Raw genomic sequence first — 142,263 nt, 5'->3', positions numbered from 1 at the left:
AGAGGCCTGGTCTATTTCCTGAAGCCAAATTCATTGTGCTCCATAAAAATGAAGATAAAATCATTCAAACCACAGTCAGGAACAGAATCATCTACCATTCTGTGGTGCCCTTTCTGCCAGTTTCTCAACACTGTGGTGACCTTATGTTCCTTTCATCCTGGCATCTCTATTTTCTAATCCACAGAATATTTCCCTCCCAAGTCCATACATTTTAAATCATACGCAACCTAAAATTTTCTGCTATAAATTCTGTTTCCCAAAGTTAAACAACCTTGATAAATGAAAGGAACTATGGACTGAAATTAGCTGATTTACAATAATAACATTTTAGTGTGTTTAACCCTTTGGATATTATTTTGCCAGCAGAGAGTGAAGAGACAGAAGAAGAAACAAAATGCAATTCACAAATACTTCATAAAGACTATTTCATTTGATCTTTTTAACAACCTTGGAAGGCAGGCAGAACAGGCATTTATTATCCCTTTTAGAACAATAAACTAAACATCAAAAAGTTTACCTTTCTGACTTGCCCAACCAGTGTCGTAGACCAGCTAGTATCTGCCCAAAACCATATTAAGGTCTTGCCTCTTCCAACTCAGAGGCCAGCTACCATATACTCTCCGTGTGTTTCTATCCTATAGCCAAGGCGCTACTTCCCAGATATTCAGCATTTCAAAGGGAGGTGAGCCCTCCGGCTTCTGGGACACCATCTCCCTTCAGCTAAAAAGCATGAAAGCCACCTTCAACTTTCCCAATAGAAAACAATGCTCTTTTCTTCCATATGCCACCAGTAACAACTACTTCTTTCCAACATAATTTCCAACAGTTCCTGCTTTAAAGGAACTTACTCATAAGGAGCTAATAATCCAGAAAGTCTGCATCAGCATATGATTTTCTCAATAAAGTTCAGGGCTGATGCAACATTTCTCAGTCTCCAATTTTACAGCTAAAAGGACAAGAACACAGAACAGTCAAAAATTACGCAAGACAATGCTACTTTTTTTTTTTTTACTCCACCACATCTGCCTCTATGGGTCTCCTGTGAGTCATTGTCTTTTGTGTTCAGTCATCATTATAGGAACTCCCATTCTCTAAATTATTTTATTCCTTAAAGAAAAGCTCTGCAATAAAAATGGAATCCTATTATATCTTTCACCTTGTGAAGCACTGACCCCTTAACTTAGCACCTCAGACACCATGCTGTTCCAATTTTCACCACTACCATTTTACACAAACAAAAAAGAGGCAAAGGAAGGTTGCAATTCATTTATTTATTCATTCAACAAACACATATGAAATCCTATTAGATACCAGGGACTGGGATCCAAAAATAAGCAAGTATCCCTCCTCTCAAAACCTGGAGGAGAGGAAAACTAAAGAAGTAATTACAGAATAAACTGATCTAGGTTAAGGTGGAGGGGGGCACAGGGCTTGGGACAGTGGCCTTCATGGAATACTTCCTGGAAGAAGAGATCTGTGAGCATTTATAAGCATCTCTTCACCTTCAGCACAAAATGAACATAAAAGACTAACCCTACTCCCTGAAAGTTTATAAGATTTACTTGCCAAGAGTCAAGTCAAAAATCTAATTTAACAGCAAAATTTATTCTTGACTACCTGCCCTAAATTTCAACCCTTAATCTATATTCCCATAGGCATAAATTACAGAGGGCACAAATTCTTACCTATACAGTGCCTTCTCACAAGTCTGTAAAGCAAAATTAAAGATATGCACAATAAAATAAAATGCACTTTCTAAAAATATAACCATTTCACTAACTGGAAATGAATACTTTGAACAATCCAAACCCTACAAAGCATGGCTGTCAGAAGAGGAAACTGAGGTTCAAAAAGTCCCACTTTAATACAACAGAATAAAGATCTCTTTGAAGTCACCAGAACAGCTTGAACAAAAAGAGAAACAGAAGGCTATTGTGGGGATTTAGCCTCCAGATGATGAACCCCAAACACACTGCAATGGTAAACAAACAAGCCTCTGAGCCGGAATCTGATTTGGTGACCTGACAAAACATTACAATTTAAGGAATCTCTCTCTCCCCATTCATTATTTCCCAAACAACGTCCCACTGGCTGGCAGCTCCGGTTTTCTTGCTGGTTTCTAGGTTTATTGCTTGTAAATTATAATGCACAGGGTGCTTTTCAAAAAAAAAAAAAAAAAAAAGGTACAGGCAAATGAAAACAGTCCTGGTTTTAAAGACCTATAAAAGACAATATATGTAACAGCAATGAACTCTGCCTGTGTTTACTATGAGGACCTATTACTCTTTTATGCTACTCCAGTGGATTTTAAACTCAAACGAATGCTCCCACTGCCCACTAAAGAGCAGGTAACAGGAGGGAAGCAGCACACTCATACACCTGCCTCAGCAGGACCCCAGACTGCCCCCCTCACCATTTCCCGGTGCCTAGGCCAAGCAGCTGCCCAGCAACTGGGGCTGCAGACCCCAGCAACTTATATTCTGCCATCCCAACAAGTGGGCTCTAAAGTCATACTTCCATTTGGCCAGGCACATCCTCATCCTCACCACTCAGATCCCCAGCTGAAGGCAAAGAAACTCAGCGGCCCCAAGGAGAAGGCTGGCGGCGGGCAGAAGTGGAAGGCAGGGTCCCGAGTGATCCCTTTACTCGGCCAGTCCAAGGTGAGCCCGATAATCCAACACCTACAACTCGGAGAGGCACCACGGAGCCCCTCCTCCAGCTTGGCCCAGGGGACTGCGATCCCCCACCCGCGACCCCAGCAGACCTGAGTTCACCTGGGCCCCGGGGCCCCTGACCCAGAACCGCCGCCACGCCACTGCCCTCCTGGCCTGGGCCGCCGACCCCTGGCCCCGGTCCCCGCCCGGGGGACCCGGCCCGGCCCGCGCCCGGCAGCCCGAAGCCCTCTCGCGGCCCGGGGCCGCCCCACGCCGCCCGCCCGACCGGCGGGCCGCGCACCGTGTGGGACTGCAGGCTCTGGCTCGCCTCGATGGCTGCTGTCAGCGGCACCGTGTCGTCCAGCAGCACCTTGCCGGCCGGCGGCTTCTCCATGAAGGCCATCCCGGGACGCCCGTCCGCCACCGCCTCTACACCAGAGGCAGGAACCAGAGGCGCCGACTCCCGCCGCCCGCCCGGCTCCGCCGCCGCCGCCGCCGCCGCTGCCGCTGTCAACACGCGCCGCCCCACGCGCCGCCGCCACCCGCCGCGCCCGTGGGGTCCTAGCGCCGGCTTCCCTGCCGCCGCTGTCAACACTGGCCGCCCTTTGCGCCACCGCCTCCCGCGGGGTCCTAGCGCCAACCTACCACGGACATCTCGGCCCTCGACCCGTGTTTTCCAAGCTCCTCGCTTCCGCTCGCGGGCCCAGTACCCTCAGCACCGGCCTCAGAGCTGGGACATTCCACCTCTAAGCCATCACCTCCGGAGATCCCAAGACACCGCGCCTTGAGCCCTGAGATCCAGGAAACCTCAGGGCAAAGACTGCCAACCCAAGCCTGGCAATGTTGGGCTTCTCACTTCAGGGCCGCAGAAGCTGCGAATGCCAGACTTGAGATTTAAAGCCGGACCTCTCCCACCCAGCGTCCCGGGTCCAAGGATCCTAGGACCCAGAAAAGGGGCCTTCAGGATGAGCTGCTCAGTCTGAGCCCTGCAGACCCAGAAACTTTCTAAAATAAGTCCCTTAGATTCAGGTTTTACTGAACCTTTGATCCTGGCTTTTCAGACCCAAGACCCTAAGAGCTGGGTCCTCAGAATTGGACCCCAAAGTTGGAGTCTCTGGAATCTAGGACCCTCAGACCCGAGCTCTTTGAACTAGGGATCCTAAAAACTGGGCCTCTGTCCAGGACTCCAACCCCACCTTTTGCCCCAGCCACAAGGCCTTGTCAAAAAGAAAACCAGAGGCCCCTAAAGGAGTCGCTTATGCTAGACCACGTCCCCAAACCCAGGGCTAGCCCTCCAACCTAACTGCAGTTTCAACCTCCCCCAGAAATGTAGTTTTAACCCATCAGTCAGGAATTTTCTGGCCAGCACCAATGACGTAATCTGTCACACAGACCTAATCCACCCCCAAAGGAAGATGAAGTAATTTGCATAAGACCCCCCCTGCTCTTCCCTCTAAGGAAAAGTGACCTTACTGAAATAATCTTTTCTTTTGGTAATAACTTTCCTGCCCCACCATCCTTCCTACAAAACTATCCATTTTCTATAATTCCTGAGAGCCTCTTTCTACTTGCTAGATGAGATGCTGCTTAATTCATGAATCACTTAATAATGCCTATTAGCTCTTCAAATTTACTGGGCTAAATTTTGTTTTTTTAGCAGCCTTCAACCCTGAGAACCCTCAACCAAGATCCTATAGACTTGGGGTCTTCAGTCCCACTGTACTGGCTCCAAGAACCTCACACCCAGAGCCAGAGAACTTTGAGATCAACTTCTCAGCTCCAAATTAGCCCCCACAATCTTTCTGAATCCTAGACCACAATTCTGGCACCCCCCCCAAACCTCCCCCACCCGGAAATCCCACCTATGTTGCTCTGCATCCCCAGACAGTGAAGAGAGACATAGAATCAGATGGCCAGGATCTCCAGGGCTCTGGTATTTACCAACTGTGTGACCTTGAATAAGTAACCCAACCTCTCTGAGCCACAGCTCCCTATCTACATGCAAAATGGAGATAATAATACCTGTATGGAAAGGTTGGGATGTGGAATGCAGTAAGACAGGATGGGGTTTGGCACATTTTGCTCAACAATATTAGTTAACTTACTTCCCCTACAGTTCACAGAATGTGGAGTTTCTAACTCTTAAATTTGCCTCCCCTACATTTCTACATTTCAGATAAGGGAATAAAGTTTCTTGGTAACCCCACCACCCACCACACCACTACCACACCACCACCACCACAATGTGACATGACAGCAAAGGCCTAGACAGTATCTAAAGAGTACCCTCTCTAAATCTTGAGCTTATAGAGATTGTTGGGCAAGTAGCCACGACAGACTGACATGAGAAAAGGGAAACAAGGAACTTCATGATTCGATCCTAACATAATCAGAAGTCTTCCTGCATTTCCATTTTTGTCTCAGCGTGTTTAAAAGCAGCAGTCTATTAAAAGGCAACCAGATATCATTTAAGGATGATTCAACTTTTTAGTTCCTTTTTCTTTTAAGGTAAATGGATTATTTCATTGCCAGAATCACAGAAACCAAAATTTTGCTTCAATCATTATTCCTGTCACGATGTGGACTGACCAAGACAAGACTCTTCTCAAATACAGCTGGTGGGAGTCTAACTTGGTCCAATGCCTTTCTGAAAGGCATTTATTCATTCAACAATAATTTATGGAGTACTTACCACGTAATAGGTACCTTACCTGGTGGTAGGGGCTAGAATTTGACAATATATATCAAGGGCTTTGAAAATGTTCTCACCCAATAATTACACCTTTAGGAGGGTATCCTAAGGAAATAATCAAGAAATCAGTGAAAATAAGTAGCAAGCAAGGATAAATACCTAACAATAGGGAATTGGACAAATCATGGTACAATCATAAATAGAATATTTTGCAATGATTAAAAATCAGGTTATCAAAGGCTTTTAATGATGTTGGGAAATGGTTTTGATGTGATACTAAGTGAAAAAAGCAATATATGCATTTGTATGATCCCAGGTTTTAAAAATGCTTATATAGAAAAATAACAAGGGAAACAAAATATGAACTGAGGGTCTCTAGGAAGTGGGGTCATGATGCCTTCCATTTTTATGCTTTTCTGTTTTTTTCAACATATCTCTAATGAAGGTATTTTATTTGTATGATCATGAAAAAAATAATATACAACTGAGTTGCAAAGGTTGTAAAATAGCAACCTTGTCTAAGTTTTCCTTACTGGGGAAAGGAAACTGAAAGCAAGAAATCAGATATTTGATGGAATGAAGCCAGAACTAACTCTCAGTCAGACTTTCCCTTTTTCTGGAAATTCTTGCCTGAAGTAAGTCCCTCAGAATAAAGGCTATGGTGAGCTTTATCATTTCGTTCTCTTTTGCCCATGTCAGTACCTTGTCAGTGATCCCCTGAGGATCCTAGACGTGAGTGGGTCCCTAGATTGTCTGGAGACCAGGCCCCAAACCCTGTGACAGCTTTTGCAGTGGCTCATGCTGAATGTAGGGAAACCTTCCCCAGGCCAGGGCTGATCTAAATCAAATCAGCTTTGCTTCCAGTCTCAGGCCAGGTAAAGCTAGTAAGTTCTGTAGTACTTTGGTTTTTGCCCCATGCACAACTACTGAGGCTAGCAAGGAAAGAAAAAGATCTATATTTCTGTCTGTTGCCAGATGTTTAGATGGCCCACAGGTTAACAATTTGTCATTTGGCCAGATTGAAGATAATGAGGATGCTTTAGTGAGGATGCTTCTAGAGCTGGCAACTGCTCTACAAATCAAATCATAGAAGCTTGTGAAAAACTGTTTCTTAAGCAGCATTGCCTCCCAACTCAAAATTATTGCATTTCGTTAAATATTCATGATCTGGATCAAAAACAACAAAATTTAATCAAACTCACATAGGATCATTTTTCTTTCCCTTATGTGTTGATATTTTTTCTGTCATATCACCAAGGAATTTTGCCCAGAGTTTAGAAGGTCATATGAACTGTGTTACAGCTAAAAGCCACGCTGGAAATGGTGGCCTAGAAATTGCCTATTTGTGGGACCTCCTGTTAATCCTGTCCTATTTATATAGTGTCAACGTTAGTTTTGGGTTTTCTTATGATTTTGAACTTAAATGGTTTCTTCTAGTTGATTTTGCTCCAACCAAAAATTTCTCTGAAGATGCTGAGAATTCCTGTGTCTGCTGTGCTTGTAATCCAAATGAAGGCAAGCCAAGAACAAAGAAAGTGAAACATTTGGGACCCTGGAGATATTGAAGTGCAGCCCAAGAGTCATTTCACAGCACTCCCGTTCTGCTCAGATAGAGCCAGTTAATAAATTATGCCAACACATGAGACAGAGTGCCACAGCTGCTCAGAGTTGACAGTTAACCCTTGGTAGAGTATGTTTTAATATAAAAACTTAGTAGATATAATTTAATAGCAATTTTCTTTGGGAGTAAATTGGTCTGTGAATCATACTCTAAGAACATAAAAGAAAAATGGCCAATACTTCAGCACAAAATGAAAACCTGTGGTTACCTAGGAGGTACCAGTGTGCATTTAGCAATTTCTTCTTCTTCTAGATGAATACGCAGGTCAGGTCTACAAGATGAATGGCTGCTGTGGTGAGGCTTTCTTCCTGTTGCTACTCAAGATTTGCTGCTCAGAAAAAGAAATGAGTGGCATCTCACCAATATGGAAATGTTTCTAATAGAATATAAAAATCTATTAAGCAATTTTCCAGTACATTAGGCTGAAATTGCTTAAGATGGGTATATCTTTCTGTAGCAATCAAACATTACATAAATTGCAGTCTTACAATGCCCCTATGTGGAAAGTGCTAGTACAATTTGGCCTGCTATTTTAGTCAGTACTTTTGTACTTCCTTCCACTTGTGACCTAGTACAAGCAAGGCCACTTCTCAATTACCCAGGAGAGAATTTCCTAATATGAGGGTCACTCATGCTTTTATTAGAAGACTAATTCTTTCTGGCATCTCCTCCAGGGCTCAACATGAGAGAGACAACCGGCCAGCTTCCTTTATAGCCAGCTTTTACAAACCATGAGTGGTTTGAGGGTCTCTGAATAAAAATAGGAAGTCATCACTTACAGAGAACTATTCCCTCCTTACCTACTTCTCAATTTCAACTTTTTTTTTATTTACGAAGATCAAAGAAGACTATAGCACCCAGCAAGCAGGAAAGAAGCAAGGAAAGCAAGGAAGCAAGCAAGCAAGAGCTCATATTGAGAAGCTACTTTTGGATTATGTAGTATGAACCAGTTATCAGCCAGATCTGGTACCTCTCCCTTCCCCCACCATACTTGGCCTACACATAACTTTTCACCTTTGGAATAATGCTTTCAGTAATTCTGCTCTAAAGACAAGTAATCACTGAATGTCAACTGAGAAAAACAGTAAGTGACAGTTATGGGTGGAAGCCATCAAGTAATTGTATTTGGAAAATGCTAAACTTAGCAGGGAATGAGATCTAGCACATTTTGAATATAAAAGGAATTCTATACAATGGTGGTTCCAAATAATTTAATGCCACATAACAAGATACCATTATGAAAACTGACAGTGCTCCAGTAATGGGATTCTAAAACCCACAGGGAGATGGAAGAAATGCTTTGGAGCCAGGCAGGCCCCCATTTGCATCCCACTCTACTGCATGCTAGCTGTACAGCCTTGGGCAAGTCACACACACAGTCTGTTTCCTTGTCTTTAAAATGGGACATTAACTTTAATTCACAAAGTTTTCAAGGATTAGAGTTAATCTAGAAAATTGGCTCATCGGGGTGCCTGGCTGGCTCAGTCGATGGAGCATGCATCTCTTGATCTTGGGATTATAAATTTGAGCCCTGCGCTGGGTGTAGAGATTACTTAAAAATAAAATCTAAGGGGTGCCTGGGTGGCTCAGTTGGTTAAGCATCCAACTCTTGGTTTGAGCTCAGGTCATGATTTCACGGTTTCCTGAGTTCAAGCCCCATGTTAGGCTTTGTGTTGATAGCATGGAGCCTGCTTGAGATTCTCTCTCTCTCTCTCTCTCTCTCTCTCAAAATAAATAGGTAAACTGAAAAATAAATAAACGTTTAAAAAAAAAAAAAAAAGAAACGAAAACTGGCTCATAGTGGAAAGAATGGTAGTTACTATAGTCCAAGACTGCTGCTAGTCCCAGAGAGTGAGCTCTACAAGAAGACGCAGTTTTAGCTTTGAGTCTGTATTTTGTTCAAGTTCCCATTTTTTTCCATATTGATAATGTTCTGTTTTCCTTTCTTTTTTAATCTAATTTCTTGTCAAGCTGGCTAACATACAGTGTTTAAAGTCTGCTCTTGGGTTTGGGAGTAGACTCCTGTGATTCACTGCTTACATACAACACCCAGTGCTCATCCCAACTAGTGCCCTCCTCAATGCCCATCACCAATTTCCCCTTTCCCCCACCCAACCACCCTCAGTTTGTTCTCTGTATTTAAGAGTCTCTAATGGTTTACTTCCCTCCCTCTCTGTTTTTAACTATTTTCCCCACCTTCCCTTCCTCCATGGTCTTCTGTTGTTTCTCAAGTTTCACATGAGTGAAAATATATGATATCTGTCCTTCCTACTTATTTCACTTAGCACAATATCCAGTTCCATCCATGTTGTACAAATGGCAGGGTTTCATTCTTTCTCATTGCCAAGTAGTATCCTGTTGTATATATAAACCACATCTTTATCCATTCAACAGTTGATAGACATTCCATAATTTGGCTGTTGGTGAAAGCCCTGATATAAACACTGGGGTACATGTGCCCCTATGCATCAGCACTCCTGTATCCTTTGGATAAATTCCTAATAGTGTTATTGCTGGGTCATAGGGTAGTTCTATTTTTAATTATTTGAGGAAAAGTGTCTATTCATGTCTTCTGCCCATTTCTTCATAGATTATTTGTTTTTTGGGTGTTGAGTTTGGTAAGTTCTTTACGGATTTTGGATACTAACCCTTTATCCAATATGTCATTTGCAAATATCTTTTCCCATTCTGTTGGTTGCCATTTAGTTTTGTAGATTATTTCCTTTGCAGTGCATAGGATTTCTATTTTGATGAGGTCCCAATAGTTTATTTTTGCTTTTAATTCCCTTGCCTTTGGAGATGTGTCGAGTAAGAAATTGCTGAGGTCAAAGAGGTTGTTGCCTGTTTTCTCCTCTAGGGTTCTGATAGTTTCCTGTCTCACATTTAGGTCTTTCATTCATTTTGGGTTTATTTGTGTGTATGGTGTAAGAAAGTGGTCTAGTTTTATTCTTCTGCATGTTACTGTCCAGTTCTCCCAGCACCATTTGCTAAAGAGACTTTTTCCCATTGGATACTTTCTTGCTTTGTCAAAGATTAGTTGGCCATACATTTGTGGGTCCGATTCTGGGTTCTCTATTCTATTCCATTGGGCTATGTGTCTATTTATGTGCCAATACCACAGTGTCTTGATGATTACAGCTTTGCAGTAGAGGCTAAGGTCTGGGATTGTGATGCCTCCCACTTTGGTTTTCTTTCTCAACATTACTTTGGCTATTTGGGGTCTTTTGTGGTTCCATACACATTTTAGGATTGTTCTAGCTTTGAGATTTCCCATTTTGTTTTTCAATGCTGTATCGAAATTTCAGTTTGTGTAGTCTTTCACCTTATAAATGAGTCTTCTTCAGGAGTACCTAAGCCCACACAGCTGCCCATTCTGAAGCCCATGGAATGGCACCCTTGTTTCTCATACTGATTTTAGTATTTTCATCTCACCCATCACCGACCAGAGTATGATACAATACCTAAGAGTTTAAAAATATTATTTGTACACATCACTGCTCTCTAGTGCCTAGAATGACTTTTTCTAGTAATCTGCTTACCTGTGACGTAAGAGAAAGAAATAAAAAAATCTACTGATCCACCAGTAGGAGAAAAACCTTTTCCCAGGAAAAGAGGGTTGATCCCGCCAATTACACGTGATTATCTTCCTAATCAAAGCATCTAGCTGTACTCAGAAACGCTATCTCAAATTACAGAGCAGAGGTGGATGCGTTGTTACAAATGATGTTACATTGGCTGCATTGGGGATGACCACTCAGTACTAACACATTGGGTGCATTTCCTTGTCAGGACCCATCAATTTTTTGATACTGATTAAATTTTCACTACCTCTCAACTCCTTAAGAATTTGGCCTCCACACAGCTGATGGTCATAACTACCAAAGTGGACATGTTTGCCCTGAACGGGCAGAGAAATGACCAGAAATTTCAGTAGTTCTTGGGTAACTGAAAGGGACCTGAGATTTGTCAGGCACATCTGTTCTCATTGGCCTTCCTGGTCGCAGACTGGCCTTCCAGGTGATGACAGCATGGTGAGGGGACCGCAGGAAGATGAACGGGAATCTAGGAGTATGTTCTCCTTCTCCTTACTCCTAGGCATAGATTTCACTTTGGAGAAAAGAAATTAAGGCAGTGCTGATCCAGTGCTAAAGCAGCTCTTCCTTGAACAGAAAGCAAAGCACCAACATGGCCTAGCACGTGGTCTGTGATAGCTTCATATGCCGCCCTGCTTTTTATACCCTGAAGACTGTGGGCTTGGAGTCAAACAGTCAAATCTTGACTCGGCCACCTGCTAACGGTGGACGTGGGGCAACTTACTTAACGCCTGAGTCTCTGTTTCCTCATCTGTAAAATGGGGGCAGGAGCAGTAGCTGAGCAGTAGCTACCTTGAAGAACCCACCTGAATGGGGATGTAACGTACAACACGATGACTGTACACTGCTGTCTGCACACTGGAGAGGAGATCCTGAAAGTTTTCCTCATGAAGAAAAAACCATTTCCCCCTCTTTTTTGGACCTATATGAGGTGATAAATAAGTAAATTTATGGTGTTAATCGTTTTACAATATGTGTAAATCCAGTCATTATGCTTGCTGTACACCTTAAACTTACCCAGTGTTGTATGTCAATTACGTCTCAATAAAACTAAAAGGAAAGAAAAAGACATGTACCTTAAAAAAAAACAACAACCAGAATTTGGCCTCCACAGTGTTCCTTATACATTTTATTTCTTACAATACTTTTACAGTAAGCATATATTATTTATAAAAGGGAGATTCCACAGTACTTTCAAGGGAGGGAGAAAATAATCTGGATTACTAAAACAGAAACTTTGCAAACTATTCCAGGTTTGGATTGACTGACATCCTGAAAAATTAGCTTATCATCTGTTTAGTTGTAGACCAGTTTGCTTTAAACTGCGGAAAATATCTAAACCTCACTGGCAGGGGAGAGGGTGATAGTAGAGGCCACTTTACAGGCGGACCTTGTACTTAGCTATTTGTATCTATCATCTCCAACAATCCTGTGTGGTAGGTGTCCTTAGCCTCATTTTGTACATGAGATTGACAGTTTACATAAAGGAGTCCAAATGCAGTTCTCCAGTAACAGGAAAAGCATCTGGAAGGCAAATGCCACTGAAGATGGAACAAGTACCCTTGTGGCATAAACGGGAACAAATTACAATGAGCTCTCATCTGGAAATTACTGAACAGGATCCAAGAATGCTGACTGGTAGAAGGTTGGTGCTCAAAGACGACCTGACTTCTGTTGTTGCCTTCAATAATTAAATGCTAGTTATGAATCCAGTGGGGAACTTGTTCTCCAACAACAGAGGCAGATTTGTGTTATCCAAATGCAAATCTAACTAGATGTGAAATCCTAAAAGTAGACCTTCAGCTAAATAACCTAAATTTTTCAATATTAAAAACCTAGACAGGGGTTGCCTGGGTGGCTCAGTTGGTTAAGCGTCCTACTTCAGCTCAGGTAATGATCTCATGGTTCATGGGTTTGATGGGCTCTGTGCTGACAGCTAGCTCAGAGCCTGGAGCCTGCTTCAGATTCTGTGTCTCCCTCTCTCTCTGACCCTCCCCTGCTCGCGCTGTCTCTCTCTCAAAAAAAAAAAAAAAACCCAAACCTAGGCAGATGATGAATATACTCAAGTCTGCGTGAAGCATAAAGGCTGGATTGGACAGTGGACCTCTGAACACCCCTTTCCCTGGTCCCCACCCCCAATTCAGGCTTCTGGGTCTAAAAGCCATCCCTCAATGAAGAGCAGCAAAATCTATTTTGTTCAGAGGCTCCTCACTAACAGTACCACTGCACCTGAATGTGCATCTTTACACACATCTCAGCATTTGGGAGTTTCTGGGACCATAACTTTAACCAAGCCTTCCATGACGGTCTTTTTACTTTGTATTACAAAACACGACACTGCAATAACAGCAATGAACCGCTTCAACTTTCTCACTTCTGCGGAAGCTGAAACCACTTCTCCAACATATAAGGGGGCTGGAAAGCTAATTTCCTGTGAAAGTAAAACACAGCCTGGCCCTGGCATTTTAGTTCCCAGGAGAGCTGAAATAAGTCCATTGATCAAAACTCCATGTACAATTGTCTTTCCAAACTTGGTGTGTTTTGCAAACTCTTCATTTAAGTGCAAAGGATTGACATCCCCTGTTAATTCTGAGAAGGCAGCCACGTCCCTCTGCGTGAAGGCCCTGCTGAGTTCTGCACGGTCTCCGACTCGGACGTGCATCTGCTCAACGTGCTGCCTGCTCGGCACCTGCCAGCTCAGGCACATTCTCCTCCAAAGCCCAGTCCGCCAAAGACGATGGCTGCACGTTACTGGGAACATCTTCAGCACTGCCAAAGTCCCGCAACCAGAGCTCGCAGACCGCTGCAGTCTTCAGACATGATTCTGGCACCAAAAAGCACCTTTTGAGAGTGGAGGAATGTTTCTGAGAGTGAAGACTATTCAATCCAACACTAGTTCCCTACTGTTACCAGATAAGGCAAGAAGAAACGGAGAAACCTATAAGAGAAAGAAAAAGATGTCAAGGAAATATTGGGAGAAAACTGCATTGAAACACAGGGCGTGTGGAAACATGCCTAATTTTATGGGGGAGGTGAAGCTGGTGCAGTATCATTTTAAAGAGCATCCCCAGAGGTAGCCTTAGATAAATAAGTGATAATAAGTTCAGAAACAGTGTTCCAACATTTAAGGCACTAGGCATTAAGCAATAAATGAAAAGACTTTTCCATGAGAGCTCCAGTTTCATTCCCTAACATCTCCCATAAAATCTAAAATCTAGGTGCTCTGTCTCACATTTCCAGAAGCAACGACGTCCTTATCCCTCCCCACCGCTCCCAGCTGGATAGTGTGAGCCCTGGATTTATGCAGGCACAAAAATGGGACATGTCTTAAAAAGCAGTTTCATCCCTACTCAACCTGGTTTGGACTATGTGAAGGAATGGTCCTTACCTGAATCACTCTGAAAGCACATTTCTTGCCTTTATAGGATCCCAACAGAGTCAAAGAGCTCCACAATTTGACAAGACCACTGCGGAGAGATCAAGAATGCATAAAGATTTGTTTCGGTGACATCTCCCTAGTACTTTTGCAGAAGTCCAGATAGTTAAATTAGGTCCAGAGAGCCCAATTTAAGTGAGAAAACTTCAAAAGTAAAAGCACAGTATGTTATAGGCAGAGAATAAAATGAACCTCAATTGGGAATTTCTAAAAAATTTTTATTTTTTTAAGTAATCTTTATACTCAACGTAGGGTTCGAACTTATGACCTTGAACGAGATCAAGAGTCACATGCTCCTCTGGCTAAGCCAGCCAGACGCCCCAGGAATCTTTCTAAAATGCGTATTTCTGAGTTTGCAACCACAATCATCAATTGGGAAACACTACAACTGTAAGAAAATCATGAGTTTTCCTCTGTATAGTGTAAGCTCGGTGGATGAATGTTCACATCATTCCCAGTTTAAACTTCCAAAAGCTGCTCAGAGTTCACAATGACAAAACTCTTAGACTCAGAGTAGGGCATTTTTGCTCTATTTCTCCACCTATCTCTCTGCTCTATTTTACCACAAACGTGCCACTCTCTGTTGTACCTGCTGCATATCCTCAAGATGGCCGACAAGGTCTTCTCTTCGTAGGTCAGGATGTCCAAGGGTAAGGCTGCATCAACCTAAGTATGGAGTAATACCATTAACAGAATATTATCATCACTATTTCTTATTTTTTTAAGTAATCTTTATGCCCAACGTGGGGCTCAAACTCACAACCCCAAGATCAGGAGTCACAGCCTGACAGGAGTCAATCCTCCAACTGAGCCAGCCAGGAACCTCTATCATCATCATTCTTTTTTTCTTTTTTTTTTTGAATGTTTATTAATTTTTGCGAGAGATAGAGCAAGAGTGCAAGCAGGGGAGGGGCAGAGAGAGAGGGAGACACAGAATGTGAAGCAGGCTCCAGGCTCTGAGCTGTCAGCACAGAGCCCAGAGTAGGGCTCAAACCCACACAGAGATCATCATCTGAGCTGACATTGGACAATTAACTGACTGAGCCAGCCAGGTGCCCCTCCACCATCATCCTTGAAGTCTAATAACTAATGCTGTCAACTGTCTTTCTCTTCCAAAAACCAGTATTTAGAGGTGGTATAGTACTGGTCCTGCTTATTTACAATTCCCTATCTGGAATGTTCTTCTTGTACCTCTTTATACTGCCAATGACTCTTCACCCTTCAAGTCTTTGTTTAAATTGTCCCATCCCTGGGGGCTGGCTCAGTTGGTAGAGCATAAGACTTTTGATTTCAGGGTCATGAGTTCAAGCCCCACATTGGACATGAAGCCAACCTAAAATTAAATAAATAAAAAGTTCCATCCCTGATCCCAAAGATTAAGCTCACTTGCTTCGTATGCTCTTTCACATACAGAAACCACATACTTCCTCTCTCATAAAATTCATTATTCTTGCCAGTACTTGTTTGACAGGGTTTTCTACTAAAATAATCAAGATCATTCATCCTTGAGGCAGAGGCCCTGTCTGTTTATGGCTACATCCTCAGGAACCCAGGTTTTAAAATTTTTTTACTTTTATTTATTATTGAGAGACAGAGACAGAGACAGAGCACGAATGGGGGACGAGTAGAAAGAGAAGGAGACACAGAATCTGAAATAGGCTCCAGGCTTTGAGCTGTCAGTCAGCACAGAGCCCGACACAGGGCTAGAACTCATGACCCGTGAAATCATGACCTGAACCGAAGTCGGATGCTTAACTGACTGAGCCACCCAGGCCCCTCAGGAACCAGGTTTTATACCTGACATAAAGAAGAGAAAGTTTTGGGGCACCTGGGTGGCTCAGTTGGTTAAGCATCCGACTTCGGCTCAGGTCATGATCTCACGGGTCGTGGGTTCGAGCCCTGCATGGGGCTCTGTGCTGACAGCTAGCTCAGAGCCTGGAGCCGGTTTCAGATTCTGTATCTCTCCCTGTCTCTCTGACCCTCCCTGTTCAAGCTGTCTCTCTCTCTCTCAGAAATAAATAAAACATTTAAAAAAAAAAAAAAAAAGAAGGAAAAGTTTTTCCTTAAACTTTTTATTTTGAAAAATGAGAGTCAGAGGAGGTTGCAAAGAAATTTACAGGAAGGTTCTACGCACCCTTCAAAGCCTCCCCCGGTAGTCCAGTATCAAAACCAAAAACCTAAAATTGGCAAACCGGTTTATTCATATTTTATCAGTTACATATGCACTCATATTTGTTTGTGTGGTTGTGCGTGTGCGTGTTTATGTGTGTACTTCTACGCAATTTTACCACGTAGGTGGTTTCGTGCAACCACCAGCACAATCAAGACAGAAAGTTATACCATCACCACACAGCTCGCTCCTTCCACCTCTTTTTAGTCACGCCCACTCCTCCCCCCAACCCTTCCCCCTTAATTTTTCTCCAGATTATATAATTATGTTATTTTAGGAGCATTATATACATGGGATCACCCTGAATGTTACCTTTTGGAATTAGCTTTTCACTTAGCATACTTCTCTGGAGGTCCAGTGACATTATTGTGTGTGTGTCTGTGTGTATGTGCATGCCTGTATATATATAGTTTGTTCCTTTTTGTTACTGAGTATATGCCACGGTATGAATATATTGTGAACATTTAACCCCTCACCCACTGAAGGACATCTGGCTAACTTCTGCTTTTGGGCTCTTACAAATAAAGCTGCTATAAGCACTCACGTACAAGTTCTGTGCGAACACTAGTAAGGTTTTACTTCTCCGGGACAAATGCCCAGGTGTGTAACTGCCGGGTAGTACAGCAGATGCATGTTTAGGTTTTCTTTTAGAAACTATCAAAAGGTGTTCCAGAGTGGCTGTGCCATTTAACGTTCTCGCTAGCAATGCAGGGGTGATCCAGGTTCTCTGCATCCTTGCCAGCGTTTAGTGTTATCACTATCTATAAAATTTCAGTTGTTCTGCTAAGTGTGTAGGGGTATCTCATCGCGTATTTTTTAAAATACTTTTTTAATTTGAGAGAGAGAGCGCGCAAGCGGGGGAGAGGGGCATGAGGGAAAAAGAAAGAGAATCCTAAGCAGGCTCTATGCTCAGTGCAGAGCCCAACACAGGCTCAATCCCACAACCCCAGGATCATGACCTCAGACAAAAATCAAGAGTCCAATGCTCAACTGACTGAGCCACCCAGGTGCCCCTCATTGTGTTTTTAATTTGCATTTCCATAATGGCTAATAATGTTGAGCATCTTTTCATTCACGTGCTTCTTTGCCAACAGTACATCTCCTTTAGCGAAATGTCTATTCATGTCTTTTGCTCATTTTCTTTTTGTTATTTATTTACTTTGAGAGCAAGCAAGCATGTGCCTGACCAGGGGAGGGGCAGATGGGGGGGAGGGGGAGAGAGGGGGAGAAAGAGAGAGAGAGAGAGAGAGGGAGGGAGGGAGGGAGAGAGAGAGAGAGAGAGAGAGAGAGAGAGAGAGAGAGAGCAGAGAATCCCAAGCAGGCTCTACATTGTCAGCATGGAGTCCAACACGGGGCTCATACCCACAAACCACGTCATGACTTGAGCCAAAATCAAGAGTCGGATGCTTAACCAACTGAGCCACTCAAGTGTCTCTGCTCATTTTCTAATTGGAAAGTTTCATTTTTCACTATTGAGGTTTGAGAGTTCTTTTCATATTCTAAATATGCAGATTGCAAACAGTTTCTCCCAGTCTGTAATATGTCTTTTCATCCTCTTAACGGAGTCCTTTGTGGAGTATATGTTTTTAATTTTAGTGAGATGCTTGCCAGATTTTGATTTGATAAAACATATGAATCAGAAAATAATTTTCTGAGTCATCTGCCTTTGTTCTCCCTCAAAATTCTACTTATTTTCTCAAGTGAGTCCTAAAAGAGGACTACTCAATGGGCTGGTCTGTGATAAAATAAGAAGCTGTATCACAATGTAAATCAAGAATATTCCTAAGCACATTGTTTAGCTCAGCTGTTTTTTTTAAGTTTATTATTTTTTTTTTTTTTAGTAATCTGTACACCAATGTGGAGCTCGAATTCACAACCCCAAGATTAAGAATCACATGCTCCTTTGATAGTTCAGCTCAATTTTTCACTTTCTCAGTAAAGGAAGTGGTGTGCTGATTCTGCTGTGAACCACAAATTTTCATAAAAGGCAAAAAATCTATTTGCAGGTTGCTGATCTGGACCCTACTGTGAGTAGCACTGGACTAAAATAATCGTCTAACAAATTCCTTGTCAAACAGAAGGCCTATTAGGAAAAAACCTACCCAAAATCTACTTCTGAAAGTCTGCTGCTGCGATTTCAGACATGGTTTCAAAGTTCTAAGATATTATTTGGAAAAGCACCATTTTAGTATTTCTTACAAAGGCCTAAGGAGTGATCGATCTACCAAGTGCTTCATACCTCCCCAAACAGGTCCTTTAAGGCTGAAATAAGCAGCTGTTTGAACTGCGCAGCATTCAGTCCAACCCCAGGATCTTGAAATTCTCTGTCATAACATTAAACAGAAAAAAATTATTAAATCTCATTCAGACTTATAAAAATGTAATCAAAAGTAGACCTTAGGAGACAGAACTTACAGGCACACTTTCATGTAGTGGTGCTCAGAGGGGTTTTTGTAAACGATTCTCTCATATGTAGTGGCTGAAGCTGGCATCTTTCCCAAAGATGACATCTAGAAATTCAGTCAAGACGGCCAGAAGTTAGCAAGGTACAAGCTATTTTTCACAAGTTGACCCATTTTCATCTTTTTTTTTTTTTTTTAAAGTAAGCTCTACACCCAACATGGGGCTTGAACTCACAACCCTGAGATCCAGAGTCACATGCTTTACCAACTGAGCCAGCCAGGCACCCAACTTATTTGACTTTTAAAAGAATTCCTAGTACAGTGGGCCGTCTCCGTGGCTTAGTCAGTTAAGTATTCGACTTATCTCAAGTGATGATCTCACAGTTCATGAGTTTGAGTCCTGGGTTGGGCTCTGATGGATTCTGTTTTGGATTCTATGTCTCCCCCTCTCTGCCCCTCCCCTGTTTGTGCTCACGCTCACTCTCTCTCTCTCTCTCTCTCAAAAATAAACAAATAAACTTAAAAAAAAAAAAAGATAAAAGAAGTCCTAATATAGTAACTAATCTAATTCTGGTCAAACCAAAGTTATCCATACAGACACAAATAAAGTTTCCAGATTTTATATATGCCAGACCATTGTACTCATAAATTCTAATGACATAATCCCAATGAACATTTTTCCTTACTAGGTACCTGGCTCTGTGCTAAACATTTCACATGCCTTAGGTCATATGTCTTCAAAACGACACCATGAGATATAAGCTATTATTATTCCCATTTTGGGGAAGAGAACATTGAGGCTTAGCAAAGAGACGTAACACTTGCCCAAGGGCACAGAGATTTCACTGGCTCCCGAGTCCTCTCAAGACCACTCTAGTATGATGTCTCTCTCTCTCTCTCTTTTTTAATGTTTATTTATTTTTGAGAGAAGAGGGAGAGAAAGAGACAGAAACAGAGCGTGAGCAGGGGAGGGGCAGAGAGAGATGGAGACACAGAATCCAAAGGAGGCTCCAGGCTCTGAGCTGTCAGCACAGAGCCCGATGTGGGGCTCGAACTCACGAGCTATGAAGTCATGACCTGGGCTGAAGTCCGGAGCTTAACCGACTGAGCCACCCAGGCGGCCCTGGGATGGTACCTCTTACGTTCCTGCACACAGGAACAGAATCTCGGACCGGGAGGCCCTCTCCTGCGTCCTCCCAGCGCACAGGCACGTGAAGAGGAGAGGGAGCACGGTAGTTCTGCTGCCCCATCACGTGCCGCACTGGCCTGTTCTCAGTCTGGAGGCCATGTCTGCACGGGGCTACTTCGCCAACCATGAAAGACCAAGCTTAAACAGCAAGGGGTTTGAGAAGGGAATTCCCGGAATGGACACTCCATGTCATTTCTTACAGATAGGGATCTTTCAGGAACTCGGAACAGGCCGACCCCCCTGGGGAGAATCCTTGCCCTTAGCACCACTCCCACCTCACCCTCCCTCTGCATAGCCCCTACTCATCCTTTGAATTTTAGCTTAAAGGTTACCTGTTCTAGGAGTTCCACCTCCTCAGGGAGGCCTTGACTCCTTGTTCTAAGTTGGATTCCCTTGTTCTGCAATCTCTTAATACTATTTGCTTAATATCTGGTTCTCCACTACAGGGACTAGGAAACTGAGGTCCGGCCAGGGACTCAGCAAAGGTCATAAAGCTCTAAGCCAGCATTTACAAAAACCTATGCATCAGGCCTAGTTCCGACTGCTCCTGGAGGATGTCCCCAAAGGACAAGGACAAGTTAAGGTCAAGGAGCTACATCCAATCACCCACTTAAAAAAATGAACAGTTACTATGGTTGGCACAGACTAGATATCCAACAAACACTTAAGCGAACGGTGATGTCTTGGGCCTTTATGTTCAAAGGTATCTTTGGTTTCAAGGCTGCAGAAACAGCTACCTGATGATTCTTTCCCCACCATTGGAATCTTCCCTGACTATAAGAGCAGGGAGAACAGGACCCTCAATGACTTCATTCACCGTCTTGCACGTGATAGGTGTTTTACTTAAGGGTTCCTGTCAGCCTTGATGGAGTCGGCTGCCTGAGTAGGGGAATGAGATTGGGCCTGGGGCTCAGGATGTCAACAACAATGAAGACTTAAGGAGTATTCCGGAAATGGACCGTGATAATGGCTGCACAACATTGTTAATGTACACTTGACAGTGATAAGTTTTATGTTATGTATATTTTACCAAAAAAGACTTAAGGAGCAAGTGTTAACTGGGCAGTCACCTCCACATAGCCTGAGTGACAGTACTGCCCTCTGCAGGCGGTCCTGAGATTAAAGGAGAACGTCGGGTGGCCCTTCTTACAGCCTGACATAATCCAAGAGGCTCAGCACAATGTAAGCACTTGTTACCATAATCTTTGAAGCCAGACTTTGTAATGGGTGCAAGGATGCTCATCAAATGACCTACTAGTAATAGGTGTCTCAACTTCCACCTGCTTCCCCCCCCCCCCCCAATCTAGTTTCTACAGCAGCCAGAATGAACCAATTAAAAGCTACTCAAGCCCCGGCCATTCCTCTGCTCAAAATCTTGCAATGGTTCCCGTCTTACTAAAGTTGAAGGATTTACAGGTCCTGCAAGGCCTTACCTGGTGTGTGCCGCTGCCTCCTCCAACCGTTCTGATCTCATCCCTACCACACCCCCTTACTCAACCCCTTCCACCAGAAGCCTCCTAGCTCTTCCTCACACACCATTTCCCTCCCGCCTCCGCACCTGGCTCCTAGCTTTAACGCAGGGTGGGAACACTCTTCCCCCAGGTAGCCAGATGGCTTGCTTTCTGGCTTCCTTCATGGCTTTGATCAACTCTACCCCCTTGCTTTGCTCTATCTAATATGGCACGCCCTCCATGCCCCTGCTCTAGTTTTTACTCAAAGCACTTGCTACCCTCTAACACTACTACGACGTAACTCATTTATTCTCTATCGGTACTTTCCTCCCCGGCCCCACAGAATGTACGCTCTGCAAGAAAACAGGGATCTGTCTTATTCACAACGGTTACCCAAGCACCAAAAATAGTGCATCGCACACAGTACACGTTAAATACAGAAGTCTGGGGTCAAGTCAGTAATTAAGGACAAAAAAAAAAGTTCAATCCCGCACTGTTGGGGACTTCGGTTGTTTTCAACATTTTCCGACTACTGTCCGCCACTTTTTCAGCGCCCACCTGGCACCGGGCGCATGCGCTCTGCACACATGGTCCCGCTCGCTCCTCGCAGCCACCGTCTGCCTCCGAGACCCCGTGGTACAAGCCCCTAGAGAAGGCGCAGCAGGACCTCCCCAGCCGCGGTGTCCCAAGCCCCGGCAGATAGGTACCTCTGAAGGCCGCGCGCCTCCCGCCGTAACCCCCGCCTTGCGCACGCGCACCTGGCGCGCACGACCATGCGTTACCAGCGTGGCCGACTGAGCCCACTCCCGGCGAACAACCGCTCTGCTATGGGCTTCCTCTCTCCTGCTCTCGGGCGGGCTAACCCGGCCCCTTCCTAATTCCTGTTCCTTGCAAGAATCGGCCAAAGCTTGGAGCAACCCCGCAGAGGCCAGGCCCTGGGCCCGGGAAACTCCGGGGATATTTACGTTTGGCTCCTATCTGGTTCGCCCTCCGGAAGCGTGGCGACTAGGCGCGGATATGACGTCACCGCGCGGCGTCCTCTAAAGAACCTAGAGATAAATCGTGATCTGGAGCCGAGACTGGCCGAGCTTAGTGCCCCCTGGTGCTCACTCCAGAGAAAGCTCTGTGAGCAAATGTCTGAAGGGGGTACGGGACCCCGGATGTGTTTATTCTGCCTAGGAGCTCGCTTCATAGCCATTCATATATGTATGCATTCATTCATTCACCTTTACATGTAGCATCTCTTCTGCTGGACATCTTCTGTCAGGCACTCCAAGGATAGGAGCCGCTCTCAACGTCCCTTGTGGCTGCTAGCACACAGCAGTGTGTCTATCTGGGTTGACGTAAGCTCCGGATGGTCTTATCTTCAAATGGAAGCGGGTTTCATCTGTGCATTTATCCATAAGTACTTGCTGAGCCCCTTTTATGTGGTAGGTACTGGAAACTCCGTGAACAAGAAGATAGGGCCCCATACCTGTGAGACAAATAGTGTTTGTATTCAATAATAATTAATAATAATAATAGCTAATATTTATCAAGTACTTTCTTTAGGCCAGGTGCTATGAAAAAACTTTTCATATGTGATTTCAGGGAACTCTCATACAATCCCAAAGTAGTTATTATTACGATCATCCCCATTTTACAGGGGTAGAGACTGAGGCACAAGAGGCTGTTACTTGCTCAAGATCACACGGTGATAACTGGTGGAGCAGACGGTCTGACTCCAGATGGTGCTCTCCATACTACCACCAGTTGTGTGCCATGAGTCAGGGGTGCGTGGGGGAGAGGGGCTAGGGCTGCTATAACTTGAGTATGAGCCCCATGAGGATGGGGCCTTGCCACTGCTTGGCACGCAGCGCGTATTTAGTGAATGCAGTAGTTCGTAGATGGGTGTGCTAACTACACCTCATCTGGGGGCAAAGGGTTGCCCTGCACAGCCAAAACTGAGCCTGAGGCAGCTGGGACCTTCTCTCTTATGTCCTTTCTCAAAATTCCACTGTCTGCTGTATCCTGAAACTTCCGTCTTTGGCTATCGTCATGTTCTGCAGTTCTGCAGCTTCTGCTTCCCTCCCTTCTCCCCTCAGAAGAGATAGAACTTGTTCCAGATTGGGGGAGAGAGAGAGGAAATCAACACAGACCCCACAGACAGTGGTGTTTGCTTTCTTTCTTTTTCTTTCTTTTCTTTCTCTTTATTGCTTTCTTGCTTTCTCTAATAAAGGTTATTTATTTTGAGAGAGAGAGAGAGCCCATGCATGCGAGTGGGGAGGAGGAGGAGGAGAGAGAGAGAGAGAGAGAGAGAATCCCAAGCAGGCTCCATATTGTCAGTGCAGATCCTGATGTGGGGCTCGAACTCATGAACCATGAGATCATGACCTGAACTGAAATCAAGAGTCGGGCTTAACCAACTGAACCACCCAGGCGCCCCTGGTAGGAGTTTCTTAAGTGTCCGTCCAGAGATACAGCAGGGGGCTTTCCCTTCTTAACAATATACCTGAACATCACTACAAATCATAACACACAAGCCTGCTTCGGTCTTTATAAAAGTTGCCCAGCACTGCAATGGTGGAGTCAGTTGGCTCAAGATGGCCATTTTGGACACTGTTTCTGACATGTCAGAGCAAAGTTTTTGGGGATCTGAGAGTATTTTATGTTCCTGGAAGTGATGGCAGACGAGAAATAGTTGAGTCCATACTTCCCCTCCTCTGCTTTGTTCTTCAGCTCCCCTTCCCGCCTGCCAAGTGGCTTTTGCTAAAACCGAGGTGCTTTCACAACTTTGGGAAGAAAAGTCAAGAGAGAGACCCAAGTAGGATTCCAGCCACAAATCTCCATCAGACTCATGGGGATCATATGCACTCATGTCAGCAGATGACGAAGGTAGGACAAAGTGGGGCGGCCTGGGTGGCTCAGCCCTTTAAGGGTCAGACTCGGTTTCGGCTCAGGTCATGTCTCAGTTTCATGAGTTCAAAGCCTGCATTGGGCTCTGTGCTGACAGTGTGGAGCCTGCTTGGGATTCTCTCTCTCCCTCTCTCTCTGCTCCTCCCCTGCTCACATTCTCTCTCAAAAGTAAATAAATTGGAAAAAAAAAAAAAAGGTAGGACAAAGGAAGTGAAAATGACCAGAAGCTAAAAGCTATGGAATGACAGCTGTTATTTCCATTTAGGGAGACCTGCCAAGTGCCAGGTAGTTTGCTCACATCATGCAATGTCACTATTATTATTGCCTTCACAGATGGGAAAAAAAAAAAAGTCGTTTAGAGAGAATAAGTCATTTGTCTAAGGTGGCCAGAAGACCCAGAACCCATGGGATGACAAGCCTGGAAGCTGCTCTTTGAGGCGACCCTGGGCATCATCTCCGAACAGGAGATGTGAAAAGCAGGCATGTTTTTGAGTCCCCAGAAGCCGAGCGTGAGACAGGAATCTTCGTGGAAGCAATTTATTGGGGGCAGCTCTCTGGGGAAACCTGCAGGAGGGGGCAGGGGAGAAGCTGGACAAAGACGGGTTCAGCTGACGCCCAGCCTCAGGCTGATCCCACATGGAGCCACGGAGCCCAGGTGACACCAGCAAGCTTCCACCCTTAGAAGCAAGGGGGCCAAGCCTTCATGAGACCCCTCCCGCGTCACTGACTGCCAGCTGTAGGGATGCCAGATTCAGCAAATAAAAATAGCTGCCCAGTTAAATTTGAGTTTCAGATAAACAATGAGTAGGATATCCTTCTGCTAAGAAAGTATTCGTTGTTGGCCTGAAATTAAATTTAGCCGGGCGCCCTGTATTTTGTCTGGCAACCCCAGGAGGTGAGAGGAAGAGGGTGCGGCACAATCTCGCAGGCACCTGCTGCCACCCGAGGGCGGGTCTCTGGGGGAAGGGCAAGTGTGTTTCCTCAGCAGCCGGCACTGGCAGCAGGTGGGGGTGGGGCAGCAGGCAGTGGGGGTGGGGGGGACCTGGGAAGGACACCAGCAGCATGCGCCACAGGCAGGGGCTCTGGGGGCAGCTCACCAGTCAAAGGTAAAAAAAGTCCAGGGGCGCCTGGGTGGCTCAGTCGGTTAAGTGTCCGACTTCGGCTCAGGTCGTGATCTCACTGTTCGTGGGTTCGAGCCCCGCGTTGGGCTCTGTGCTGACAGGCAGCTCAGAGCCTGGAGCCTGTTTCGGATTCTGTGTCTCCCTCTCTCTCCGACCCTCCCCTGTTCACACTCCCCTGTTCTCTCTCTCTCTCTCAGAAATAAATAAAAAACATTAAAAAAAAAAAAAAAGTCCAGAAGCTCCTGCCCAGACTGTCAAGTGCGAACCATCCCCATCACCCAGGGGAGTAGCAGGATGGTCCCCACCTCGGCCCCATCCTTCGCTTATGTCTAAGGATGTTTTTGCTCCTTCCCAGCCAGTCTCCTACTTGTGTTGGGGCGGGAGCAGGGGCCAGGATGTGGCCTGTGTCTCTTCCAGGATTTCTGAAATGTATTTAAGTGATAGAGGAACCTTTCCTCACAAGTGACCTTAGAAACCTGTCCCCTACTAAAAGGCTCTGGGAAGGAAGGGAGAATGTGGGGAGAGGACAACCACCCTGTAACTAAGCAGCCTGTTTCTGGAGGGGCCCAAGAGGCTTCCTTAAAATTCAGAGATCCTCGCTGAGAGGTTCATCGTGTTCCTGCAGAGCACACCCTCTCTGTACCCCCCTTTCTCTAGAGGGCTCTGCATCCCCCTTCCAGGACCCAGGGGGATCTGTGGGTACTGACCTACCAGAGGCCCAAGCAGAGAGGTGAGTGAAAAGAGCAAGCAGGGGATGTGGGGTGGCAACGGTAGTGGCCAGCAGGACCCATTTATGTAAAAAACAAACCATCAGGGGCGCCTGGGTGGCTTAGTCGGTTAAGCGTCCGACTTTCGCTTGGGTCATGATCTCGCGGTTCGTGGGTTCGAGCCCCGCGTCGGGCTCTGTGCTGACTGGCAGCTCGGAGCCTGGAGCCTGTTTCAGTCTGTGACTCCCTCTCTCTCTGACCCTCCCCTGCTCACGCTGTCTCTCTCTCCTAGAAATAAATAAAACATTAAAAAATTAAAAAAAAAAAACATCAATAAACCAGCCACAGGGTTTTCTACATATGTATGTGTAAGCATATTTTTTAAACATTCATTTTGTTTGATTTGCTTTAATGTGACAGGGCCTTGTTCTTAGGATTTAACAATCATTAAACAATTTTATAATTGTTTATAAAATTAAATAATTTAATAATTGTTAAATAAAAATCAGGACTTGCCCCTTATAGTCACAAGAGGGAGCCGTGGACCACATCCGTCTGTATGCCTCTGTTCCCATCTTGGAAGAACCCCTTCCTGTCCCCCAATTCCCACCCTCCAACCTCTACCCCAGGGCAGGAGAGAGGAAACAGGGAATGGAGGCCTACCATCCCTTATCTGCAATTCTGAAATCCAAGAAAAACATAGAAACCAAATCTTTCTTCAGGTGGCACCCAACGCGTAATCTGAATAGAGGTGAAGTTTTTTTTTTATAGCTTTTGCCCCATTTAGTGTGGAGATTCAAACATCGCACAGCAGAAATGTCAATGCATTTGATCCTGTCAGGCAGCCCCGGGCCCCACGGGGGATATTACATAATCTGTGGTATACACACCATAATACCTTTCGAAACTGGGAAAATTTCTCAGTTTGGAGTCACATCTGGCTCTTTAGGGTTTGGTAAGGGATTGTAGACCTTTACTCATGTCTATAGCTGCCACTTTCTGCCCCTAAGAATCCTTCCTTCTCCCATTCCTTGCTGGAGGGTGGAAATCCCCTAGGTGTGCCCGAAAAGTTCCTAGTCATTGCCTGGAGGGCACAGAGACCAAAGATCCAACAGCAATGAAGGAAAGGGTCCTTCAGCAGCCAAGGCGGGGACCTTCCTGCTGCTGAAAGGAGTCCTCTGATATCCTCTCCCTGACTAGGCTAATGATGGCACGAAAGACCCTCATTCCGTCATAGGCAACCCCAGGCCCACATCCTGGTGACGTCCAGTCCAGACAGCAGCAACGCTGGGCCTCAGAGCCCCAGGGGAGCTGGGGGTACAGGACAGCCAGCCCTGCACCGTCATCCTCTGGCTCTGACCTCAGCAGGTAATTTGAGAACATTTCTGCCGCCCCGTCTGTGACCACTTCCACCTCCGCTCTATGTTTTCGCCTTCTTTCAAGGATGGAGGGGTTTCGGGGTGGATGGGAGTGGGGAGAGAAGCCACTGAGAGAAAGCCCAGTCTGTATGGTTAAAGGAGTGATGTTGGAAGATACACAAGATGAGAGATCAGAAGAGCCAGGCTCCCAACTTTCAGGGGAGAGTGTATCTGTGTGTGCCTGCCTGCATGGATGAATGAGACAGATATGAGACAGATAAAGTGACGAAACCCATGGGGTGGAGAAAGGCAGAAGGAGAGACAGAGACAAAGAGTTAAAAAAAAAAAAAAAATGCTACCAAACCTGGCCGAAGAGTATTTCAGCAAATGTTTTTGGAATAGATCCAATGAATTGCCACTTTTAATAAAAGACTTCTAGAACAGGAAGTCCCCAAAGCAGAAGGCTGGTATATGTGGCTGTTAAAATTTGCATCCATCATCTTAGAACAATGTTAATTAACCAACCAATGATTGTCCTGAGGTCCATATCCAGGGCTTAGAAAGTTAAATGAGGAACCTTATGTCAGCATTTATATTTAATTAAAACCCAAAAATTATCTGAAGAGAGTGGGAAAGCCCTTGACCCGTATGATGTCCAGAGGGTTGACCTTACCTTTCAAAGGGAGCCTGAACTTGGTCCCAGGTAGAGCCTGGGAGCCGCCTGTGGAGTGGCAGCTTGGGGCAGAGTTACGTCAATTGCCTGCTTGCCAAGCCTGACCCCAAAGGACAAGAAACAAGCAGAGGAGATGTCTCCCATCCAGAAACCTGCGTTGGACAAACAACACTGAAGATCATTTCAAGTATGGCGGAGGGAGGGGGTATCAGCAGAAGGGAATGAGTCCTTCTGGGGAGGGCACACCACCAGTCCTGGTTGTAAAAGAGACTGGAAGATGAGCAGGCTGTCACCCTGTGATGCTGGAATGTAGGTAAGCTTCTTTGGCCTGGCAGGAGGCTGGGCAATGTCATACACTTAACTACTTGCTGAGTGAACAACTGGGTCATCTTCCTCAACAGGGGCCTCAGGTGTGGCCTCAGTGATCTGTGGCTGAAGCTGTCACACACTGGCTTGGTTCAGGTGAGTCAACAGGACCCCAGGCTCTACTGGAAGTTGGGGTAGAGAGCTCCTGGCTGAACCAGTGAAAGCATTATGTTTGCAAGTCACCTTCAATCATAAACCAAGAGGCTTCTCTCTACTTGTTATCTGTGTGACCTTGGGCAAGATTCTTCACCTCTCAGTGCCTCAGTTTCCTGGCTATAAAATGGGCACAGGTTATAAGTACCTTCTAGGAGTGCGTGAAAGCTTGATAAAGTGATGCATGGAAAATACTTGGGAAGAGCACCTGGTGCATAGTTGTATGGTTCAGTCCTCCAGCTGGCCTGACCTACCTTATAATCTCCCTGTACTTTCTGGGAACTTCCTTAGGACAATGCAACAGGTAAGGGTCCCTGGGATGGGGAATACTCACTGGGGTTCAAATGGAAGGCAGATAATGGGCACCATCCAACTGACGTGTTTCTTGCATCAGTCACGCCTGGTGCTGCCTCTGCACTGGACAAGAAGCCAGACTGATGGCAAATTGAGTCCTAACCATGGCCTCTCCTCAGCTTCCCCAGTGCCTGCCCAGCAGGACCCAGCCCTGAGGGGCCCACTCCAGGCAGTGGGATGTAGAGTCTGCTTGTGATTCCTGGGGCTTTCCATCGTCATTTGGAAGCTTCTGGCAGTCTTTCAGGCAAGGCTGTGATCAATGACGCTTGTCTTCTTTCCAAGAGTCTCATTAAAGGCACCCACCCAGGGCCCAGTGGACTGTGGCTTAGGGGACAACCAGCCAGCAGTAACCAGCAACTTCTTCATGATCGCAAAGGCAAAAAGTAGGGTGCAAAGGGAAGCTGTGCTTTTCTGTTTTTGAGGCTTCCTAACATGGTGGGGCCAGAACTGCAGGCCCAGAGAAGAACCGTGAAAACCTACTTTTTAGGTTTGTCCAAATGACTCTTCCATATGCTCTGCTCAGGACTCCGAGTGGATGCTTTCCAGTGACAGTGGAGGAGGTGGGATCTGCATCCTGCTGCAGACCCTGCCCACAGGCCTCCTGGTGGGATGGACAGCACACGCCCCAGGCCGGCTGACCCCACTGAAGGGGCAGTGCCGCGGCAACTCAGGCTGTGATCCTCAGCGGCTGACCACCCGGGGCAGAACGATTCCCGCACCAATAGGCTTCCCCATCTGCAGTACTTATTCCAGGCTTGGGGCTTCTACTACCCCGGGCACCTCCCCTCATCACGCAAACCCACCCAGACTTCCTTCCCCTTCCCTCAGGACTGCACCAAGCTCAGAATTCTTGATGAATATGAAAGACTGGAATAAGCAGGATGTCTAATATCTACTTTCTTTTCTAGGTCATTGATTTTTGCTCTCACCTGTATTATTTCTATTTTTTTGGCTTACTTTTGATTTGTGATTTCAAGATTTTATTTTTATTTTTGTTATTTTTTAAACTGTCTTCGAATATGAGTGGGGGGAGAGGGGCAGAGGGAGAGAGAGAGAATCTCAAGCAGCTTCCATGCTTAGCACAGAGCCTGATGCAAGGCTCAATCCCACGACTCCAGGATCATGACCTGAGCTGAAATCAAGAGTCAGATGCTCAAATGACTTAGCCACCCAGGTGCCCCAAGATTTTATTTCTAAGTAATTTCTGCACCCAATGTGGGGCTTGAACTCACAACTGCAAGATCCAGACTCACACGCTCTGCTGACTGAGCCAGCCAGGTGCCCCTCTTCTTTGCTAATACATGTATTGAGGTCTATAAAATTTCCTCTGAGCATTCCTTTAGCTGCAGCCCACAAGTCTGATACGCCACATTTTCATATCTTCTTGTTTTTAAGATCTGTGTTCCACTCTTCTGATAAATTAAAATATTCAGACCAAGTCCTGCATTCCAACCTAAACTATGAACTTCATCTCACTTTATGGCCAGAACTACTTGGCTGCAGATTCTCTGTAAACAGATTCGGAAGAATGAAGCTCCAGGGATTTTAAGGGCTCCTAAGCGCAAGAGGCAAAGGTCAAAAGGAACAGTCTGATGACTCTTTCCTTTTGTTTTTGATACACAATTTCGCCTGAATAAAAAGTGCAAACAAGACTTAAAATAAAACTAATAACCCATCCAAACAAGGTCTCCCAATGCCTTAAATAAGCCTTAAAAAAAAAAAAAAAACCCTTTTAACAAATGACACAAAATCTGCCGACATTGTACTTAAAAAGGAGCCTAGGAATGGAAACCATCTGCATGTTGCTGATCGAGATTTATTAAATTTATGTCATGTCATTGTGATCACTTTTACAGCTGTTTAGACGTATTTTCAATCACATTACCATTCACAGAATTCACAGAATTCATTAACAAACTAGTATTTTACACCCAAGGTTCTTCAGTAGCACAGCAAGATAGAAACGAGGCCCACGAGGTGATTTTGTGTGATTATTTAGATGCAGATGTCTAGAACATTATTGCTTTATTAGTCCTATTTTAAAAAACAATAAACTATTCCCAGGAAACCCTCCCTGCCAGGTGCTGTTCATACTGTGACTGTGCTAGGCTCCCCCGTGAGGGTGCAGACACGTGGGGGCCCACGGAACCACCCACCGCATCCCCCACTGCTCTGGCGGCTAGGAGAGCAGGCAGCAGCAGGCCTACACCCCTCCTCGCCTGCTCATACTTTTTATAGCTGGCCGTTTCCCTCCCTGATCTCGCAGCGGACAGACTGCATTCACATAGGGGTCTCTATTGTAAAACTTAACCTAGACATAGACAAGAGGGGCTCAGCGAATGGAGACTAATGCTCCTGACTAAACAGCCACTGACCATGCAGGGGAGGACGTCGAAGCAACAGAAAAACCTCGAGTCTCAGTCTGTGAGGGATGTTTTTAAAGAAAATGGCCTCGGTGATTATGGCCCAAGGCAGCCTTGAAGACTTCTGGGTAGATTTCATGGCTGGGTTTTAATTTTGTTCCGTGTGAATTTCTACACTGTGAAAAATATCTTGGAGATCTCCTCGTGGCCCCTAAAGCTCTGTGGATCTGTCGAGACGGGGGATGGGGGACTGGCTTCCTCAGGGACGCTGGCTCTCTGACCGCGTTTGGGGCAGGATCCCTGAGAAGTGGTGGCCGCGTCAGAATTTGGAGATGGGGGTAGATGCTCAGTGCCAAGTGCAGGCTGCAGTTGTAGGGCCTCAGTCCAGCTTCTTGTTGTTGTCTGTGTTGTGCACAGAAGCTAAGAAGTCGACAATGAGCTTGGCTGTCTTCCGGGGCCTCTCCATCACCACTGAGTGCCCGCAGTTTTCCAGAAGTTCCACCTGGCAGTTGGCGATCGACCTGGCCAACATGTCCGCCCCAGACACGTCAAGCACCTGCAGGCAGGACAAGAGAGGAAACCAGACAGAAAAGACTCAGACACCTGAGAGCGTGGCTGGGGGGACCGAATGCCAGCTGAAGCCTGGCAGGGGTGATTTCTGCGACCAAGTCACTTTGGTGTCGGGGCTTGTGGCTCCTCTGACAGACGTGGCTGCGTGCCCCGTGTTTTCTGCTGCAATATGGTGCTAGGAATTGTGTCACTGCCAGCATTACTAAAGTGGAAACACACAGCCCTTGCCCTGGTCTGATAGGGAAGCCAGACTGGTCAGCAGGTGAGGGCTCTGATGGGGGAGCACCCCAGGAGCTGCGAGTGACTGGATGGAGGAGGATTCATGGACGATGAGGGGGTGGAGGGCACATCATGGCAAGAGCAGGAGACAGCAGTTGGCTTGGTGCTGAGAGGCAGCACGCAGGGAGTGGGGAGCACGTGGTGGAGAGATGGGGTGGGGAAGAGGGGCCTGTTTCCCCAGCCATGCTGGCGGCTCAGGCCTCCATCTGACAGCAGTGGGGAGCTGGGGGACTGTGTTAGGGATGGACGTGATCAGTCCAGCTGTGGGAGGGACACACAAACAAGATGCAAGAGGTGAATGCTAATTATCCCAAACTGGAGGTGGGGGAATAGTATCTCTTTGAACGTCCCAGAGCTGTGTGACTGAAGGTCTTGAAATGTGTGAATAACAGGGAACACTTTTCTGATATGAAAGCCACCACTCTCCAGGGCTGACCCTTTCTGGCCAAGGCATTTAATTTCATTGTGCCCTAGGTTACCTGGCTATTTACACCAATTCAGTGTTTCTTCCCCAACACGCTCTGTAGTGTCAGATTTACATTTGTTCCCTGTCATGGCTTTCACCTTCAACTCATCCCATGCAAGAGGACCCCTCTCCTCATCCTCAACACAAAAGCAAGGTCCCCAACAAATTCAAGTGCCATCAGGTTTTCTTTCCCCTTAAAAAAATTTTTTAATGTTTATTTATTCTTGAGAGACAGAGACAGAACATGAGCTAGGGAGGAGCAGAGAGGGAGACACAGAATCTAAAGCCGGCTTCAGTCTCCGAGCTGTCAGCACAGAGCCTGATGTGGGGCTTGAACCCACAGACCGCGAGATCATGACCTGAGTCAAAATCAGATGCTCAGTTGACTGAGCCACCCAGGCGCCCCAAGTGCTGTCTGTTTTTGAGCTTCATTCTCATCAACCCAGACCATTAAAATCAAGATTTTCCACCCAGGAAGCAGAGCAAGCAACATGCCTCAGCCAAGACACAGAGCACGGCAAAGTACCCCTGGGGCCACAAATAGCAGCTTATGGGGACCTTAGTGAGGGGGGTACCCGCAGAGGAATCAGACACCTCTGCCTTCCCCTCACCCACAGGTAAAGCTGCCGTGGCAACTGTCTGAGCAGAAATACAGTCCAGATTCTGTGGAAAAATACCCAGAAGAAATGCAGGTGGACCCAACCGGTCAAAGCATGAAAAAACAGAAACTCCCAACTGAATATCCTGCAGAGAGGTAAAAAACCACAGCTCAGAAATATGCACATGAGCCCCTAGCTTTGACCCTGTTATGCTGGTCAAATTCAGAATTCTCCACAGTCACTCAGAGGTACATGCAATAAAAGCTGTAGGGACGCTCATGCACATCTACAGGAACCACACCAGCCGTTTCTTGGGCAAGACATTCTTCCAGATGGTCACACAATCTTCCTCCATACCATTTCAGGCCAAGGTCAAGGCCAAGATTAGGGTGAGGGAAGTGAGGCACTAGCCTTTGGCACAAAACTTAAGCAGCCTCCAAAAATCTCAGTCATCAAGATGAAGGTTATTATTTTTTTTTTAAGTAGGCTCAACACCCTAATGGGGGGTTTGAACTCAAGATCCTGAGATCTAGACCTGAGCTGAGATCAAGAGTTGGATGCTTACCTCAGGTGCCCCAAGATAAAGATTATATTAATGCAGTATTTAAAGCAAATAGACATTAATGCAAAAAGATCCATCGTGAATAAAATACAAAAATTACAAAGACAGGATCTAACCTTGCACTTACATGACATACCTCAGCTTAGTCTGAGCCCTGCCATGCATTACAATGTAAGTAGACTATAAGCTGCTGGAGGGCAGGGATCCCATCTGTCTTGGTGTCTGCTATATTCCCAGGGTCTAATACGGTGTCAGGCACACACAAGATGCTCAATATAAATCTGTTAGCTGACTTAAAGGTAAAGGCAGTCAGTTGGCGGGTTTGTCCCTTTGCTAGTTTATTTTTTTTTTTTTAAATAAGGTATCTTTTTTTTTTTTATTTCTAGGAGAGAGAGAGAGAGAGAGAGCGAGACAGAGCGAGCAGGGGAGGGTCAGACAGAGAGGGAGTCACAGACTCTGAAACAGGCTCCAGGCTCTGAGCTGGCAGTCAGCACAGAGCCCGACGCGGGGCTCGAACCCACGAACCGCGAGATCATGACCTAAGCGAAAATCGGACGCTTAACTGACTAAGCCACCCAGGCGCCCCAAGGTATCTTTTTTTTTTTTTAAAGCTTATTTATTTATTTTGAGAGAGAGAGAGGGGACAGTGCTAGTGGGGGGAGTGGGTGCAGAGAATCCCAAGCAGGCTCTGTGCTGTCAGCTCGAACCCACGAAATTGTGAGATCATGCATGACCTGAGTCGAAATCCAGAGTCAGATGCTTAACCAACTGAGCCACCCAGGTGCCCCTATTTACTTTCTTGCTTGCTTACTCACTCACTGTGTACTCTGGGTCTCCTGCATACCAGGCACTGTGCTGGCAGGGTGAAGGGGCATAAACAGTAATAGACCTTGTATATCTCCACAAAGCCCGCCCACTCTGTTGGACTGAACACAGAGGAGAAATATTTGAACTGCTATGCAGAACTCCTCTCAGGAAGGGTTGCCAGGTTCAGTTGTGCAGGCTGTATACTGGCCAAATCCAGAGGGCATGATTCACATAGACAACAATGTGTATAGCTCCCTGCAGTGCACAGTACAGCAGCTGCATCACCTACAGGGGTCCAAAGAACAGGGAGACTGCGTTCAGCCTGGCAGGAGCTGGTCCGTGACATCAAATGTTGATGATAGAGCAGGAAAAGGGCCAGATGCTTGGGAAGCAACAGGCCATGAAGTAAAGGGCCCCTGAAACCTTTGCTACTTGGGTTCTGCCCTGGGGATGGTCCATAGAACACACAGAAGATCTGACTGTATTTAGAGCAGGCCCATGGAACGTTACGCTCTTTTTTTCAGAACAAAATGGACCTCAGAGCTCTGGAAGAAACTCTGGACCATAGGCAGAGGCCAAATGTCAGAGGGAAAGGGCACGAGTAATAAATAACTTATTTTTGTGTAACTGGAGAAAGATCACCCTCATATGTATTCACTTAAGCCTCACAGTCACCCCAGTAGTAGAAGAGAAACACAGGATTTGGAGCGGCTGAGTGGCTTGCTCAAGGTCACGGGCCCGATAAAAGGCAAAGGCCGGGCTGGAACCTAGACTTTTAGAGTCCAAGCCCAGCAACCTGGCTTCTGCATTGTCTCCGCAGGGCAGGGCAGGGCCATGGGTCCTTACCTCTCCTTGGTGGTCCCTGAGAGCCCCAAATCACCTTTGGGATTTCTAGAATGAAGAAAGGCCTTCATTGTTCTAACTTGATTTCTGACTGAATAACCCCCTGATGGCCTACTCTGTCCTGCTTCTCCACTCAGGTGCACACAGAGCTTCTTTCAGTCCTCTGGCTGCTGCAGAAGAGATCACATGAGCCCTCCCTGCTCTCCGCGCCCACATCCCTGCACTGAACATCCTTGGCACTGCCTGGCCGACACGGATGCTATCACCAGTCCCTCCCCGCACGCGCTGGGACACAGTTCTGGCTTCTCCTTCCAGGAGACCACCCTGACCTTAGAAAGACTCCATCTCTCATTGCCTCTTCTTCTTACTTTACATTTTGGAAGAATTCTGAGTTAAGGTACAATTTCTAAAGAACAGTTGCAAACAAAAAGGAACCTCTGAGGTAGAAATCAGTATGGAGGGTCTCTTATGGCTTGTGTCCCCCCTAAAATTCATATCTTGACACTTCCAATACTTCAAAAGGTGACTTTATTTGAAAATAGGGTTGTTCCAAATGTAATTACTTAAGATGAGGTCATACGGGTGCAGGGTAGACCCCTCACAAAAATTTAAACACAGAGACACACAGGTATAGGGAGAATGCTATGTGAGGATGAAGGCAGACAGCAGGGTGACCTATCTATTAGCCAAGGGACACAAAGATTGCCAGCAAACCACCAGAGCTGGGCAAGAGGCATGGTACAGACTCTCCCTGACAGCTCCCAGGAGAAACCAATTGCTGACAACTTGAACTTGGACTCCTAGCTTCTAGAACCTTAAGAGATAATCAATTTCTATTGTTTAGGCCACCCAGTACTTTGTTATGACTATCCCAGCAAACTAATACAGAGCCATCTAATAAAAACTATTAAAACTTTATTATTAAAAAAATATTTTTTTCAAAGTAAGCTCTATACCCAACATGGGGCTTAAACTCACAACCCTGACTTCAAGAGTTGCATGTTCTACCGACTGAGCCAGCCAGGCACCCCTAACACCTATTAAAGTTTTAAAATGCACTTGCCTTTTGACCCAGTGAGTCCACATCAAAGAATTCACCCTTTGCGTATGCTCTTACACTCCACAAACACACACCTATGTTGGTGTCACTGAGGCATTGTTAATAGCAAAAAACTGGAAATTACCTAAATGACCATCAGTAGAGCACTAATTATATACACTGTGGCAGAGCCATATAAGGAAGTACTATGCAGCTGTTATAAGAATCATGTTGGGGCACCTGGGTGGCTCAGTGGATGAAGTGTCTGACTCTTGGTTTCGACTCAGGTCATGATCTCACAGTTTACAAGATGAAGCCCTGTGTTGGTTTCCGAGCTGACAGCGCGGAGCCTGCTTGGGATTCTTTCTCTCCTTCTCTCACTCTGCCCCTCCCCCACTCACACTCTCTCAAAATACATAAATAAACTTAAAAAAAAAGAAAAGGGGTGTGTGGGTGGCTCGGTTGGTTGCGCATCTGACTTCAGCTCAGGTCATGGTCTCACAGCTCGTGGGTTCAAGCCCCACAGTGGGTTCTGCCCTGACAGCATGGAGCCTGCTTCAGATCCTCTGTCTCCCTCTCTCTCTCTCTCTCTCTCTCTCTCTCTCTCAAAAACAAACAAACGTTTAAAAAGAAAAGAATAATGTAAACTTTGTTTGGAGCATGAATCATTCACAGATGGTCAATCTAGGGGGCAATGTTTAATGAGGAACAGGATATTTCCAAGTGTCTCCTGCAGACTGCTTACCAGTTGCAAGGGGAGAAATAGTAACTCTACAGTGAAGAAATGAGACAACACCCTAACCAGGCAATCAACATTAACATCACGAGGATGGGCAGGAGGACACGGTGTGTCTGAGATGTGAAATCTTGCCATGCATGAGCTATTCGGGCAGGGGCACATAACCTGAGCTTAACCATGAGGAAACAGCAGACAAAGTCAAATTAAGGAACATTTCATAAAATAACTGACCTGTACACTCGACAACAAATACCTCGATGTCATGAATGACAAAGGCAGAGTAGGGTATCAGTCCATAGTAAGGGAGACTACAGAGGCATGACATGTAACATGTGATCCTGGATTAGATCCTGGTTCAGGGAGGCAGGAGGAGGAGGAGAAAGAGGAATCCATGTAGTATCTTATTGAAACAACCGACGAATTTGGAATATGGATGGTATATTAGACAAAGGCATCACATCTAAATTCCTGAATGTGGGAAGCCCGGGTGGCTCAGTTGGTTAAGTGTCCAATTTTGGCTCTGACCTCACAAATTATGGGTTCAAGCCCTGCGATTAGCTTTGCACTGATAGCACGGAGCCTGCTTCAGATTCTATCTCCCTCTCTCTCTGCCCCTCCCCTGTCTGCTCTTTCTCTTTCTCTTTTTTTTTTCTCTCTCTTTCAAAAATAAATAAACTTTTTAAAAAATTAAGAAAAAAAGCAGGGTTTAACCACTGGTCATATCATTTTTGTGTATGTATAGAAAAACTTACCTAAATACATGAATAAACGTCAGGAAAATTTAAAAATATATATATAAAAAATAGGATGAGTAAATCTGTGTGGGCTGGTATAAAACGATTTCCAAGATATATAAATTCCTACATATATGGAATAATGTGCAAAACAGTGCATCGAGCATGTGTGAGCAACCTACAGGTAAAACTTATCTATGTATGTGCATGTATGCGTAGCACAGCAACAAGCAAACAATGACCTGTTTTTGGAAACAAAGGTTCACTGGACTCTGCCATGCCATTTGTCTGCATATTGTCTATGGCTGCTTTTGCAGAGCTCAGTAGTTGCAAGCCCAAGATAGTAGGGGTTGCAAAGTCAAAAATATTTGCTACTGTCAATCCCTGCCTAAGAAAATTTAAGAAATATATGTAAGACAGTAAGAACTGCTCAAGGAAATAGGAATTGGAATCTGGGATGGAAAAGAGATCAAATTCTCATTAGAAACCTTTTTGTACTCTTTTTTTTTTAATGTTTATTTTTGAGAGAGAGAAAGAAAGAGAGCAAGTGGGGCCGGGGTGGAGAGAGTGAGGGGGACAGAAGATCTGAAGTGGGCTCTGCACTGACAGCAGAGAGCCCGATGAGGGGCTCGAACTCCCGAGCCATAAGATATGACCTGAACCAAAGTTGGACACTTCCCAGACTGAGCGACCCAGGTGCCTCTACGTTTTTGTACTCTTTAAACTTTTTTTGTACTATGAGACTACATGGCTTTGATAAAAGTAATTTGTAAAAATGATTTTAAATTGCCTTTCACTTCAAAAGATCAATGTTGTCTCTCTCAACTTAAGAGAATGCTGTTCCCTCTACATCAGCACCTGACCTAGGTATGTTCCCACCTCCTCCTGGTAACAGAAATCAGCCAGTGAGGCTCACGTTATAAATGACCTCTTGCTTTTCCTCAAAGGCCAGTGTAACTGGCACAGGTGGCCCCGGGGACACGCTACATACCTGGTCTTGTTTCCCCCAAATGATCTGCGTTGGGACCTTGATCTTGTCCATGTTCTGATGGAGGGAGTATCTTGACTTCTCACTGACAATTTCCAAAAACACTTTGAAGAAAAGGAAAACAAAGTGAGCACATGCTGGGTACCCAGCGTAGAGTTCAGGGACAGGCATTGAGTCCAGGCCACCGCTTTCTGTCTTCAGAGGCCCCAGAACACTATCAAAGTCTCAGATACATAAACTATAAAGGCCAGCCACCCATAAAGCTTCATTTGTCATGAGTGCAAAGCTTAAACAGGGCTACTTACGTTTTCGGTAGAAGTTGTTATGAGGAATTCGGACATCAACCAGGCCTTGCAGGATCTATAGAGAAGTGACCCACAGTTAGAAGGCAGGAGACGATTTGTTTCCTCGGGCCCCCCGTGGTTCTGGGACAGTGAAGGAAATAAAGTCTAGCAATTTATGGCATTGTCCAGGTTTTAGGGCCTAGTCCTCCAAATTCCAACGATGTAGTATGCATTGTAATTGGGACTCAGGGTCATATGATGCTTTTTCCTTTATAATTAGGGAGGAACGTGGACTGCGAAGCCAAAGCCTGTAAAAACACCTGAGATGGGGTCACAGCCACTTCACCTTTAGATATTCTCTGCTAAGCCTAAGACACAGTCTGGCTGGAGAGAATATCAAGTAATTGTTTAATAACATCCAAATGCAGAACAAAGTCTATTTAAAAAACTATTGGGGTTGATAAGCCTCTTGAAAAATAAAGAGATAAACTACTGAGAAAATTCTGGGAAGGGCTCCATAGTCTTTTGCTTATTATTGTTATCTTTGCCTTCCTTGCAGAGGGCTGGTGAAGACTGCAGCAAATATGGGCATGTCAGATCTCCAGGACCTGGGACCCTAGGCCAGAGACATGCCATGGGCGGAAGGAACACAGCCCCCCTCTTCCTCGTGCGTCGGGATTTGGAAGTAGAGTACAGCATTCACATTAGCACTAGCACTCATCTACCTGGGAATGGTTCAAACCCCTTAAATGCACTCTACAGAGTCCGGTGAACTGACTGAAGTGGAAACATGCAGCCAGAACTGCTCTAAACCAACCGACTGGAGCATGACTAGAACCTGACCATTCTGGAAGTGGAAGCCTAGAGGTGAGACCCAGGCAAGTTGTCCAACACACTGGTTCAGCATCAGCCATTTTCTTTGCTCTATTGTTTATCCTGCCCTCACATATCTATCCATCTTACACCCTCCACCTCTGCTCTGCCCACCACCCATCCTGCCACCCACTCACCCATCTCGCATCTCTGACTCATACCTGCATATATCTATCTATGCACTACCTATCCTACATCTACCCATCCGTCCATCCTCCATCCCTGCTTTGTGCAGACATCCATCCATCCACCCTACATCTTCTGTGAGGTAATGCTAAATATTACTTGCTTTCTTCAGTTGCATTCTCTCAAAAGCATCGTGATTCTCTGAGCCTACATGTCCAGGAATAGTGTCGTCACACGGATTACTAATGCAATGAGTGCCTGTATGTATATTCTTCTGTTTTGCATTTTTCTGAGTTTTACTTTCTGATATGCTAAATATCAATAGTCAGAACCTCCATAAACAAAAGCTCTTTGGGGGTTCTTAATAATTCTTAAGAGTATAAAGCAGTCCTGAAATTTAAAAAAAAAAGAAAAGGAAAGGAAAGGAAAGAAAAAGAAGAGACCAAAAAGAAAAATCTCTGCTTCAGCCCTTGCCTGCCTTCCTCTCCCTCTGGGCCCCACTCACCTCTGCCTCCTTCTGGTGTCTTAAATTTACCCATGTTTTCCCCACCTCTGCCTATGCTGTTTCCTTAAAGAGGCTTATCAAAGTCTCCCCTGCCTCCCTGCTTTCAGTCACTATACCGGCTTCATTTCTTCCATAGAACTTAACACCATTTGTATTTGTTTACTTGTTAGTTGTCTGTCCCCAACCTGCCACCCCACCCCCGGTGGCCAGTATGTGCGCAGGTACCTTCTCGGCCTTATTTCTTCACCACCGTGCCCAAACAGTGCCTGACATATCACAGGCACAGTACAGACACCTGCTGAATGACTAAACTGACGAGTACCAGATGGAAGAGCCGTGTGAGGGAAGCCGGCACCGGCTGCCCAGGCCTCTGGCAGAGGGCAGGCGTACTGCTGCGGAGATCACGCTACCTGCTGGGGCACCTTGAAGCGGACGTAGGAGCAGAGCTGGAGCATTTCACTCATCTCTTCTGGGGTGGACGGGATCAAGGGGATCTTCCCTACGGCGGCCGAGTCCTGCAGTTCTTTGAGCCGCTGTATAAACGGATTATCAGTTGAGTAACGCAGGCCTGTGGGATTCAAACCAAATCAGCTTGGCAATGTATCTTCCTTCTTACCAACTCCCATTTTAGATAGGAAACTTCCAATATCATCCCAGAGCTAATATATTTCAGGTGTTTTTTTTCACCAGATTTCTTTTCCATCAATACTGCCATCCTTGCTCAAGGTCAAAACCACACTCTGAGACACAGAAAAAAAAATCCTTCTGGATATTTTAGGGACTGGTTACTCAAACTGTGGTCCATGGACCAGCAACACTGGAAGCCCATAAGAAATGCAGAATCTCAGCCCCTCACCTAAGACTCTTGAATCAGAATGTGCACTTGAACAAGATGCCAGGGAGGCGTACGTATGATAGTTTAAGGGGCGTTAGTCAATAAGGTAACTTGCCTGAGCCCCTGTAGATTCATATCGTTGAGGGGAGAGCTGATAATATACATGAAGGAAAGAAAACACAGGACTGGAATGACTGACGTCTCCTTCCTTTGGCCTGGACCCACTCAGTAATCTCATTTTTGGGGCCAATATGTATACGCAGTGAGAGAGAGACCCCTTCAGAGCTGTCCCCCATGTTGCCCTCCACATTGCCCCTTTTTCTCCAGATCACTAGGTGTTCACAGAGCCTGAATGGTGTTGAGACTGACCATCATTTCCTATCTCCCTGGGGCAAGACATGAGAAAATTCACATGAGCTGACATGCACATGAGGGCAAAACTAATTTTCACTTCCAACACTGAGCAAATGTCTAGATGTTTAACTTAGCTGACGAGCCACATTTCAGAAAGAAAGGGAGGGACATCAATACTGCGCTGCAGAAATCCACACTTTATAAATCTCCTATACTCAGCAATTCCTTTAAAGCTAGCACGGGCATCGTGTGGCTTTTACAATGCCATGGGGCAGATTACATGATCTATTTCCTTTTACTTTAAAAATAATCCTAGATTAAATGTCATGTGGTATCCTGGACTGGATCTTGGAACAGAAAAAGGACATTAGTGGAAAAAGTAATGAAATCCTAACAAAGCCTAGAGTTAGTTAAGAGTACTGTACCAGTGTTGGTTTTTTAGCTCTGACAAATTTACTGTGGTAACTTGAGCTGTTAACACTGGAAGGGGCTGGGTGAAGGGTATATGGGACTCTCTGTACTATCTTTGCAACATTTCTGTAAATTTAAAATTATTTCAAAGTATGGGGCGCCTGGGTGGCTCAGCTGGTTAAGCGTCTGACTCTTGATTTTGGCTCAGGTCATGATCTCACAGTTTGTGAGTTTGGCCCCTGCATCAGGCTCTGTGCTGTGTGGAGCCTGCTCGGGATTCTGTTTCCCTCTCTCTCTGCCCCTCCCCCTCTCTATTTCTCTCTCAAAATAAATAAAATTAACTTAAAAAACTTTTTTTTAAAAAATGAAATTATTTCAAAGTAAAAAAAAGTTTATCTTTTTGATTTCACACACAAATACTCAAGTTTAAATTTCCAATTGAAGTGCAGGTGTAAAGCTCTTCTCTGAGTCATACATTCAAAAAAGTCAGTTAGATCTGACCTTCCATAAGCAATAAAAAATCTAATAACTTCGATAGGAGCTGTTTCTCCTGTTCTCAAACTTTCTTATTAAAAGACCAAATGATTTCAGACATGGTGCTTGGGGAAAAACAGAAAAGAAAACACTTTGGGAGTTTACCTTCAACTTCAGTGTCCTCAACAGACCTGAAAATGATTTTGATAACTAAAATATTTTAAAGGTCAGTTTAGTTAGGTTTCAGTAGAAGGTCCCACTCATGGTGGGTTCTAGCAGATAAAGGAGGTAGTGGGTAAGAGTCACATAAAAGAGGTAGTAGACACTAAAGTATTTCTAAAGGAGCCACAGTTTGGGCTCTGAAGTCAGACAGCCTAGGCTCTGTTCTTATCCTGGCTCCAGCATTAACATAACTTCTTTGTGCCTCAGTGTTCCCGCCTATAATACTATCTTGATCTGGATAGTAACTGCAATGTAAAAAGTCATCGAGATGTACACTTAAAATTTGGGTGATTTAATATGTATGAATCATGCTCTAAGAAAGTACCAGAGAGATGGGGGAGGGAGCAGAAGAAGGAAAAAGAAAGAAGAATTAAGATTTTTTTCTCTAACACATTTACAGACCCAAGTTTGAAGACTTCTACAAGAAAAATGGATTTTAAAAACCCAACCTCAGGGGTGCCTGGCTAACTCAGTGGGTGGAGTATGTGACTCCTGCTCTTCCAGCTGTCAGCTCAAGCCCCACGTTGGGTGTAGAAATTACTTAAAAACAGAAAATCTATTTTAAATAAAATTTTTTGAAAAATCCAACTTCAGAATGTAATTTCTGGGGACATATTACAGCTCAAGAAGTTGACATATATACATTGATTGAAACACAAAAAATAAAGTTATTTATTTTTTTATTTTAGAGAGAGAGTACACATGTGTACCCATGAGTGGGGGAAGGACAGAGTGACAGAGAGAGAGAGAGAGAGAGAGAGAGAGAGACAGCGTGAGCAGGGGAGGGGCAGAGAGAGAGGAAGACAGAATTAGAAGGAGGCTCCAGGCTCTGAGCTAGCTGTCAGCACACAGCCCGACGTGGGGCTCGAACCCACGAACCGTGAGAACATGACCTGAGCTGAAGTCGAACGCTTAACCGACTGAGCCACCCAGGCGCCCCTGGTTAGTTATCGTTAAAGCACTGCATATCTCTAAAGTAGACATTGAAAAAAAATTCTGAAAAACAGCCATAGCAGACACTGCCATCCGCTACCTAGGGATCCAGACTCTGCTGTGCTCAAGTCATACATGGGGTTACTTTAGCCTTGTTACTCACCAGCAGGGCACACAAGACTTAGACTGCAGACATCTGATGGGTAGTAAGCAGCATATACCCCAGCCACGTGGCCACCCATGGAGGTGCCTACCAGGTGGAAAGGTTTTTTGTTCAGCTTGAGGCATTCTACAAACTAGGAAGAGAAATGAGAAGGAGGTTTGATTATATAGCTGTAGCCAATAACAGCAATAGTGATTACATAGCAGAAAACCTCTGTACTTCTGTAAGGACAGCTAACAAGGGCTATTAATGAAAGGGCGTCTATAATCTACTGGATCCACTCTCTAGACAAGCCTTGTGGCACAAAATAATCTCTACCTGGCACAGGTGATTGAAGGGTCATTTATATGTATAAAACCAACAAGGATTCCCCCTAATTCATGAGCCAGCAAACTTTTTTTATAAAGATCTCAAGAGAAAATATCTTTTGCTTTGTGGGTCATTATGTTCTCTGTTGCAGCTACTCAACTCTGCTGTCGTAGCACAAGAGCAGGCAGAGATAATACGTAAATGAATGAGCGTGGTTATATTCCAAGAAAACTTAGCTTACAAAAACAGGTGGCAGGCCAACCACAGTTTGCGGACTCTTGCCCTAATTTAAAGCCCTTCCCATCCACCCAACCATCCATTCATCTAACAATCAACCCGTCTATTCAACCATCCAACCATTCAACCAACCAACCACACATCTAAAAATTATTTATTGGATATTTCACCAAAGACCCCAAAAGATAAGGTTCCTGTCCTCATCAGAACACACGGTCTAAAGGAGATTTGCACAGACATTAAATAAACATCTTCAGGGCAGCTGGGTGGCTCAGCTGGTTACTGCCAACTTTGGTTCAGGTCATGATCTCACGGTTTGTGATTTCGAGCCCTTGCAGCAGGCTCTGTGCTGGCAGCTCGGAGCCTGGAGCCTGCTTCAGATTCTGTGTCTCCCTCTCGCTCTGCCTGTTCCCTGCTCTCTCTCTCTCTCACACACACTCTCTCTCTCTCTCTCCCTCTCTCAAAAAGAAATAAGCATTAAAAAAGTAACCATACTCGTTTGGGGAAAATATGTACTGTTAATTTGAAACTTACAAACTATGAAATTCTGAAGTAGTTCATGAGACTGATGATTTTGAAAGCTCAGCCAGAGGGAGGCTGAAGCTAGATACTAAAATAGAACAAAATGCAAAGAGCACCCTTCCCATCCTCCACAACTAGGCAGAGGGGCTATCATGATATTGTGTCATGTAGGTGGTAAGCAAAAAAATAGACTCTAGGGAAATGATCTTGAGAATTCTAAACTCCTTTTTCAAAGAGCAAAAACAAAATGTTCACACCATATTTCTTGAGAAAGAGCTAAAACGGGCTTAAAGGAGAACAGTATGCAATAGGTCCTGACCCTCCACAGCCAAGCAATGATACCAATGGGGTGCCATTTTGTTTGTAAATATTTGCAGACAGAATGCATTGGAGACTGGTTACAAGTCAGCATAGAACTCTCTTACCTGCTCTCCAGGCTTCATGTGAAGTGGGTAAGGCCCAGTCTGAGCAATTTTGGTAGAGCTTCCAGCTTACCTGGTGTATCCTCTTTACCTGTCCATCTATGGACAGGTCATCCAGGGAGGACCGGGTGGTGCCCTCATGTCCTGGCATGTCCACGCAGACCAAGTGCAGGTTCTTTGGAAGGAACTGAAGACACATGGGTGCAGAGAGTCAGTATGTGGTATGCAGGACATGTCTGCCTACTCTTAGGGAGGCTGCCTCCACTTACCAAGTGATCTGACAGTCATCTTTGAGTGTGGTGGGCCTAAGCCACTCAGTGTCTTACCCCAGTAACATCTGATATGAGTAAGTACTGCCAGTAACCTCATAGGGAGCAGAGCCCCCCCAAAGATAAATATACAGATGGGAGGGGACTCAGGAGATGTATGGAAAAGGGGGACAAAGGTTATGGTAGCAAGCTGGGGTTTCTTGCTTTCTTTCTTTTTTTTTTTTTAAATGTTTTATTTATTTCTAGGGGAGAGAGAGAGAGAGAGAGATAGCATGAGCAGGGGAGGGTGAGAGAGAGAGGGAGACACAGACTGAAACAGGCTCCAGGCTCTGAGCTGGCAGTCAGCACAGAGCCCGACGCGGGGCTCGAACCCATGAACTGCGAGATCACGACCTAAGCGAAAGTCGGACGCTTAACCGACTTACGCCACCCAGGCGCCCCTTTCTCGCTCTTTCTTAATGCCAGTTGGCAGGTACTATCTCCTTCTCCTTTCCCTCATCCCTTTCACACTTACTCCGGTCATGTAGCCACTGACTTGGAACCAGAAAAGAAGCCTCTGTTCTCTCAGAACACAGCCAGCTGGAGCAGCCCCAGAGCCCACAGGAGCAAAGCTTTCCCTAAGAACGATGTCTGTCTGATCACCCCATCTCTGGGTTTAACTTTTATTTTTATTTTTTTGCATTAATGTCTAATTCCTGGGACGATTATTATCCTAAAATGCCTTCCATTTATATTTGTGCCACTTTTTAACCAGGAAGCTGAGAAACATCTGTTACCAATAAACAAATACCCAGTTACATAAAAAAAACATCTGAGAGGCATCTGGGTGGCTCAGTCGGGGAAGCGTCTGACTCTTGATTTCAGGTCAGGTCGTGATCTCATAGTTCATGGGTTTGAGCCCCACAAAGCCTGCTTGGGATACTCTGTCCCTCTCTCTGCCCTTCTCTCTCTGGTGTGCTTGCTCCTCATTCTCTCAAAAATAAACAAATTAATTAAACAAACAAACATTTGAGTTGGGACAGAAAGCAAGAGGTTCACTAAGGTATGAGGATGGCCGTCCTTAGGTGGAATCTGGGAATGAGAACACAAGGAACTACACCATGTGGGAGCCTTTTCCCCCTGGTGTAGATCATACTTGCAATTACTCAGGTTAGTTCTGCTTGCCTCCCCAGATCTCTCCCAGCCTCCACCTGCACCAGCCGGCCACTGACCAAGTTGCCATACCCAAGGAAACCAGGACAGAAGGTGAGCAATTTGGAAAACTAATCTCAGGAAGCTGCTAGATAAAGACTACTTCTCTAAATGACTCAGGAAAATTAAAACAACAACAACAACAACATAACAGTAGGAGGAAGGGAGGAAGGGCAAGGGAGAAAGAGAAGAAGAACAAAAGGGAGAATGGGGGGCTAGAAGAGGAGATACTTGGGAGTATAAAAGAATAAATGATTCTGGGGCACTTGGGTGGTTCAGTCGGTTAGGCATCTGACCTTGGCTCAGGTCATGATCTTGCAGTTCGTGAACTTGAGCCCTGCATCCGACTCTGTGCTGACAGCTCAGAGCCTGGAGCCTGCTTTGGATTCTGTGTCTCCCTCTCTCTCTGCCCCTCCCCCACTTGCACACTGTCTCTCTCTCTCTCAAAAATAAACATTGAAGAAGAATAAATGACTTTGTTAACCTGATCTTGATAGTCATGACAAATTGAAAGGAAGGTAAGTGTCAGAAATCTTCCTTAAGAAATATTCACAAGGTGAAATGATTTCTGTTTTAGGGTACAGATTTTACAAATAGCATTCAACTCAGTAAATTTTTTCTGAGAAGAGGATTTGGACAATACAGTTGACCTTCAAACAACATGGGTTTGAACTGTGCAGCTCCACCTATAGGTGGATTTTTTTCCATACAGCATAGTAAATGTATTTTCTCTTCCTTATGATTTTCTTAACAACATTTTCTTTTCTCTAACTTACTTTATTCTAAGAATACAGTATATAATACATAATACATATAACATACAAAATATGTGTTAATCAACCATTTATATTATTGGTAAAAGCTTCTGGTCAACAGTAGGCTATCTGTAGTTAAGTTTTGGGGGAGCAAAAAAGTTATACACGAATTTTTGACTGCATGGTAGGTGGGCTCCCTTAACGCCCATGTTGCTCAAAGGTTACCTGGATACTGAACTAGTTTTAAGATGATATGAGCCATGGTTCTGGATTCCCTTTGCTTTTCATCATTGCATGCATTCCATCACGTGGAATCACATCCCTTTTCTTTACTGAGGGACCCCCTCTTGAGAGAGAAGAATCTAGAACTGCACCTTGACCACACTGAGCCACATATCCTTATGTGCAGAGAATCCATGGAGCATGAGGAGGGAAGGTTTGTGCCCAGGCCTGCCCCGGAACGAGTAACAGAACTGATAGTCTTCATGGTAAACGTAGCGGACTTGCATGCCCAACGTTCTCCGCCAGTACCTGGGGAGGAAAAATAAAGGAGAAGCAAAGTCAGCAAGCTCCAGAGAAGTGGTTTTGGGAGGGGCACATGCCCTCCTCCCCGTATGTCCCTGGTCCCCCACTCTCAGGGAGCACACTAAGTGAAACCATTCCAGGAAGCACCTTAAATGAATACTCTCATATGTTCTTTTCTAATAACTTCTAACTAGGAGGAGAAAAAAGAGTGTTTTCTGAAGAAGAATGATATATAATAAGCTTCTGTTAATATGTAAATATATATATACAGATATAGATATCTATATATATATATCTTTTTAGCAGTTTGAATGGCGGTATGATGGAGGAGTAGGTGGTGAGATCTTTCTAGGTGTCTGGTTGGCCTTTCTCTGCCTTGCTTGCTTGAGCTACAGTTGAATTCAAAGTAGCTGGTGGCAAGGCTGGGAAGAACTCAAGAAAGGCCAAGACAAAGGCAGTTTCCTCTCGTAGAGAGCTTGCTTGCAGTTCCCGGTGGGTCATTCTCATGGACACCTGAAATCTAGGACAGTCATGGATGTGTGGACATGGCTGCACGGTGTACAGTGCATCCTGGAGTAAGTACCTCACTACAGAGGGGCTCCGACTGGCAGGAAATACATCAAAAGACTTAAAGATAAAGCATATTACCGCTCATCACTTGCAACTTGCTATTTGTGAAGATGAAGACTTAGACTCTCTCCTTAATGCTACAATTGCTGGTGGTGGGGTCACATCCACAAATCTCTGATTGGGAAGAAAAGACAACAGAATACTGTCCAAGGATGCCTCGATTCCTTATGATCTCAGGACTAAACACTCTGACAGCTGTCCAGCGTTGGTGAGTCCAGCGGACTCTGTCTCTGTGAGAAACACAATGCTGCCCTTTTATAATCCTATTTGAGCAAGTAGGAAGTTTAATTAGCTTTCCGACCAACCACATTTCTGCCCTTGAGTCCTAACCTTATTTAAGTGTTACTGTGGCTTCTGAGAAGCGATTGATTCTAAAATATTTTGATAGAGTTGACTGGATTTTACTTATTTATTTAAAGTTTTTTTTAATGTTTATTTTTGAGAGAGAGAAAGAGAGAGAGAGAGAGAGAGAGAAGAGCAAAACCAAGGGAGGGGCAGCGAGAGAGACACACAGAATCCCAAGCAGGCTCCAGGCTCTGAGCTGTCAGCACTGAGCCCGACATGGGGCTCAAACTCACGAACTGCCAAGATCATCACCTGAGCCAAAGTCGGACGCTTAACTGAGCCACCTAGGTGCCACTAGAGTTGACTGGATTTTAATTGTGATGTAGAAGTCATATAACATTTTGTTTTATACAGACATTATTCCCACTCTGATGGATAAGCTCAAGAAGGGTCATACCCCTCTACCCCAAACATATATACATATACATGTATTAAAATATGTATATTTAATATACATATAAAATATATACTTATATATTTTATTTATTATATATATACACATTATATTTTTTATTATATAATATATATAATAATTATATACAATAATCATATATATATAATTATTATATATATAATACATATATATGCTTTCTTCTCCCTACAGATTTTGAGAGGGAGAACTGACTCTTCAGAACTATCTGCATCAGTCCTCTGGTTTTATTCTCGATAGCATTCGGCAGCTGGTTGGAAGCTCAGGTTCTGTTGGTTATGTAAGACTTGGCAGTGCTGGAGTTTGGCCCGAATTCCATTTCAGTATGGAATTACCATCAAACAAATGTAATGCTCTGCATGAAGAATCTCTCCAAGATGAAAGATAGTTAATTCAATCAGAGATTCACTTTGTGGTCTACTTTGCACCAGAGAGGTAGCCAAGTCTTGCAGAAAGCAAACAGCCTAAGCTGATTAGTGTTAACCAGCCCTTGGTATAAAATAAAGGACGAAGGGGCTGAGGACATATATGCATATGTACTTGCACCTGCATATTCAGAGCACGAGAGCGTATACAAGACACTATTAAGATGAGTATCTGGAGTGGAGGTGGGAATTATAGTGAGAAGTTAAGTGGAAAGAGAACAGTGGCAGGAGGGAGATTTCATAACTTTCTTTTTTCAGTGAATGCATTGCCTATTCAAAACATTAAAAATAGCACTGGCTAGCCTAAAAGCTCTTATGACAAAGCAAGCATATGTCAAAATTCTAAACCATGGCACCATAACATGAATTAGTTTGTTCATTCATTCATTCATTCATTCATATCCCAGCTCATTCATTAATTAAATGATCTTTTTAAAAAAAACTGAAGTGTAGTTGACATAGAATGTTTTATTAGTTTCATGTGTACAATATAATGCTTAGACAATTTGATACATTACTCAATGCTCCCCATCTGTTACAGAATTCTTGACCATATTTCCTATGCTGTACTTTTCATCTCCATGACATATTTATTTTGTAACTGTCTCCTTCACCTATTTTACCCATCCCCCCTCCACTTCCCTTCTGCCAGTTACCAGTTTGTTTTCTGCATTTATGATTCTGTTTCTGTTTTTTCATTTGTTTTGTTTTTTAGATTCCTCATATGAGTGAAATCACATGGTATTTCTCTTTCTCTGTCTGACTTCACCTAGCATAATACCTTATAGGTCCATCTATGTTGTCACAAATGGCAAAACCTCATTCATTTTTATGGATGAGCGACTGATACTTCGTTGCACACACACACACACACACACACATATGTGTGTGTATATATATATACACCTGGATGTATATGTGTGTGTGTGTGTGTGTGTGTGTGTGTGTGTGTGTGTGTACATATGCACTTGGATGGCTCAGTCGGTTAAGAGTCCGAATTCGGCTCAGGGCATAATCTCGCAGTTTGTGGGTTCGAGACCCGAGTCAGGTTCTGTGCTGACAGCTAGCTCAGAGCCTGGAGCCTGCTTCCCATTCTGTGTCTCCCTCTCTCTCTGACCCTCCCTGCTCATGCTGTCTCTCTCTGTTTCTCAATAATAAATAAATGTTTTAAAAAATTTTTTAAGAAAAGTACTTAAGCATTTTTTTTACTGTGTCAGAATATACATAACAAAAGAGTCACCAATTTAACCATACAATTCAATGGCATTAAGTACATTCACAATGATGCACATCAACCATCACCACTGTTTATTTCTAGAACTTTTTCATCATCCCAAATAGAAATTCTATAACCATTAAATAATAACTCCCCATTTTCCTTCTCCCCTCAGCCCCTGATAACCAGTATTCTGCTTTCTGTCTCTAGGAATTTGCTTATTCTAGGTACCTCATATAAGTAGACTCATACATTTGTTTTTTTTGTGTCTGGCACATTTCACTGAGCATTGTGATTTCAAGTCCATCCATGTTGCAGATGTATCAAAATGTCCTTCCTTTTTAAAACTGAGCAGTATTCTATTTAATATAGGCACCACATTTTGTTTATCATTCATCTGTTGACAAATATTTGGACAGTTTCATTTTTTTGGCTATTGTGAGTAACGCTGCTATGAACGCCGGTATACAAATATCCGTTTGAGTCCCTGCTTTCAATTCTTTGGAGTATATACCCAAAAGTAGAAATGCTGGATCATATGTAATTCTATGTTTAACTTTTGAGGAGCCACTAAATTTGTCACAGTAGCTGTACTATTTTACATTTATACCAGCGATGCACAAGGATTTCTCTATATCCTCACCAACACTTGCTATTTTCCGTTTATTTTTTTCTGAACTAATAGCCACCCTAACAGGTGTGGAGTATTGCATTGTGGTTTTGATCTGCATTTCCCAAATGAGTAGGATGTTGAGTATAGATTTCTTTTTATTGAAATATAATTGACATACCATAAAACTCACCCTTTTTAAAGGTATAATTGGGGATTTTTTTTTTTTTTTAAAAGCATGTTTGCGAAGTAGTGCAACCATCACCACTACCTAATTCTGGAACATTTTCATCAAAAAGAAATCAGACTGATGGTACACTTTAAAATGGGTAGAAAGGTAGGGCACCTGGGTGACTCAGTTGGTTAAGTGTCCAACTTCGATTCAGGTCATGATCTCATGGCTCATGGGTTCGAGTCCCACATTGGGGCTCTGTGCTGACAGCTCAGAGCCTGGAGCTTGCTTTGGCTTCTGTGTCTCCCTCTCTCTCTGCCCCTCCCCTGCTCTCACTCTATGTCTCTCTCAAAAATAAATAAATAAACATTTTTTTTAAAAAAAGACATTTTGAGGAACAGCCAGACTGTTTTCCAAAGTGACTGCACAATTTTACATTTCCACCAGCAGTGCCTGAGAGGTTCATTTCTCTACATCCTTCATTGCTATTTTTTAGAGAAACTTTTCATTGAAGTATAAATCATATAGAAATGCGCACAAATTTTAAGTGAACAGCCTGATGAATATGCAGAACTGACTCGAGCTATCCAGGCTCCCCATATGGTAGCTTAAAAAAAATGAACCCAGTATCTGCCACCCAGATTAGGATTAAGAATATGACCAGCAACCCAGATGCCCACCTCATGTCTTTCCCCATCAGTACCCCCAAAGGTAACCACCACCTCACTTTATCTCTCCAGGATAGTTTTACTATTTACAACTTTTTGTAAATAGTCATAAGTATTTGTTTGTATCGGATTTCTTTCACTCAGTATTGTGTTTGTGTTATGGAATATAGCACTAGTTCTTTCCTTTTCACAGCTGTATATAGTATTCCATTGAATACTATATGAATTTTACAGCTATGCTCTTATTTGTCTGTTACAGTACTAATGGAGACTGGTGTTTCCAGTTTGGAGGTATTATAAATGAAGCAGCTATGGAACATTCTTTTATATGGCTTTTGATATCTCTCAGTGTGTATATATATATATATATATATATATACACACACACACACACACACACATACTTTTGTTGGGTGAAATGAGAGGTCATATTGACAAAAAGGTTTCCAAAGTGGATGAAGTAATTTATACTTCCATCAGCTATACGCCAGATTCTCGTTGCTCCACGCTTGCACTGAGTTGAATAGTATCCCCCCAAATTAGTATCTATCTGGAACGTGTGGATATGACCTTATTTGGAAACAGAGTCTTTCCAGATACAATCAGGTTGAGCTGAGGTCATACTGGATTAGTCTTGTGGGCCCAAGTCTAGTATGACTGGTGTTCTTATAAAAAGAGGGAAATATGGACACAGAAACACACAGAAGGAAGAAGACTATGGGAAATACAGAGGCAGACAGTGGAGTGACCCATTTACATGTGAAGAAACATCTCAAGTCCAGGAACGCCCAGGACTCCTCACAGTCACCAGAAGTTAGGGATGAGCCAACGAACAGATTCTTCCTCAGAGCCTCCAGAAAAAACCAACGTTGCCAACACCTTGATTTAGCATTTCTAACCTCCAGAACTGTGAGAGAACAGATTTCTGTTGTTTTACGTCACCCAGTTTGTGGTCATTTGTCACAGCAGCTCTGGGAAACTAACACAGCATCCTTGCCAATACTTGGAATTGTAGTCAGCCTGCTTCACTTCAGCCATACTGATGGCTGTGAAATGGCATCTCATTGTGGCTTAAATTTATTAAATTTACCTTATGGCCAGTGAAGGTGAGCACCATTACATATGTTTACTGGCCATTTTAATGCCTCTGTTGAAAGGTTTTTCTATGTTTTCTTTTTTTTTTTTAATGTTTATTTATTTATTTTGAGAGACAGAGCATGCAAGTGGGGAGGAACAGAGAAAGGGAGAGAGAGAATCTAAGCAGGCTCTGCACTGTCAGCGCAGAGCCTGACATGGGCCTCAATCCCACCAACCAAGAGATCATGACCTGAGTCAAAATCAACAAACAGACACTTAACCAACTGAGCTACCCAGGCACCCCCCGGTTTTTGTTTTCTTATAAAAAGCTTTGTTTCATGTAGGTCTATAATCCACCTGGATTTGATTTTTGTACATGGTACAAGGTTGTAAATGAGGCTGTCTTCTTTTTTATTGCTGCATTACAAATTACCAAGTTTAGCAGCTTAAAATAAAACCCATTTATTAGCTTACAGTTCTATGGGTCAGAATACAGTTCTATTAGCTTACCTGAGTTCTCTCCTGAAGGTATCACAAAGCTGAAATCAAGGCATCAGCTGGCTCTGATCTAGAAACTCTCGGAAAGAATCAGCTTCTAAGCTTATTTAGGTTATTAGCAGAATTCGGTTCCTCGTGGTTTAGGACAAATCCCTGCTACCACACTGGCTATCAGCCAGGGACCACCTGCTCTCAGAGTCCATGGCATTCTTTCTCATGGGGCCCTCTCCAACTTCAAAGTAGCCATAACACTGAGTCTTTCTTGTGCTTTGAATCCTTCATTTTTTTTTTAATGTTTATTTTTGAGAGAGAGAGAGAGAGACAGAGTATGAATAGGGGAGGAGCAGAGAGAGACAGAGATACAGAATGTGAAGCAGGCTCCAGGCTCTGAGCTGTCAGCACAGAGCCTAACAGAGGTCTCGAACTCATAAACTGCAAGATCATGACTTGAGCCAAAGCTGGATGCTCAACTGACTGAGCCACCCAGGTGCTCCTGAACCTTTTCACTTTTAAGGACTGATATGATTCAATCAGGCCTCCTTGGATAATCTCCTTATCTTTAGGTCAACTGTACATAACAGAACTATGGGAATGATTTGCCATCATATTCACAGGTTCTGGGGATTAGAGAGGTAGATCTTTGTGGGGCTGTTGTAATTCTGCCTACCAAAGGGTCAAGATTAACTTTTCTCGCAGATGGATATCTAGTTGACACAGCCCTCTTCCCCACTGCAAAGCAGTGCCGCCTTTATCATAATTCAGGAGATTGTATCTATGTGCATGTATTACTGGGCTCTCCTGTCCCATTGGTTTATTTGTGCTTCTTCTTCCTTTTTTTTTTTTTTTTTTTTTTGAGAGGGAAAGAAGGGGAGAGAGACAATTCTCAAGCAAGCTCCACACTGAGCATGGAACCCAATGCAGGGCTCGATTCCATGACCCTGGGATCATGACCTGACCTAAAATTAAAGACGCTTAACCCACTGAGCCACCCAGATTCCCCTGCCCTTCGTTATGCCAATTTTACAAAGCCTTGACTTACTGTTGTTTTATAATTAGGTTCGATAGCTGGTCATGTAAATCATCTAGCATTATTTTTCTTAAAGATTCTCTTGCTTGGGGTGGCTCAGGTGGTTAAGCATCTGACTCCTGGATTTGGCTCAGGTCATGATCTCACAGGTCCTGAGATCAAGCCTAGTGTCGGGCTCTGTGCTGAGAGTGTAGGGCCTGCTTGGGATTCTCTCTCTCCCTTCTCTCTCTCTGCCCCTCCCCATTCTCTGTCTCTCTCAAAATAAATAAATAAACTTAAACTTATTTTTGAGAGAGGGGGGAGCAGAGAGAGAGGGGGACAGAAGATCCGAAGTGGGCTCTGTACTGACAGCAGGCAGCTCAATGTGGGGCTCAAACTCATGAACTATGAGATCATGACCTGAACCAAACAAAGTTGGACATTAAACCAGCTGAGCCACCCAGGCTCTCCATTTAACAAAACTTTAAAAAAGAAAAAAAAAGACTCTTGCTCAACTGACTCTTTGCTTTTCTTTATACATCTAAGAAGTTTATTAAATTACATTTTTTAAAAAACCTGCTGGGATTTTAAATGGGTGTACACTGAATCTATACATCATTTTATGGAAATCTGACATCCCTATAATAGAAAGTCTTTCAACTCACAAATACTGTCTATATCTCCATTACTTTAGGTCTTTCAGAATTTCTCTAGTACTTTGTAGTTTTCTATCCAGAGGCCTTCCGCATTGTTCTTTAGATTGATTCTTAAGAATAGATTCAGTATTCTATATTTGTTGATACAATGGTGAATAGTATCATTACAATTTTTTCATTTTCTATTTTTTGTTGCTGTCTTATAAGAATATAACTGATTTTTGTTTACTTATCAATCTTTTGTTTACTTAGCAATCTTGCCAAACTCATTTATTAATTCCAACAGCTTATCTATAGATTCTTTTGTACTTTCTGTGAACACAATCATGTCATCTGCAAACAATGTTAGTTTTCTTTTTCAATTTTTGTCCATTTTTTCTCCTATTTACAATTGCTTATCTTCATTTCACAACTGAGTTTCTTTAGGAAATAAAAGTCTTTAAAAATCTCTCTCTTTCATCCTGTGAACAGTCCTAATACTTTGCACGATGAAAATCAGAGCTATCTCTGATGTCACCCACAGTGGCCCCAGCCCCCCAACTGTGGTTCTCTGCTGATGCATGGCAAAGCATCCGATGCCTCCTATAGGGTGACTGCGGTCCACATCGCTGTGGAGACAGGTGGGCCATGCTCCAAGGACACTGAGTCGTAGAGAGAGCTGCTGTGAAGGCCAGACATGGTCTACGGGGGATGCCTGTTCGTGTTCCCTAAGGGGCTCAGAAGATCCGCGGGAGAAGTCTGGGAGGCAGCCTGCCATGACAGGTACACCACACCCTCATGAGCATCTGGCAGGGCAGCTTGGGGTGTCTGGGACGCCCAGCCACCTCTACTGCCTGCTGTTCCTGTTCACGTAGCACTCCTGAAAATTAACCTGGCAGACCTAGCTCTGCAGGGTTGAATCCACCGGCGGTCATTATGGGCAGCTGAGCAAATAAAGGCGTTTAGGGGAATAGCTGGGGTTAAGGCACATAAGTGACTCATGGTAAAGCTGTTCATCCTATGATACCCACTGTGTAAATGTCACTTGCAATGAGGGGAGTTGAAGGAAACAGGCTGTGCATTTTGATGGGGCGGGAGGAGCCACTCACAGGATCTCCGACAGCCCTCCGCAATGGCGTTGTGGGTCCCGGTGCCATAATCACAACCCCCATGTTCCAACATGACCTGGCATGAACCAAACGTTTCTAGGATTTTCATTCTCTCCAACCATCTGGGTTTCTTCCTGGCCTGTGTGCCTGAGTGCATAAAATAAAGGGCAGCACCGTGTCTGTCCTCTGGCTACAGCTCTGAGCTGAGTGACAGGCATGGGCGGGCTTTAAGATCACACGCATTTGTACGGTCATTTAGTAAGGGACTGAGTGCTCTGCTCTGTGGGGCCTCTCAGTGCTTCAGCGGTATTATTTGTTAATAAAACTGAATTATTTGCTATGTGGCATTATTCACAACATTCAAAAAGAGGAAACTATAGAAATATCCATTTAAATAAACAGTATGTGGTGTAACCATACAATGGACAATTATTCAGTCATAATAAGGAATGAGGTACTGATACGTGCTACAACATGGATGAAACTTGAAAACATGCTAAGGGAAAGAAATCAGACATTAAGGGCACAAACTGTATGATTTCATTGATGTGAAATGGCCAAATCCAAAGTGACAGAAGATAGTTACAGGTGCCAGGGGATGGAGGGACGGGGAAACTGTGAGTGACCGTGAACAGGTATGAGGGCTCCTTCCAGGCAGATGGAAATGCTATGGAATTAGATAGTGGTAATGGATGCACAACCCTGTGAGTATATATATGTATTTTTTAAAGTTTTTATTTTTTATTTTTTTAGTAATCTCAGTGCCCAACGTGGGGCTCAAACTCACGACCCTAAGATCAACTGTCACACGCTATTCTGACTGAGCCAGCCAGGCACCCCAATGCCGCAAATATATTAAAACTACTGAATTATATACACTTTAAAATGATGATTATTATGTTATGTGAATTTTAATTCAATAAAAAGGGGAATTGATTGCTATGAGATCAAACGTCAAAATTACTCTGACAGTCTTGACCCTGAAAGCCTTCTCCTTGAAGGCTCAAGGAATTTGGAGGGTGAGGGACGATGCGGCACGGAGCGGGATTTCCGCGTGTAGTGGGGGAATTAGCCTTTATATAGTCCCGCCTCTGTAGGCAGCCATATCTGTGGTTATGGGCCACATCACTGAACTGAACTGCATTCTCTGCTTTGATTTAAGGAAGATGGCATTTGTGTGTGGGGGTCCATGGTGCCTCTGCAGGGCCACAAAGGGTACACGGCCCTGGCCTCGCCACGTCAGGGGTCACACAGGAGCCTTGGCCCCAAAGGAACCCTGATGTCAGTGCTGCAGGGCAATGGCACTTAAGCAGCCAGAATCTCAGCTTCGTCAATGCAGAGGTACATCCTGGGTGACCCTCTGCAAGGGTCACCACCACCACCCCCTCCAAGAGAGAGAGGGAGAGCACAGGATGAAAAGCTCCTTTCTGTTCAATTAGCTTCTTTTCAAGGATCAGAGCCTGGCTGGCAGGCGGAAAATTCCACACTCCAATGAAACGAAAGGGTGCCCGAAAGGAGAACAGATGAAGGGCACAAGCTCAACCTGCCTACATTCTTTTCGCCGTGCCTGGAAGGCAATTCTGACGGCCAGAGTCCTGGTTAAATCTCTGTGTGCTTCACTTTTTTTCCGGCGGCACAGAGAGGAACCAGGTCTATTTCAGTACTGTCTTCGCCAAGGGACATATACCACAGGGCACAGCCTGGTTGGGGGGGGGGGGGTTATATTTTATTTGGTAAATGGACTATGGCATGAAAAATCATCATGAGAAAGCTACTCTCCTTTCGCTGTTAATCTTCTGATTCCATCAATGAGGAAGGCTGTGTTCGGGGCTGCAGTATCTTTCACACCTCTCTAGACTTTGTAACAAAGAGAAAAGAGATGCCGTATTTTTGGCAGGCTAGAATTTAAGACACTGTTTAATGACATTGTGCTTATTTTTACTTTTTAATATTAACTTACTATTTATGGCAAGTAAGGAAACAAATTTCTGCTTTACAGTAGTGATATTTATATTACTCTTAAATTGATCTAAGGTAAAAAGAGGGACTTAACTCTAAAGAAAACATAAAAGGAAAGTAGAGATGTTATACAGATAGGGCAAGAATCATAAAGACGGAACAAGAATGATAAAAATTTTGGAAATTTCTTTTCCTTTCTGTCACTTTATTATGAATGCGTTTAGAACAAATCTAAAACCATTCTGACCTACCCAGGCCATTTCCTTGGCCCTGGTCTTTCTAATTCATTTTTCAGTGCACATCTCTGTACCTGTCAGGACATTACTGGGTCAGAATCCAATGCCCAAGAGGGGCACCTGTGTGGTTCAGTCGGTTAAGTGTCCAACTTTGGCTCAGGTCATGATCTCGCAGTTCGTGGTTCGAGCCCCGTGTCAGGCTCTGTGCTGACAGCCTGGAGCCTGCTTCAGATTCTGTGTCTCCCTCTCTCTCCGCCCCTCCCTGGATCATACTCTGTTGTCTCTCTCTCTTTAACTAAACATTAAAAAAATTTTTTTAAGAATCCAGTGACCAAGAAAATACCAAAGGAGCTCCCATAAACATGCACAATTCTTGCCTGAAGACAGAAGCAGAGACTTTGGGAGTGAGGGCAACCTCCCAGGCAAAGATGCTATCAGAAACCAGAAACAATTTACCTGGTAAGGAGTTACCACCAATTCTTCAAGAATCCCCTCCAAACTCAAAACAGGACATCTTTCAACTTTTCCGTATGTTTGAAATATTTCATGATAAAATGTTGAACCACCACCACCAAGAGGACAAAAGCCACCACCAGAGAAGATGACACTATCATTATGATACTCTTGAATACTTCAATTATCATATTAACTTACCAATAATAGATCCTTATCAGTGCTGACGGCCAAAGGAGAAATGAGGCTACAAATGCCAGGATAGGGAGGGCCAGTGTCCCACCTGCGATCACAAACATGTTGACCACATCAAGATCCATCCTGCTCTTTAAGGCTGGCAGACACCTGCAGGGCTAAAGAGAGTGACAGCATTGAAACTCTGTCTCAGGAGAAGAGGGGAAAAGGCAAAGTGGAAAAGAGAAGGACCTAGAATGTGGGTTAAGGTCGGTAGGAAGCAAAAGCTGACCAAATGCATAACAACTAAACAACAAAGGATCCTTGAGAGGATCCTGGATTTTGTTTTTAAGCTATAAAAGATGTTATTAAAACAAATGGGGGGTGGGGCGCCTGGGTGGCTCAGTCAGTTAAGCGTCCAACTTTGGCTCAGGGTTTGTGGGTTCGAGACCCGCGTCAGGCTCTGTGCTGACATCTAGCTCAGAGCCTGGAGCCTGTGTTCAGATTCTGTGTCTCCCTCACTCTCTGACCCTCCCCTGTTCATGATGTCTCTCTCTCTCTCTCAGAAATAAATAAAAAACATTAAAAAAATCTTTTTAATAAAAAAAAAATAAAACAAATGGGGGAAATCTGAGTAAGGACCAGATATATGAGAAAGTACTACCATATCAGTGACACAATTCTTAAGTGTGACGATGAAATCGTGGGTACATTTGTATGTAGAAAATCTATGCTCTTAGGAGATGTCCACTGAAGTATTAAGGGGTGAAGAATAGTGATATCTGCTACTCACTTTTTTTTTTTTTAATTTTTATTTATTTCTAGGAGAGAGAGAGACAGCGTGAGCAGGGGAGGGTCAGAGAGAGAGGGAGATACAGACTCTGAAGCAGGCTCCAGGCTCTGAGCTGGCAGTCAGCACAGAGCCCGACGCGGGGCTCGAACCCACGAACCGTGAGATCATGACCTAAGTGAAAGTCAGACGCTTAACCGACTAAGCCACTCAGGCGCCCCTCTGCTACTCACTTTTAAGAATTGAGAAAAAAAAATCACTGGGGGAGGAGAAAAGAGACAACATTAAAGCAAATATGGTAAATGTTAACCTCTGGTGAACCCAGGTGAAGGTTACATGATAGTATTCCTTCAGCTTTTCTAGAAGTTTGCAATTTTTAAAAATTAAAAGTTAGGGGGCACCTGGGTGGCTTAGTCAGTTAAGCCTCACATGGGGCTCTGTGCAGACAGTGCACAGCCTACTTGGGATTCTCTCTCCCTCTCTCTGCACCTCCCCCCACAAAATAAATAAATAAACTTTAAAAATAAATAAATAAAAATTAAAAGTTAGAACAGAGAACCTAAAAGACAGAAACGGAAACGATCTATGTGTGCGCGTGAATGCCACTATCACGGAAAGGATGTGTTAACAAATCAGTAACAGTTCATCTAAAGTGAGGAACTAGTAGCTGGGGTGTCCGGGGTGGAAGGAAAACTTGTTTTTTACCATGTAGTACTTTTTAAAATCTTTTCGTTATCTATCACATATATGTATAGCCTATACATATAAATAAGTCCTATATGATATAAAAAATAAGTCCTATACAATAAAAAGTTAAGAGGGAACAAATCAAAACAGTAGAATTTTCAGTGTACTTTTCTAAGGTCTTCTTGAAGACCTGATGAATGCATGTGAAGGCTAGAAGGGGAGCCCCAGGAGTGGCAGGGAGTGCTGCGTGTCGCCAGCACCGAGACCAGGGCCTGACACATTTCTAGGTGCTCTAGAAGTAGCCCCTGCTCCACCCTGTCTTACGAGTTCACAACATGGTTCATTTTTTTTCATGAAATGAGAAGTATTTCAAGTCCCATCATCCTCCCTAGGCAAGAAAATAACTCCTGTGGGTTGTCTGGGGGGCTCAGCTGGTCAAGCGTCTGACTTCGGCTCAGGTCATGATCTTGCAGGTCATGATCTGACAGCTCCTGAGTTCAAGCCCCACGTCGGGCTCTGAGCTGACAGCTTAGAGCCTGGATCCTGCTTCGGATTCTGTGTCTCCCTCTCTCTCTGCCCCTCCCCACCATGTGCTCTGTCTCTCTCTCTCTCTCAAAAAAAAAAAAAAAAAATGGGGCGCCTGGGTGGCTTAGTCGGTTAAGCGTCCGACTTTCGCTTAGGTCATGATCTCACGGTTCGTGGGTTCGAGCCCCGCGTCGGGCTCTGTGGTGACAGCCGCTTAGGTCATGATCTCNCATGATCTCACGGTTCGTGGGTTCGAGCCCCGCGTCGGGCTCTGTGCTGACTGCCAGCTCAGAGCCCGGAGCCTGTTTCAGTCTGCGACTCCCTCTCTCTCTGACCCTCCCCTGCTCACGCTGTTTCTCTCTCTCTCTCTCTCTCTCTCCTAGAAATAAATAAAACATTTAAAAAAATTAAAAAAATATATATATATAAGCAAACATTTGGAAAAATTAAGAAAAGAATTCCCCCAAGGACCTATAAGCCCAGTGTGGCACTTAACAACCTGAGGATTTCCAGCTGCCTGTGTTAAGTGTGCATTTCACCAAACAGAATAAGAGACTTCTCCAAGAAAAAGCATTAATATCTAGCAAATCCTGTGCTTCCTTCTATTTCCTGTGAAAACAAAAGCTCTCTCCTATATACTTCTGTCAATTGATATGTATTTCAATTGTATAATGAATTCATGATGGTATGGTATGACCAACACAGGGGCCAGATGATAAATATTCAGGCACTGCAAGCCCTATAGGGTCTCTTTCACAACTACTTGATATGTCACTGTACTGGGAAGGCAGCCATACACAGTGTGTAATAAACGGTGGTGATGGTTCCAATAAGACATTGTTAGAAATAAGCTGCAGGCTATTTGGCCTGGGGCAGAAAGTGATCAAGCCTTATTATAGCACATCAGTCCTGTCAAACAGGCAAGGTGGGTGTTTTGTTTCATTTTATAGGCTGAGAAAAGTAAGGCGCAGAGAGGTTAAGTAATTTGCCCAAAGTCACTCAGTTGGTAGAGTCAAGATTACAAAACAGGTTTCTCCTTGGACCTGTTTCTCCTTTGCACCATGCTATACTTGGTCTAATTTTTTTTATGGCCTTTTTTCCAATCCTCATAAGCTCTTTGCTGTTAAATACCTATACTTGTCGTCACTCCTAATTTCTCCATGAAGACGGGACACCTCCATTTATGTTCTGTCCTCTCCAAAGGGGTTGGTGAAACAAGCCCCTTGCAGTCTAGGGGGGAAGTGGAGGAGAGAGACGAATGCATAGGTGGGTTAGTTAGATGGTTCATGGCCACACACACACTCCGTGTGGGTACCGTGTGGGTACGTGATGAAACTCCAAGAACGGAAGCCCTGTCAGGGGCAGAAGCACCGTCTGCGTTTCTGATTCAACGGACCTCTCGGCTTCTCAACCACCATAAACGCTTTCCAGCACACTTAAGTCACTGGCCTGTTTCTCCTTCTAGAACCAGAGCACCTTGAGGGTCGGCCATGTATGTTCTTTCTCAGCACCCCAAGAATAGTACAGGACACAAATACGGTGCAAATGAATTAATGAAGAGCTAAGTTACAAAATAGGCTCGATCCTGTTTGTTTTGGGGACAACTAACCATTCCCAATGATGATGTAAGAGACCTGACTTTTTTCTTTCAGTAATTACAGAACTCCCTGGAGGAGTCACCTATTTAACTCCAGGTACAATTTACCATGCTAAAAGGCCTCACTGTCAAGGGGCAAGCAAATTACTTTCAGAGTGAAGAGAATTTTAGAAATCTGTTTGAACATTGTGGGTCACAAAAGAGTCAATGAAAATAGGAACTGCAACTTCAAGAGGAGTTTTCCAAATCACACAAAGTCCTTAAAAACTGCTGAAGGTTACTGTGAATTCCGATTCCTGAGCTGTAGGAGGTTAATTATGTGACACTTCTTTGGACTAGGAACTAGAACGTTGTATGCCCAAAGCCATTATATCACTGACCCTGACACTGGGGATGTAGCCCCAAGATCTAATAATCAAAAAGAGGCATCATGGCTTTACCAACACCTGCCAAGGACCTCCCAGTCACTTAGGGGGAAAGTTTTATCTGGCTCCATGTCCCATTTAATTGCAGAATGAACTTCAATTAGGAGTTTTTGTAAAGCTTGATCAATTAAACAAAAATTTTTTAAACATTTTATTTATTTTTGTGAGACAGAGCATGAGAAGGGGAGGAGCAGAGAGAGAAAGAGACACAAAATCTGAAGGAATCTCCAGAATCAGTACAGAGCGCGAGGTGGGACTTGAACCCACAAACTGTGAGATCATAACCTGAGTAGAAGTCGGACGCTTAATCCACTGAGCCCCCCATGCGCCCCTAGCCTGATCAATTTAGTAAGGCTTGGACTTACTATAGAGAAGCCTACTGTACACTTTCCCTGAACAGGTCAAATATGGACAGGCCCTGTGTGAAGAAACTAATGCTTGCTTGCTTGCTTGCTTGCTTGCTTCCTTCCTTTCTTCCTTCCTTCCCTTCCTCTTTTTTTTTTCAAGAATGTTTTATTTATACCTGAGAGAGAGAGAGAGAGAGACAGCGTGAACAGGGGAGGATCAGAGAGAGAGGGAGACACAGAATGGGAAGCAGGCTCCAGGCTCTGAGCTGTCAGCACAGAGCCCGACGTGGGGCTCGAACCCACAAACCGTGAGATCATGACCTGAGCTGAAGTCGGACACTCAACCGACTGAGCCACCCAGGTGGCCCCCCTTCTTTCTTTTTTAAAGCTTATTTTTGAGAGAGAACATGCATAAGCGGGGGATGGCAGAAAGAGAGGGAGAGAAAAGAATCCCAAGCAGTCTCTGTTTTGTTAGAGCGAAACAAACCATGAGATCATGACCTAAGCTGAAATCAAGAGTTGGACGCTTAACTCACTGAACCACCCAGGCGCCCCGAAACTGATGCTTCCTGAGTTTTCTATATACATAACATACATAAGGAGTTAAGTGATGATGCCTATCTCTGGATCATCTTTCATTTTAAAGAGGACTTGCCCAGTTTTTCTTTAAAAAGGAAGCTCTCCTACCCTGCTGAGGTTTGTTTATAGGATATTCTATGTACCCAACGGAGAGGCTGGAGAGAGGAAAGACAGGAAAACTGAAACCTTGTGAACCTGGAACCGCCAATGACTGAAAATCAACAGAGGGGTAGAAAGTAGAATTTCCCACAGGATAGGGCCCATGCAACTGATGCTTGCAAGATGACTTTAGGGAGCAGGGGAATACTGAATAATGCTCAGGGCTCCACAGCATTGACTAGGTCACATAACACTGGCATGCATAGGGAGAAGTCAGCTTTCAGTTCTTTTTCAGTTTTGTCTCGGTCAAAGAGAAACTCTCAGTACACCTCTCAGCCTTCCCCTCCTGCAAGCAACAGTAACTAGCTACTTAATAACATGGTTTCTTTGTGTTGATTTTTTTCCCCTCCCTCTTCTTCCTTCCTGCCTTTTTCTTTTCTTTCTTCTTTTTTTTAAAGATCTAATATTAAGCCATTCATGAATGGGCAAGCATCCCATCTAGCAAGGAGAGAGATATTTTCAATTTATGGCAGGGATGCATATTAATTTTTAAAATTAAGTTAAGGGGTGCCTGGCTGGCTCAGTCGGTTAGGTGATCGACTTCGGCTCAAGTCATGATTTCACAGCCTGTGGGTTCGAGCCCCGGGTCAGGCTCTGTGCTGACAGCTCAGAGCCTGGAGCCTGCTTCCCATTCTGTGTCTCCTTCTCTCTCTGCCCCTCCCCCACTCACTCTCTGTCTCGGTCTCTCAAAATAAAATAAAGACATAAAAAAATTTTTTTAATAAAATTAATTTAAAAGGAGTCAATTTAAAGAAAAATGCAAACTAGGCGATATATAGGTTCTGGTGAAAATCATAATGGTGATACATGAAATGGCTCAGGCACCAATCGGGCTGAGGGTGGAACATTCTGGCTGCCTCTCTCCTACCGGGCTCTTCCATAACCCAGCTGCGAAAGCTTCATTTCCTCAACTATTAAATATGAATACTCATCCGAATCACCTCTTCTGTCTTTTCCTACTCTGAAGACTTAAAACATTTCTCAAATTATGCCAGGCAGTTAAAGAGGAGGAGGCTCTGGCTTGCCCCCTCAGGAATCTTATTCTTTGTTACATGTTCTTGGAGCCTAAAACAGTACCAGGCAAATATCTGTGGCTTGACAATGCTTATTGCCTGAATTCCTGAAAAAGAGGAAAAAAATGCACTTATTTTATGTATCTGTTGTGCAAAAGCAAGGCACCCCGGTGTTAAGGACAATGATTCCCGTGGCCCTGCGGCACAGGGCGAAGAGCAGCTGCATTAGGAAGAGAGCTGTCTGTTCTGACAAAAGGGGGCACCACTCACATCCCAGACCAGGCCCCCCACCCGGCCTCCTCCTGTTAGCATCCAAGCTGTGCGTGCGGGGCCTTTGTCTCTGAATACAGGGATGAAGACTGACTGGATAGAGGAGGCACCAGTGGATCTGGTGCATCTCAAGGTCCCTAGTCTGCGGGCTAGGAGTAAGGCATGATGTGCCATGGCTGTCTTTTCATGTTCTCACTGACTTGGAAAACTGGGAATCCTGAGTTCCAATACCTTAATCTTAGGGTATAAAGCAGAATTCCATGAAAAAACAGAATGTGAGACACTTTCAAAGAATCTTGCTTTCCCTAGATATCTAACCCATACACCATCAAATCTGACAGACTAAAGTTCTGGTCGCTTCAAAATAACGATTATTGTAACAATGATAGCAACAATAATAACCAAGACCACCTGCAGCCAAAGATACAAGAGTGACAACCTCCACCTACTAAGTAACTGCTTAACAGGTGGGTCAGAGGGGGAAAGAGACTCTGAAGCAGGCTCCACACTCAGCAGGGAGCCCGACACAGCGCTTGATCCTATGACCCCGGGGTTATTACCTGAGCCAAACTGACTGAGCCACCCAGGAGCCTCTCTCCCACTTTAAAGATGGAGAAACTAAGGCTTAAAGAAATTCAGAGCTCAGTTCTTCACTCACAACTGTCACATTTTTTAAAAAATGTATTTATTTCTGAGAGAGAGAGAGAGAGAGAGAGCGAGCAGGGGAGGGTCAGAGAGAGAGAGGGAGACACAGAATCTGAAACAGGCTCCAGGCTCTAAACTAGCTGTCAGCACAGAGCCCGACGCGGGGCTTGAACACACGAACGGTGAGATCATGACCTGAGCTGAAGCCAGATGCTTAACTGACTGAGCCACCCAGGCGCCCCACACCTGTAACATTTTAAGTGCACAGTAGCCACATAGGAAGAGGAGCTTCCATATTGGACAGCACAGATTTAGAGGGTCCATACTCCTGAAAGCCTCTTGTGAACAATTCCTTAGGCCAATTGGTTCCATATTTACTAGGAATGTTGGGTGGGAAGAAAAATTCCCACCAGGGGTGAGACACCAGGTGTGAGACAGATCACAGCTCCCTCAGCCATCATATTGGGTCCAGGTCATCCTTTCTTCTTGCTCCCATTCTGTCACATCCCTAACACAAGTTGCCAGGGGAATGTTCACAACTCACAACACACATTAGGCTGCCCAGGTCTAATGTGAACTCAGACTACTTCATATGATCCCAACCCAACTTCTTGGGCCAACTCCCAAATCCCTGTCTGCACCCCGAATAACCAACTTCGTCCCCATGCCAGCCCTGCACAGCCTCGTGCTTCGTCTTTCCCCAGGCTGCCCCCTTCACACGGAGCACTCCCAAGTCCTGGCTGCCAGATGAACTTCTCTCTGCCTCTCTGCCTTTGGGGTGGATTCGCGGGTCACGCTCCCCAGGAATGCATTTTGGTTCCCAAAGGCTCATATCTTCTAGACCTTCATGCTTAGCGCCCTGCTCCTGGGCACAGTCTTTGAGAAGGGTCCATAGGGGGCTCTGGGTGTGTATCTAACCTGCAGGTGCCCATCCCTCCCCCCAGAACTATGAAGCAGAGAAACCACCCACTACAGGTTTTGAGGGAGCTTACAGAGGAGCCTCAGGCTTATTAAGAGCTGCCTTTTTTTTTTTTTTAATCAACAGTGTTAAAAATCCATACTCACTCTTCAAAGAACACAGCCTTCTTTCCCAACTGCTCCTGGCTCTGGTAGAAGCTGAAAATGAGATTCTGGAATCACAAGAAAGAAAATGACAAAGCATTAAATAAAATACTGAGAACGTGAATGAAGTGCTAACAGCCACAAAATTGCTGGCTTCACCAGAGGCGGTGGTGGCATTCTCTCCTGAGCACAGGCAGAGTACAGGTACCTTACGCTGTACAGTTCACCTCATGTTGGTGTTCAGGTCACCTACCCCAATTCAGCAGCCAGCACAAAGGGCAGATCATGCCACATAATGAGCCAGGCCTAGGAAGGCATGAAGGAGGTCAAAGAGGAAATGTGCAGGGACAGGACAGGGCAGGGAGTGAGCCGATGACTCCTGGACTCCAGTGGGGAGAAAGGCAATGAGCTGGGGGTGGACAGGCACAGTCCAGCGAAACGGGGCTCTGGGACCTACAAACGTAACTAAGACCTCCAAATAAAGACTTAAACTTGCCTTCTCCATTTGGCATTAGGCTCTGCCTAAAAGTTGTACTTAGGAAGGAATGAACCAGCACCTTCTCGCTGGTTCAATTGGTAGAGCATGTAACTCTTGATCTCGGGGCTCTAAGTTCGAGCCCAAGACTGGGTGTAGAATTTGCTTAAAAATTTTTTTAATTAAAAAAAAAAGAGGGGTGCCTAGCTGGCTCAGTTGGTAGAGCATGCAACTCTTAATCTCAGGCAGGGTTCTGAGTTCAAGCCCCAAGTTGGGTATAGAGCTTACTTAAAAAATAACATAACATAACATAACATAACATAACATAACATAACATAACATAACATAAGAATAAAGAAAAGAATGAGAAGGCGCAGCCAGGGGACAAATGAGGATAATGTTTCTACCAGAGTGGCTGCGAGAAGGGACCCCATAGCTCAAAACAGGGCTGGACAGGGAGAGAAACTGCCAAGGCATGATGGCACAAGAATGAGAAGCCCGGCAAGGGAAGGTAAATTCACAAAACCCCTGAATTATTTCAGAGGAGTCAAAGAGTGAAACCTCAAAAGGTAAAATAAAACCATGGAAATTCTGTAAGACAACCTAAGAACTCTGTTTGAAAATATCTCTGCAGGGAAAGTCTTTCTAAGTAAGATAGAAAATCCAGAGGCCGTAATGAAAAGACTAACACGTTCACTGCATAAACACGTTTTAAATGTCCACATGGAAAGAGATATCATGACCAAGATCAAGAACTGTCAATACATAATCAGACACAACAGACTAATTTCCTGAATGTACAAAAGATTCCTAAAAATCAAAACAACAACAAAATCTAATAGGAACATGGGCAAATGATCTGAGTAGATAATTTATCAGAAAGTAAATACAAATGACTTTTGAACATATATAAAGATCCTCAAGCTCATTTATAATAAGAGAAATGCAGGTTAAATCGACAAGGTAACAGCAATCTTTATTTTTTAAAGTGGTGTCCTTTTTTTTTAAGTTTACTTATTTATTTTGAGAGACAGCGCACAAGGGCGGGCAGAGAGAGAGGGAGAGAGAATCCCAAACAGGTTCCATACTGTCAGCACAGAGCCTGATGCCAGGCTTGAAATCACAAGTTGTGAGATTATGACCTGATTCAAACCGACTGAGCCACCCAGGCTCCTTGACAATAGCAATCTTTATTTATCATACCAGTAAAGAACAAAAAGTTTAGTAACAGTCTGTGTTGCAGAGGCTGTGGGGAAATAGATGCTTTATACAATGCACCAACTTATATTCCCATCACCAAACTATGCACAGCAATTTGGTAAAAATCTATGACATTATAAAATGCACATACTTTCAACCTAAGAATCTCACTTCCAAGAGTTTATGTTTATACCTAATGTATAAAGTCATGTTTGTGCAAGTTTACGTGTCACTGTAGAATTTATCATGGCAAAAGATTGGAATTAACTCATGTCCACTTATAAGGCACCTGTTAAGTAAGCAATGATACAGTTTTATAAAGAAGTATTATGTATAGCCATTAATACAAATAAAATTAAACATAAACCATTAAAATAATGAGGCAGTTCTATTTATTTTTATGAGTAATGACCTCCAAGGTTCATTGTTTTTTTTAAAGATTTTAAAAAACTTATTTATTTTGAGAGAGACAGAGGGAGAGAGAGCACAAGCAGGGGAGGGGCAGAGAGAGAAGGAGAGAGAGAATCCCAAGCAGGCTCTACAGTCAGCAAAGAGCCCAATGCAGGGCTTGATCTCACGAACTGTGACCTGCGCTAAAACCAAGAGTTAGACACAACCCACTGAGTCACCAGGGCACCCCCAAGGTTGTTAACTCAACAACAACAAAACAACAACAACAAACAGTAGGGAGTGGATAGAATAACATCTCTTGGAGTAAAGGAGTAAGAAAGACAGAAAGAGAGGAGAGGGAGAGAGAAGGATATACAGGAAACTGGTTATCATGGCTGCATCTTGTTTCCACCTTTTGTTTTAGAGACAGAGAAGGAGCAGAAGAAGAGAGGGAGAGAGGAAGAGGGGGAGAGAGAATCTCAAGCAGGCTCCATGCCCAGCGGTGGAGCTCGACATGAGGCTTGATACCATGGCCCGGGAGCACGACCTGAGTGGAAATCAAGAGTCAGATGCTGAACTGACTGAGCCACCCAGGCAGCTCCCCGTTATAATCTCTTGAATTACTACCATGTGCACGTGTAAGGTTTTCTCTATTTAATTACAAAATACAAAATATAATATAAAGTCCTCAAATAGAATGGTTTATCCTGTATTGTCCAATACAGTTGCTGCTAGCCACATGTGGCTGTTTAAACTGATCAAAATGAAATAAAATGTAACATCCAGTTCCTCTGCTGCAAGAGTCACACTTCACATGCATAAGAGCTACATGTAGCTAGTGGCCACCATCCTTGACAGTGAGCATAGAGAACACTTTGATTACCACGAAAAGTTCTTCTGGCCAGTTCTGGACTCTGTGCTAATCAAAAAGGCCCATGAGAGGGGTGGATGGGTGGTGGCTCAGTTGGTTAAGCATCCGACTTTGGCTCAGGTCATGAACTCACAGTTCGTAAGCTCGAGCCCTGCTCTGGGTGAGCTTGAGCCCCACTCTGGGCTCCATACTCTCTCTCCCTCTCTATCTGAGCCTTCTGGGGTTCTCTTTCTCTCTCTCTGCTCCTCACTCACTCTCACTCTCTATCTCTCTCATAAATAAATAAATAAATAAATAAATAAATAAATAAATAGATAAATAAGACAGATATAGTTCAATTTATTTTTAAAAAAAGGCCCAGAGAGAGAGAGAGAGCGCGCATGCGACCAAACCTTAACTGTTTCGCATGATAAGGGAAGAAATAAATTTGAATATGAAGGCCATTAGCCTGTACATCTCTCTCTCTCCACAAGCTACACAGGCTGCCTACTAAGATAACACAGACTGAGAGAGTTCCTGCTTGTGTGACCATCCAAAGGTTAAGTCAGTTTGACAGAACTTCAGTCCTCATTGACCGAAGTCCAGCATTCTAATAGACAAAAGATAAGGATTTCCATTCTGGAACCATACATGTGCATACGCCGGAAATGCCGATCTCCTTGGTGGCTCTGGGAGAGGTACTGATAAGAAGATAACTCTGTCTCACTTGGTTCCAAAGTGCTAGCAACTGGTTCCCCCTGGGGATTCTGGGTCCAGAACCAGCCAAGCCCACAGCTCCTTCCTCTGCTTCTACCACCCAAGGCAGCTCTGTGGGTAAGGAAATCCAGCCTAGCCTGTCCTGTGGGCAGGGAATCAGAGGACCAGATAATCCTGCTACCTGACTGCCTGGAGAAGGGACACAGCCAGTGTGGGGAAAGTCGCACAATTCAATCAGGAGCTCTGCTGGAAGGGAAGTAGCTCATGCGTCTTGCAGCTAGCTTCTAAAAAATTGTATTGGTCAGGAAACAAGCAGTAAAATATGCAACATGTGCCCTGACCTAGCCTAGCTAGCACCTTCAAAACATCAGCCTTTAGGGTTAAGATGTAGACTACGGTGATAGTCTGAAATAACCGCCTCCCTAAAATCATGTTTAAAGAAAACCCAGGGGTGCCCAGGTGGCTCAGCAGCTTAAGCATCTGACTTTGGCTCAGGTCATGATCTCATGGTTGTGGGTTCAAGCCCTGTGTGGAGCTTTGTGGTGACAGCTCAGAGCCTGGAGCCTGCTTCAAATTCTGTGTCTCCTTCTCTCTCTCTCTCTCTCTCTCTCTCTCTCTCTGCCCCTCCCCCACTCATGTTCTGTTTCTCAAAAATGAATAAACGTTAACATTTTTTTTTCTAAAACAAGAAAACCCGGGGCGCCTGGGCGGCTTAGTCGGTTAAGCGTCCGACTTTCACTTAGGTCATGATCTCGCGGTTCGTGGGTTCGAGCCCTGCGTGGGCTCTGTGCTGACTGCCAGCTCAGAGCCTGGAGCCTGTTTCAGTCTGTGACTCCCTCTCTCTCTGACCCTCCCCTGCTCACGCTGTCTCTCTCTCTCTCTCCTAGAAATAAATAAAACATTAAAAAAAAATTAAAAAAAAAATAAAACAAGAAAACCCTACAGAAGTACAAGCCAGTCTGAATAAAAGAAGAGCCAAAGTCACTTGACCTTTGATCTCCAAAGACCCCAAAGTCTCCAGGCTCTCGGGGAGCCCAGAACAAGTTTTTATTCCAGCACTTCTCTTACAAATTAGTGCAAATGCATGCACTAATCAGGCGAGGTCGCCTCTCAAAGGGAAAGTGCTAGAAAGAGCACCGCTTAAGTGACTATCTTCCACATGACTGAAAAGAATTAAAATAGCCTTCTATACGGGTATGCAATAGCAGAGGGCCTAAAATAGAACCTCAGCACCCCCAAAAACACATTCTCCCGTTGCCGAATCTGTGTTTCGAAATAAAAGGAAAAAGCATGGAGATGAAAGAGGGTTTTGTCATTTCTAAAGGAGGTGACGTTGGTCTACAGCATTTTCTAACTGCAGGAACAGTCACAGTTCCACAAAAAGGAGCCCTGTTGTCAACACCCGGGAGGTTTTTGGGGTTTTTTGTTGTTGTTGTTTTTTTTAATCAGGACAAGATTTCTGGCTCCCAGCAGAGGCCCAGCATTCAGGGGCTTTTGTGAGCTGGTCCCCCACCTTCTTTCCAGCCAGAATCTCCTCCCAAAGGACATCTCTGCAACCCAGGAGAATCAGCATCAGAAAAAGGGACATGTTGTGAAACCACACGGGAGAGTTCACAGTTAAGAGAAAAACAGTTCTGTTTAGAACTTAATCCACATGGGAAAAAAAAAAAAACACCCCAAAAATCAAATGTATTTTAAAAGCAATAGTAAATACTAAACAAAATTAGGTCATAACAAATCCTGTGCCAATTCTTAGCACAAAGAATAAATCTCACGTGGATTGTTTTAGAGCCTGGTAAATCCGTCCAGTTAACATTTGGTGATCAGTGCTATCACAGAAAAGGACATTTCTGCAAACATTCCCAACTGATCTCTCAAGGGCTTAATTCTTCGATTTTCAAGCCTCTTTCGCCTTTTCTTCATCAGGTCTCACTCTGCCAGAGTCGCATCTATTGATGTGTCATTCCAGCAGCTCTCCAACATCGCTCACTTTCATCTCATGAAGTCCTGCCTATCTCACAAGAGTTTGTCCTGTACGTTATCTGCAAAACATCCTACGAGCTGGGAGAGACAGATGACCGAGATGTGGACGCTCCCGGAGCCTGGCTGGACACCAGGCTTGAAAACAGAGGGAGGGGTGACGCAGTGGGGGCTTAGTTTGTACGTGGCAAGTTCGTTACTGAATATTTTCCTACTCTGATGAAAAGCAGGAAAACCTGGAAACTCTATGACTTGGAAACTGCGGGGAATCAGATACCAGAGAAGCTGACCCTCCGGATGACTGCACCTGAACTGGTTTTTTAGTTTTCTCTATTTCCCCCAAGTCTGAGAGACTTCCCAGTGACTTACCCCCGATCTTTTCCTTCACGAATCTTTCTGGCAGAGCTAGGAGTTACCTCCTTCAGTGTACCTTCCCTCAGCCCCCCAGTCATTAGGAACTTCCACGCCTCAGTTATTTTGAAGGTAACTTGTCTCTTGTGGCCCTGGGGATGTGAGCCTTTGATCACAGCGCCCATAAGAACACTCGCTATGCCCTCCACTAGGCTGCAAGTCTCCCACGCAAGTCTTCCTACATCTGTGCACCTTGCCACAGCACTTCAGGACACACTGGGCCTTGCCCGTGGTGGGCACTCCATAAATAATGATAACCCAGGAGGTCATAAATCAACAGGGCTGTCCACCACTGCCACCGCAGGCCACTCTTTCACTCTGTTCCTCATGGTCACCTTCAAAATGAACAGTCTTCACAGTGCTGACTTTTAGAAGCCTTTCCCAGATGGGAGTCTTAACCTCTCAGAGAGGCTAAGCAAGCTGTCCAGTGTCACACAGCTCTTTCTCTGCCTCCAACTCACTCCACCAGTGGCTCACCGTGGCCCTTGGCAAGATTTACAAGTGTCACCCTCTCCTATCACACACACCCCTTTCCTCTGAATGAGCTGCAATCCCTGACATGTCATGCTCTTTCACATCTCCGCGGCTTTGGCACACATGATACCCTCTCCCCCCAATGCCTTTTCTCCCTCCTGCCCGGTGAGCTCCAGCTCATCCTACAAGTCCTGGATGGGAAGCACAGCCCCGGTCTGTAAATGCTCCCTGGAGAATTCAGTTCTGCAGTTCTACAGCCTGGGTTCAAATCTCTGCTCTGCCACTGACCAGCTGTGTGACCCTGGCAAGTCACCTAACCTCTGACAGCCTCTGAGAAAGGACAAGACGAGACGAAGCGCAGAGACTGCTCCAAGCAGTGCCTGGCAGATACCAAGTGCTCACTCTGCACAGCTGTGGGGGGAGACCCTGCCTGCCCTCCCAGGCCCAGGGAGGCAGCCCAGCCACACTGCCATCCCCTCCAGTGCCGCCGTGGCTGCGGGGGCTGCTCGGATGCTGGTGTCAGTGGGCATATCTGTGCTGCTGTCTTTAAACTCCCAGAGTCCAGCCCCTTGCTCCGTTCCCAAATTTCATCACAGATGAGGCTTGAATCTTGTTTGGGGTATATCACAAGGCAAACATCCAATGCCAACAGCCACAGAGCCACAGTTTCTGGAAAACAGTCCAAGGCAATGGCTGCTATTACTTTAGATAATTACTTCACCCAAAGAAGAGGATCCCAACCCCCCCGCAGTGTAAGGACCGCTCCCCATATCGCCTGCAGACTGCCCAGTGCCCCTGAATCAGCAGTTTCCTTGGTGTAGCCCCAAACGCATCCAACTATAGGCTGTGACACCCTACTTGGCTTCTGGGATCGGAAAGCCTGGAATATGATCCAGAGGGTTTCCAAGGGCCCAGTTTAGGAGAATATCTTGATCTTCTTTCAAGAGACAACTACATCCAAGGTCAGACAGGACTTTGGTTTGCAAAAAATTGTGTCTAGATCAGGGTTTCTCAGCTGTGGCACAACTGGGCCAGCTAGTTCTTTGTGGTGGGAGGCTGTCCTATGTATTGTACGATATTTAGCAGAATGTGGGACCTTTACTCACTCAATGACACCCCTAAGTCGTGACAAGCAAAAATGTCTCCAGACGCTATCGAATGCACCTTTGGGGGAAAGCTATCCTCACCCGAGAGTCCTTCTGGAGAAAGTGAACCCACCAACCTCCAACCCTGGATTTATTGCTGAAGTCAACAAGGAACATTCTTAGCCACGCACTATATCTGCCTCGAAACAGCATCTTCCAGTCCTCAAGGAATTTTTTCTTTTAAGTTCACAGTCTTGAAGGCAGTTGTTCTCGACCCTGGCTGCATAGACTCCCCCCAGAGAGCATTTTAAAAGTATAGATTCTGGGAAGCCACCCCCAGCGATTCAGATTCACTGGCCTGGGGCAGAGACTGGACATGGGTGTTTTAAAAAAAACTCCCTAGGCGAGGGCGCCTTGGTCGCTAAGTGTCCCACTCTCGATTTCAGCTCAGGTCATGATCTCATGATCGTGAGATCAAGTCCTACTTCAAGCTGATTGGAATTTTCTCTCTCTCCCTCTCTCTCTGCCCCCCACCCCCCTTTGCTCCTGTGTGCATGAGCTCTCCCTCCTCTCTCTCTCTCAAAATAAAATAAAAACATTTAAAATTCCCTAGGCCATTCTCACATGCAGCCAGGATGGAGAAACACTGCTGGAAGACATTTCATTTGATTCTATCTTCTCCCCAATCCTTTGAATCCGGCAGTGTTAAAAGCCAGTGAACCAGAAAGTGAAAATGAGGCTAAGGGGATTTAAGTAACATCCTAATTCTTGACAATCCCCGGCGCATTCCATTTCTTGGTCTGCAGACGACTTGCTGGAAAGAATGGAACTTAACCCTGTTTGCCGATGGCCTTTCTGATCGAAACAGTGCCATCCCATAAAACTTTCTGGGAAGGTAGACATGTTCTCTATCTGCTCTACCTAATACAGTTGCTACTGAGCACTTGAAATATGGCTAGTGTGACTTAAGAAGAGAATTTTTTAAGTTACTGAATTTGAATTTGATAGCCACCATGTTGACAGTACAAAAAATATTTATGTCCCTATAGCGTCACAGAAAGTCCCAGAGCCTGCTAAGTGCCACAGAACCATGAAAATTTACAAAAATGTATGCCTTAAAATATCTAAATGTAACAGTCTTGAACTTATCAAATGAGATCCTAATTTATCCCAATAATCAAATTAGAAGACATTTTAAAATGTTTTTCAACCTGCAGAGCTGGCTGTCCAGCATATTCCAAACACTTAGCTTTGAGGGAGGCATTCCTGGCCCTTTGCTTTTGAACACTCATCACTGTAAAAATTGACCTAGTCACCGAATCAACCAGGCATTGGTAAAGAATGTGACTGGTAGGGAAGCTGATTTCTACTCTGAGCTGCTTACAAGCTTACTAGGAAAAAACACTCACTCCTGTTTTCCTTCCCTCCAAATCCAAAGGTTTGATTCAAACCTTTTGCCCCTAAGATAAGCCTGAACCAACACACAGTACAAACCCATGTCACCTCTAAGAACAAGCGTTTTATCCTCCTATCAGTAGTTTCACAATTACTTACAACTGCATGAACTGTATTCACACATTCATTCACTTTAGATATGTGCAGCTTCACAGAACTCAAAGCTCCTAGATTTTTAAAGCTAAAAAACAGAAAAGGTGATTCTTTCGGCCAAGGCAATGGATGGTGTAGCGTCGAAGAAAGCTTCACAGACCTTTCTGAGCACACACACAAAATGCTGATCTCAGGGCGCCTGGCTGGCTCAGTCGGTGGAGTATGTGACTCTTGATCCTGGGGTTGTGGGCTCAAGCCCCATACTGGGTGTAGAGATTACTTGAAAATTAAAATCTTTAAAAAAAAAATGTTTCCCTCTTCTTGGCTGGGACTCCTCTGGCCCACCTCTAAGCAGAGTCCGTATGAGCCATTCAGTAATGATTGCATATATTTCCAGTAATTCAAAATGGTAGCCAACACCTCCTCACTCTTAGTAATAGCTGATGCTTACTGATGGCTTACCACATGCTGGGCCTTGTGCTTTATCTAAATCTTACCATTGCCTTCTGAAGCAGGTGCCATTACCGGAGGCTAAGACTCAGCAAGGTTAGGTAATAGGCCCATGGCCACACAGGGAGCAGTGGTAGCAGTGGGATTCTGACCCAAGTCTTTCTGATTCTCTGGTGGTAATCCTCTGGGTCATGAACAAAAACAAACCTGTAATTATAATATTGGGTACCATGCTGAACCATTCTCCCTGGGACCAGGCTTTAGCTTAGTGAAGGGAGTTTGGAATTGCAGGGTTCAGAAATTCTGAGTTTATCCTTACTTTGGAAACCATGCCATACTCCCCCCTTCCCCCAGCCCAGGGACCTTTCTTTCTTTCTTTCTCTCTCTCTCTTTCTCTCCCCTTTTATCCTAAGGCTTCACCAGGCAGATGGGAAAAAGGGTCTTGAGGAACGCTTCTGATCGATCCCTCCCTCATAGCTGCCCCAGAGAGCATAGGCAGACACATGTAGACAGAACTTTCCAAATGCCATCATGAGGATGGAAGGCAGTGGGATCCCAGTTATAAGATCCCAGGGGAGAAAGGACTCACTTTCAGCTGGAGGCTGGGGAGGAATCAGGGGTGTGTTCCCGAAGGAGACCTGCTAAGCTGGAGCTAAGGTAAGATTTAGACTTCAGAGATTCCAGGGAGAGCACTCCCAGAGGAGGGAAGAGCCTAAGCAAAGGCAGCAGGTCACCTGCCGAGGTTACAGCACAGGAGGCAGGGGCGGGGTGGGGGGATCAGGATACAAAGAGGTGAGGGAACAGAATCTCCAGGGGCCTGGGCTGATGGGCTGGGGCCCTACTGGGAGCCCAGGAAGTAACAGCTGACACCATCCCAGGCCACGTTTAGCATCCCAGCCCTGGTACTTCTTAGCTGTGTGGCCTCTAGCACGTCCATTCTCTCTGGGCCTCAGTCTCTTTGAGGAGGACACAGGAACCCTCACTGGTCTGAGAAACCACTTTTAGAAACATAAATTGGTGCTAAGAACATAGGTTATTAATTTCTCTTATTTCTAACATCCTATGTTATAAAAACATTGATAAGACTTTATTAGTTACAATCGAGTAAAAAAATAAGTCTCGTGGTTTAGAATGGGGACTTTGAGGTCAGATTCACTGTGCCCTGGGAAAGGGGGCACATTCTTCTTCTGAGAAATGGGCATAACATTGGTACTTACCTCTCAGAGCTGTTGGGAGAAGTAAGGCAGGTAATCCTCTAAAGATGTTTAGCACAGGGTCTAGTAGCCAGTACCTATTCTGTGTCAGCTAATACTTAGAATAACTTAATTCCCAGCCAGGTAGGAATAGCCATTAGGGTTTTCTGAACAGGTGAAAGGTGAGGCAAATGCTGGCCTCCCACACAGGTTGAAACTTCTTTTTTTAAATGTTTTTTTAAATTTTATTTCTGAGAGACAGAGAAAGACAGCGTGAGCAGGGCAGGGACAGAGAGAGAGAGGGAGACACAAAATTCGAAGCAGGCTCCAAGCTCTGAGGTTTCGGCACAGAGCCCAACGCGGGGCTCAAACCCACGAACTGCGAGATCACGACCCGAGCCGAAGTCGGACGCTTAACCGACTGAGTCCCCCAGGCGGCCCTCAAGTTGAAACTTCTTAATCAACCAAACCTTGGAGCACACACAGGGCTCAAGGTACATATCCCTGGACGCACAGCCTCTAGACCCTCTGGTACCCTCTCCCCCGCTCCCTATCTCACTCTTGGCAACTTGGCCTCCTCCACTCGTCTGCATGTGCTCTGCCCTGCAGGCTGCGTTACACAATCCGAATTTCCTGAGCTGCCAGAAAGCCCGTGAAAGTGTAGGCGGGGGCTGCTGGGGGTTCCCGAGCGGCGCCGGGCTGTTGGGGTGGTTGGACCAGTATCATGACTCAAGGGCTGCCGGGAGGGAGGGCTTGAGGCTGGGGCAGTCGGGGTGGGCTGAGGAAAGGTGAGCGGGAGGGCTGCGGGGGGCCCGGCGTGGGTGGGGGGGTGTAGGTATTGGCTGGGGGGGGTCCCGAGGGGCTCAGATATCCGGGGGCGGGACGGGGGTTGGTGCCATTAGCTGGGGGGGCGCGCTGCAGCCCTTCCTCAGGAAGTGGGGCTAACGGGGGTGCAGGAGCCTCCAAAGCATCCAGACCCCCGGAGGGACGCACAAGGACTGGCCCCGGAGCCACCTTGTCCCTGGGCTTAGGGCTGCAGGCAGCCGGGAAAGTGGGAACATCTGGGATTCGGGGAACGTCAAACCTACCCAGGCACTGCAGGGGGGCGGGCAGGGGCTAATGCCCGAGCAGGGGAACCGAGCAGGCGCGGGGGTGCGGGTCGCCGACCCACTTCGCCCCGTGCGCCGCTCGCGCGGCGGCCAGGCAGCCTAGCCTCGAGAAGTGGAGGGGCCAGGTCACGGGGCCGGGGCGGGGAGCCCCCGGACCCCCCCACCCCACCCCACCCCACCCCACCCCAGATGCGCACCTCCCGCCCGGCCCGCCGGCGCTCACCTGACCCGACCTCAGGCGCCTGGACAGTGCGGCGGGATCCAGAGGCCGGTCCGCGTTCCCCGCAGCCGCGCTCGCGCCCGCGCCCGCGCCCGCGCCCGCGCCGCTCAGTTCCCTGCGCCCGGCTCAGCTGGACGCCTTAAAGGCGCGCCGCGCCGGCCTGAGTCAGCCGACAAAAAACCCGGCTCCGCCCGCGCCGGCCCCTGGCGCAGCCCCGCGCGGCCGCGGCAGCGTCGGGTCTGCTTTGAGCGCCTCTGCGCCGCAGCTTGGGGCGTTAAACCCGGAGGGGCAAGTTAGTGGCTTCCACAGCCCGTCTTCGGCAACCTGTCGCCAAGTACGCAAGAGCCCAGGCCCGAGGGCCACTGCCTCTGGCGTTCTGGGCGCCGCGCCGAGTGCCGAGGGTAGAACCCGGCCGCCCTGTCCCTAAAGAGCTCGCTTAGGGCCCGGGAGCCGCAATGCCACAAGGCACCGCCAGGGTTCGTCGAGGCGTTGTTTCATTTACTGAGCAGCTACTATGTGCCTGGCGCTGCCGGGCCTGTGGCGCCAAAGCGACTCTGGCTGCATCTCTGCCCCCCAAAGGGCTCAGAAGGACAGGCACAGGCTCACAGGCAAGCCAAGCAGCACTGCCCTACACATGCTGTCTCATAGAATACTATACGGTAGGCATTGTGATTGGCTTCCTTTCTCAGAAGAAAGGTGAGGCACTTGCCCATTGGTTCAGCCCATAAAGGACAGAATTGGGAATTCAAACCCTGCACCCGGTTCCAAAGCTGAGGGCCGGGGTGTGGGGGGGGAGGGTGTGCGGACGCAAAATAGCAGTTTTGGAAAGGCTTTTAGCCACTGTTGGTTAAAGCCCCACTATGTTCATTTCTTCTTTTTAAGGACAGTTAAACCTAATTCGGCAAAAAAAAAAAAAAAAAAAAAAAATTTAGCAGGGGAGCATAAAAATAAACATCCATTAAATTCAAAGGGTGTTGTTTGACTAGCTTATCTATCACAAAGCCTGGATTTTCGAGCATCTGGCCTCACTTTAATCTCTCCAGCCTCATCTAGTATTCTGAGGGTCCCCAGGCTGAATTCTACCACTTTGGCCTTTGACTGGGCCGGTCCCTCCACCAAGAACTCTTCCCTTTCTTCTTGGCCTGACTACTTCCTCTTGGTCTATACCTCAATTTATTATTTTTTTTCTATGCCTCAGTTTAAATGTCATTTCCCCCAGCAAGCCTTCCTATAACTCTCCTTTGGGCCCACACTGCACTAATGACTTCTTCCATCAAAGTGTTTGTTCATTCATATAATAGCATCTTACTGAGCACTTACTATGTGCTGAGCACCGTGGGGGTGGGGATTGGTAACTTCTGCTGCCCTGAATGAAGGCTTCCTCGTTTGCCTCTTGCTCCAGACCTAGGTGGGACCAGTGCTCAGCAGGACTCTCTTGGTATTTAACTCAACCATAAAGGCAGCCTCCCTCTTGCCAAACCCCCCAGACTGGCAGAACCTGGTTGAGTTGGGCAGGTCTTGGGTTTTAAGAATGGGTCATGGACAAAAAGCTTCAGAGATGTGGCAGAGGAACATCTCTGAGGCCACTGGTGACTGCCGGGTAAAATCTGCCTCTGTTAGGGCTGCTGGAATCCATCCAGAGTTAGAGACAATCTCCCTGGCATGGACTGAAGCATCTTCCTCCAAGATGTTGGCCACCTCATCATTCAGATTTCAAGAGTTGCATTCAACATGCTTCATGGAATTGTTCTCAGAGCTTCAGGGACAATGTATTTATCAAAGAGCAAGTTGTCCAGGATTCCCATGGATCATGATTAATCAATATGGTGATTTGGAAGACCTATTTGAAGAAATTAATCAGAAGGCAACAGAGTGATATGACATGAAAAATATGAAAACAAGATATTACAAAATATACAGAACAGACTGAGCAGATCTAAAATCCATTTAAGCAGCATCAAAGGAGAGAAGAAAGGAGAGGCCATATTTGAGGTGGTAAAGGGTGAGAATTTCCAGAGCAGAAAAAAGATAGAAATTCACAGGTTTAGGAAGCATAACATATCCTAAGCAGAATTACTAAGAGGAAATCCACACCAAGAGACATTGTAGTGAAACTGCAGGATCCTAAAAAACAAAGGGGCACCTGGCTGACTCAGTAGGTGGAACATGCGATTCTTGGTCTCAGGGTTGTGAGTTCGAGCCCAATGATGGGTGATACTTAAAAATAAAATCTTTTTAAAAATAATTTATTGGGGCGCCTGGGTGGCTCAGCTGGTTAAGCATCTGACTTCGGCCCAGGTCATGATCTCATCATTTGTGAGTTCAAGCCCCACATTGGGCTCTGTGCTGACAGCTCAGAGCCTAGAGCCTGCTTCAGATTGTGTGTCTCCCCCTCTCTCTGCCCCTCCCCTGCATGTGCCCTGTCTGTCTCTCTCTCTCTCAAAAATAAATAAACATCAAAAATAATTTATTCATCCATTTTGAGAGAGAATGTGTGCACATGTGAGTGCATGAGAGCAGAGGAGGAGCAGAGAGAGAGGAGAGAGAATCCCAAGCTGGCTCCACACTGTCAGTCTGCTCTATCAGCACAGAGCCCGACGTGGGGCTCAAACCCACAAACCTGAGATCATGACCTGAGCCGAAATTAAGGGTCAGTTAAGTGTCCAGATTCCTGATTTTGGCTCAGGTCACGATCTCACAGTCATGAGACCAACCTTGCATTGGGCTCCATGCTGAGCATGGAGCCTGCTTGGGATTCTCTCTCTCCCTCCCCAACTTGCATTCTCTCTCTCTTAAAATAAATAAACATTAAGAAATAAAAATCTTTAAAAAATAAAAATAAATAAAAATAAAAACAAATCAAAGATCTTAAGAGCAGCTAGAGATAAAAAAGACAGCTTATTCCCCAGAGAAGTTATTAGATCGCCAGCAGATTTCTGAATGGCAACATAGGAAGCTAAAAGTTGTTGAATAATATCTCCAAAGACCTGAGAATTGGATCCTTAGCCTTTCAGGATGAGGGTTAAATACAGATAAAAATGAATTTACAACTGGAAGACCTGACTAACTGAATTTTTAAGATATGCCTCAGAAAGAAGAAAAAAATGACCCCATTAAGAGCTGAAATGAAAGAAGGCATGCTGAGTGAAGAAATTGGTAAATAAAGTGAATCTAAACAAAATTGTCAGTACAAAACAATAACGATGACAATAATAGTACATCATCCATAGTTTTTTTTTTTTCTTATTTTTTAGAGAGAGAAAGAGAGAGAAAGGAAGAGGGGTGGGGGGGGAGAGAGAGAGAGAGAGAGAGAAAATCCCAAGTAGGCAGAACACTCAGGGCAGAGCCCCACATAGGGCTCAATCCCATGACCCTGCGATCATGACCTGAGCTGAAATCAAGAGCCGGATACTCAACCAACTGACCCACCTTGGCTCCCCCATAATCTGTAGGTTTAAACAAGGTCAGAACTAAAATAAGAGACAGCAAAAAATTAGGAATGAGGTGGTAACAAAATAAAGTGTTCCAGTGCCTTTGCATCTGTGTGGGAAGGGAATTAAATAGTAACTTTGGCTTTTGTTAATTACATACGGTACAATGTCAGTGGTATTCACTAAAATAATATAAATAACATGTATAACTTTCAAACCAGCAGAAGGGGGGGAATTACATAAACAAATGTCAATCAACCCAAGGAATTGTAGAAAAAGTGAGACTCCTCCCCCCAGAAAAAGTAATTAAAAAAATAAGTCCAGATTAACTAATAATTATAGTAAATTAACTAAACTCATCAGTTAAAAGTCAGCAATGGTCAACTTGGATGTTACAAAAATCCAGGAGGCCCTGTTTCAAGAGGCACTCCAAAAGTATAGAAATTTGGAAAGGTTAAAAGTAAACGTGTGGAAAATGATATGCCTCACAAATAGTATCCAAAGGAAAGCTGGTGTAGCTATGTTAATATTAGATAACAGACTAACAAAAATCAATAAGGATGGAAAGTATCACTACATAATGATAACAAATTTGGTTCACCAGCAAATTATATCAGTTGTCAATTATAGAAAACGTGAATCTTATAATTATTAGAGAAACTGGTGATATATTTAGTCAAAGGAAAACATAAAGCCTGATGATTCTAGAAGCAAGTCTAAACCTTCAAAAAAATATATCATGAGCCCTTCTGGAAATAGAAAATAGAAAAAGAGAGAACACATCCCAGCTCACTCATTGTACCAGTCTAAATTCCACACCAAACAAGATCAGACTAATATGATTCCTAAATCACACAAAAACATAGAAGTAAAAATCCTAAATAAAACATTAGCAAATTGAGTCCAGCAATATATAAAAGGAATGATGTATCATTACCAGGAAAGCCAGGATAATTTAACATTAGGAAATCTATTCCTGTAGGAGCTAGAAGATCATCCCAACAGTTGCAAAATTTTAAAATTCAGCAGTCTCTCTTGGTAATAACTTGTAGGAAACTAGGAAGAGAACTTCCTCAATCAGGTTAAAAGGCAGCCACCAAAGCCAAAAACCTACAGCAATTATCACTCTTAATAATGAAAAGTTAGAAGTGCTTCCTTCAAAATCAGAAGTGGTTCCAATCAAAATCTCAACAGGACTTTTCAAGGAAGATGCTGAGCTGATTCTAAGATCCATATGGAAGAGCAAAGGTGCAAGAAAAGCAAAAATATTCTTAATGAAGAAGAAAAATTAGATATCAAGGCTTATTATAAAAGTATAGTTATTAGGACAGTGTATATTCATATAGGGATAGATAAAAACACCAATGAAACACAATAATAGAAATCACAGAAACAGAGATGCCTTGGTGTGTCAGTTGGCTAAGCGTCTGACTCTTGATCTCAGCTCAGGTCTTGATCTCACAGCCTGTCGTTGGGCATGAAACCCACTTAAAAAAGAAATCAGAAATAGACCCACACACATAAGGAAACTTGGCTTATGAGGGAGGTGACATTTCAAATCACCGGGGAAAGGAGGACAGTTCAATAAAATTGCTAGGACAATGGATTATTCATTTAGAAAAACATGGAATTTAACAACCCACCCCTCTCCAAATTAATTCAAGATAGATTAAAGACTTTAATATAAGAAAAACTAAACTTTTAGAAGGACAACATAGGAGAATATCTTCAGGGTCTTGCCAACACTTGGAACCATCAGACAGACAGCTTCTAATGTCTGGAGGGATATCTCATTGTGATCTTAAACTTCACGTCTATCATTAGTGGGCTTGAGCAATTGTCCATATACTTATTTGCCATCGTGTTTCTGTGTCTGTGAAATATCTGCCTGTGTCATTTCCCCATCTTTCTAATTGTCTCTTAATGGTTTGTAGTTATACGTCCTGCAAAGATCTTCTCCCAGTTTGTGGCTTATCTCTTTACTTTCTTTAGTGCTTTTGGACAAACATTAATTTAGTCAAATTATCCTCTGTGTTTAGTGCTTTTTATGTCCTGTTTAAAAAATCCTTTCCGGGGCACCTGGGTGGCTCAGTTGGTTAAGCTTCTGACTTTGGCTCAGGTCGTGATCTCACGGTTCGTGGTTTCGAGCCCTGCCTCGGGCTCTGTGCTGACAGCTCAGAGCCTGGAGCCTGCTTCGAATTCTGTGTTTCTCTCTCTCTCTCTCTCTCTCTCTCTCTCTGCCCCTCTTCCGCTCACTCTGTCACTCTCTGTTTCTTAAAAAGAAAAAAGAAGGGGCGCCTGGGTGGCTTAGTCGGTTAAGCGTCCGACTTTCGCTTGGGTCATGATCTCGCGGTTCGTGGGTTCGAGCCCCGCGTCGGGCTCTGTGCTGACTGCCAGCTCAGAGCCTGGAGCCTGTTTCAGTCTGTGACTCCCTCTCTCTCTGACCCTCCCCTGCTCACGCTCTCTCTCTCTCTCTCTCTCTCCCTCCTAGAAATAAATAAAAACATTAAAAAAAATTAAAAAGAAAAAGAAAAAAGAAATCCTTTCCTACGTCACCTAAGCCACATTGACTGAGATTAGGGGAGACAGTAGCACTACAAGGACACTGGGAATGCAGGTACCAAATTGGGACTAATGTGGGCAAATACCAGCTCCAAGCGTCTGAGTCACTGGAACAGTTCTCAGGTGAAGATTGTGGGTTCAGGTCCAGCTCTGCCACTTACCTGCTTTCTGTGTATGTAAACCTGAGTTTCTTTATGTATACATAGAAGGTGATGATGAATGATTGATGACGGTACCAACCTCATAGGGCTGCAGACAAGATCAAGCTGAATAATATGGTTACAGGTTAGCGCTGCACCTGGCGCAGAGGGAGTGTGCATAATATCAGCCATCAGCATCAGTGCTGTTCATACACCAAGTATTTACTGGGCTCTCCCAGTTCTGAGAGGGGCCTAGAAACCGTCTTTGAATAGTCAAAGGTGAGTTGGGGAACAGAGATTATGAAGCCCCCAGTGTGAACCAAGAATCAATGGCAGAAGGCTACTAACACGTGTGTGTGTGTGTGTGTGTGTGTGTGTGTGTGTGTGTGTACATAGTTCTTGCTGGGAAAACATATTTCTTAAGGTCCTCACAGGTTTCATTTTAGCATCCACATCACTCATGACACTGTACTGTGACCTGTCCATCTTAACTGTCCCTGGTGTCTCTCCTGGGTCCCTTAAACATCCCACCAGGTACCCACTTCGATATGAACATCTTAATGACACTTTCAATGATGTGTGTGGCATTATGCCATCTTGATTATGATGCCCTCTAATCTAATGTATCGAAAGGATAATGCTTCTTCATTTGTTCTTATCTTGTCTCCTTTCTGAGCTGTGAGGTCATTCAGGGAGCCAGGTCACTCATCCATGTGGATGGATTATGGTTTGGTCACCCTTCAGGCCGTGGTTCCTGATGCCCCAGTTGGGGTTCTAGGGACTGGAGGTGCCGGGTACCCAAAGGGACCAGAAGCAGGAGTTACCAAGGTTGGTCATCTCTTCCCAGTGGCACACAAGTGGCCGGAAACAGGCCAGAGAACCAGAAGTGGGAAGGACAATGGCGGGAGTAGAGAGGTGTGGGGCAGACAAAGCCAAGGGGAGACCGCAGTTGTGGGGAATAGACCTTCATCTGCTCCTTTGTGTCAGTTCTCAAGTGGATTGTTCTCATTTAAAAACATAGGATGAGCAGATGTTAATTAGCAGGTAGTGCACACGTCTTCGTTTCCTACTCTGTCCTGGGCATTGTGCTTTTCATGCACTATCCCATTGGTTTTCATCTTTACAACAGCTGTGCAGTGTGGATATTATGACTTCTGCCATTTAACAGACGAAGAAACTGGGCTTGAGGTTAGGTAACTTGCCCAAGCTCATGTAGCCAGCAAGTGATGGAGGAGAGACAGACAATGTCAGAATCAAGTACTCAATGAACACCTTCTAGGACTTGTGCATGACTTACATTTTGCAGGCTGCCGTGGGCACTCCACCAAAGTCTGGAATAATAGAATGGGCATGGGTGGACGCTTAGGAAATTGCTTCTGAGGGTCTTTTTCTTAAGAAATCCGCCTCATTTGAGTGATGGCAGCTCTCCACTGCTATGGCTACATGTAAACGCAGCCTGGCTGGATATAATTTGGTCTCCGTGGAAACATGACTTCCACTGACTACTGCTTCCAGGGGAGTCTCCTTCCAGGCTCTGAGAATTCACTCAAATATTGTTCGAGACTTTGTCTGCACCACGTTTATACATGAGACCTCTGAGGCGGTGCAGAGTAATGGCTGGGAACACAGGATCTGCTCTCTGGCAGGCCTGACTCTTCCATTACCAAGTATACACTTCTGACAAGTTGCTTACTTTCTCTGGGTCTCGTTTACACCTCTATAAAATAGGGGTAATATAGTACTTCATAAATTTATTCTAACCATTACTAAAATCTTTAAAAAATTTTTTTGGGGGGCACCTGTGTGGCTCGGTCAGTAAAACGTCCGACTTCACTCAGGTCATGATCTCACGGTTCATGGGTTCGAGCCCCGCGTTGGGCTCTGTGCTGACAGGTAGCTCAGAGCCTGGAGCTTGTTTCAGATTCTGGGTCTCCCTCTCTCTCTGACCCTCCCCTGCTCACGCTCTCTCTCTCTCTCTCTCTCTCAAAAATAAATTTGAGAGAGAGAGAGAGAGAGCAAGGGAGGGGCAGAGAGAGAGAGGGAGACCCAGAATCTGAAGCAGGCTTTGGATTCTCTGAGCTGTCAGCACAGTGCATGATGTGGCTCCAGTTCATCAACCAGGAGTTCATGACCTGAGCCGAAGTTGAACACATAACCAACTGAGCCACCCACGCGCCCCTAACCATTACTAAATTCTTAAACAAAATAAGTGTTGACTATTATTATTACTCTCCCACTTGCCCATTCTTCCTGCTGCCCTTGTTCCCGGCTAAACTAGGATAACTGATTCATCCCAGTTTGCTCAGGACTTTCTCTGTTTTTGCACTGGAAGCCCCCAGTTTTGGGCAAATTGGGAGGGCTGCTCACCTTTCCTGATTCTGCAGTCAGAGGTCATAATGGTCAGATAAAATGGTGGCCAATGGGGCTCAAAAAAGTTTGAGTGCAAGATCTACGTTGGTAATTCATATGCATAATGGGATTTTGGCCATTGGATATAGAATGAAGGTTCAGAGGCATAGAAAACTGAAACCAAAGGCAAGTCCATTAACTATCTAATCTTGAGTCCCCAAGGGCAAGAGCTGCTTTTTTCATCTCTGTATCTCCGTCTACCTTTAGTAGGCTAACTGTTAAATGAGTGAATAACAAATCCCTTAAAACACCCATGATGCAAAATGATCCCTGGTCCCAGGCTGGGACTTACTTATGCCAACAAATCTCCAGGGCTGAATTCTCAAGGCCGTGTGTTATGAATGACACTGGCTGGCACGTAAATCTGGTTCTTGGATGACTTTGGAGCAGGCTCACCCTGTAGAGGAGAAATCTCATCCTCCAGTAGGATTCCTGCGTCAGGAATCATTCATGAGTCACTGTTTGGTTAAAGATAGACACCTGCTCGGGGCTCCTGGGTGGCTCAGTCAGTTAAGCGTCCGACTTCGGCTCAGGTCATGATCTCATAGTTTTTGGATTCGAACCCCACATTGGGGTTCTGACAGCTCAGAACCTGGAGCCTGCTTCAGATTCTGTGTCTTCCCGTCTCTCTTTGCCCCTCCCCCATTCATGCTTGCTCGCTTGCTCTCTCTCTCTCAAAAACACATTAAAAAATTTAAGAAAAAAAATGATCTCGTGGTTTGTGAGTTTAAGCCCCATGTCAGCTCAGAGCCTGCCTGCAGCCTGCTTCAGATTCTGTGTCTCCTTCTCTCTCTGCTCCTCCCCACTCAGCCTCTGTCTGTCTCTCTCAAAAATAAACATTAAAAAAGATATATTTTTTAAAGATTGACATCTGCTCCTTGCCCTGACAGCTGTGCTCCTTGCCCTGTCTTTGGGACTGATGTAATTTTCAATGGATTTGTAAATAATTTCCCAGTGGGTGATGAGTCAGGAGGGACATCTGACCCTGGAGGGCACCACACAACCTACTGAGGTCCCCTACTCACAGCACGGGGTATCTCCCAAGTTCTCGTGCTCCTTATGTGTGGGGTATGCAGGGGGGTTCAGAAGATGGGGGAGAAAACATCCCCACTTGCTGAGAGTCTAGGGGGTGGGACATGGATTGTTCTCAGTGTTCTGAGCCGGAATACTGGCAGAGACTTGTCACTGCTATAGGCCAGAGAAGAAATGGTATAGGGGACCAGCTAAGTGCTCAAACTCTGGTATCAAACAGTCCCAGCTTGGTAGCTCTGAGACCTAGTGCCAGCAACACCGTCTCTGAGGCTAGTTTCCTCATGTGTAAAATGAAGATAATACTAGTACTTGGGTGATAGTGAGGCTTAACGGACCTTGTACACGAAAAGAAGATGGATGATAGGGGGCCCAATAAAGCTCAATACCCATATTGCTATTATCATTTTATTATTGTGATCCAACATAAGCACCCCGTACAAGGAGAGGATAGTGCCCAAATCAACAATCACAGAGAGGCGTGTTAACAGCAAGCACTCAATAACTGTTAGCAACTGTTATTAAGAGCTTTTAAATCATAATCTACTTCCTGTGTCTGAGTCACCCGTCTTCCCTGTGAATACCAGGAGAGGCTTATTTAAGAGCTTCTGTGAAACACCTAAGTAGCAGGCACACTCAGAATGCATCACCTGAATCTAATCTTGAGGAAACCGCAGACCAACCCAAACTGAGGGAGAGCCAACAAAATAAGCTTGCACACTTCAAAAATGTCAAGAATATAAAAGACAAAGGCTTAGGAACTTTAGACATCAGATTAGGGGGGTCAAGGACACAGGACTGCTAAGTACTATGCATAAAGCATGGATTGGACCCTGCACCAGAAAGAAAAAAATTCCTATAAAGGACATTATTAGAGTAACTGGTAAAATTTGAACAAGGTCTGTGGATTAGGTAATATCATTATCATTGCTAAACCTTCTGGTTTTGATGTGGTAATTGTCTTACAGCTACATAAATGAATTACTCGTCCTTAAGAAATCGCTTGGAAGTATTTAAGGATAAAGGATTCTAATGTCTCCAACTTACTCTTGAATAGTTCAGAAAAAAGAATCCGTATGTATAAAAACTAATGAAAAATTTCATTAGTAATGAAATGAAATGATGAAAAACTAATGAAAAAATGTTCACTGGTGAGACTGGGTGGAGGGTATACATGAGTTTTCAAACTATTTTTGCAACTTTTGTGCATATTTGAAATTATTTATAAATAAAAATTAAAGCATAATTAAATAAAATGGGGAAAAAACTTGGTACCAAACCCTTAGAAGAAGAAATTGCACAGTTAGGCAAGCAGCCTGCTCAAGACCCACCAGTCAGCAGCTGTGAGAAGCCTTCAGCCTCCTGTTTCCTCACCGTCCCTTCTCATGGTCAGCCTGGAAAGGCCAACTTTACACTAACAGGTAGCTTTAGAATCAGCCATAGAAGAGGGAGAAGTCTTTGGGCTTGTTTGCACGTGTGGTAAGGAGAGAAAGGCAATGGGCCCAGTGCAGTGCAGTGGCCAGGGGGAAGGGTTGGGGTGATGGGGCTCCAATGGCATCGTGTGGCCTGTGTGCAGCCTTAAGTGTCAGAAAAGGCAGGATGAAAAGCACTGAGGCGCCAGAAGAGACTGTTCTAGCACTGAGATGCTGCTTTAACAAGGGAAGGAGATGAACTTGGCTCTCCAGGAGAGGAGCAGTACTCACTATCAGCCAGAAGAGGGCACTGTCGTCTCCCAAGTCATTCGCTGAATCAACAGACTTGGCACTCTGGGTGTGCCCACAGCCGTCTCCACATCTCTGAATCCCAGGGGCAGGATTACTATGAGGTGAATGAGGCGGGATCGTGGAAGTGAGGGTTGGATTCTGTCTTCATTTAATTTTGATATTTGTTCATCGTGCATGTTCTGCGTTAATTTTGATTACTCAAGATGAATTAATTAGTGAAAATATTGCAATAAAATATGATTTATCTTGATTACTGAGTTGTGTGTCACCCCCTTAAATGTCTCGCCTGAGACCAGTGCGTCATTGGCCTCCTTCTAGTCCCAGCCTAGCAGAAGGAACCTATTAATTGCAAACACCACCAGCTCAGTTTGCAATTGTTCAGATGATGCCTGGAGTTAATGGGCCATTTTGTTCCATAAAGAAAGGGCTAGCTAAGGGAATTAATCCTAAACACCTGAATTCCTGCTTCTAATCACTTTACGGTCAATTTACAGGCTGGGGGCTACTGTCATTATCTCTAAATCTCAACATTCTCATCTGTAAAATGGGAAGAACATTCCCTTCTCTGCACAATTTATTCTTTAAAAAAAAATTTTTTTTTTCTGAGAGAGAGAGAGACAGCGTGAGCAGGGGAGGGTCAGAGAGAGAGACACACAGAATCTGAAGCAGGCTCCAGGCTCTGAGCTGTCAGCACAGAGCCTGACGTGGGGCTCAAACCCACGAGCCGTGAGATCATGACCTGAGCCGAAGTCTGATGCTTAACTGACTGAACCACCCAGGCGCCCTGCACAATTTATTCTAAAGATATACTATCACCCCAGCTGAGTACTTCCTAAGGGTCAGAAACTGCTGAGTCTGACCTTTATTTATAAACTCACAAAATGGCCACAGCTTTACAGTGTAAGAGCTATTATATCCCCATTTTTGAATATTTTTTTAATGTTTTCAATTTATTTTTGAGAGAAAGATCATGAGTTGGGGAGGGGCAGAGAGAGAGGGGGACAGAGGACCCGAAGCAAGCTCTGCGCTGACAGCAGGGTACAAACCCACAAACTGTGAGATCATGATCTGAGCTGAAGTTAGACGTTCAACGGACTGAGCCAGCCAGGTGCCCCCTCCCCATTTTTGAAGATGAGGAAATGGGCACAGAGAGCTTTAGTTACTTATCCAAGACTCAACAGCCAGTAAGCAGAAGTGCATATGCTTTAACCTCTATACCAGCATTCTCAACAGAGGGTGTTCTCCATCCCCATGGAGACATTTGGCGATGTCTGGAGATGTTTTGGGTTGTCACGATTAGGGGGGTGCTACTGGCATCGAGTGGGTGAAGGCCAAAAATGCTGCCAAGCACCATGCAATGCATGGAAGAGCCCGACAACACGGGACTATCTGGACCAGAATGTCAGTAGTGCCCAGGTGGAGAATACTGCTCCCAGCTCTGCTCCGGAGATCGGGAGCTATGTTAGAACTTAGTACTCTGTGCTTCCTGAAAGGCAGGTGCTGTGCGCAGGTGGCTGCTATATTTCTTTTGTCTCCATGGCCTGGGGCTTCCCTTGGTCATCCAGGGACCTGAGTTCTCCTGGCTCAGTGTCCTCACAGAATAGTCGAGAAGCCAGCCTCTGGAGTCCATCAGTGCACCATATCAAGTATTCAACAATGATTTACTGAACACCTGCTACATGCCAGTTCTGTCCTGGGCAGTGCAGACACACATAGGTGTCCCTGTCCCCTCAGAGGTGTGTAGGGGGAGACGGACAACACACAGCTCATAGACAATCACACATTATGATACGTACCATGAAGCAAAAGACACAGGCCCCATGGAAGAGAATAAAAAGCAAGACATGATGGGCTGTGGGGCTCTGGCAAGGCTTCTCTGCAAGAGTGGTGTTTAAGCTGAGACCTGGAGGGGGTGAGGAAGGAAGAGTACCATGGGTGGAGGGAACAGCTGTGCAAAGGTCCTGAGGTAGGAACTGAAAGCCTCTAGGTGTGAGCGGAGGCCAGTGTGGGAGGAAGAAGGGAAAAGAACAGTTACTTTGAAGAGGTAGGTAACTAGAGGCCACTAGAGGCCTTCCAGGTAGCTAGAAGGAGCATTGTCTTTAGGTCAAATAAAGGGCCTTTGAAGGGTTCTAATTGGAGCAGTGACACACCGAGCCCTGTCCTTCAGAAAGTGAAGGACCTGTTTGAGGTCCAGGCACAGCCTCGTGTGGAAGAGCCTATGTGAGGCCAAAACCCAGAGCCCGCTTCATCATTTGGAAATCATCATACAAAGGTGAGGTGTGTCACCATTAAGCAAATTTATTTTATTTTATTGTTTTTTTTTACAAATAGTTTATTGTCAAATTAGTTTCCACATAACACCCAGTGCTCATCTCCACGAGTGCCCTCCTCCATGCCCATCCCCCCTCCCCCTACATCCATCAGTCCTCAGTTTGTTCTCAGCATTCAAGAGTCTCTCATGGTTTGCCTCTCTCCCTTTCCCCCACCATTTCCCCCCTTCTTCTCCCCCTTGGTCCTCCATTAAGTTCCTCCTAATCCTCCTATACGTGCAAACATATGGTATCTGTCCTTCTCTGCCTGACTTATTTCGCTCAGCATAACACCCTCAAGGTCCATCCATGTTGCTACACGTGGCCAGATTTCATTCTTTCTCATTGCCATGTAGTATTCCGTCGTATAGATAAACCACATCTTCTTGATCCATTCGTCTGTTGATGGACACTTAGGCTCTTTCCATGTTTTAGCTATTGTGGAGAGTGCTGCTATGAACATTGGGGTACACGTGCTCCTATGCCTCAGCATTTCTGTATCCCTTGGGTAAATTCCTAGCAGTGCTATTGCTGGGTCCTAGGGGAGTTCTATTGTTAGTTTCCTGAGGAACCTCCACACTGTTTTCCAGAGGGGCTGCACCAGTTTACATTCCCACCAACAGTGTAGGAGGTGCCCGTTTCTCCACATCCTCATCAGCATCTAGAGTTCTCTGATTTGCTCATTTTAGCCACTCTGATTGGTGTGAGGTGGTATCTCAGTGTCGTTTTGACTTGCATTTCCCTGATGAGGAGGGATGCTGAGCATCGTTTCATATGTATGTTGGCCATCTGGATGTCCTCTTTGGAGAAGTGTCTGTTCATATCTTCTGCCCATTTCTTTACTGGGTTGTTTGTTTTTTGGGTGTGGAGTTTGGTGAGTTCCTTATAGATTCTGGATATCAACTCTTTATCTGATATGTCGTTTGCAACTATCTTTTCCCATTCCGTTGGTTGCCTATTAGTTTTGTGGGTTATTTCCTTTGCCATGCAGAAGCTTTTAATCTTAAATAAGGCACCTCCCCTCACAGATGGGGTGAGGGAAGCTGACTGTGAAATGTGATAACGGAGTGATTTGCATGCATTGCAAGAGTATTGCTAGGGCTCATTTGTTGCTAGATAAAGAGTGACAGCAGTCTGTTTGGGTCACACAGTTTGTCCCCTGCCAGTAGTGGAGACTTTCCCACAAGCCTCTTGTTTCTTTTTGCTACTGTTGTTACTTTCTGTTACTCAGCCTGTACACTTTCGCTCCCACTGGAAGCTCCATCTTGCCTTCCTCAAATTCTGAGGTATCCTTTGTCCCAGTGTATTATCCCACCCTGACTCCTGTCCCGCCCAGGTCCATGGTAGACGCTTGTGGTGATGTTTCAGACCATGTGTCTGAACTCCTGATCCTCATTTCTTCCCATTCCTATGACATGCATGGGACCCTTCAGTAGGGGCTTTTTGACAAAGACGAGGGCATAAGGCTTTGAGGAGCCCTGATTGTCCCTGCCAAATTGGGATGGTATTTCCCAAGGGGGACGTTGTTCGAGGCATTGAAAGGAATTCTATGAAGAAGACAATGAAGTCAGGACTCCCTGTTCAACACAGTGAAGCAGCTTTCTTTATCACAGGACTTTTCAGAACATTTAAGATGCTAATGTGCATTATAAATCTCCAAGATGTAATATATATTTGTCCTTTCTCCTAGAAGCATCTTACAGAGTAGGGGTTGGAAGTACACACCTCAGGAAACGTCACCCATAGCCACTAAGCAGCAGTAGGAAGGACACATCAAAGTGTTCATCGTTGCTCAGGCCAGTGCTTGCTTTTCCTTCTGGGGGCTCCTGGCTCCTGGAAGAAACTGTCTCAAACTCCCATTCCCAGCACAGGATGCATGAGTGTGGGGTTTCTGCTTTCCTGGGGCCTGTGGAACAGCCTCATCACTCTGACCCTTCCCTGTTATCAGCGGCTCTTGGGGCCGGCTGAAAGCTGCCCTTGCTTGGCTCTGTTGCACAAAGACCGAAAGCATGTTGCCATGGAGATTACTTAAACTGCTTTAGGGGGGAAAAAAAGGCTTTTAGTACTTTTTTTTTCTTTTTAAGTACTAAACAAGTACATGCTTTTGTCCACAAACAAACAAACAAACAAACAATATCCAAGTGTCTGCAGGAAAGAGTGAAAGTCATACTTTGGTCTCCTCCCCGTTCCTCACCTACAGTGTTTGCTCCTTATTGGGGTTTTTGCTCTGCCTGGTTTGGTGGGAGAGAAGGCTGGTCTGGAGTCCGAGTGACTCGGCTCATGCCCCAGCTCCAATGGGCTAGCTGTGTACCCTAGGGCGCAAACCTCAGTTTGCTCATCTGTAAAATGGAGGAAGCACAGTAAGTAAGGGCTTAGAGGAGTACGGAGTGACATGAAACACAGAAAGCACTCAGCAAACCCCTGTACCTAGTTGGCTTCAGTTAAATTTGAAGCTTAGAATTTTCTTTCTGGAATCCAGGTACCTTTTTTTTCTTTTTTTCTAAGTCCAATTCCACATGGTGAATGTGCTAATTACAGAATGGGGTCAATTTCTTCAGACTGTTTATGTGATTTTTTTTAAGTCCTTAAGGGCAGTTTCTATATGCAGAAACTACTCTTCATAGGTTTACTTTATTTTTCAAATTAATATTCAAATGATCAAAGTTAAAATTTTAAAAACAGATTATTCGACTCACCCTACAGATTAGCTTACTTTTTAAAAACATTTTATTTCATTTATTTTTTAAAAATGTTTATTTATTATTTGAGAGAAAGAGAGACAAAGCACAGATGGGGAAGGGGCAGAGAGAGGGAGACACAGAATCAGAAGCAGGCTCTAGGCTCCAAGCTGTCAGCACAGAGCCTGACCCGGGGCTTGAATTCACAAACTGTGAGATCATGACCTGAGCCAAAGTCAGATGCTCAACTGACTGCGCCACCCAGACTCCCCTAAAAGATTTCATGTTTAAGTAATCTCTGCACCCACCGTGGAGCTTGAACCCACAAACCCCAAGATCAAGAGTCACATGCACTATGGACTGAGCTAGCCGGGCACCCCCAGGTAGCTTATTTTTGGTACCAGGAACTAAACACTATTCCAGGACCCTGACAGGATTGCTATTGCTTTAGGAAATGCCATGCTTGGGGCACCTGGGTGGCTCAGTCAGTTAAGCGTCCAACTTCAGCTCAGGTCATGAACTCACGGTTTGTGGGTTCTAGCCCCATGTCAGACTCTGTGCTGACAGCTCAGAGCCTAGAGCCTGTTTTGGATTCGGTGTCTGTGTCTCTCTCTCTGTCCCTCCCCTGCTCACTCTCTGTCTCTCAAAAAATAATTAAACATTTTTTAAAATGTCATGCTTTTAAGCTCAGCTTATAAAAGTTCTTATTCTTTTCATAAGCCCAGGTAGGACTGCCAGATAAAACAGAGCATAGGATGCCCAATTAAATTTAAATTATCTAAAAGTCAAACTTACCTAGTGTTTTTATTTGCTAAATCTAATCAACCTTATGTCCGCAAACTTAAATAATTGCTTTTGAGGGGTTATAGACCCATTTACAAACATTTTAAACTTCCTTTATAAATTTAATATACTTCCTTTTCTTGAAAACTTCTTCAGTTGTCTGAACTAATGAAAAAGCCATCTTTTAAAATACCAATACTTTTTTTTTAAAGATTTTTTTATTTTTAATTAGTCTTTACACCCAAGGTGGGGCTCGAACCCACAATCCTGAGATCAAGGGCTCCACGCTCCACCAACTAAGCCAGCCAGGTGGCCTTAAATACTAAGTAATTTTAATTAATTAAACTTCTGGAAATACTGTTAACCCACAATTCTCATAAAGGTTTCAGAACCGTGCATACAGTTAGTATGAAACCCTTAGTAAGGTTTCAACTTAAATCCAAATCCATCCCCCTAATTGCACATTTTATGATGGAGTTTAAAGATTATTAGTTGAACAGGCCAAAATCTCTCACATGTTACAAGCTCGTAAAATGTATGCATGTATATATTCCTTCTTAAAAGGCACAAAAAGCATGTCCCACACTTAATTCTAAATCTTCTTCCGGTTGGAACATGCCTTATTTGCCAGGGAAGGCAATCACCACCCTTTCCGCCAGAGATTCAAAGAGGCTTGTCATAGATGCCAGGGAGCTTCATCTCACCAGGGGCTCAGGAAACCATTATTTCCTTGCGTGTGCTATTTGGGGTTATCTCCTCAGCATGCCTGGGCGTGCTTGGTCAGAGATTTTGGCCAGGATGCTGGCTGGATGTATGTTAGTGATATACATGCGCCTTTCCCTGTGGCTACAGCCGCCCGCCCATCACTTCGAAAGGGGGTTTGTCCGGGGATTCCAATGCTGGCTTCCAATTTTTCCCATTACCCACCTTCTTCACAGAACAACTTTCCTTGCCAAAGTCTGCAAATCTCACCGGGGCTTACAACTTCATTGCACTTTGCATTTCAGATCTTCCTGTCTCTGTGCCCACATCTCTAAAACTCATTTTACTCGGGTTGAAATCCTACAGTTCTTACAAAGCCTTCCTTCCTTGGATCATACAGCTCTTGCAAACATTAAAGTAATATCGGGCTGAATCATGGATCTTTCTAGAGGCTTCAACTGGCTCTTCATCCTTAAAGTCCAAGCACATTTTTCTGACCCGTTCTAGCAGACTAGACATTGCTCTTCTTGGGAACGCACAGCTGGTATTTGGTGTATTAAACTGTATACAGTAAAACTGTCTTAAAACATTATGTAACTCAAACTAGACTTGACCTTAACAACGCCCATCAGGGTGATTAGAGAGTTGGAGCCTGGGTGTGTCCAGGGACAGCTGGCTGCCAAATCCCAGTGTGGACAGAAAGCCTGGCAGCATTTTCCTCTGACCCCTGCCTCACTGTCCCCTCACAGAAGGCTCCTGCACCCCAGCTGCCCTCTGGGGCAGATGGCTTCCAATCCAATTACTGAGACTTGATAAGACGGCTTGTCAATAATTGATAAGACTGCTTACCAGTTCTCAGGAAAAGGCACACGGCATGCCACCACAGGACTGATGACCAGATGTCACAGCTGGCTCCCGGTTGGGATATGAGTGACTTTGCAGAGGATGGTGCCTAAATTATGCAGGCTGATTTCCTTGCCAGAGTGACAGAGACAGGGGTTCCTCAAAGATTAGTCCCTTTTCTTCATTTCCTTGGGGAATGCAACCCATGGTCTTCAGTTCCTCAGGGAAGTGAAAGTAGCAACAAGGAATCCAGTAATTCCTGTTATCTGCAGGCTTTATAAGTCAGCTGAGCCTCAAGAGGTGGCCTAGTGCCTGCACGCCAGACACCGCTGTCCTCTCGCTGCGGCCAGAAGAGCACCAGGATGCCTCAGCCACGGACCTTCCTCCTGCTTCTCCTCCTTTCCATCAGCAGTGCCCTGGCCCTGAAGATCTGCTCCTTTAACGTGAGGTCCTTCGGGGAGGCCAAGAAGGCAAACAAGAATGCCATGGATGTCATCGTGAAGGTAAGACCCTCTCCTGTTGGACAGAACGCTGCACGCCCCTGTGCCCTCTCTGATCTGATGCTTTCAGACTTTAAGAGACTCAAGAGCTACTCCACTCAAGTTAGTTGCTGGGGTGAAGGTGGCAGCTGCCTTGGCATTTTGTCACAATAATGACAGCAGTAATCCCAGTAACCATATCACCTCTCTGGGCTTCATGTCATCATCTGAGCGTGAGGGTAATGACAGTCCCTCCTGTAGGGTGATTTTGGGGAATACTTGAGTTGGTAATTGTGAGGCTCCTAAAACAGCGTCTGGCTCACAGTTACTGAATGCCCTCGTCAGGCATTGCAGATACATGATTTTGTTTCATCACCCTTAAAAACGGGGATTTTTATCCCCATGAAGAGATGAACAACAAAAGGTGAAGTTACCTCATATAGGTGGTGGGTGGGTGGGTGGAGGGGAGCCGGGAGGCCAGCCCAGCCTGGTCTTTTAATCCATCAATGCAGCACAGATTATTTGCTAGCTCTTTTCTCTTTTCTTTTCTTTTTTCTTTTTCTTCCATTCCATTTTGTTTTTCTCTTCTTTTTCTTTCCTTCTTTCTTTCTTTCTTTCCTCCTTTCTTTCTTTCTTTCTTTCTTTCTTTCTTTCTTTCTTTCTTTCTTTCTTTCTTTCTTTCTTTCTTTCCTTCCTTCCTTCCTTCCTTCCTTCACACCTCTCTTCTCCACTGCCCACGCCATCAACTTTTCCCCACTACCAAGTCTTATCTTTCTCTCCACTTAGGTAAGACTTCCCTTGCACAGAGGCACCTGGGTGGCTCAGCTAGCTAAGCATCTATCTGACTTTGGCTCAGGTCATGATCTCATGGTTTGTGAGTTCGAGCCCTCTGTCAGGCTCTGCACTGAGCCTGGAGCCTGCTTTGGATTCTGTGCCTCCCTCTCTCTCTCTGCTCCTCCCCTGCTTGTGCTCTCTCTCTCTCTCTTTCAAAACTAAATAAAGAAATATTAAAACATATGTATATATTATATAATATATGTATTATATATATATAATTTTTTAAAGACGTCCCGTGGATAATATGACCAATGTCTGGAGATGCTGCTCACATTTCTCTAGAGTTCTCCAGTTGACTCTCTTTAACCTACAGGTTAATTTATTTTTGATGATGCTGGGAGCTGAAACCTTTCCCAGGACTCTGGGTCTTATCACCTCAGAAACCCCTGGGGGCACCATGGTATGGTGGGAACACCAGGAGCTCAGGGTTCAGATCCCACTTGGCAGCTGTGTGAGCAAGCTAGGGAATTCCCTTCGCCTCCCTGAGCCCCTGGGCCTTTCTAAAAGTGGGCCTTACACAACCTGAAGCAGCAGTTGGTGGAGAAAACTCAAGCTAGAGCTTGTGAGTGGGCAGGTGATGGCACGCGGAGCTGCCACGGTCGGTATTAATACACAAAGTGGATTAGAGCAAGGACTGGCACGCTCTGTTCTCACTTAGATGGTCCTCTCCCTGGTTGGCCCTGCCCTTTGGACAGCACCCAAGATCTTACAGAAATTGTTGTTTAGCCAGAATGGCCATGCCAGGCCGTGGGAGCTGAGACTCCCTGGCTCAGCAGGGAGCTCTGACATACAAGGGAACTATTTTCCCTGCTTCTTCACACAAGGGCCCAGGGAACCTGGGTTCCGACTGTGTTCCTGTTTCCTTCCTAACCTATTCTTTCCTGGCAATGCCATCAGGGTTTTAAGAGGCTATCTTTTATTCCGTGGTGATTCCGTTATTGGGGGCTTATACTCAGCACCTCCCCTGAGCGGCTGTGTCCTAGAGTGCTGACTGATGGACAGCCCATCACATCAACCCAAGCATGTGAGAAGTCTTTGTGAAGGACCCCTTGCCTTCCCCATTGTTACAAGACCATCCTGTAATCAGAGGCCATCCCCAAATACTTCCAGAGCCATTGAGAGCGCATACAATAAAACCCAAACCCAGGCATTCGGGACAGTAATATTTACAGGGGCTAATGTCTAAGCACCTACTATAGGCCAGGAATTTTATAATCTTTTTTTTTTAATGTTTATTCATTTAATTTTGAGAGGGAGAGAGAGAGAGCACAAGCAGGGGAGGGGCAGAGACAGAGGGAGACACAGAATCGGAAGCAGGCTCCAGGCTCTGAGCTGTCAGCACAGAGCCCAACATGGGGCTTGAACCCATGAACCATGAGATCATGACTTGAGCTGAAGTCAGATGCTTAACTGACTGAGCCACCCAGGCGGCCCCAGGAATTTTATATTCTTATTATGACATAGGTGGCATTGCCCGGACTTTGTAATTGAGAAGACAGAGACTCAGAAAGGAGAAGTGACTTACCCACATTCCATAGCTGTTAAGGGGAAAAGTGAGGATCGAGTCCATGTGACCCAACCATATTAGTGGAGGTGCCTTTTCCACTCTTCCATACTGGATATATCACTTCAGGGATGAGCCCAGCTTCATCACGCTGTTGTCATTATGACCTTCATCAGGGAGGTTAGAGAGTGAGGGAGGCCTGCCTTCTCCACCTTGGGTTTGCTGGCTGGCACCAGGGGCAGTTTTCCAGATGCCAAGCCCTGCCTGGGCAAGGCTGCTGCTGTCTGCTTCTTCAGTTTGTGTCCTTCAAGAGCAAAGTCTGTTCAGCCAACAAACACTGACTGAAGGTAGGCCACGTTCCAGATGCTATGAGGCACGCACTGGGGATAAGATGGTGGACGTGCGAGGCATGGTCTCCCACAGCACACGATAATTGATTCCGGGATTGCTTACTTATGCGGGGTCCTTAACATGCAGTATCAAGTTCGGCCTCACAACCCCGCTGGTTGCATTTTGCAGATCAGACAACTGGAATTCAGAGAGAAGTACATTGCCCCAGAGGACATGGAGCAAGTGAGCGAAAGAACAGGGCTAAGACCCAGGCCTAACTGACCCTCTCTGGCCCCAGAGTGTTCATACGAGTTCTCCAAAGTGTCCCTTCCCTTCTCCCCAAGCCCACTCACCACACCGTTCACTGGGGGCCCCTCACTATTGGCCATGCTCGGTCCCTACTCCCTCCCTTCTGTGAACAGCATCAGGAAAATCTTGAGTTTCAGGCGTGGAAGGGCCTTCTGGGAGCCCTCATCTTTGGAACCTCATTCTGAGGAGATGGAGTCAGGGGGGATCTATTTTTCTGGCCTGAAACTGGGGCAGAGAAAACACGTATCAGTGGTAGATTTGAAAACTGTGAGGAAAATGCTCACAACGTCACATGAGGTTAAAAAAAAAAACTCAAACCGTGTAATAAATATTGCCCCTGTTTGCTGAGCATCTTTTCTGTGCCGGAGACTGGACTGAATGTATTATTTCCATCATGTTCTTTAATCTCTATGGCAACCCCATAAGGAGAGTATTGTCCCAGTTTACAGATAAGGAATCTGGAGGCTCAGGGAATTTAAGTGACTTGCTCAAGCTCACACAGCTGGTGAGCGTTAGAGCAAAGATATGAATCCAAGCCCATTTGATTTGATGCCTATATTTTCAACTAATGGGCTAGTTATTCTGATGTCATTTTGTAAATATGTATAAGCATAGAAATCATGTGAGAAGTGTCTGAGTGGTGGGTTTACTGGTCATCAGGTGATTTTTTTTTATAGTCTTTTCTACATTTTCCAAATTTTCTACAATAAGCAACATTATTTTTATAATTAGAAAATTATAACAAAATTATTTTTTTAAGTTAATTTATTTTGAGAGAGAGGAGCAAAGAGAGGGAGAGAATCCCAAGCAGGCTCTGTGCTGTCAGTAAAGCCCGATGCGGGCTTGATCTCACGAACCTCAGGATCATGACCTGAGCCGAGATCAAGAGCTGGACACTTAACTGACTGAGTCTCCCAGGTGCCCCCAAAATTATTTTTTAAAGGACTGGCTAGGAAATTCCTTCTCATTTTTCTTACAATGCCATGAAGAAGATTTAAATACAGGAAGGTATTTGTGCTTTATAAACTTGGCCAACTGGTCCCAACATGACCCCCCCTCCCCTCCTTCCCTCTGCCCCTCCCTCCCCTCTGTGTTTCACTCATGCCAGATACTGTACCAGGAGCTGGGCATAATGTTGTGAGCAGAGCAAGGCCTAGCATATTGCCTGGCACACAGCTGGGCCCTAATAAAATTTTAGTGGATGGATAAACAAACGAATGAATAGATGGGTTCAGGGTGGGTGTATAGATGAGGGCCAGCTGGTTAGAGTTATGAGTTGCATCCCCGGGAAAATTCTGGTCATAAGATCTTGAGCCACTGTTCACGGCAGGGTCGAGTCCCGTCTATAGGCCATGTTCCCAGGGCTGCAGAGGAAACTGCCCAAGAGAAGGGGAAATCTGCTAGGGTAAGTGCTGGAGATGTGGGGCTCCAGAATGTTTGTTATTGAGGCAAAAGGGTTGTAAACAGGGAATCTAAAAGCTCAACCCTTCTGGGCACCTGGGTGGCTCAGTTGTTTGAGCCTCCAACTCTTGGTTTCAGCTCAGGTCATGATCCCAGGGTTGAGGGATCGGGCTCCAGGCTGGACATGGAGCCTGCTTGGGACATTCTCTCTGTCTCTGTTTCTCTGTCCCTCACCCCCAATGGAGCACACACTTGTGCCCTCCCTCTGTCTCTGTCTCCGAAAGAAAACAAAATGAAAAAATAAAAGCTCAACCCTTTGTTCAGGAAAGGGAGTCTGAACTCTGGTGCACTTTTACCCTGTGTGCATGGGTTACATTCACTTGTGCTCCTTGGTCTCTGAGGAGAAGCCCTCAGGGGGACATGGTGACTTCCTCAGCTGCTGAGCACAGTGGTCAGGCGGGGCTCTGCAGTAGATGATCCCAATATTCATATTCACACAGTGTTCAGATGACTTAACTGCACTGAGGCAGAGTCCTCAACTATACAACGGTGACAAGGGGACTTGCATCAAAGGGTTATGATAAAAATTTAATGAGTCGATGACAAGAGTTAACACTTATAAAGCCAGATGCCATGTGAGGCACTTTATGCAAGCCACAATTTATTTAACTTGTGTTAAATATTAGAATTTCATCTGTCACATCTTTTTTTTTTTTTTTTGAGAGAGAGGGAGAGAGAGGTTGAGAGAGAGAGAGAGAGAGATACAAGTGTGGGGCAGAGAGATGGAGGGTGGGGGTGGGCAGAGAGAGAGAATCCCAAGCTGGTTCCATGCTAAGTGTGCAGCAGCTCAATGTGTAGCCTGAAGCAGGGCTCAATCCCACGAACTGTGAGATCATGACCTGAGCTGAAATCAAGAGTCGGATTTCAGCTTAACTGACTGGGTCACCCAGGCGTCCTCATTTATCATATCTTAATAAATATTGGCCATCATCTCCTCTTGCGTAATTACTTCATCATCAAGCAATTTCTATTTAAAAAAAATACTTTAATTTTTTAAAATTAGAAAGGTATAGGGTGCCTGGGTGGCTCAGTCGGTTGGGCAGCTGACTTGGGCTCAGGTTATGATCTTACAGTTCATGGGTTTGAGCCTTGTGTTGGGCTCTGTGCTAACAGCTAGCTCAGAGCCTGGAGCCTGTTTTGGATTCTGTGTCTCCCTCTCTCTCTGACTCTCCCCTGCTCATGCTGTCTCTCTCTCTCAGAAATAAATTTAAAAAAAAAATTAAACTTTTTTTAAATTAAAAAAAGTTAAAAAAATAAAAAATAAAATTAGAAAGGTATAATTTTTTAAACTAAAACATTTTAATTTCTAACTTAATTTTATTAAGTTAAAATAGCTATTATGGACTATTTTGAACATATAGAAGCATATAAAGAAGACAAAATATCAGCTGTTCCCCTGTCCCTTGAAGATAAGAGCTATTGGCATTTAGGGCCTTTTATGGGGATTTTTCTACATGAAAATAAATACATAAAACTGCATCTCAGGGTGCCTGGGTGGCTCAGTCAGTTAAGCATCCAGCTTTGGCTCAGGTCATGATCTCACGGTTTATGGGTTCGAGCCCCATGTCAGGCTCTGTGCTGACAGCTCAGAGCCTGGAGCTGCTTCAGACTCTGTGTCTCCCTCTCTCTCTCTGCCCCTCCCCCATTCATTCTCTGTCTCTCAAAAATTAATAAATGTTAAAAAAAATTTTAAAGCTGTATCTGTTTTGCAGCATGGAGACTGCCCTATATATCATTAGTTTTGTATTCTGCTTTTATATTAGAAGTATTTCACATATTGTTAATCTTTTAAAACATGACTTTTAATGCTACATAATGTCGTAGGCCATGTTTGTGACATCTGTCATTTAATGCTTTTCTATTTGGGGATAGTTAGGTTGTTTCCAGTTTTTGGTTGTGCTATTGCAATGCATCTTCCTCTTTGATCTGAACAAGTAATAATAATAGCAATAATAATTTCGTGTGTGCCTCCCAATGGCTAGCACTGTTCTAAGTACCCATTTAATCCTCTAGCAACGCTATGAGGGAATAACTGTCATTCCAGTCTATAGATGAGGAAACTAGGGGAAGAGAAGTAGTAGATATTTCTTTATAATAGAAGACCTTCCTCAAAGTGGGAAAACTAGGCCAAAGGGTAAGTACATACTCCTTAACAGCATGGTGGGCTTTGTAGTCATGTGAACCCAAATTCAAATCCTGACCCTCCCATATATACTGGCTGTGTGACTTCAAACTTTTCACTCAAACACTCTGAGCCGGGTTTCCTCCTATGTTTAGTGAGCTAATAATCATAGTTCTCTCACAGCGTTGGTGAGGTTCACAGTAGGCTCACAACAAATGTTAGCCCTGGTAATTTTCGTTATGATAATTTTGTTGCCAGGTGAACTGGGATACCCATATTCATCCTGGCACCTCTTATTCACTAAGAGCTTAAGAATATTTGTTGTTATTATTATGCTGATTATTCAAGCAAAGCCAGGATACAGGACATGTGATCGTAGGCTCTGGATTCAGATTACCTGGATTTGCATTCTACCTTGGCCATTTTCTAGCTGAGTGACTTTGGATAGTTTACTTGGCTTTCCTGGAGCCCAGGCTCCTCATCTTTAAAATGGACATTAACCAAAAAGAAATAAACATCTACAATAAAGGGGAGGGGAGCCTGGGTGGCTCAGTCAATAGTGAGTTTGATCCTCATGTTGGGTGTAGAGATTACTTACAAATAAAATTTTTAATAAAATACGATAGACATAACAATACTACCTACCTGAGGAAGTTCTTCACTTATTTCAGTGATGACATTCATTACTTTAACAAAGCACCAGTCATATGCTTAAAACATAGTAAGTGCCCAATAAAAGATTTTATTATTTGTGGACATCTGGGGATTCTGTCTCTGCAGGTCATCAAACGCTGTGATATCATACTCCTGATGGAGATCAAGGACAGCAACAACATTATCTGTCCCATGCTGATGGAGAAACTAAATGGGTAAAGACGGGGCCCCTGGACCCTCTGCAGGCTCAAGGTCAAGTGCAAGGACACCTGAAAAGCCGCAGGAACCGAGCCAAGGGTGAAAGCTGGCACTCACCCTGACTACCAAGTCACATGGCCAACACTGCCTACACTTCTGAGTCCTTTAGCTGAAGTCTTGAAAACTGTCAACCAGCTAGTTTTAATATGATAAAGCAAAATAGAGGAAACAGATGAGGAGCAGGGACAGAGAGAGAAACGAAAGAGACAGAGGCTGAGCTGAGAACTACTGTTATAAAAAAAAGATTGAATGTAAATATGAAGTATGTATGCCCGCAGGCTGGAATACTATGTTGCCATTAAAAATCATGGTCACTACAGAATACGATAGAGCTGAATATTCCAGCATGGGAAGATGGCTGTAGTACACTGAAAGAAGCAGGTTGAGAACTGTAGGTAGAGCAGCTCATTTTGGTTATCACATTAGACTATACATGAATAAACGTGTGTTTGAGTTTGCCTGAGCCTAGAGGAAAGACTGGAAGGATCTTCCCCAAATCATTAATAGTGGTTACTTCTGGGCCAGGGGAGTGTGTTGTGATTGGAGGGCCATTGTGGAGGCGGTCAGCGAAGAAATGCAGAACATTTACGTTTTATTTTATATATTTCTTTAAAAAAAATTTTTTTTTACATTTATTTATTTTAGAGAGACAGAGTGCGAATGGGGGAGGGGCAGAGAGAGAAGGAGATACAGAATCGAAAGCAGGCATCAGGCTCTGAGCTGTCAGCACAGAGCCTGACTCGGGGCTCAAACCCACGAACCGTGAGATCATGACCTGAGCCGAAGTCAGATGCTTAACCGACTGAGCCACCCAGGCGCCCCTATACTTTATAATTAACAAAACTCACATCGTTTTTTTAAATAAATGAATGGTCAACCCTGCCTCATCAGGCCCGGGAGGAACAGTCTTGGACTCTCCTTCACAGAGAGGGCCTCTTGGGCTGATTCCACCTTTCTCTGGGCCTCAGATTCTCATCTGGAAATATGGAGTTGGGCTCAGCAGCTCTTTTCTTTCCAGATCTGATCTTTGATGATGGAAAAGAGAGTTTAGCTCAAGGGTTGGGCACCTAACACTCAAATCAGACCACTTTGTTTGTGTTTTGACTGCTATGACTTTGGGCAAGTTACTCCCCCTCTTTGTACCTCATTTTCCCTGTCTATAAAATGGGACCCATCTTCCTGGAATGTGGTGGTGATTAATTCCTGCATATGAGTGGTTGGGCTGTGCCTGGTCTGTAGCAGTGACCAGTAAGTGCTGGTGGTGTCTATTACTAGTAAAAGGAAGCAAGTCTTGATAGCAAATGATGGTCCCGAGGGTCACATGTAAAAGCTGCCATCGATACCCTAACTACATGCCAGGCATCCAGTTAGTTGATTTATGTGTGCTATTTTACTCACTCCCACAACAACTTTGTGGGGTAGGTACTATTACTGTTTCCCTTACACCTGAGGAAACTGAGGCACAGAGAGAAGGGACCTGCCTAAGTTCACCCAACCAGGAAATCGTGGAGCTGACCTTTGAACGTGGGCCATTTCTGACTCCAAAGCCGGTGCCCCATTCTGAACCTCCTGAGCCTTCCTTAGAGGGACTCTGGTCAGTTTTCAGAAGTTTAGGGGGGCAGGGGCCCTAGGGCCCTCCCCACAGCCAGCCCAGATTGAGTCTTTCCACCCCAACTGGTCTCAGTTGTCCCAGCCCCCTAGACTGTGTCACTGATTCCAAGCAAAGGCAAGCTAGTTCGTCCCCTTATCCCTCGGAAGCCAGGAGGGGCCTTCGTCACGTCACAGCTGAGTCATGGCAAGCAGTTCGCCAGCCCCAAATCTGGCAGACTAGATTCAGAACAAGGCCGGCTTTGCCAAACTGGAAGTCCAGTGGAATCCAATGCCCATACTCCTCAGGACAGATCTGCCTTAGAATATGTATATAGGGGCACCTGGATGTTCAGTTGGTGAAATATCTGACTCTTGGTTTCGGCTTAGGTCATGATCTCATGTTTCATGGGATCAAGCCCCAAGTGGGCTCTGCACTGACACGGAGGGGTCTGCTTAGGATCCTCTCTCTCTCTCTCTCTCTCTCTCTCTCTCTCTCTCTGTGTGTGTGTGTGTGTGTGTCTGTCTGTCTCAAAATAGATAAAATTAAAAAAATAAAAAAGAACATGTATTTAATGTCCTAGGAATTTCTGTAGGGCCTAAGTTGGGCCCTAAATACCCCTTCTGCTACTGAACCTGAGAATATGCTGTAGCTCAGACATGCCCTAGATCTTTTTGTGGGCAAATGGGTTAAACCGGGTCAGGCTCTGCCAGGGTGGAGTTATCAGCAGGTTTGGCAATTACAAGGAGTGTCAAGTTTCCCCGGAGTAAATGAAGGGTAGAGTTAATGGGACTTCACAACTGTATCTCCAGCCCCCAGAACATAAACAATAGCTGATTTGAAATCATAGTTCTAGGACTTATGAGAAAGTGCTTGGGAGGTTTCAGAGCAGGAGTGAATGTCCAATGAAAATGTTACTAGGAATTCTGCATATGATAAATGTTCCACAGTCATGTGTGGACAGGGTGACCTGATAAGGTTTACGCCACCAGGAAGTATGAGGTCATCCCCAGCCACGAGTCAGAGTGGGATACGGAGCAGGTTCTGGCCTGAAGCTTCTATGGTCTCAATAATGTCCCACAGGTGCAGGGCAAAGCATGTGGATTTGGCGTATCTAGGATCTGAGTTCAAATCCCAGCTCTGCACCTGCAAACTATAAAAAGTGAGTAACAATAGTACCCACCATCTAGGGGTAAGAGATAATGGCTGTCAAGATCCTGGGAGATGTCACATTCCCAGTCACTGATGGCCCTTTTTTATTAGACCCCAAGGTAATGAGGAAGAGTAGCCCTCCTCCATGACACCAGTGGTGATATGGATACAGAGTGAAGAGAGGGGAATGTTCAGTGGGGGAATATTTATTTTTTAAGATGCATAATATAAAATCGCTATGTTTTCTAGAAATTTAAGAAGAGGCATAATGTACAACTATGTGATTAGCTCTCGCCTTGGAAGAAACACGTATAAAGAGCAGTATGCCTTTCTGTACAGGTAAGTATAGTCTATGCTTCCTGGAATGTGGTTCACTTATAAATGATGACTGGGAATTGAATCAAAAGGCTTATCTTTTCTTCAAAACCAAATCTTGATCTCTAACCAGTTCTCAATATTGATCAAAATAATTTCTGTCAAATTGAATCTGAAGCAAAGTATTGCGTCTTCAAACTAAAGAGCACAAGCAGCTTCCAAACCCTTAATTTGTCGGCTGACTCAGTGGCTGCCTGGTCACAAGGGTCAGGAGTTCTTTATCCTCCCTCATCAAGTCCTGGCCCAGGGATGGAAACCTGAGTTGCCCAGCATGGCTGACTCTGAAACTTCATAGTCTCGTCTTCTTCCTACAGTAATTTGTTCTAAGTCTGAACATTAACTTTGGGTGCTCCAGATATGTGGTGCTGCTCAGATCTCCAGCTTTCAAAGGGCCCTGGCTATGGACAAGAGTGGATGGAGCCTTGTTCTCGGGTGAAAGATCCCTTGTAGGGCAAGAGCCTGCCTGGGGGGCTATTGAAACCACAGGTGCCCGCGTCTCTGCTTCTTGAATGAAGAAGACAACCGACTCAGCTGGAAGAGCTTCCTTTTTTTTTCTCCCCCTAGGGAAAAGCTAGTGTCTGTGAAGAAACGCTACCTCTACCATGACTATCAGGCTGGAGACACAGATGTATTTTCCAGGGAACCTTTCGTGGTCTGGTTCCAGTCACCCCACACCGGTGAGACTCACAGACCCCACTTATACATAATCTCCCTGTGATCCCGTGAATGGATAATAGCCCCAGATGTGAGCTGGGGTCCCAAGGTTTACGTAGCGCTGTTAGGGAGACATTAGACTTGAGATGGCCATTAAGAATGTCTAATGGGCATAGAGAAATCCAAACAATTGCACCCTGAACTCTAACAACTATACCTGTGTAAGCCACTAGCAAGTATTGATCGCTGATTAGTGCCAGGTTCCCGTAATCCTTGCCAACACCCCACAGGGTAAGACCTAGGGTTATCTCCACTTTACATTTGAAGAAGCTAAGGTTCAAACAGGTGGAGTCACTTGTCCAAGGTCACCCAGCAGCTCTTGACATGAATGAGCAGGGCTGTAACTCAAACCACTATCTTGGGGGTCCATACTCTTAACCACAGTACATCTCTAAATGGAAAGTCAAGAATTAATTTGATTTGCAGTTTGGAGCCTTATAGAATCCAACATTTTTTAAAGTACCTACTACATGCCAGGGTCTGTTCCAGGTGCTGGCCGAGATGGACAGAGCCCCTGCCCTAGTGAAGTTATGTTATAGTAGGCAAGACAGATGATGACCAAATAAATATATGCAGAGCTGCGAGTATGTACCTCCATACTTATGCTACACAAATATAAACATCCCAAACTATGAAGTTAACTATTCCTGCCCTGGTTAATTAGTACTTCATGAAAACAAACATGGAAGAAAGGTGGATGAAATTTCCAGTAGAAGAAGAAAAAGAGGTGGGGGCTATTTAGGGCAGAAACGCAAGTCAGAGAGCATGTGTAATAGTCCCCTTTGTCATGCATGCAATTCACACTTGGCTGGGCAGGGCAGTGTTTGGAGAGCACCCCACCCCCTGCCCCCAAGTGATTATTTCTTCTCAAAGAGAGTCTTCAGCTACACACAGCTAAACATTGCTAAACAAACCTGTCTGTCCTGGGCTTCCACATTTTCACCCTTCTCCCTCCCTCCTCCCCTAGGATAGTACTTCAGCCATGCCCTGTTTAGAGTTTTTTTTAAGTTTATTTATTTTGAGACAGAGAGAGTAACTGGAGGGCATGGAAGGTGGAGGCAGAGAGACCTAGAAACAGAATCCTAAGCAGGCTCTGCTCTGTGCTGTCAGCGCAGAGCCCAATGCAGGGCTTGAGCTCACAAACCATAAGATTATGGCCTGAGCTGAGACCAAGAGTTGGTTGCTTAACTGACTGAGCCAACCAGGCACCCTACCCCACCCCGTTTGGAATTGTCTATCTTGTACAAGGAAACATCATTATGTCCCCTCTATTTGAGATTAAAGATAGAGATAACCATTCATCTATCTATTTCCCCCTTTATTCATTTACTCATTCATTCATTCATGTATTCAATCAACAAACATTTTTGAGCACCTCCCCTGTGCCAGGTGCCATGCTAGATGCTGGAGCCAACAGGGTGAGCAAGACAGAACTCAGGTTCCAGTGGGCCAAACCAAGGAGCAGAGCAAGTAATTTCAGAACATGAAGGAAATAAAAGCAGTGTGCATTCTATAGTGGGGTGAGGGACCCACTGTAGGTGACATTGGGCTGTGACCTGAAGAAGCCAGTTACAGAAGACTGGGGGAAGGGCCCTTCTGAGGAGAGGTCCCAGTAAGCACACCCAAGCTCAGAGGCAGGAAGGGGTTGGTGTGTTCTACGGCCATACCACCCTGAACGCGCCCGATCTCGTCTGATCTTGGAAGCTAAGCAGGGTCGGGCCTGGTTAGTACTTGGATGGGAGGGAGGGGTTGGTGTGTTCCGGGGAGCCAAAGAGAGGATGGGGGTAGAGTGGAGGCCTGAGAAGAGTGGGAAATAAGGCTGGTGGGTAAGGGCAGGGTCCTGGAGACAGGCTGCCGGCTCTGAGTCCTGACTCCCCACTGTGTGCCCTGAGCAGTGATCCCCAACAGCCCCCAGTTCCTGAGCAGGCATGGGGACCCCGGCACAGAACGAGGAGAGCCCGGGGAAGAGGTGTTCAGAGCACACCAGCTCCATTGGCACGTGGGCGAGGCTCGTTCCGAGGCTCTCTCTGTCCCTCCTGGTCGGGGGAGGTTTTCAGATATTTCACGAAAAGCGGCTTTATTTTTTAAATAATGTTTAGGGCTTCTTTTTCCAGATTACAAAAGAGGCATAAACTGATGAGCCTCCATTTTTTTTAATTAGAAAAAGCTTTTTTCTTTAGGACAAAAGCCAAACAGGGTTGGCTTATTATTTTTTTTAAAGTAGAGACTATAATTTTTCAAAAAATGAGAAAATAAAAACACCCACAATGCCAGCAAGCAGTACCGTCTACCAGCTTTCTCTTAGCCCTGCAGGTGAGTGGGCGAAAAGAGGCTTTTGTGTACTGAAAATGCTGGCCTAGGGGCGCCTGGGTGGCTCAGCTGGTTGAGCATCCAACTTCGGCTCAGGTCATGATCTCACGGTTTGTGGGTTCAAGCCTCGCGTCGGGCTCTGTGCTGACAGCTAGCTCAGAGCCTGGAGCCTGCTTCATGTTCTGTGTCTCCCTCTCTCTCTGACCCTCCTCTGCTCACACTGTCTCTCTCTCTCTCTCTCTCTCAGAAATAAATTAAAAAAAAAAAACATGAAAATGCTGGCCTAATGGTCCCAAGAACAGTCACATCTCAGCCACCGGCTGGACGCTCTAGAAATGAGGGGACCCAGACCATGCAGGCTGAGCCTTCTAGGGGGACAGTCTGTTTCCCTTCAGCAGTGTTCAGGGAAGTATGTGACCTCTGCCTCTTTCCTATTCCTCAGCTGTCAAGGACTTCGTGATTGTCCCCCTGCACACCACCCCTGAGACATCCGTTAAAGAAATTGATGAGCTGGCTGATGTCTATGTGGATGTGAAACGCCGTTGGAAGGCGGAGGTGATGACCCTCTGTGTCTGTTGAATTCCCATCTAGCAGAGGCAGAATGTGATTCTAGAGAGAGATGAGTGACAACCCAGGAGGGCTTTGGGGAAGGGAGAGGGAAGGAACTGTGCAGACCCCCACCATGTTAGAGCCTTTCACTGCAAGTGACAGACTCTCAAATTGGTTCTTGAAAAGGAAGAGCAATTTATTGGTTTATGTGACTAAAGTGTCCAGGAGTAGTTCAGGTAGAGCTGGATCCAGGGCTCAGACAAGGTAATCAGGGCTTGGCTTCCCTGTGTCTTTCTGTCTCTTTGCCTTCCTTTCCTCTGGGTGGGCTCTACCCTTGGGAAGGCAAGATGACCACCAGCAGCTTCACTGGCAAATTTTCTGTCTCACAATGCAACAACTGTCCCAGGATTGGGTCCCATTGGCCCTGATTGGGTCACTCATGCATCCCTGAACCAACCACGGTGTTCAGGTGGCTAAGAAGCTCTGATTCGTTAAATCAGTGTGAGCTTCAGCCCAACCTCACAGACTGAGGTGAAGGAGGAGAGTGGTTCCCCAATCTCACAGAAAGGGAATACATCCACCATCCTTCGCGACCTCGATTGTTTCCTCATCTGGAAAACAGGGATGTCCCCCGCTGTGACTGTGAGGGTCTCTGAAAGCTCTTGGCAAACTGGAAGTGTTCATTCCTCTTTCCTCCCTTTGGGATGTGACTCCAGTGATCGCCCCTTCCTACTCCTCAGTTCCACTCTTCAAAGTGCAAAATGAGTCAAGGAAAGTGACACAGAGCTAGGACACAGAGAGCACCAGGCGTGTAATTCGTTGCTTATTTGTAAACAGGCAAGAGAGAGACTCGTTCTTTCCTAAAACTTTGAATCCATTCACTCACACAACAAGAATTTATGGGGCATCCGTTACAGGTCAGGCACTAGGGAGGCCTCAGGGCACAGGAGTGAACAAGAGGGCAGTCTTGTGGGGAGGGTCCTTCAAGTGAGACAGATCAGGATTTAATTCCTGACTTTGCCACTTGAGCCAATACGTTGATTGGCCTAGAGCTGGTCGCTTTATCCCTCTATCCTGTTTCCCTTCCACCTTCTAGTGTTTATTGTGAGATTTGATTTAAACTCTATGAAACACTTCACGCTTGGCCTTGACTGCATGCTCAGTAAATCGTGTCTATAACAATAGGAGCTGGTGGTCACTCAGATTAAGGATGACATTCCGTCCTCGAGCGCGCCCATCAATCTCAGGGAAAAAACCATGATCTCTGGGGTCAAAATAAAATGTTTTTGAAGAAAACTCTAAAGTCAGCAACTGCCCCAAACAACAGCACCAACAAGGAAATCTGACACTTCCTCCGGATTGAGGAATATTAAAATTCTGTTCCAAGCGCCCTGAAGGGAAAAACACTTCTAAGACAGGAGGTTCTGCTGATGGCCGCAGGGCAAAGGTGGACAACTCACTGTCACCTCCTTCCTGTCAGGCTCTTCCTACTTCCTCAGTAGACAGAATTTCCACAGGAACGAGTTCGAGCTCCCAGTGTCCAAACAATAGAAGAGAAAGCATGGGGCCAAAGCTGTCAGATAAACCACCCGAATTCATTTTTCCTGCTTGGAAACAAAAAGCGTTGATTCATAGATATGCTTATCCTCTACGGTAGTTTGGGCCAGAAAGGTCTGAGGGAATGAATGAGCTGGATTCTTTTACCCCCACCCAAGTCCGCATGCCGGATTACAGGGACGCAGTGACTAAGAACGGGAGGGAACGGCCAGAGCAGACAACCTCCTTCATAGCGAGAACACCTTCCCTTGTACATTCTCACCTGTCAAATACTCATCAAAACTGTGACTCAGTTTTAAACTTTAAAAACCAAAAAGAAAGAAAGAAAGAAAGAAAGAAAGAAAGAAAGAAAGAAAGAAAGACCCTGTATTACTTTGCCAGTGCTGCCAAAGACTGGGTGACTTAAACAACAGAAGTGTATACACAGCTCTAGAAGCTTGTATGTCCAAGGTCAAGGTGCCAAGAGGCTGGTTTCTCCTGAAGCTTTTGCCCTTGGTCTTCCTTCTGTGTCTCTTTGTGTCTCAATCTCTTATGAGGACACCTGCCGCATTGGATTGGGGCCACCCATGTAACCTTATTTTACCTTAGTCACCTCTGTCAAGGCCCTCTCTCCACATACAGCCACATTTTAAGGTACTGTGTTAGTTAGGACTTCAGTATATGAATTTGTGGGAGTGGGGGGAGAGCACAATTTTGCTCATAACAGAACCCATTGTTTACTGAGCATGGGAGGGGGGCCATTGCTAGAAGGTCTGAGCAAAAGCATCGACAATAAAACATACATGGTGATGGCTCCAAACAATGTCTTTCAGAATTTCATTTTCATGGGTGACTTCAACGCTGGCTGTAGCTATGTCCCCAAGAAGGCCTGGAAGAACATCCGCTTGAGGACGGACCTCGGGTTTGTTTGGCTAATAGGGGACCAAGAGGACACCACAGTCAAGAAGAGCACCAGCTGTGCATATGACAGGTAGGACGCACCTGCCTGGGTGCAGCGGCCTCAGGAAAGGCGCCTGTTCTGGGCAGAGGAAGAACCTGGCTTATCAATTAGACTTCAGGCCTGGCCACTGGGTACTTGTGCAGTGTGCAACCTGCATGGCCGTGTCTGGGAGCCCTGAGCATTGTAGCTTAACTGTGGCTAGTGCAGGCTTTGGTGTCAGACAGGTCTGGGTTCAAATCCTGCCCCTACCACTTTATATGTCTGTGTGTATATCGGTGTCTTTGCTTCCTCACCTGTAAAATGGAGATTGTAGTCATGCCTCATTCATGGAGCCACGAAGATTAGATGAAGTAGTATATGTCTTCTCACACGATGCCTGGCATATGGGAAGCATTCCCAACGTTCACTGGCTGTTAATTATTTCATCACAAAGACATACCACAATGTAGTCACTCAAATCCCCTATCACTGACCAAGAGTTTCCTAGTAGAAGCATTGCTGAAGTGGACATTGTACACATGCACTTTGTGCATTTATTTATGAGTTCCCCAGGATAAAACTAAAAATGAGACCAGTTAGTGAAAGGTGAAAGGGTATTTACTTGTTTTTGAGAGAGAGAGAGAGGGCACCAAGGAGAGAGAGAGAGGGAGAGAGAGAAGCAGGCTCACCTAGAGCAGAGCTCGTGCTCCCCTGGACCAGGGCTCAAACTCATAAACTGTGAGATCATGACCTGAGTCGAAGTCAGAGGCTTAACCAACTGAGCCACCCAGGCGTCCAGGGTATTTACTCTTTTAAAACTTTTGTTACAAGGGCACCTGGGCAGCTCAGTCAGTTAAGCCTCTGACTTCGGCTCAGGTCATGATCTCACAGGTTCATGGGGTCAGGTCACGATCTCACGGTAGATGGGTTCAAGCCACACATTGGGCTCTGTGCTAACACCTCAGAGTCTGGAGCCTGCTTCCAATTCTGTCTCTGTCTTTCTCTGCCCCTCCTCTGCTTGTGCTCTGTCTCTCAAAAATAAATAAAATGTTAAAAAAGAAATAAAATACTTTTGCTACATATTCCTAAATGCAAACACATACCTTTAAATAATAGCATTCTCGGGGCACCCAGTTGGCTCAGTCAGTAGAGCAAGTAGAGCTCTTGATCCCAGGGTGCAAGTTCAAGCCCCACATGGGGTGTAGAGATTGCATTAAAAAAAAAAAAAGGTAAATGATAACATTCTCTCTCGTATTTGTGAAGTCTCCCCGGGGAATTCAATCAGCTCTCACTTTTGTTTCTTAAACTGGGAGGTGGGGGAAGCACTTGAATCATGTGCGTGTTCACAGTCTTCCCATCCACAGCAGAGGCCGCAGGCAGGGACCCTGCGGTGGCCGCAGTTCCCAGAGCTCAGCTGGCCTCCGAGGGAGCATCACCCGGCTTCTGCCAGAAGACAGCTGTTCTCACTTCTCTAGTTTTGAGGTCTGGCTTTCATTTCCATCCCATGACCTCCATTGTTCCTCTTGGAGCTTTTAGGCTGGTGTGTCCTTTGCGGAAGTCACTGCCCCAGCGCTCAAGAGTGGAAACAGCTCTAGCGCTGGGGAAAGCGGAATCAAGGAGGGTCACAGGAGGCTGAGCTCGCGGGTGCCTGCCTCCGCTCTCTCACTTGGACGGCTTGCCTGCAAGGCTGGCTCGAGTCGGCCACTCACCCACCAGCCCGTTCCCCCACCTGCCTACTCACATGTGCCAGTTGTGTGCTGACCGTGGGCAAGTCAAGTCCCTTCTGCGTCCCCTAGCCAACAAGAGGGAGGTGATTGAAAATAATGAAGCAGAAGCACAGTGAATCACAGGGACAGATCACCACAAAAGATTGAGTGGGGCAAAAGGTTTAAAAAAGGTGTTTACCGAAAGAACCTCAGCTTTACACATGTATCTGCCAAAGCATGGCAGGATCACATGTGATTTTTTAAAATTTCTCATTTTGCTGCTCTGAATTTTCTATGTTTTCTGTACCAGAATATATATTTTAGGGTTTTTTAAATGGCATGTAAATTTCTAACAAGAGGAGTAAAGTGAAATGGTCTCAATTCCTGTCTTTGTTCTTTTTTAAAATTTTTTTAATGTTTTATTTATTTCTGAGAGAGAGAGAGAAAGAGAGAGAGAGAGAGAGAGAGAGCGTGAGCAGGGGAGGGTCAGAGAGAAAGGGAGACACAGAATCTGAAACAGGCTCCAGGCTCTGAGCTGGCTGTCAGCACAGAGCCTGATGCGGGGCTCGAACCCACGAACCATGAGATCATGACCTGAGCCGAAGTCAGATGCTTAACCGACTGAGCCACCCAGGTGTCCCTGTTCCAGTCTTTGTTCTGTGTCCCAGTATTTATCGAACACTTCCCATGATCTGTGCTCTGCTGGACACAAAAGGTGTCAAGAGCTGGCCAGTGCGTGGACACATTGAGGGAGACCTCAATGACCAGCTGACCTGTCCACACATGTATGCAGAAGTCAGAAATGGGGGGGGTCTTCACAAGGTTGCTCTCTACCCTGTGGGTCTGAAGGATGGCTTTAAGAAATCTCCAACCAAAGCTGAAGACTTTACTTGTGGATTGAGTTCAAAGGTAACCCTCGTGGCATTGGTAGCAAACACAGGAAACCAAATCAGCATGCTGGTCGGAATCAGGGAAAGTTTGGTGCAGAGGCATGAATTGGCAGTTTGACTCACCTTGTCCCTGTTCAGTCAGTCGGTTGGGGCCACACAGACCTCAACTACACCACTCCACCTGGGATACGTTGGAGTCCACGCTTCCCAAACTCGCTTAAGCTACCGTATTCCTAGTGTTTGCTATCGCTGCAAAGCAACTGTACTATGGCTTTTGTCTGTATTTGTCTTTAAATGCATTCCTTTCTTATGAAATAAATCATCATGAAATTTCATGCTAAGGTAAAAAACAACATCCTTTGTCGTAAGTTGAAAATGGCTAAAAATAAGCCCCGTGAAAACCAAACGATGTTAAATTCTACCTTAATTCTCTTGCTTGCAGAATGCTTGCTGATTCCAGCCTTTTCTGTCTTGGTCCAAATGGGAACTTTGGGGCTTATTAAAGATAAGCCAGTACCTTTCTCTATAACTGAATGAAGAAGAGTGAAAAATAACCACGAAGGAAAAAATATTCCCAGTAAGCAAGTCATTGGTACACGGTGCGGTGCCCGCGTATCACATAAGATCTTCTCCTCCACCCTCAGGGCTACCTGCACACAGGGACACTCTGTTTTGGTGCCCACAGGGCCCTGGCAGAGGCTGATCCCGTATCCCAGTCTTAGGCACTGTCCTAAAGGTCTGGATTTTGAACATCAGAAGAAAGGGCCAGGGTGCTCAGTTCATTCCAGATGTCAAGCAGGAAATATGGTTTGTCTCGGAAATCAACAAGGTGGATTAATGTGCCTGTCCTCCCTCCCCGTCTCCAGGATCGTGCTTCGAGGACAAGACATTGTCAACTCTGTTGTTCGCAAATCAAACAGCACCTTTGACTTCCAGAAAGCTTATGGGTTGACGGAAGAGGAGGTACGGCTGCCGTCATGTCTTCCTGTGCCACTGTCCTGGGAAGATGGGTTGGTGTCACCCTTTGAGGCTGGAGTCTCAAAGTCCATGATTCTGTGACTTGAGGACCTGCCTCAGTTTCTGACTGAGCTGGTGCAGGGATGATGTCACCACTGTGTGTTCTGTGGGGTGACTTTAGCCCCTTTGTCTTCCCACGCTGAGCCTGAATTTGTTCAGCACTAAAGTGAGAGTCGACTCATCCCCAAATGCATCTCCTTTTTCCCTTTACAGGCCTTGGATGTCAGCGACCACTTTCCAGTTGAATTTAAACTACAGTTTTCAAGGGCCTTCACCAACAGCAAAAAATCTCTCTCTCCAAGGAAGAAAAAGACCCGTCCCTCCTAGATACAGCAGTGCCACTATATTAACCATTTCTTGCCTCTAAAGAAAACAGCTCTAATGGGTATGAACTGCTGCTTGCACTCAGGAAACAAGACTGGTCCAACTGCTTTCATTTTTCAACTTGAATTTAATCTGACTTGAGTCAAATTGGGAGGGCAGTCTTCTCTTACCTTCTTGTGCTCATCCCTCCCCGACTTCCCTAAAAGGAAACTGGGGGCCTTTGTAGTTCAAAAGGATAGGCTTCACATCCCGAGCCAGGACCCCAATCAGCGTCAGTGCCTCTGCTCAGCCCTGTCCTGAAAGAGGCTGCAGGGGGAGGAGCATGTCAGTTTTCAGTCTTCACAAAGGGACCCTACGCCACGGGAAATGACCAGAGAGGCCACGGCCCCAACCACACCCTATGATTTGGGCAATTATCTGTTTGAGGAACCTGTCCCCTCCTGTCCAAGGTCAGGATGGTGATCACATCTCACAGGGATGAAGAATGAAGGCCATCCCACCTGGCCTCCCTGCCTCCAAATTATCCTCCGACTGAGCCAGCCCAGTAACTGCCAGTGCCATCCTTTGAAATTCGATTCTGACCACAGCCCACTAGCATGTCCCACTCCCGCTTCCATATCCTGGGGGGGCTCAACCCACCATCTGGAGAGAGCTCCAGAGTTTTCGGATGCCCACGAGGGTCTGTATTTTCTGGCGTAACATGTCAGCCTCACCTCCATCCCACCTTGCTCTGTGTGCGCAGCATGACCGCCCCTCCGCTGCGCGGCCCCAAGCCTCCCTCCTCCTGGGCTTCCAGAAGGCCAGCTGGCTGGCAGAGGCTCAGGATTTTGTTATCATCCTGCAACCGAAGAGTTACGGAGGACTCCTGCCCGCACCATGTTACCTGTATCCATGGCGACCATTGTTGCTTGTTTTACTTTGCTTTCCTGTGCATTGCTTTTGTTCAAGTGGTACCTGAACGTGGCTAAATATGCCAGCAGTACTGAAGAATAAGTGGAGGCAAGAAATGCTGCCCTGCCCACCCACTCTTTTCCTGCCTCAGAAGCAACCCCCTCTTACCAGTTTATGCTCCCTCCCAAGAGAATCTGTGCATAAATAAGCACCACATGTAACCTGGAAATATAGAGTGTATTGTGCATGGTTCTGCTTCTTGCTGATTTTCCTTAATATATCGGAGACCATGTGACTTTTGATATTAGAAAAAGAGACCATAAGGCTGAGTTTTGAAATGTGGTTTCATCTGACCGAAGGAATTAAATCAGAAGGGTCCTGCTTATATGGGAAAACCATTTTGCCCCAAATATCCAATTAACCTCAGAGCTTCCATTGAAACTGGGGGGGAGGGGAGGTGGTAAGGTTGTAAAGCTTCTGTCACCTCTTGTGAGCAGGGTTCACTGTCCTGGGAAAACTTCCAGTTTCCGAGGTCCAAAACGGTCAAGCAAGCAGTTCTCATATGAGGCTATTCTGGAGGAGAGGCTGATCCTTTCGTCCCAGGGGCCAGCGGCATGGCTGGGACAGGAGCCCTGTGGTCGGTGGGGGAGGCAGGGGAAGGTGGGCCACACAGGCACTAAGTGAGCCTGTCCACTGCTCTGGCTGGTCTTTGCCACCCTGTGGGCTCCTTGGTGACAGGCCATCCCTCTGTCTCTGCACTGGAGCAACTTGCTGGAGCCACGGGCATCTGCCAGCTCTCGCTGTGGGCCAGATCTGCCCAGCAAGAGGGGACAGGGGGCTTCTCACTCGTCATAACCTAACAGGGCCACAGACACGGTCCCATCCCTTTGGGTCACCTGGCCTGACTGGGGCAGGGGACTCCTGTGCCTTTTAGGGGAAGGAAGTCACACCTTGGTTGTACACAACTTTCCAGCATTGGCTTTGTCCAGAGGGTTTGAAATGCCTGTGTCCCAGAACCCCAGGGGCCCCCGTCACCCCGCTGATGCCCAGGCCCCAGGCCCCAGAGTCTGTCTCAGAGGGTCTGGGGTAGGGCCCAGGAACCTGCATTTTTGAGAGGCTCCCAATTGACCTGAGGACAAAACTTTATTTTCATTAGTTATTAAGAAACCAGATCTTAAACTCGCTCTCCGGACCCTGCTTAGTGAGAAGACGGGACAGGCTGGCTTTGGAGCCTGATCTGTACCACCTACGAGCTCTGGGATGCAGCACAGGCACCTTGCCCTCCGTTCTCTGATGTGCAGAATGAGGATAACAAGTCAATCAACTTCAAGGGTGACGTTTCAGTAAGATAATGAATGTAAAACGCTGAATGTGTGCCTCATGCTTAGCAAGCCTTTGACAAGTGGAGGCTGTATTTTGATTAGCAGGACTCAACCCCGTCAAAGGTGGCCCACTTTAAGTCTCTGGGTACCTACGTCTCTCATGTAATTGCTTTGGATTTTTGCCATATGAGGAAACAGACCAAGGTTCCATCTCTTTATCTTCGACCACAAAAAGTACTTCAGCAAGTGAGTCTTGAGGAAGGAGATGCCTCTGCTTCCATTCCCTGTTGTTTTCTCTTTCTTACCAACACCCCCTTCCTGCCTCAAACACAGGAACCCTTCATCCTGCCTCTGTGGGTGGGTCTAGAGGGCGAGGGGGCTTCTACAGCTCAGCAGCCCTGGTGCACACCTTTCCCTTGGGCTGGAGAAGGCAAGCATAAAGGACAGTTGTCAAACCAGGAAAAGAAAAGGTGACAGACTAGAGACCCTCTGGAGATGAGCAGAGGGTCCCGGCCACGGGGGGGGGGGGGGGGGGGGGGGGGGTGGGAGTGAGAGATGTTTCCACCTGCATCATGCTGAGTCTCCCCATCAAGGCGTCCACCCAAAGGGTCCTGAAGGCAGAGGCCACGGTGAGGAGCCAGCATTCCACGGGTCACGTCCTGAAGGAGGAAAGGATAACTGTGGTCCCACAGGTCTCTGGCACCAGTGGTTTCAAGCTTTAGGAGTCATGAAAACTACTGAATTCAACAAAACTAAGGGAATTTCAAGGAAACAAGGATGTGTGCATGCAGCTCCACACACACATACACATGCACATGCGCACGTGCGCTCGTGCGCGCACACACACACACACACACGACCCTTCTGAGAAATGGGGGGAACCAGTGAGTGCCCTGAATGGAACATTGGCACAATGGGACATTTTCCAGCTGAATGGTCACTTGGTCCCCAAAGCCTCCATGGAGGTGAGATGGAGCTGCCAGGCTCTCCTGGGGCCATGGGCAAAGGGGCTGCTCTAGTCCAAGTCCTCAACTCTGGTTTGATGATGTCAGCAGTCCCTTCACTCGCCCGGGCACTCCCACCTTGCTTCCTACAATTTGTTCTCCTCGCAACTACCAGGGTGTGCCTCCTAAAATGCAAATCTTATGCCACTGCTCCCCTGCTAAGCTCTCAATGGCTCCCTATTTCTCTCTGGAAAAAGACCCAAGTCCTTAGCATGGCCTACAAAGCCCTGTATTGCTGGGCCTTCACTTACCTTTCCAAGTTCGTTTCAATCATCCGTACATTCTGGCCACAACATTTAGCTCCTCAACTCTTCGTGCTCTCTCAAGCTTCTGGGCTTTTACACGGGCTGTTCCCACTCCCCATCGTTCTACTCCCCTGTTTACTTAGCTGATTTCTCATTCCTTGAAGTCAGCTTAAATCTCATTCGATCAGAGAGGCCTTTTCTGACTAGCTTCACCCAGTCTATTCTAGGACCCGCAGTTATATCTTCCCACAGCGCCCTCCGTGCCCGCTTCCTCACCCTCATCCCATGGGTAGCTAGTTGTTCCTTGCCTGCCTCCCTCCTCCAACCTGCAAGCTATACGAGGGCAAAGCTGTGTCCTCTCAGTCACTGCTTACAGATTAATCTAAGAGGGCTCTACTCTGCCATCTTGGAGAAGAAGGCAATAGTCTTCACAAATTATCCGTACAATTTTTTTTTTTGAGCCAAAAGTAGTAGACATTGGGTAATTTTTCTTTTAGAAATACTTCTAGGTGGGGCGCCAGGGTGGCTTAGTCGGTTAAGTGTCCGACTTTCGCTTAGGTCATGATCTCGAGGTTTGTGGGTTCGAGCCCCGTGTTGGGCTCTGTGCTGACTGCCAGCTCAGATTCTGTGTCTCCCTCTCTCTCTGACCCTCCCCTGCTCACGCTGTCTCTCACTCTCTCTCCTAGAAATAAATAAAACATTTAAAAAAAAAATTAAAAAAAAAAAAGAAATACTTCCAGGTGGAAACACCTAACTTATAAAATTAGGAAGCCATTTTTGCTGGTACAAATTGGGGATTAAAAAATTGACAGTGCTTTTCTAGTGCATTCACATTTCCCAAACAACGTTTGAAGGATATAAAATGGGATGGCACCCGGGATATGAGAACTAAAATTCAACCAAAGAGGGTCGCCTGGGAGGCTCAGTCAGTTAAGTGTCCAACTTGATTTCTGCTCAGGTCATGATCTCACGGTTGGTGAGATGGAGTCCCGCATAGGGCTCCATACTGACGGTGCAGAGCCTGCTTGGAATTTTCTCTCCCCCGCCCTCTGCTCCTCCCCTGCTCACACTGGTGCACACTCTTTCTCAGTAGAAATAAACATTTGAACAAAAAGTAAAAAAATAAATTCAGCTAAAGAAAGGTAAATCTCACTGTCGTTGCTTGAATTTGCTCTCCACCCTCCTGCCCCAGACCTTTGTACATAATGTTACCTCAGCCTAGAGAGCCCCTTCCCTCTTTGCCCCTCTTCCCTGCAAACACAATATCCCTGTCTCCATAGGCCTAAGGCTTTCACAGCCTTTCAAACTCCATGCAAATCTCCTTTTCTCTAAGATGAATGCTGCAGAAACACACACACACACACACACACACACACACACACACACACACACTTTCCCCAAGTATCTGCCCACCGGGCACATATTCTCCAGCTGGCGCTGATTGGTACAAGCTCATGTCCCTACCTCACAAGTCGCCTGATGGCAGGAGAAAAATCTGTGCTTGTTGTTAGCAAAACTCCTTCTGCTGATTTGCTCTTCTCTGGGAAACTCTTGTACTCCCCCATCAAATATCCTAGAAGTTTCATTTTACTTTTTTGACACAGTTTGAGATTCTTGCTTGTTTGAGATATTCTAATAGTTTCATAGAAGTCAGAAAATATCCTTTGGGCCCCTGGGTGGTTTAGGCAGTGAAGCTCCAACCTTGGTTCAGGTCATGATCTCATGGTTCATGGGTTAGAGCCTCACATCGGGCTCTGTGCCTGGAGCTTGCTTTGGATTCTGTGTCTCCCTCTCTCCCTGCCCCTCCACTGCTTGTTCTCTCTCTTTCTCTCTCTCTCTCAAAAATAAACATCAGAAAAAGAAAATATCCTTAAAGAAGATAATTAATAATGATAATAATAATAGCTTCCATTGGCTAGAGCTTGCTCTAAGAAGTCATGGCATACACTCTCTCACTAAATTCCAACCATGGCACTAAAAGGGTAGGGTCTGTTGTCATCTCCACTTTATAAATGAGGAAACTGAGGCCCAGAGAAGTTAAACAACCTGCCCATAGTCACACAGCTGGTAAGTAGTGGAGCCCAGAGTGATTCTTCCATGAGGCACCGTAGGCACAGAGCCTAGGGTTCAGAATACTTTTGGGGGCCATGGAAATGTTTTCTTTCAGAATAAGAAGGAATAAGATAAAATTTTAGGTTGAAGTAAAAAGTTTATATATAATATTAATATATTTGTATTTATACCAACATAGTTGTAAAATATACTTTTTGATATTTTTTTGTGGAGGAAGGGATGAGTGAAGGCACAATGCCTAGGGACCATGGTAAGTCATAATGTGTCTCTGGTGGAGCAAAAACTCAGATCAGGTCAATTCGTCTTAAAAGTTTTTGTTTTCATTAGTCCAGTCCAATCCCATTTTACAGGTGAGGAAACTGAGGTCCAAGGCCACACAGCTAAGGAATGGCAGAGCCTAGCATAGAATGCAGGTTTCCAGCAGTTCAACCACGTTGCTCTGTGGTTCGACAGCACCACCTGGTGGCCTTTTTGGGTACTTCCCTTAGCCAAAGGATGACCCTAAAGACAGGGTACAGACTCAGATATCCCCAGGAAGCAGCCACAGTCTACCCTTGGGCTCCACACTCAGCAGGTGAGGAGCCAGGACAAGGAGTCCATTTATGTGCTTTCTTTAGGTTGTCATCAGAATTCACACATTCCCGACCCCCCACCCCACCCCTCTCTCAGGATAACAGTTATCCCTCAGAGTTAATGCTCATAAAGTGCTTAGATCAGCCCTGTTCAGAAGGAATATCATGTGAGCCAATATGTAATTTGAAATCTTCTAATAGCCACATTTTAAAAAGCAAAAAAAAAACCAAGTAAACTTAATTTTAATAACATCTTATTTTAACCCAGAGGTCAACAAATGACAACCTACAAGTCAAATTTAGCCCACTGCCTATTTTGGGGGGGGGGCGGAACAAGTGTGCAAGGGGCAGAGAGACAGAGAGAGAACCCCCCAGAAAGTGGAGAGAGAGAGAGAGACAGAGAGAGAGACAGAGAGACAGAGAGGGAGGGAGAGAGAGAGAACGGGGCTCACCTGAAGCAGGGCTCGTAGTCACTGGAAGCAGAGCTCAAGCTCACCTGATGTGGGACTCAGACTCACAAACCATGAGATCATGACCTGAGCCGAAGTCTGATGCTTCATGACCGAGCCACCCATGTGCCTCTGCCTATTTTTTAAAAAATAAAGTTTTATTAACACATAGCCATGCCCATTTGTTTATGTAATATTTATGGCTGCATTTACACCACAGCTGCAGTGTCGAGTAGCTCGGAGCTGAGACTAGATGGCCCACAAGTGGAAAATACTTACAACTAGCCCTTTACAGAGAAAGTCTGCCAGTCCCTGACTTAACCTAGTACATACAGAGTTGGTCATTTCAACATGTAACTCAATATAAAAAGTATTAATGAGATATTTTATATGTTTTATCATATCAAATCTTCAAAGTTTGGTGTGTCTTTTATACTTACGGCATATTTCAATTTGGGCGAGACACATTTCAAATGCTCAATGGATACCTGTGGCTTATGGCTACCAAATAACCTAGTGCAGCCTTAGAAAAATGCATGCACATAGCAAATATCATATATGCATTCATTAAATACATACATGAACAAATGTCCCAGAAGGAGTAGGTCCTAACATCCCGGGACATCCACTGTGTATAATGAACCTCTTTTCCATGCCTCTGGAATGCTGCTAGCTACATAGTACCATCCTTGAGAGAATTGAGAAAATCAATTAAGCTGTTTTGGGAAGGGCTTAATCTAGTTACAAAATCCCAGCTGAGAAATGCTGCCCTGGTGGCAGCCTAACCTCCTCTAAGCAGCTTGCAGACTAGCTGCCGACAGAGATCATCGTCATCATAATTAATGTAACTTACGTACATAAGCACTTGCTAGCATTTTCTGAGAGTGTTTCACTTCATGACGGAAATAACAGTGGCTCCCTCAGGAAGCCTGTCCCAACACCTTGTGCTGGCTTCAGTGTCTCCTCTGTACCCCCAAAGTGCCCCCCTCACCCCCACCCCAGCTATTCTCACCCTGTGCTGTGAGCTCCGGAAGATCTGGCTTCTTATTCCCCAAGAGCCCAGGCTGAGGCTGACCTTCAGGAGATGCTAGATCAGTGGATGTTGCCGTCAATCAAATGGCCCCAGAGGAATCCAGGGGTTCTCTGTGTTTGATTAGGTTCAGCAGGCACCTGCCAAGCATCTCTGGTGTACAAGGCTGCGGTGCAGCACAATCACACACACATGTTGGCCCTTGCTCACACTCTCTGCCTCTTGCTTTTCTCCACTCAAGAACTTTCCCAAAGTTGATGAGGAAAACCCAGGCAAATGAGCTCAAATTGCAGCTTTAAGTGGCCCAGCTCTTCTGTGAAGTTGCAGGCTAAGAGGCAGACCGGGAGAGACACAACTCTCCCAGCCTTCACACACCTAGAAGTCATATGATGTGTTCTCACCAACAGAATGTAAAAGGAAGTGACAGTTGTCAGTTTCAGGCCAAGGCAGTTGAGAGCGGGCATGGTCTCTCCATCTCTCTTCCCTTGTCCCCGGTTGGATGCAGAAGGACTCAGGAAAGGACTCCGAGGCCCTGGGAGATGGCAGAGCCACCTTGCGGGAGAGGCCTGGATCCCCAGATCAGTGCGTGGCAGGTGCCCATTGAACATCAGACTGCACTGTGTTGTAACCAATACATCTTTACTGGTTAAAGCAAGTGGGATGTAGTGGCTGCTTGTTACAGCAGCAAGGCAAACCTGACCCATGCAGGTTCTTTGTGAGTAAGAGAAACTGCTTCTTCCCTAAACTGTGGGATACACTGGGGCTGAGCAATTCTGCTGTGTGTCCCTTTGATAAAATGTAGAGCAAGTAAAAATGGGGAGATAGTCCCCTCCTCCACTTAGCACCATAATAAGATCTTATTGAGCCCCTCCCCTGGCCCAGCTCTGCTGCTGGAGCACTTTTCCCAGGAGAGCAGCTGGCACCCAAACCCTGCTGGTGATGGAGGGGGTGGAGCTCTGCGAGGAGCTGGTTCGCTGAGGACATACGAGAGGCGGCAGGTGGGCCACCCTGAATCCCGGAGGGGTGCCCGAGGTGGAGTGGAGGCAAGGCTGGAACAACATGGGGAGGGTGGCTGGGGCTGGGGCGTCTCTGCTCAGCAGGGTCCAGACAGACTGCGGGAAGAGGCAGGAGCAGCTTCGGGACCCCGGCGAGTTCACATGAGCTGGTCTGTCCTCTGTGGAAAATGGAAGATGCTACTTTTGATGTCAAAGGTCTTGGTGATGGGCTGGCGCCTGGCATAAGTCGGAGCCCCGGTGTCCTTCATGGCACCCGCATCCCCTGGAACACAGCAAAGGCCTGGCTGAGCTGGGGCACTGTTCCTCCGGCCAGCCCTAGCCCAACCTGCAGGGTGGGGAGTCGGCAGAGATAGTTAAATAGTGAGATACTTCTATACAGTTAGGCAGCATGGCTGCCCCTTGGGCCCCTGGACCCCTACCTCAGTTCTCCCACACCTTCTCAGGGTCCGGCACCTACATGGCACTCCCGGCATAGTGTGGGAGCCTCAAGATCCTGCCCACGATCTGCCCTGATGGGTGGCATTCAGGTCGCTCTGACTGTTAACTCTTCCGACCCCATCCCTACACCCCAGCTTTTACCCCTCATCACATTTCTCCCTTTAGACTAGCGATAGCCCATCCACCCCAGTGTTTCCGAGTAAGAACCCCCAGGGTCCTGACCAAGGCTGCATTAGCTCCCCAAATGCCCACAGGCTGCAGGCCTTGTCTGCTGAATTAATAATAATAATAATAATAACAACAACAACAACAATAATACCAGTTACCATTTGTTAAACACTTCCTATGTGCCAGGCACTACAATGGTACTTTCTGTGTGTAAAATGGCATCTGGGGCTGACCCAGCTCGGGGTGGGGGGCACACAATGCCTTCAACCCCTCGTCCCCGCGGCTGTTTGCACCCCCCAGGGTGACTCAGCTCCTGCGAGGGGAGAGGTGCTCAGCAGAAGGTCTGTCAGCTGTGCCTTATCCAGCCCCCGCACTGGTTGGGTTAGGGGCATGAGGCCAGAAGCTTACAGAATGTTCCAGAGATTCTAGGAGCTACCGCCTGGGACCTTCAGCACCACCGCTGTGGCGGAAACCAGCCTTCCTGGTCGTGGCCCCCGCCCAGCGCTGCCCGAGTACGCGGTGGGCTTCTAGAAGCAGCTTCCCCTGCTCCGCTGTTTAGGTTGCTGGGTAAGTGCAGGACGGCCGGTTACACTGGAGTTTCGGATAAACGACGAATAATTTTTCAGTAGAAGTACGCTCCATGCCATGTCTAGGACATAGTTCTAAAAAATTACTGTTTTCCCGAAATTCAAATAACAGGGCATCCTGTAGTTAAATTTCCTCCATCTGGTGGCCCTATGCCTGGCGGTGGCAGAGCCAGAGGGCATGAGTCTGAGGGCCTGAGGGGGCGGAGTGGAGCCGCCAGGACCCATGTGGTGTCGAAGCTGAGACTCCCCCTCTGGCCCTACTCAGAAGAATCTGAGGGAGGGGCGCCTGGGTGGCTCAGCCGGTTAAGCGTCCGACTTCAGCTCAGGTCATGATCTCACAGTTCGTGGGTTCGAGCCCCGTGTCAGGCTCTGTGCTGACAGCCAGCTCAGAGCCTGGAGCCTGTCTTCAGATTCTGTGACTCCCTCTCTCTCTGACCCTCTCCTGCTCACACTGTCTCTGTCTCTCTTTCAAAAATAAATAAAACATTAAAAAAAAAAAAATAGAAGAATCTGATGGAGCAGAAATGCTTTAGGTCCATTCAAACCCCTCCCAGCAGGCCTTCCCTGACCTCTGTCTATCACGGGAGCTGCTCAGTCCCCCTGTCTTTGTACAGCCTCAACACTCACGTTCTCTGTCGAATCCTTAGGGACAAAAAGTGCCTGACCTATATCAGGTGCTCACTAAACCTTTGCTGAATGACTGAATGAATAAGTGAATGAATGAACAAACCAGAATCCAGACCCAGGCCCCCTAATTTCAAACCGAGTCACTCTTTGGTGCTTGTTCATTCCCTAACTCATTTCGGGGCAGAGCTGGGATTCATCGACAACAGGTCTCCCTGTCTGGGCTGTCCCGAATGAAAGGATCACATGTTGAATGAAGGAATGTCTGGCCTACCCATCTCATGGGGCTTTTGTGAGGAAAATTTCTGTTCCAGGTGCTTTCCCATTTGATTTCCCCAAAACTGTGACAGAGGAAGGCAGGTACTCGTGTAGTCCCATTTTTCAGATCTGGAAACTGAGGCCCAGAGAAGTTAAAGTTCTTGCTTGAGCTCATACAACTCTCAAGCAGAGGAGCCAGGATTTGAACTTGTACTTCCTGATTCCACACTGAGGCCTCATTCCCTAATCCACATTTATTCATTTGTTTATTCATTCCCCTGTCACAGAATAGCAGCCCCAAGATGGGAGCTGGGAGGGCATTAATAAAATTAACTAAGAAGTCCTGGAACCCACAGGGCTCATTAGACCACCTGGATACTCAGGGAGGTGATTCAGAGGGCCCAGTGCTTTTGCAGGCTCAAAAAGCACAAGGGTGCACTCAACTCTGCCTGGAGGATTTCAGAGGACTTCCTAGAGGAGGTGACGTGTGAAAGTTAGCCAGCAGAGGAAGAGGCAGGAGGCACATTCCGGGTGGAGAGACAGAGATGTGCAAAGGTCTGGAGGTGTGAAGGCGTGGGCCCTGCTGGGAGAAGGGGGAGCCAGAGGGAGGTGCTGACGTGTGAGGGTGACGAAGGACAGGGCTGGGCTGGAGTGGCGAGATGGTGGTGGCCTTTACCCAAGTGCCAGCCATACTCCCAGGACGACAGGATCGGTACCGGAACTTCTCCTTAGGCTTCTGGCGATGCCGCTCGTGGAGGTACAAGGCGCGGCCTTGGCCGTCGTGGGAGAGGCCTCGGAAGAGCAGCTGCAGAGTGCTGCGGGGAGCCTGCCTCATTTCTAAGCCCTCTGGCTGGGGCTGGACTGCTGGCTCTTGAATTGCTCCTTGGGCCTCCCAGACTTTGTTTCCCTTGGGTGGGAGGCCCTGGACACCCCCTCCCCCGGACAGCTGATCCCGGACCCCCTTGGCCTCTGGCCCTCTGACCTGTACCTCCTTGCTCTCAGGGGAGCTGGTGACAGGCAAGGCTGAGCTGAAAGGGGCCTGCTGGACCCGCTTCCTGGGCGTGGGCTGCCCCGTTAGGTACTTGTGGCCACAGTGGATCTTCCAGGCGACCCGGGCCACGGCCTCCTTCTGGATGCGCTCTTGCCAGCAGGCTTGGTTCTGAGCCGGGCACAGATCCCTCATGGCAGCGAGGGGGAAGGGGAGGGGAGGGAGGAACCATTCTGCCCTCTGCCCGCAGCCCTTCTTCGGCCTGTGTTTGCTCTGCGGGTGTCCGTCTCCATGGATACGTGCAGCCAATGAGGGCTGGCTTGCCCAGGCTGCAGAGGAGGGGCTGGGCCGCTGGTGGGGAGGGGGCTGGGGGCCCCTCACCGGCAATAGGCCAGGCCAGGCTGGAAAAGGGAGCACAGGCTGGCCGCAACGTGCCCAGGGTGCCTGGCAGGAGGCTGTGTTCTGCCCCAGAGGGGCCCAGGGAGCTCACGGGGTACCACACACAGCCTCGGTTCCAGTCAGCACACCTACTATGCGCCAGGCACCCAGGGAGGTCTGATGAGAGGCGCAGCGTCCGCCCTCAGGAAGCTCTGGACACACGGCTGGGGTTGCCACGGAAACCATGGACCCCAACTCCTCAGGCCCAGCTCTGACACTTGATGGCTTCCTGGCATCATCTGAACATCGAAATGACAGTGGGAATTACTTTTAGTAGTAAGGGGATGACCTTAGACCGAGGTCTGAGAACCTGGGCCAGTGTCCCGCACGAGGCCGCGCTGCGTCAGTGTCACCTGCTGTTTAACAAGTACCTGCCCGGGCCCGGCGGCTGTGCGGAGTTCTGTCCGTCTGAAACCGCACCCTCCTTTGCTGGGCCTCTCATTAACCTCCTTCTCGGATGGGGAGGTGGAGGCTTGGAGAGACAGTGTGCCAGCCCCAGGGCACACCGCTGCTCTGTGCCCGTGCCTGCTCGGCTCCAGGCCCTGGGCTGGAGGCTTTCCTGAGTGATCCCCCTCAGTGGAATCCCCGCAGTGACTTCCTGGCAGGCTCTTCCATCACTTTTCCAGCTGAGGAAACTGGAACGTTCATTTGGTTACACTGGGACTGACTCCCAAACCCACACCCATGTGTTACAGACACAAAATTCTCTCAAAGAAGGTGACAGCATCACGCAAAAGCCACAGGGAGCGGGGCATGGGCAGAGGATGACCCGCCAGTCACCCAGAGGCATGACCCATAAAGTCAGCCTCCAGAATCTTCACACCCTCTGCCTCTGCTACCAGGGTGCTGCGGACAGGAGCACCGGTGAGAAGGAGGTTACCCATAATGCCCCAGGGCCACTTACCCTTTCCACGCTGCTCGCTATGCTCTCATTTATTCATTCAACAAACATTCATTTGCTCTGACCCTGTTGCCAGGCACTGAGCAGGTACGGAAGGTAGATGAGGAGGAACACAGTACACATGCTTCCTGTCGTCAGGGTTCCACAGTGAGCAGGGGAGACAGACTCATAACAGCTGGGTGGGGAGCAGGGAACTGGGGAGATGATCAGGGAAGGCTTCCTGGAGGGGATGCTCTTTGCAGGAGACCTGAACCGTGAACATGAGGTAACCCGGCAAAGAGCAGGGGCAGAATGTTGCAGGCTGGGACTCCCCCAAGGCAAGAAAGGGCATGGCTGTCAGACTCCCCTCTGTGCCTCAGTGTTCCCAGCTGTGAAGTGAGGGCAATGAAGAAGTTTGTGGCCTTTGGGAAGATTAAGAGCCAGCTGGTTAAGTGAGACAGCCTGGGCCTGGTGTATCTCCTCCGGAGCACTCACAACGGTCATCAATTAAGTGTGCAATTACCTTTTAAAGCGAAGCTGTCTGAGCCGGCTGTAAGCACCCACCATGCTTTCGCACTGAAGGCCTTTCTGTGTGCCAGAGGCTGCAAGTGAACAGAGCTGACAAAATGTCCCTCCCGGAGCTTGCTGCTGTGTCTTGTCTTGCTCAACCCCGTATCTCCATCTCCAGAGCACCTCTGGGGGTACTGCCTGGTATACAGTTGGTGCTCAAGGAGAGGAGGAATAGGTAGACCTCTCATTGGTTCTGTTGCCTGGAGGCGTGTGCGGGAAGGACCGAGGGAGGAAAACCAGAGGAATTGCGGGCTGGGGGCGGCAGGACCCTGCGAACTCAAGAAAGCCTCCCTGACACTGATTGCCCCCGGCCCCAGTAGGGCCGTGTGCAGAGGTGGGCGTGCTCCTTCGCGTCTTCCGACACCCGGTGCCTTCCCGACCCCAAGATGGTCTTCCGTGAGTCAGTTCGCGCGCCCAAGGCGACCCCTGGCGGTCACCGCGGCGACGACAGCCGGAGCGGCGGTTCTCCCGGCAACAGGCTCTGGCGGTTGGCAAGACTGTGCGGCGGGGTGGACAAATCCCCCCAAAGAGGGTAGGGGGTGGAAGGGAAGAAAGGCGCCCCCAAAGTGCTGCCCTCCAACGGGTTCAAGGACAGCCATCGGCCCACAAGGAGAGCGCCCACCTGCCAGCCAGGCCCTTGCACGCACAGCGCGGCTTCATGGCCTCTTTGCTAAATTCAGGTGTTCTGGGTTTTAACACAGCCTGGACCGTTACTACCTGTGTGACGCTGCACAGGTCACTTAACCTCTCTGAGCCCTGGGAAATGCCCCTGTAAAAATTGGGGATAATCATAAGACTCAGTGCCTAGCATTAGTGTTAACTTACTACGCTTTATTTTCTCTAGATTCATTCATTGCAAACCCATCCCGTAAGCCCTGGGAAAGAGTGGGGCAGCCTCAGGCCGAGGGCTCTGCTACGCGAGAGGGCTCACTGAAGCCTGGGAACCAGGGGAGGCTGGGAGGTGAGCTGGGGCCCTCGAGGCTGCACCTGACTCACGTCGCTCTCCTCCCACCACCTTCCTGGCCACTGTCCTAGGCCACCAAGGACCCACTCTGCTCCCAGTGCCGCCATTGGCCACCCCATTCACTCCCAATGATGATGCCCGACCCAACCTCCAGGGCTGGACTCTGTCCTGCCCGACCAAGTGCCTCTCCTATTTGTACTTATTTGTGTCCTTAAAGCAGCCCCTCCTGGATTTAAGCTCTCTGTGCAGAAGAATCCTCTTGAGCCCCTTTAACCAGTGGTAATAATTTTGTGAATGCTTATCATGTACTCGACACTAATATGTTCTTTACATTCATTTTGTCAGCTAACCCTCAGAACACTGTATGGGGTGGGTTCTATTACCCTATTTCATTGGAGAGAAACAGAGGCTGTGAGAGTTCTGTGGGAGTAAGTGATCTGCTAGAGGTCGTGGCAGGGTGGGATTTGAACCTGCTGGCCCAGGCTTTGAACCACCATGCTTAACAGATTCCCCACAAGCCCCCTTCCCCTTCATTGAGGTATCCCTTTCACTTTGCCTGGGGGAGCTGAGTCTCCCCAACACTCAGGCAGCTCCTCTTCCAGCAGCTCTGGGTGGAGAAGGATTTGGCCAGCCAGTTGGAGGATGGTTGTACTGGGGGATCTTTCTAGAGGTTAATCTTAGAATGGAAGTTTCCTACTTTCCTATTGTGTGGATGAGGGCACTGAGACACAAAGAAGGCTTCCTGGAGGAGGTGCCTTTTGAGATCTGAACCATGAACAAGAATTAGCCAGGCAGAGTAGAGGAAGAATGTTCCTTGTAGACTCCCAGTCTACAAGGCAAGAAATGGTACGGCTGTCTAGACTGCTCTCTGTGCCTCAGTCTTCCCAGCTGTAAAATGAGGACTATAAAGAAGTTAGAGATATTTGGGAAAATTAAGAACCAGCTGGTGTCTGAGCCAGTATTGGGATCCGGACTTGAACCTGCAACACTTGACCCATTGCTTTCTGAGCGTTTCTCACACACTAGGCTACTCTGCTGCTAACGAGGCCCGAGGCTGGCATTTCCGGGGCGTGGCCCCGCTGCCAAGATTTCCTCTTTCTCGGAGACCACCGCACCAGGGTTCAGCACTAAGAACGTCAATGCCGACTGGGAGAGGCATCCTGACGTCTTGGGAAGGCGGCACAGGGAATCACGTGGTCAATGCAAGTCTCGAAGCCGCTTTATCTTTGAGCTTTGTCCTTGGGGAGATAAGCAAGTCTGAAACCCACAGGTCAGGCTCGTAAATTCTCCATCTCCTGCCTGCCTGCTTTGGAGAACTCTTGGGGAAGAGAGAAGGGGTGCGGGGGTGGGGGTGGGGGTGGGCCACTCCACCCTAAGTTCCTGGCATATGCTTTAGTCCCCTGTGGGCTCAGGGACCGAGACAAAAGCCTTATCACAAAGCAAAAAGGATCCCTTTGTTTAAGGGATTCCCACCGTGTTTGGTCAGCATCCTTAGGACAAAGCTAGAGGGAAAACGTCTAATTCAGGCTTGCCTTGAGCAATGTGACATTTTTACCCCCTCTTCGAGTTATGATTCGCTATTGTGAGGAGGAAAAAATTTAGCCAAACAAGATGTGTTTCTGGGAGAGAGCTGAAATGCCGTGATTACAAAGGCCCTTCCCCCTCCAAGTTAATGGGGATTTGCAAAGAAAGATTCCATTCCTTTCCTAGACCTTGCTTCCATCAGGCTGAGCATTAAGCCCCAAAGAGCACTTAATTAATGAGTTTGTTCCCCATTTAAAAATCAGACTTGTGTGTTTGGGGAGGGGACAAGGATCAAGCACTCATTTTGCCATTTACGTTTATTCTGCTAATTTTTAAGGCTGGGCCATTTTTAAGGGAAATTAAATCCCCGGTGCCTGATTCATTTGACACCAAACTCATCAAGATGTGGCTTTCAAGGCCCCTTTGAAGTCTTAAGACCAGACATATGGTCAAGGGCCCACGTGCCTATAAGTGTATTGGAAACAGACATGTTAATAAAATGTTTCCTTCTTGGAAACAGACATGTTAATAAAATGTTTCCTTCTTGGCGGCATAGCAGAGGCGGCTTCAGGAGGGCTTCCACGGGTTGCAGGGGGAAATTGGATGAGGAAGAGGCAGGCATCAGGGCTTAGAAGGGGACAAGGCCTTCACTGGGTTAAGGATTTCTGCAGGTCAGCTGTCAGTGCTGTCTGCTCTAACCACTGAAGAGTGAGGGCCCAGTCAGCTCCTGATAGGAAAGGGGCAAAATCAACAGGTGAAAGTCGGAAAGGGCCCGGCAGGGTCGAGTTTCAAAGTTGTCCAGGTGTTTGTACAAACAGCAGCCTGTTTCCATGGCAGCAAGTCCAGGTGCCCTGTGGCTCTGGCCATTGACCAGCAGAGAGGTGCACAGCACCTGAGTCCTGCGTGACGTAATGGGCGGGGCCCGCAGAGGCAGCACCGGGTGCAGCCTTGTAGGAGGAGTCGGTCACAGAGAGCGGTAGCCAAGACTCACAGCTCCCAGTGAGACAACCACGCGGAGGAAGCGCGATCTGAGAGGTGAAGCAACCTCTCCAAGGCCACACAGCCACCGAATGGCTGAGCCAGTGTCCAAACTCTACCTGACGCCAAAGTCCAGCAGTTCACATATAAATGCTGCCTCCCCAGCAGAAACCAGCAGACATCACGGCATTGAAACCAGTGGCTGTGCCCCTGTGCTCCTCTGCGGGCAAGGTCGGCATCCCTGGGCAGAGGCTGGACAACCCCCAAAGCCCACAACCCGGGAGCAGTTATTCCCAGCACAGGCCCACAGATAAGGGCGCCCCCTCCAGAAGGAGAGGCAAAAGAAAATCTTTCCTCCCACCTTCCTCCCACCTCTCCAAGGGAAAGAAGCTTTCATCTTGATCAACGAGGTGCCAGCGATGAAGGGGCTTGGGGGCAGGCTGAGGGCAAAATACAGCCCACCCCCACCCCCACCCCGGGTGGGATCTGTGTGATATCCCTCAGACACTCCTGGCTACCCCAGAGCAAAGGAAAGGGGTTCAAGTGCTTGCCATGGTAATGTGAGAAACTAAGCACGTGAAAAACTAAATTCCTTTACTGCCTACAGCCCACTGACAAGTCCTTGACACCAGCAGAGTGACCTCCCTCTAGCTCAGCTGCCTTGAGGATGACACTATGCTGGGAGCAAAAGAGAATCTTGGCTTAACATTATCCCAACTTCCACGATCCTGCAAGTCTATTTCCTTCATCTCAGCTGCCCCAGGATCTGTGCTGGCCATCAGCTCCAAGCCTATGGCCCCTGATACACATCTGAAGGGTGTCAAGACTGCGGTTTTATTAAATGGTAATAAATGGCATTTCCCTAGCTATAGCTAGCCCCGCAAGGTCCTGGAAATATTGCTCCCAAAATCCCTCGGAGACTTACTGTATCCCTGCCCCCCTCCCAACCTGAGGGTAGTGAGTTACCCGTCACAAGCCCACTGCAGCTCTTCCTGCCCACAGGTCCTGTCCCCGCGCTTTAATAAAATCACCTTTTTGCACCAAAGATGCCTTCAAGAATTCTTTCTTGGCTGTCAGCTCTGGACCCCATGAACCCCCATCACCCCAAAACTTCATCACCAGGAAGGAACACACCAAAGGAACCAGTCTTCCTTCCCTGCTTTTCCCTTCACCCCTCACCCGCAATGGAAGGTTGGGGGGGGCCCAGCAGGGGCTCAACTGGGGGCTCCTGGTCCCTTCCTTCTGTGTTCCTGCTCCCAGAGGTATAACCGGGGAGGTGGGGCTCCCACACTGAGCACAGAAAGGCCAGGGCCCAGGGACAGCCCCACGTGAGCCCTGACACTGCGACCTGTCCACACAGCACCAGAGCTGGTATCCACACTGTAAAGTGGTGTCACCGGAGTGCCGTGAGGGTGAGCAGCAGGTCAGGGGCTAGGGATCCTGAGCATAACGTCAGGCACAAGCTCTTCCTAGCAGAAGCAGCAGGGAGAGGAAGTCTGACACCAAACACAAACCCTGTTGTCCAAGGGTAGTTGGGACAACAGGTGACAGAGCTTCTTGTTTGAGTGAACTCCCTAAAATGACAGTTTTTGCACGTGATCAGGAAAAAGGCTTTCTTTCCTAGAGGCTGTGTTGGTGTCGAGGCCCATGTGTCCCTCCCCCAGCGCCCTCCCTGCCAGGCCCAGCCTGTCTGGCTGGCCTGTCCTGATGAGATCTTCCCAGCGGGGCTCACAGAGAAGCCAGCCCTCCCCCTGCAGAAAGAGGCAAGGCTCGGGGTGCCTGGGAGGCTCAGCTGGTTACGTGTCTGACTCTTGATCTTGGCTCAGGTCACGACCGCAGGGTACGTGAATTTGAGCCCTGCATCGGGCTCTGCGCTAACAGTGTGGAGCCTGTTTGGGATTCTCCCCCTTGCTCTCTCTAACCCTCCCCCTCCCCCTCCCCCACCTCCACGTGCCCAGTCTCTCAAAATAAATAAATAAACATTTACAAAAATGCATGTCAAAGCAACTCGCTGATCATGTGTCTTTTCGGCCAGGGGTTGGCGAGAGCTGGTCGGAGACTCAAACCATTGTTTCAGAAACACCACCCTCCAAGAACACCACCGGAGCCTGACAGAGCAAACATTTAATAAGTTATAAGACACAATTTACAGTCGGCTTTTGATTCCAGTTTCGCTTCCATGTCCCAGTTTACAAAACCTGTGGCCCCTTCACATCAGGCTTCGGGCTGCTCCGGTTTCTAATGGGAGGGCTACTGTCAACACCTGCCCCCAGCTGCTACATCCTGGTGACCGTCCCCCACCCCGCTAGGCACTCGTGACAACAGCGGCCACTTTCTTAGGATGGAGCACCAAATCAAGAGTCTGCCTGCCCAGACCCCACCCCCATCTGGGCCCTGAAGTCAGGCAGTGTTCCCCAAATGCTTTAACTTTAGTCCAAAACCAGCTCAGGTCTGCAGGAAGGGGTGCAACACGCTTTGCACCCCATCTTTGGAACTTTGCACCTCCACAATGCTTTCCAAACGCCTCAGATGATGTGGTCGGGGCCAAATGAATGCAAAGCCACCGAGAGCTATGTAGCTGTCCTATTTCTGCCCAACGGTGAATGACCACCCGGGGGCTACTGCTGTCCTTCCCACCTCCTCCGCAGAGGTCAGCAGGAGTTTTTCTCTTTCCGGTCAGTAATTATTTTCCAGAAGCGATCCCAGGGCTGACTGGAGGTGGGTGTGGAGTGAGTGCTCTGTCCCATGACAGGCCTCTGTGTATGAGGGCGCAGACACAGTGACCCACCTATGGTCACTTCGAACATGTTGGCAAGACTCATCGGACGGACCAATAGCTGGAGTGTGTGTTAACACAAACGCTGGTGCTGGTTAAAAACAGAAGGGATCTTTGGCGGGAGGGGCTGCTCGTCACTGCACCCTCGGACGCAGCCACTTCGGTGGCCTTAAAAGACAAAAGCAAAAACGTGGCTGCCAAGAGGGGCACCTGTTACAACTTTGCAGGGAAATAAATACTCAGCAGAATGAGAGGAGAGGCACCAGAAAGCACTGAGGCGGGTCCGCCACCACGTACTCACTGCCCTCTGCGAAGTGTAAAAAGGCCACGGATGCGCGGGGTGTGTGGGGAGAAGTGCTGAAACGATGGCATCTGCCTGAGAGCCTTTTATGTGATACGGGCCCTGGGAGAGATGAGGCTGGTTTTAAGTCATCTTCTTTGCTACACGACAGCCTAACCTAGGTTGCCTCTTGTCCCTCACCCTGCCCCACTAGGCTTGTTTCATTTTGTTTCGCAACCCGGCTGGCCAATTTCGTTTTCGAGAAATGTCAGTCCTGCAGGTGACCTGGGTCTGCCTGCAGGGGGTGATCCGTGCCACCAAGAGGTCCGATTTGAACCAAATGTACATGGAAATCTCAGCCCATTGAAGGAGTTTGCATTTCTTAAGAGTCCCCAACACGTCCCTAAGGAGTCAAGTCTAGGACTTATTTCTGAAGGCACTTTAGAACGGCAATGTTTTCAGGACCGGGGTTCAGACCCACAAACGGGCTGGAGAGAAACTTTGTATAAAACAAGCAACAAAAGCTACCATCAGAAGCCCTCCCAGGATTTGAGGAGACCCTGGTTAAGGCACTGTGACGTGGAAGGGGCTGCCGGGGATGTGTTCCTCTCCCCACTTCACAGCCAGAACATAATCCCCCTTCTCCTTGACCACGTATGTGACATTGTATTGTTGGTTGCCCACATGCTTCATGGAGACCTCTTCGCAGGGGGTGGTTGGTCCATGGACACCGATCAGCAGCATGTTGGAGCCTGGGAGGCAGAGAAAGGTGGTTACTCTGTAGGACGCATGACAGAAGGCAGAGGGAGGGGAGGGGATATGAGGACCAAAGGAAAGGTACCAGTGATGGTCTGTCGAGATTCTACAACGATGCTGGGGCCTTTGAGAGGTGGAATGGCGTGGCAATTATGAGCATAAACTTATAGAGCACGAAGGCATGGGTTCAAATCCTGCCCAGCCACTTCCTAGCTGGGTGAACTTGAGAGTGGAATTTTACCTGTCTCTGCCTTAGTGTGCCCATCTGTAAACAGGAGATGATGCCAGCACCTACCCCGTGGGCTTGTTGTGAGGTTTACAACAGTCAGATGTGAAGCCCTTAGCTTGCAGCAAGGGCTATAGAAGCAATGACTACTCTGATCTCATTTATTCTCATAAAAAAATTAAGGAAGGTGCCCTATTCCCATTTTAGACAAGAAGAAACTGACTTTTAAAGACTTCTAAACTTTCCCAAGATCACATGGCTAAATCTGGGGAGGGAGGGAGGGAAGGAAGGAAGGAAGGAAGGAAGAAAGGAAGGAAGGAAGGAAGGAAGGAAGGAAGGAAGGAAGGAAGGAAGGAAGGAAGGAAGGAAGGAAGGAGGAAGAAGTAGAGCCAAGTCTCCAGCCCAGATGTGCTAGATGCTGGAACCCAGGCAACTAACCACTGACACCCAAATAAATACCCAAGTTCAAACTGCATTTAAATCAATTATTGGCACAGAAGGGGCCAGGTTACTGATTCAGTCTGCCCATCTGTGATGTGGATAATGCCACCTTTCCTGTCTACCTTGAGAGCATTTGAAAGAATCAAGAGGCAACAGAGAGGAAAATCATTTAAAAATATTAAGTGCAGGAGAATGCGGTATGAACAAGGTTACTTGCAAGTGGCTGGGGGGCAGGGGTAGGTGGGCACTGCAGGGAAGACCAAGGTCAGCAGAGGGTACCCTGCCCCCACCCGTGGGCAGGACCAGCTACATACCCGCTTTGCTGCAGTCCACCAAGAAGGAGCTCTTCTGGCCCACAAAGGCCTTCGAGAGCCCTGCCCCCTTGGAGGTCACCTTGCTGGCATCTGAGGAGGCCTTGGGGATGGCGCTGTAGCAGGTCTCTGTGGATGACCTGGTCACCGACTCCACCAGAATGGATGAGGTCTCGTTGGCTGAGGCAGGGCTGACCAGACGCTGGCCTAGGACATGGGAGGGAGGAGTGAAGAGGTGAGAGCCCCAGGCAGAAGCCCCAGGAAAGTCCACGCACCCCAATAGCTGGATCCAAGAGCCACACACCCTCGCCTCACCCCAACACCTGAATCTATTCCCCACCTCACACCCATAGTGTCTTCCAAACCCCAGAAATCGCTCCCACATAGCCTCCTGCCACCCTGCAGCATTCACTTCTTTCCATTTATATAAAATACTCTGTGTATAAGTAATGTTACATGTCGGGGAGAAAATGTAACAAAATACCAGAAATGGTTCTCTTTGCACGTGAGGGGATGATTTTTCTATCTGAATCTTCTAATCTTTCTGCAATGAACCTATTCTACCCCTATAACAGTGAACCAAGTGGAGACATGTGGAAGAGATTTACCACCATATTTACGGTGATTACCTTGGGCCCTGGACCATGGGGTGGTTTTGACTGGCATTTTTTCTAGTGTTCTGAAGGAGCATATTTTTATAACTTTAATAAA

The 142,263-nt window shown here is 46.2% G+C and overlaps 6 protein-coding genes, 1 non-coding gene and 1 pseudogene across 16 annotated transcripts in view; 2 read left to right on the top strand and 6 right to left on the bottom strand.

Moving 5' to 3' along the window:
* The window catches only part of PXK (PX domain containing serine/threonine kinase like), a 79,318-nt gene extending 76,181 nt beyond the window's left edge, over positions 1-3,137 (bottom strand). For all 8 annotated transcript variants that reach the window (XM_039242401.1, XM_039242402.1, XM_039242407.1 and 5 more), the window contains exon 1: positions 2,956-3,137. In XM_039242401.1, coding sequence (XP_039098332.1) covers positions 2,956-3,057 — 102 coding nt within the window. In that variant the 5' untranslated portion in view covers positions 3,058-3,137. The remainder of the gene's footprint in view (positions 1-2,955) is intronic.
* A 9,501-nt stretch (positions 3,138-12,638) lies between these two features.
* Positions 12,639-13,344, bottom strand: HTD2 (hydroxyacyl-thioester dehydratase type 2). The gene has a single exon (XM_039242394.1). It carries the CDS (start codon positions 13,319-13,321, stop codon positions 12,815-12,817), a length of 507 nt encoding a protein of 168 aa, XP_039098325.1. The 5' UTR covers positions 13,322-13,344; the 3' UTR covers positions 12,639-12,814.
* Positions 13,345-13,410: 66 nt separating this feature from the next.
* Positions 13,411-22,169, bottom strand: RPP14 (ribonuclease P/MRP subunit p14). 2 transcript variants are annotated; one of them, XM_039242396.1, is made up of 6 exons: positions 21,916-22,169; positions 18,582-18,676; positions 18,406-18,490; positions 14,586-14,662; positions 13,949-14,027; positions 13,411-13,498 (listed from the first exon to the last, which is right to left on the bottom strand). In XM_039242396.1, exons 2-6 carry the CDS (start codon positions 18,674-18,676, stop codon positions 13,442-13,444), a joined length of 393 nt encoding a protein of 130 aa, XP_039098327.1. In that variant the 5' UTR covers positions 21,916-22,169; the 3' UTR covers positions 13,411-13,441. The 2 variants fall into 2 exon arrangements, with proteins under 2 accessions (XP_039098327.1, XP_039098326.1); XM_039242395.1 differs by lacking the exon at positions 21,916-22,169 and adding an exon at positions 21,767-21,907.
* TRNAQ-CUG lies at positions 18,779-18,851 on the bottom strand. Its single transcript has one exon. It is a non-coding gene; the product is annotated as a tRNA-Gln (tRNA).
* Positions 22,170-30,595: 8,426 nt separating the features above from the next.
* ABHD6 (abhydrolase domain containing 6, acylglycerol lipase) lies at positions 30,596-80,188 on the bottom strand. Of its 2 annotated transcripts, none has more exons than XM_039242398.1 (10): positions 80,082-80,188; positions 67,980-68,044; positions 59,905-60,056; positions 48,084-48,240; positions 45,568-45,681; positions 44,005-44,137; positions 41,023-41,180; positions 39,130-39,184; positions 38,828-38,928; positions 30,596-31,754 (listed from the first exon to the last, which is right to left on the bottom strand). In XM_039242398.1, exons 3-10 carry the CDS (start codon positions 60,021-60,023, stop codon positions 31,578-31,580), a joined length of 1,014 nt encoding a protein of 337 aa, XP_039098329.1. In that variant the 5' UTR covers positions 60,024-60,056; positions 67,980-68,044; positions 80,082-80,188; the 3' UTR covers positions 30,596-31,577. The 2 variants fall into 2 exon arrangements, with proteins under 2 accessions (XP_039098329.1, XP_039098330.1); XM_039242399.1 differs by having other exon boundaries at positions 80,087-80,188.
* On the top strand, positions 48,308-49,035 carry LOC120238626 (annotated as a pseudogene).
* An 18,744-nt stretch (positions 80,189-98,932) lies between the features above and the next one.
* On the top strand, positions 98,933-120,883 carry DNASE1L3 (deoxyribonuclease 1 like 3). Its single transcript, XM_039242445.1, has 8 exons — positions 98,933-99,191; positions 106,511-106,599; positions 109,632-109,721; positions 110,322-110,434; positions 113,224-113,336; positions 115,700-115,857; positions 119,269-119,365; positions 119,633-120,883. The coding sequence occupies exons 1-8, from the start codon at positions 99,051-99,053 to the stop codon at positions 119,744-119,746; spliced, it is 915 nt and encodes a 304-aa protein (XP_039098376.1). The 5' UTR covers positions 98,933-99,050; the 3' UTR covers positions 119,747-120,883.
* A 17,985-nt stretch (positions 120,884-138,868) lies between these two features.
* The window catches only part of FLNB (filamin B), a 144,130-nt gene continuing 140,735 nt past the window's right edge, over positions 138,869-142,263 (bottom strand). The window contains 2 exon segments of the mRNA XM_039242456.1: positions 138,869-140,570; positions 141,556-141,759. Of these exon segments, the coding sequence (XP_039098387.1) occupies positions 140,383-140,570; positions 141,556-141,759 (392 nt within the window). The 3' untranslated portion in view covers positions 138,869-140,382.

The sequence above is a fragment of the Hyaena hyaena genome, unplaced genomic scaffold (assembly GCF_003009895.1).
Source record: "Hyaena hyaena isolate Hyena2069 unplaced genomic scaffold, ASM300989v1 scaffold_212, whole genome shotgun sequence".
NCBI lineage: Eukaryota > Metazoa > Chordata > Mammalia > Carnivora > Hyaenidae > Hyaena > Hyaena hyaena.
The sequence above is the reverse complement of the archived record's forward strand: the minus strand, read 5'-3'. Positions and strand labels throughout refer to the sequence as shown.

Coding starts and splice junctions, on each gene's coding strand:
- RPP14 (XM_039242396.1), bottom strand. CDS start 18,676: ATGTCATCTTTGGGAAAGATGCCAGCTTCAGCCACTACATATGAGAGA. Junction 18,491..18,581: donor CACTACATGAAAGTGTGCCT/GTAAGTTCTGTC, acceptor ATGTTATGACAG/AGAATTTCAAGATCCTGGGG. Junction 14,028..14,585: donor ATCTTGAGGATATGCAGCAG/GTACAACAGAGA, acceptor ATCTCTCCGCAG/TGGTCTTGTCAAATTGTGGA.
- DNASE1L3 (XM_039242445.1), top strand. CDS start 99,051: ATGCCTCAGCCACGGACCTTCCTCCTGCTTCTCCTCCTTTCCATCAGC. Junction 113,337..115,699: donor AACGCCGTTGGAAGGCGGAG/GTGATGACCCTC, acceptor AATGTCTTTCAG/AATTTCATTTTCATGGGTGA. Junction 115,858..119,268: donor ACCAGCTGTGCATATGACAG/GTAGGACGCACC, acceptor CCCCGTCTCCAG/GATCGTGCTTCGAGGACAAG.
- ABHD6 (XM_039242398.1), bottom strand. CDS start 60,023: ATGGATCTTGATGTGGTCAACATGTTTGTGATCGCAGGTGGGACACTG. Junction 44,138..45,567: donor AGGTAAAGAGGATACACCAG/GTAAGCTGGAAG, acceptor TTCTCTTCCTAG/TTTGTAGAATGCCTCAAGCT. Junction 38,929..39,129: donor TAACAACTTCTACCGAAAAC/GTAAGTAGCCCT, acceptor TTTTCTTCAAAG/TGTTTTTGGAAATTGTCAGT.
- HTD2 (XM_039242394.1), bottom strand. CDS start 13,321: ATGTTCCCAGTAACGTGCAGCCATCGTCTTTGGCGGACTGGGCTTTGG.